Source organism: Canis lupus, chromosome 8 (assembly GCF_048164855.1).
Source record: "Canis lupus baileyi chromosome 8, mCanLup2.hap1, whole genome shotgun sequence".
Classification (NCBI taxonomy): Eukaryota; Metazoa; Chordata; class Mammalia; order Carnivora; family Canidae; genus Canis; species Canis lupus.
In genome coordinates, this window is record NC_132845.1 from 26,475,354 (window position 1) to 26,597,249 (window position 121,896).

Here is a 121,896-nt window from a genome sequence, read left to right on the forward strand (position 1 = left end):
AGGAGTTGATCTGGAGTGGAGAGGTAAAAAATTGACCATCAGCACTATAACTGTATTTTTCACTTCTCGATTTTTAGTTATTTTTGTAGCATATTGTAGTTATTTTTACTCTTTTTATTTATTAGTTTATATTTTTGTATACTGCTGAATGTCCTTTAGGCTCTAATACTTTTAATAGTTTTATATAGTGATTCTGACACATGGTAGATAGTTTCTTTGAACATTTTAATTTGAATTGTTATCTCGTCTGCATCACAGCTTTATCTGTAGAAGTGGTGTGAAGAGAGATTTTGTGTTTGCTTGTGCCAGAGGTCCCAGGTATATATCATTAACCCAGGGAGACTTGGAATTTTTTGAAGTGTTACTTCTTCTTTTTTTTTTTTTTTTTAAAGATTTTATTTATTTATGAGAGACACACACAGAAGAGAGAGGCAGAGACACAGGCAGAGGGAGAAGCAGGGAGAAGCAGGCTCCATGCACCGGGAGCCCGATGTGGGATTCGATCCCGGGTCTCCAGGATCGCGCCCCGGGCCAAAGGCAGGCGCCAAACCGCTGCGCCACCCAGGGATCCCGAAGTGTTACTTCTTGAACCATAGTTAGGATTTTAGGGGGAGATCTTTTTCCCACATGGAGCCCAGGCTGATGGGGAAAAGTTTTGTTAAGCATAAATTTTAAAAGATGTCATTTCCATTATTCTTTAATGATAATTCAAACTTTTAAATTATAGGGGCCAGGGATGCCAAGTGGCTCAGTGATTGAGCGTCTGCCTCCGGCTCAGGACGTGATCCTGGTCCCGGGATTGAGTCCCACATTGGGCTCCCCACGTGCGGCCTGCTTTGCCCTCTGCCTGTGTCTCAGCCTCTCTCTGTGTGTGTCTCTCATGAATAAACACATAAAATAAAATCTTAAAAATAAATAAATAAATTATAGGGGCCAATCCTACCATCCCCCACCCCCATGAGGCAAGCAGAGCATCAGCTGAAATGTTTAGTCTCATTCTCTCAAGAACCAAGAATCCCCAAATACCCTTAAATTCCTCTTTTCTACTTGGTTTAAGGCAACATACATAACACTATCTTTCAGTGAGCTATAAATTATTTACCACTTACTACTTACCTTAAGTAAGTTACTAACCGGTTGATCAGTTTCCTCATCTATAAAATGAGGGTGTTAATAATAGCACCTATCATAAAGTGTTTTTGAGAATTAAATGAGTGAACATACATAATTACTAATAACATTGTCTGACTCGAAGGAGGTACCAATTAGCTACTATTGATAATATTACTGATGAGCCTGTGGGAACAGGATGCTCTCTGGAACCTGTGACAAGTTCTGAAAGAGAATCAAAAACACTAAAGTTTTAAGGCAAAACATGCCTCCTTTTTTCATTTAAGATACCGGCCCTTGGCTTGCTCTGGGGTTCTGACAAATACTAAATACCTAAGCATGGAGCATCATGTGACTATGTGACCTGAGAAGCTCATCATGAAATGGGGGCTGCGTTAACAAAAAAAATCATAAAATTAGATAAGCCTTCGGCAAACCAGACTTATGTGGAAATGGTATATATAGAAATAGTCCTAAAAGCATACACTGCATGAGCATTTGGCTCTTGCTACCAACAGGCATACTGTTAGGATCTCACAGGGAGTTCCATTTGAACAGTTAACTGTTGAAATGGGTAAAAATTTCAAATCTGGGTTACAGATGGTTCTTTATCATATTCTGGAATCAGTGTGCTGCTGTGAAAAAGGGCAATGGAATAGAGAAATCCTCCCCATGGTACTTAACAATGCCCACTAGGCTTAAAGGAGAGAGCCTGGGATGAAGATTCTATACTGCTCCCAGGATATGGGCTAAAGGGTTGTTGGGTGGAAGTTAGAACAAGGTAGGATCTAGAAATCAAAAAGGTTGGAGAAAATGTATGTGGATGGGCCTTTTAGAATGGTCCCAGAATAAAAGCTTATTTGTAGCCCATGGCAATTTTTACAAACACTCCATTTGATGGATTTATATGATCAAATGGTATGTTTGATAAGAATTCTTGTTCTGCGGATGCTAATACTATTGCTTTCCCAGGCACTCCTATGCTTATCCATGGCCTCACCTGTCAAGTGGCCATGATGGTAGGGATGATGTATGCTATGCGCCAGCTTAACAACACGAATTTCCCACACTCTAAAGGAGAACTGGCTACTTCCATGGCTAAGTGTTCATCTCGCCACGACAGCAACTACTTCTGGTCACCCACTGCTATGCACCTAGAGGATCCCTTGATTTGACCTTAGTGGCAAAGACACATTGGGTTTGCTTTTCCTGCTCAGCTTCTCCCAATATGATCATCCATGAACTCACTGACTGGTTGCTTTCCCATCAGATTTTATGCATAACATTTTTTTTTCTTCCAGCAAAAAAGCAAAGCCATTGGACAATGCCCAAACGGGTGACTTATCTTATCATGAATCCCATTACCAGAAAGAGCTAACTTTATGGAAGGTTGAATGTACTATTAAAGACTCACCTATGGTCTTAGGAGATCCCAACTGGGAAGGGTGAGAGAGAAGAAGGTTTTTGACAGGATGTACATTCTCAGAACCAAAATTTAATATATGATGCTATTTTCCCCATAATCAGAATAAGAGTTCAAGAACCAAGGGCCAGGACTGGGTAGGCCTCCTTTTAATATTACACCCATACTTAAAATTTTGAACTGTGCCGGTTTAGAGGCTTTAGTACCCAAATAATTCTTCCATTAAAGAACCCAGTGATGATCCCATTTAATGGGAAGCTTAGACTGTTATGTGGCAGTTCAGGATTTTTCATGCCATTGAATAAGCAGGTATGTCATGTTGGTAATTAAATTTAAAAATTTAGCTCATAAGCTGCAAAATATCAACAGGATTGCAGAACTACAGGAGGAATAGACACAGTAGACTTGGAGCTGCACCAGTAATGAATAGGTTTGGGTTTTTTTCCTTTGGGGAGCTAAGGACTATGTTCCCAAGTGCTTGAGGCATAGCTGTACTATATTCAGCAGGAATGGGGAGGGAGAGAAAGTATGTGGAGAAACATGATATTAATGTTAGTTAGGCAGCCAAAGGAGTGAATTATAGTGGTAGGGATTTTTTTTTTTTTTCTGACCAACATCAAAATGGCCTATGTTTAGAAAATTCTTTGCCTTAGAGATTTCTATGGGACTTGGCCAGGTGGGCCAAGATCTTTCCTCCAGGGTTCTGAAACTAGAACTATTAACACTGAGAAAGAGGACTGTGGGGCATTTTTGTGGCAGTAATAGAGCAGAGGTACTTCTCAGAGGCAGCTGCGATGCTGATATTGGTGACAGCACCCCGAGTCCAGTGACATCAGTGTCAATGGCAGTGTGTGCGGGTACGATAGCATCCGGTGTTCAGCAATGGTGGCAGCAGTGTCTGCACATTGGTTCTGTGGCATGGTTTTGGCTGTGATCCAAGCCGTGTAGTCTCGGTTTGTTCTGCCCATTTTCTGGGCCTGTCTCTATGCTTTCTGGCAATTGTATGAGTCACAGTATCCTTAAGAATTTCCTGGTTCAGACTGCAGTTAGAAAACCTTGAATCTCCCACTAGCCAAAATGAGCTTAGAGAGGGGGAAAAAAAGTCTTTTAATAACTTGTATTCCTTTTAGACATTAGCTCTGAGCCTTTTTAAGTATATCTGACATTGTGGTTTATTAATAAATAATGTGAGCCCCAACCTTAAAATATTATAGTTTACTAAGGAGTTTAAGGCATTTACATGAAATGAATACAATGTATAAGATGGCATAAAATTAACTGCTAAATTGGGAACAGGCAGTGTTAATTTGGAAAGTCTTCCAGAAAGAGATGGGACTCTAGTTAATTCCTGAAGGATGAGCAGGAGATGGTATTCTGCGTACAGGAAGAAAAAATGTAGGAAGACTGTAATCACAGGGTGGCTGAACAGCCTGTCTGAAGAAGTGCATACGTGACCTGAAAGCAATGGGAGGTACATATGAAGAGTTGAGAGGGAACATAGTAAGGCCTGTCTCCTGTCCTCTAATTAGAAGTAGAGAAATGCTCTATTTCCCCATATATATGATAAATAAATATATGAGAAGTTATACACACACACACACACATATATATATATACTTAATATAATACTTATATTAAGAATTCTGAATACTGGGTTAAATATTTTTCCAGGCATCAAGTCTGACTTGGCCTCCTCCCTATGTGCAAACCTATTAGACATTTTTTCCAGGGCTGATGGAGAAAAAGAGCTGGCTGGGGCTGAGGGGAGTAAATAATGAAACACAAAGATAGCCCCGAAATATATCAATTTGTGTTCAGTTTTCCATTTCGGGGGGGGGGGGCGGTGGGAACTTAGATTTTTTTTCTTTTTAGACAAATCATAAGCAGTGAACAACTCATGATGGCTTCGGCCTGGCAGCAACAAGGTTGACGGTTATTTTTTGGTGGCAAGGTCCAGTCCCGCTCCCCCGCCTGGGCTCTTAGGAACATTCCTGCTCTTTCAGCTCACGAAGGCTTCCAGAAGTAAAGGCGCATCCGAAAGTGGCTGAAAATAGTTTTTAAGCCTAACATCCCTGGCCCGGCAGCGAGATGACCACACAGTGCGGTCACTGGGTCAAAAATCAATGACAAAACCTGAGGCGCTTTTCAGGTCTTTTATTTTTGCATCAGCCGCGGCGGGAGGGACCCGCAAACCACAACCACCCGGACGGCCGACCACGGAGCAGGGAGCGAGGGCCGCCCGGAGGCCGCGGGGGGGGGGGGGGGGCTCGCAGACCCGCCCAGGGGCCCCAGGTGGCCCCGCGAGCCCGGGCAGCGCGAGGACGCCCCCCGCGGGCCCCGGACGCCCCCCCGCGCCCCGGCCAGGTGCGGACCAGGCGGCCCCGCGCCCCTCCGGGCCCCCTGCTGCCCCCACCCCCCGCGCCCCTGCGCCCCTCCCGCCTCCTCCCGCGCCCGGCTGCCCTCCCCGCGCCTCCGGCTGCCCCTCCCGCCCCCGGCTGCCCCGCTGCGCCCCCTGCTGCCCCCGGCTGCCCCCCGCTGCCCCCGCGCCCCCCGCCAGGTGCGGACGAGGCGGCCCCGCGGCGGCCGGCAGTTCCGCGTCTGCGCGGCGGGCGAGGGGCTGGAGCGGGGCCGGCCGGGGAGGCGCAGGCTGCGCGGGAGCCAATGGGCGCGCTCGGGGAGCCGGGCTGGCGGCGGCGGCGGCGGCGGGGCGCGCACTGTGGGGATGGAGGGCGAGCGCCGGGCTCCTCGGGCGCGCTCCTGCGGCCTCCCGGCTGGGGGCGCCCCGGCGCCGAGCCCGGGGGTCGACGCCCCCCTCCCGGGCCGCAGCGGCCCCCCCGCGCTGCCGCGGGCCGAGGTGCTGGACCTGGACGAGGACGAGGACGACCTGGAGGTGTTCAGCAAGGTGAGGGCGGCGGCGGCGGCGGCGGCGGCGGCGGCGCGTCCCGGGAAAGTTCCCAGGCAACTCCCGGAGTTGGCGCGGCGGCGGCGGCGGCGGCCCCGGGCGCTCCCGGCCCCGCGGGGGCTCCGAGCTGGGGTGCGCGGGGGGGTCACCCCAGGCCGCCGAGCCCCGCGGGCAGCCCGCTGGAATCCGGGCGGGCCCCGGGCCGCCGCCGCGCCCTCCCCGCCTGCACTTTGACCTTGCATCGGCGCGGCCGCGGCTCTGGGCGGCGAGCAAAGTTGCGATCCCCACCCCAGCCCCCCCTTTCCCTGTCTGGGTCTCTGACGCTCTCCGAGCCCGGGAGGCGGTGGCCCAGGGGTGCCCCCGCCCGAGCCCGGACCTCTGGGGGAGCTCAGCCGCGCCGAGAGGGCTCGCTCCGCCCGACCTAGCGCTCCGGGCTGGGCTTAGGACGGGGCGACTCCCCCGAGGCCCGGGACGGGAGGTGGCGCGGGAGTCCCCTCGCCGCGAGGCCGCGGGTCGTGTCCGACGGGGAGCTGCTCTGCGGAGCCCGGGGCTGTCCGGGGAGCTACCGCCTCCCCACCCACCGCGGCGCTTTCGGTTTTCCTGCCCTTCCCCCCCGCCCCCCCCCCCCCCCGGCCCCGGGGCAATCGAGGACCCCAGGGCCCTCCTAACTCTAACTCGTCGTGGACTTGCAGCGAAACCGGCTTGGCTTAGTGGTGGACGTGGGGTGCCTGCGCCCTGGAGGGGGCCGTCTCTTTTTTGGAAAAGAAAGATACCTTCCCCGCACGGCTGAAGAGGTCAAGCCAGCTTCTTAACGTGGCTGCTGGTACAAGACTTGAGAACAATGTATCAATTAATAAGAAGCCTGTAAATAAGTGTCACCTTGAGGTGTCGGGTAAAGCCCCTTCCTAACCCCCGCTGTGTTCTGGGGGAGTGAACTGAAGTTACAAAGTGATCAAGTATGTACCCTGACCCCAAAGAGGACTCTGTAAAGCTCCTTTCTCCCCTTAGGACTGAATGAAATGGTAGGCGTCCTTGGATCCTAGACCACCACACAGGGTTTTGTGTTCTTGAGAAAGTTATTTGGCCTTTCAATGTGTTTAAATCGTAAAACAATGGAATTATTATTATTATTTTTTGTTCGCCTATAAAAGAATTAACACGGCCGTTTTATATGGCACACACTGTGTTCCAATCGAGGACAACCGGCCCATCCTTTACCTTGCCTTCTAAGATACTATTGGCCTTGGCGTGTTAGTGTAGGGCTCTGTGTTGCGAAACTTCCAGCATGGGGGAGGGACAGTGTGGGGAGTGGCCCTTGTGTGTCAGATCATCCAGGATTGTTTTAAACTAGCCCTGTGCTTTCTCTTTCCCCAGATCCTAAATGTGCCTCTTAAGAATCCTTGTTTTAATGAGCCCCTGTTGTCAGAGGCAGATCTGAGATGAAACTAATGAAATTTGTGCTGAGGCCTCTGGAAATGTTGGGAATTGTAGATGTTCCAGGTGGGAAGGGAATGAAGGATTGCAACCAGAAGCATTTCTAAATTAGCATTTCTGGTAAATTGCCTCAAGCTGTCTCAGAAGAAAGGAATCTAGATCTCCAAGGCTCCAAAGAGTTGTTGAGATTTCTTTTCTCATTCTAAATCAACATTTGGTTTTCTACCTAATTTTATAAGTTTGTAGTCTCTTTAAAGGGGTGTAAGCCTCAGCTCCACACACATGGATACATGCTACCTGTTGGTGTTTTGTAACTACGTATGATGGATACTTAGAAGTTAAGAACCACTTTTTTAGAGACTGGCCACATAGATTAAGGTAAAGATCTAATGTTCCTTAAAGTCTGAAAAGAATACTTGGAGAAATTTTAAGTTAGCTGCTTACTTATATTTCCATAAGTTGACTTTTACAGCCGTTAACCACAGAGAAGCAGATTTAAGAAACTCTTCTCCTTTTGGCCTGGTCTCTTTACCACTCCCTTTCCAACCTGCTCCTCTGTGGGCCTCTTCCACTGACCAGTTTACCCTGGGATGCTTTCAACAATTACTTCTGAAGGATACTATTGTTACCCTTCAGTCCTTTGAGCTCCACTACTTTACTATTCAGCTTACATTTGCAGTTCCTTACACCCTTAGATTATTTGTGAGTATATATCATACTCCCCTCCAGAAGTTTTGTAAAGAGTAGAGTCTTTGGCTTATTATTAGTTCTTTCTTCCCACAATACATTCCAAGTGCATGGCAAATACATGTTGAATAGTTTTGTGTAAGATGCTGGGCTAAGTATTTGAAGAAAGGCACCATTCAGTTGTTGCTGTCAGTCTTGGAGTCTAGGTGGAAGATGTAACAGAAACTCTAAATGGCAATATAAATCAAGAGGGATGGGAAACAAAGTATTGTTCAGAGTTTTCAGGTAATCCAGTGAGAGGAAAATGAGACTAAATCTCAAGAGACCCTAGAGAGCACAGAGGGTATTGACTTTAAAGAGTAAATATAGATGTTGGAAGGTTGGGGAACATGACCAATGATTCAAAAACAGAAAAAAGAAAAGGATAAAAATTATAACAGTGGTGTAAGAATAGTGTTAGAACTGGGCCAAAATGACGTGGTTTGCCAAAAATGTAGAAGAGTCTGGTTTCTCTATTTTTTTTTTTTTTTTTTTACAAAAGTTGCTTTTTGGAAATAATACATTAAAATAAATAACCCCTATTTTTGTTAAATACTGTAATGTGTAGAAGAGGGAGCAATTCAAACATAGTAAAGGTAACTGGGTCGCAGTGAAGAACAGAGGTGTACTTATCTGGTACTCGGTAAATGATAGATCTTATTATTGGTCTTTTAAAGGGGTATTTAGGACCATAAAATGAGATCTGTATCATCTAGAATAAACAGGGAATTTACAGGTATAATTATCTTCATCACTACTATTCACATTTGAGGGGACAGGGATTGTAGGTAATGGTACACCAAAATTAAAAAAAAATCTTTTTTTTAATATAATGGGTAAAAAGGAAGTTCTAGAAGGTATAGGTAGGCTTCATTTCAATCTCCAGCAAAGCTATCAAAGCTATACAGCTATTTAGCGTTTTGTTTGTAAACACTTTGAAAAGAAAGAAGTGATCTAGTTTTTATAACAATGATAGAAAACAGTTTTGTGGTAAATCAGAAATATAACAATGAGCATGCTCATTTGAACAGTGCTTTTGAAAGAATCACTCATTTTTGTGAAAAAAGTTATTTTTGAAAGAATAATGGGATATAGTTGTTGAAACATCCAGCTCCTAAGTAGATTGGATCTCTGTCAATCCCAACTCTTGCCCATTGATTGATCAGCTATACACAGGCACCATAGGATTCTGTTGTCCAAAAACAAGTGCAATAATGGACATGTTCTGTATGTGCCTAACGTGGCAGCCCTAGCGACAAGTGGCTTTTGAGCATGTGAAATGTGGCTAGTACACCTGAGGAACTGACCTTTTAATTATATTTAATTAATTTACATTTAAATATAAGTAGCCGCCTGTGGCTAGTGGCTGTATCAGTTTGAGCAGTTAGGAGTCTAACCAGATCTTTATTACGAGCTTGACTTATGGTTACTCAAGAAATATCCTTGAATGAATAAGTAGTTCCCTTGGTGATCTGCACTGAAATATGCAAAATACACACATGCATTGTACACAATATATGCACACACATAGTTGCATACATGTGTGTAGTGTGTATACATGGATGTGTATAGATATATTATTTGTGTGTATATAGTGCACAAGCATCTAGGAATGTATGCAAATATTTGTATGTGTACGCTCAACCATCCAACTCACTTAAAATCTAGAATGTGGAATTACAGCAGTTAGGTCACATGCTCTCCTTCCCTGTCTGTATCCTGATCCTGCCTCAGTGGGTCTTACCAGTTTGATGGGTAAAAAAAGAGGGACCCATTAAGCAAAGGAAAGTAGGGCTGATCTAGGAGGTTCCTACCACTAGAGGTTCCACCATCTACCAACATAGCCTTCTTATATGTTAAGTACTCTTATATTCATCCCAGAGGAGGAAGACTGGTGCGTGAAGTAGGAAGAAAATAAAAAATCCTCAAGTTCTCCTATGAGTGAGCATATATGGTCAACAATAGAATTTAAGTAAATACGGAAATTTCAAAGTAAGTTTGGGGAGACTTTGTATGGGACCATTCTATGTACAAACATTCCTAGTTGTTTTCAGTGACTGAAAGGTCAATATACACAAATGACATGATACTGAATCTAAACAAACACCATATTTTCAAGGTCACATGGACTATTAATTATACTGTGATCTGAATTGTTCATGCCACTTCCAAAGTTTCATTCCATCCTCTATATTTTATTTTTAAGATTTATTTATTTTAGAGAGAGAGAGAGAGAGCTCGAGTGCATGCCCACTAGAGTGGGAAGGGAAGAGAGAGAGAAAACACAGAGTCCGATGAAGGGCTCGATCCCATGACCCTTGAGACCATGACCTGAGCCAAAACCAAGAGAGATGCCCAACTGACTGCACCACACAGGTGCCCCTCATCCTCTGTATTTTAAAGGGGGAATCGATGTCTATATCAGAAAACGTTAAAGGGATATTATCTCAACTGCAGATGCCAGTATCCTGTTATTGATTCTTTGGAATGCTGTATTGAGACTGAGCCTGCAATCTAGTCTGGGCTTAGCAGAAAGAGGGCTTGGATCCATCTACACTGTTTTCCACTAGCATGAGTAGTGCGGAGGGCTGCCCCAGCCACAGTCTTGCCCCACATTTGCCATAGTGAAGGAGAATAAACAAGGGGGTTTCACTGATGATATGTCTGGGCAACCGTGGCCTGATAAGAAAGGCTGTGCAAAAACAAAAAGTGGAAAAGACTTGGGTTTAGTTCCTTATGAAGAGTTATGATAATCTAGGTTGATTAGATGTTTGTAGTTTTGAGGAGCGAAGCTAGAACTGCTAGGCCAGAAATCTGAGGAGACAAGTTTTGGATCAATTTATGGAAGAATTTTCTAATTGAAGGTTCCAGAATGAAAAGGATTACTCAGCATGGTCATGAATTCTGTCACTAAAAATGTTCCTGCACAAGCTGGATGACTAACTGTCCCAGCGGAGAAGAGGGTGTGACAGTTGGACTGTCCCTTTCTGCAGTTAAGAGGCTGGGACAAGTGGAATTTTAGCTTACACTGAATTTAACTACAAGAGCAGTGGAGAGTCTTCATTAGATGGTCCTACTCATCTCTTCGACTCAATTCCCAAATCAAATTACCCATGGCCATTTCTCTAGTTTTTATATTTCTCTTGCCACATTGGTTACGGTTTCTATTTAATTCTCTGCTAATGATGTGACAGTTTCTTAGATAGCCAGGATCAAATACTGAGTGTTACTCTCTATGATGAATAGAGACTGGACACTGAATGAATGGACGCTCTCCATGTGTCCAACATATCTAAGAAGCCCCCATCAGTTTTATTTTCTTGGTATCTCCAGAATCTGTGACTTCTTTCTGTTTCCACTGCTACAAATCAGAGTTGTTAACTTCTGAGAACCGTTAAAATAGCCTCATAAAGCCCTAGTCATCTTCTCTTCTGCCTCTAGTCCATCCCCATATATTCACAAGCACACTGATGTTTGCAGTACACACAGTTCTGATCCTATTGTCACATTTTGCCATTCAGGACTCTTGATGGGGCTGCGTGCTGGCTCTCCTGCCTCACCACCCTGTCATCTCCGGCCTTAACTACTTTTACTCAGAGTCCCTGAATCTGTTGCATCGGAAGCTCATTAGCAATGTAGTCTCAGAACCCACTTTCAAGGCCAAATGAATCAGTATGTATGATACCAGGAGTCCACCTTGATTTGTTTGCACCTTACAATTTGAAGAAGTACTGATCTAGAAGCACTGATCTAGGTTGGTTCACTTGCCACTACATGAGCTTGCTTCGTATTTTTCTACCTCTGTGTAGTTATTGTTGGGTTGACACAGCAGACTCCTTTTTGTTTCTTATGGCCTGATGTAAAGGTATCTCTTACTGAAGAGCTGCTTCATTCTCCAGCTAGAATTAATTTTTCCACTCTGCGCTTCCCATAATACCGTTTCAAATCTTGTAATACTTACTACATTACCTTATGAATAGATATTTATTTCTCATCTGTAAAACCTTGATTGCTTTTCTGTCTCTAATAGATTAAACTTCTTGATGGTAGTGGAGTAGGAACTTCAGACATTTATGGGATAAATATGTTAATGAATGATATGGCCTATTACTTTTTTCCTGTGGAGAGACCCAGTTATTACAGTAATTTGTTAATGATCTGTTTTCAGTAAATTCAGTTTACATTGTGTTGGTCCTTCCTATCAGGATACTAAACTAAATAGGATTAAAGCAAATTGGTCTTAATAAATAGTGAATAAATGTTCTTGCTGGATGACACAGAGCTATGCTGAATGTTGAACCTGGACAAAATCTCCTTTTTGAATTGTATGAGAGGAAATAAACACAAAGCAAAGCAAAGCAAAACAAAACAAAACAACCCGACAACTCCAAGGGAATCATTTAGAAACCTTCTTTTACTAGGAAAAATAAAATTTTTAAAGCTAATAGCACCTATCTCAAGAGGCTTGGTTGCAAGCAATGAAAACTTATTATGGCAGGAAAGTAAGGAAATGGTCCATATTAGGTACTCACAGTAGATTTGAAGGCTGGAGATGGTAGGTACAGAAAGGGATAAGCACTAGCAGAAACTATAATCAATCTTATATTCGGAAAGAGTATTGGATATTGTATAGCCAAAGGAAAAAAATCCATGGAAACCTTTAGGAAAGGTTTTTATGCTGGCAACAGTATTTATTTGTTGATTCATGACAGTAGGGAATATTATTAAAAGTATTTGGGGAAAATGTCAAAAGGCTCCAGATTTGAACATAATATTCCCCAAAAAATGTATGTTACTGAGTTTTAAAGGTGCAATTTTATTTCTGCATTCTTGAGGTTCGGGTAGGATGCTCTAGTATAATTCTAACTGATAACCTGCTACAGTTTTACAAATGGCTAGTGTGATCAAAAAAGAAACACAGATGCAATAACTATGTGGTTGTAGTGTTCAAAATTTATTTTATTCTTATTATTTGTATCCCATACTTTCCTACTAGGATATAAAAGTTAAAGTAAACTTTCATAGTTACTCACTTTAGAAATCTATGTTAAAGCTTTTTCAATAAACAAGTGAAAAGTTATATGCTTGAAAGATTTTCTCTGTTTTAGATGAAATATTTTATTAACTCTGACCCTGCTTTATATCAATCATGCTGGATTACAGTGTGGTTACCTATAGCATTAATAAAAAAGGATAGAGTCAGGAAATCAAATTGATTAGCAAATATTGACATAAAAACTTAGTAAAATACAATTAAGAAAAAACAGAACAGAGGGATAAACCAGTAGATTTAAAATTAAAAACTGAAATAATTATATGTATACATATATATTTTTTATTTTGAGAATGCTTTGGTATGACATACTCTTTTTGATTGTTTTTAAAGTAACTTCACTGAGGTATAACTTAAATAGTATAAACTTCACCCAGGGGTGTTTTTTTTTATTATTATTATTAAATTTACTGAGTTGTACAGCTATCACTGTAAATCAGTTTTAGGACATTTTTATATCCCCACCCCCAAAATCCATCACATGATTTACAATTAACCTCTGTTTTCACTCCCAGCCATAGAGGAACACTAATCTACTATTTTCTGACTCTATAGATTGGCCTTTTCAGGAAATCCCATATAAATGGAATCAGACAATATGTGGTCTTTTGTGTCTGGTTTATTTCATTTAACATAATATTTTTAGGTTCATTTTTCTTGTAATTTTATTATTTTTTAGTCATGGCTTTAATTTTTTGGTACAAGAAATAAAGTTTTTATTTTAAAATGAAAAACAGAGTTTAATCATTTGAAATGAAATGTTAGGAGTAGAAATTCTGTTTAATATTAAAATGAGAGCCTTATTATGTGTGACCAAAAGCAAATGACAAACTCTTTGTTTGAGAATCTTCAAAATTGAGGGGCAAAAAAAAAAAAAAAACCCACCCTGATTTGTTCCTTTGTACTAACTCTGAAAAAGTTGTGTGTGTTTATACATACATATGTATATAAATACATTTTTATATTTAATCTAATTGAACATTGAGTAATATTTTCATCAGCTTTCACTAATTATGCTGTAGTAAGAGCAACAAGATCTCAGTGGCTTACCTACAATAGGGCTTATTTCTTTTTCATGAACCTGTCAACTGTAACTGAGCTATGGGTCAGTTTCAAGTTTTGAGTCTGTTTCACAGGTCTTCTTCATTTTGAGATCAAGACTGAAGGAGAAACCCCTAACTGGGACATTTCATTCCTCTAGCAGAGGGAAAAGAATATGAGCACAGGTAGAAATAGGCAATGGATCTCAAATCTGCCCAGACACATGCCATTATCCAAAGTAAGTCACTGATCCAATCCCTGTGGTGGGAAACTATTTTCCTTCTATAACGGGACACTAAAAATTAGCTGGCAGTTGACCAGGAGATAAAACCCTTTCATAGGATGACAGAAGGCCACTGGGAACAATCATACTGTCTCCCACAGTGGTCTTGTGGCAAAGTTAGAGGCAAATGGCATATTGGACCTTTCTGAATAAGGAAAAGCATTTCTTTTCTATAGGGTGTTAAGTATATATATAAAAAAATTCTGCTAGGTAAGGAGCATAATTGAGAAAAATTAGAAAAATTGAGAAAAAAAGCATAATTGAGAAAAAAAAAGCATTAGTCACGATTAATAATCTCCAATTGGCTGATGCTCATGATAGTCTGAGTGAGGCCATACAGATCCTTAAAAGCCTGTGTGCAACAAATGTCTCACTTTTGTATTTCTAGGTGGAACAGCCATTTATCATAGTGTTATCCCCTCCCTTTTTTTTTTTAAAGACCTATAAGAAGAAAATGTGAATACTTACAATTCTGACACAGTAAATAGTAAAATGAGTTTTGTTGTTTATACCTTCACGAAAGCTTGTGTGCCAGCCATTTGCTACCTTTCTGGTCCTCCACCATTCTGAGTCCTTTCCTGTCACAGGCTTCATTGGTTCTCTAGACTGGAATCTTTATCCCTCGGTGTTTTTAATGACTGGCTCCTTTTCAGTATGACCTCCTGAAAGACACCCTCCCTGATAATTATCAGGAGCATTCCTCTTTCTCCCTGCCTTCCTCCCTTAACCCAGCAACACACCCCACTTTTTTTTTTTTTAAAAAAAAAAAGTGTAACCTTTTTTTTTTATCAATACTTACTCAAATCTGGAATTTTTAAGTTTTTTCTCTATGTTTTACCTGTTTATTATCTCCCACCCTCCCATTTAACCAAAGTATAAGCTTCATAAGAGCTCAGGAAACATCCCAGTCTTGACTCTTGTTGTAACCCCAAACCAGTGCCTGACACGTGGTTGACATTCAGTGAACATTTGTAAAATGAAGTAAAGCTGCTACACTGGGTGCGTTTTGCGTGTGCACATGGCTGGTGGTAATGGTAGTGGTGATTGAATCTTGACTCTGCCCGTTGAGATAAGTGATTTGGGAAGAATTATTATTATCCCTGTCCACCAGTTTATCTGTAAACTGCAGATGATGATAACTGCATTTACTTCCATCATGTTGTTGAGAGGATTAAATGAAGTAATGTAAGCATATGGTGCTAAGGCACACAGTCCCTGTCCCTTAGAAAATTTCAGTGTTTGCTCTTATGGTACAGAAGCTTAATGTTTTTAAGTTGTAGAAGCCTCTATTTTGCATTTGTAATGAGATCTTCAGAGACTCACAAACATATATTTGTTCCTGTATATTCTTTTTAGTTACTATTTAGAGTGCTACCAGAATTTTGGTATTGTCTCTTAAATGCTATATTATAGGCTTACTCGTTTTATTGTTCTTTCCTTTATTGCGGGCTTTGCAAATACTGCATTTTTTACCCATTGAAGATTTGTGGCAACCTGTGTCAAGCAAGTCTCTTGGCAGCATTTTCCCTCTCTGCATCTCTATGTCACATTTTGGAAATTCTTGCAATATTTCAAACTTTTAAACTATTATATTTTTTATTGACTCATGATCAATGATCTTTGATGTTATTATTGTATTTGTTTTGGGGTACCATGACCAGCACCCATATGAGACAGGGAACTTAATACACAAATATTGTGTGTGTTTTGGCTACACCATTGACTGGTCATTCCCCTGTTGCTCTTCCTCTCCCCTTGCCTTCCTATTTCCTGAGACACAATAATATTGAAATTAGGCCAATTAGTAACCCTACAGTAGCCGCTAAGTGTTCAAGTGAAAGGAAGAGGCACACATCTCTCACTTTAACTGAAAAACTAAAGGGATGTCTGGGTGGCTCAATGGTTAAAGATCTGCCTTTGGCTCAGGGCATGATCTGGGGTCTGGGGATTGAGTCCCCTATTGGGCTCCCTGCGGAAAGCCTGCTTCTCTCTCTGCCTATGTCTCTGCCTCCCTCTCTTTGTCTCTCATGAATAAATGAATAAAATCTTAAAGATAAATGAAAAATAGAAATGATTAAGGTTAAGGAGGAAGCATGTTGAAAATCAAGATATTCCAAAAGCTACGCCTCTTGCACTGAACAGCCAAGTTGTAAATGCAAAGGAAAAGTCATAAAGGAAGTTAAAAGTGCTACTCCAGTGAACAGATGAATGGTAAAAAAAAAAAAAAAAAAAAAAAGAAAAGAAAAGAAAAATGAAGCAGTGGTATTACTGATCTGGAAAAATTTTTAGTGGTCTGGATAGAAGATCAAATCAGCCACAATACTCCCTTAACTAAAAGCTTAAGCCAGAGCCAAGCCCTAACTCTTCAATTCCATGAAGGCTGAGAGAGGTGAAGAAGCTGCTGGAGAAAAGTGTGAACCTAGCAGAGGTTAGTGAGGTTTAAGGAAAGAAACCATCTCCATAATATAAAAGTGCAAGGTGAAGCAGCAAGTGCTGATGAAGAAGCTACAGCAAGGTGTCCAGAAAATCTAGAAAGATAATTACTGAAGGTGGCTAAACTAAACCAAATGTTTTCAACGTAGAAGAAACAACTTTCTATTAGAAGAAGGTACCATTTACAACTTTCATAGCTAGAGAGAAGTCAATGCCTGGCTTTGGAACTTCAAAAGACTGGCTGATTCTGTTGTTAGGGGCTAATGCAGCTGGTGACTTTAAGTTGAAGCCACTGCTCATCTACCGTTCTGAAAGTCCTAGAGCCCCTAAGAATTACAAATCTACTCTGCCTGTATAAGTGGGACAACAAAGCCTGGATGACAGCACATCTGTTTGCAACATGGCTTACCAAATATTTTATGCCCAACATTGAGACCTCCTGCTCAGAAAAGGGATTCTTTTCAAAATATTGCTGCTCGTTGACAATGCACCTGGTCACCCAAAAGCTCTGAAGAAGATGGACAGTGAGATTGGTGTTGATCTCATGCCTGTTAATACAACATCCATTCTGCAGCCCATGAATCAAGGAGTGATTTCAACTCCGTAAGTCTTATTAGTTAGGAAATACACTTCATAAGGCAGTAGCTGCCATGGTAAGATCTCTGATGGATCTGAGGGCAAAGTAAATTAAAAACCTTCTTCTAAATTAAAAACCTTCAGACTCACCATTCTGAGTGCCATTAAGAACATTTGTTTTCATGTGAAAGGGTCAAAATATCAACGGGAACAGGAATTTGGAACAAGTTTATTCCAGCCCTCATGGATGACCTGGAGGGGTTCAGGACTTCATTGGAGGCTGTAACTGCAGATGTGGTGGAGATAGAGAACTAGAAGCAGAAGTCGAGCCTGAACATGTGACTGTATGGCTGCAATCTCATGATCAAACTTTCAGGGATGAGGAGTTGCTTCTTATGGATGAGCAAAGACAGTTGTTTCCTGAGATGAAATCTACTCCTGGTGAAGATGCTGTGAAAATTGTTGTACTGACAACTGAGGATTTAGAATACTACATACATTTAGTTTAGTTGGTAAAGCAGCAGCAGGGCTTGAGAGGACTGACTCCAATTATGAAAGAAGTTCTGCTGTGGGTAAAAGTTAACAAATAGTATCACATGCTACAGAGAAATTGTTCAATTGATGCAGCGTACTTCATTGTCATCTAATTTTAAGAAATTGCCGTAGCCACCCCAGCCTTCAGCACCCACCGCCCTGGTTAGTCAACAGCCATCAGCATCCAGGCAAGCCCCTCCACTAGCAACAAGATTACATTTCACTGTAAGCTCTGATGATGGTTAGCAGTTTTTAGCAAAAGTGTTTTGAAATTAAGGTATATACCATAAAGTTTTCTAGACATAATGCTATTGCACACTCAATAGACTACAGTTTAGTGTAAACATAACTTTTATATGCACTGGGAAACCAAAAAATTCATTTGACTGACTTTATTGCAATATTCCCTTTATTATGGTTGTCTGGAATCCAACCCTCAACATCACCAGAACACTGGTGTATGTATATAGCTTCCCCGTTCAATGATTCATGATACATAGTATTTGTCATGTTATTTGAAAGTACTAGGCGATAAGAATACTCTTGGTACAGTTGTTCTAACTGTCTACTAGTTTTCTTGATATATTATAAGCATATATTAAGTCTCTTCGGAATGCTTTTAAGGTTGTTGGCGTGGTTGGATATCAAGGCAACTCAACCTTTTCTGAGGCAACTCAACTATCTTTGTAGATAGTTTCTAGGAAAGATGGAGCTTTCGTTTAGGGGAGTAGTTTACTATGTGCCAGAATGCATTTTAGTCACGCCTATTGAGTGTACAGTCAATTGGCTGGGCTCCTTAGGAACCGGGTTTTTTAAATTTATGTTTTATTTATTACATTCCTGAGTTAGGTCTGCAGTGTTGTCTGCCCATAGAATGTATTTTCAACTTTATCAGGAGTTCTGGTTAGAGCAATTTTTTTTTTTTTTTTCCTGGCTTGGTCTGCTTCTACTTAGTCATCACTGAATCTATAAGAGGTTGTTAGCTGAAATTGTGTTTAATCGGTGTACCCCAAATTTATTTTGAGGCAAGTTTAATAGACCTTTGTCATTTGTGGAATTAGCATTAAGGGCTTTAAATATCTTTGGCATGCAGTAACATGACATATTGGGGACGCACACATATAACCGTGCCAGTGGTTTGGAGGACACACTTCGTGTGGGAGCCTCGCCTGTTTTTCAGCCTTAACATTTTACTTATTATTTACTTGTCCTAGCTTATATATGCAGTATGTTTACTGAGGTGAATAAGAATATTAATTTGTGTATGTGTGTCTGGATATTTTTTAAAAAGCCCTTAAAAGAATACGAATGGTAAAAATCCGGAACTTACTTAATTTTGCCTACCTCAATCAGACTTTATTTTTATTTCTAAGTTTTAGGAGAAAACTTTAAAAGAAAATTACTGTACAGTTTTCAATAATCAAGAATGTATCCTTATCCTGTTTGAACACACCTTCTATAACTTTTTAAATGATTCTTATAGAATATTTTCATAAATACAAAAAATATACAGATCTTCACTTATGATGAGGTTTTATCTTGGCAAAAGCATCGTAAAATGAAAATATTGGGAGTTGAAATGCACTTAATACACCTAATCTACCAAACATCATAGCTGGCCTAGCCTACCTTAAACATGCTCAGAATATTTACATCAGCCTACAGTTGACCAAGATCATCTAACACAAAGCCCGCTTTATAATAAAGTGGTGAATATTTCATTCACCTGAGATACTGAATTTCCCTGAATACTGTCCCTGAAAGTGAAAAACCAATTGATTGTGTGGGTGCAGCATGGTGGTAAGTGTATTGGATTTATCCTCATGGTCTCATGGCTAACTGAACACTGCTTGCTCTCCAGCATCACCAGAGTCTTGTACCGTGTGCATATCGCTAGCCCAAGAAAAGATCAAAATTCGAAATCAAAGTTTGATTTTTACTGAATGTGTATCGCTTTCTCACCATTGTAAAATAAAAAATCTTAAATATTGCTATCTGGTTAAAGAAAAGGTTGGAGGGAGAATTAGGATATACTCAACAGGGTTGTGGTAAGGTTTACATAAAATAATTCATATAGAGCCTTCAAGTAGCTGATGTGTACATCACATTTATTCCTCATTTTTTTATCCTCTCCGATCCAAGGTGAGATATGACCTCTCTGCCTGGCTACAGAGACTTTTTCTTTTAGCGTACTACATTTTGGGGGAGGTGGACAGAAGGGAATGTTACGTCAAATAGAATGATGTGAAAAATTACTATGGTTAGTATATAGCTTTGTAGTGCACAAAACCCGAGGAAGTCCAAGTACATTCAAAGCGGCACTGTTAGAAAATAGAAATGCTAGAAACAGAAAAATGGATAAATAAATTATGGTATATGCATACAAGGGGATATATACTACATAGCCCTGGAAATTATGTCAAACAAGATTAGAGTGTTGTATGCCCCTTTATAGAACATGACACAGGCTGGCTTTTCCCCCAATCACATTTTCAGCAGTGTTCCACAGAAGGCCTTTCTGATTTTTGTATTATTATTATAAGCAGGCAGATTGGAAGGAGCTGTAAACCAAAACACAGCTGGTAAGTCTAAATATAGGCCCATCAGGATGAGTGTCCCTCATAACACAGTTTCTCAAACTCCTTCCACTTTAAGTTGCTTTTTTACCAGATGTCTCTTGGTGTGCGTGTTTCTTGCGCATCAGCAAATTTTGTTTGCATGGCCTTTTCATGCCACTATTCTGATTTATCACACTTCTCACATTGATTTTTTTCCCCCTCTACTTGTAAAAAAAAGAAAATAGCTGTTTGTGCACAGATGGTGGATCCGATTTAGTATTATCAGAGTAATTCATGTTATATTTATGAGATGTTTCCGAGTAGCCTTTTAGTGGGAGATATTCAGGAAGGACATTTCTTAGAAAGGTCATATCTCACCTTTTAACCTGTTTCTTTTGGAGTTTATTTCCTGAGTACTCAAGTACTGGCAGGCCATTGTTTTAAATTTCAGGGATGTATTTTATTTATTTCAGTAGTGGAACTTTTGAACCATCTAAAAGCATTCAAGGAGGGAGGCGAAAACATTTCTCAGAAATTACTGGAGTTGATTGTTAACCTGTAAGAGAATGAACGAATGGAGCCAGGATGAAATACAGTAATCATTAAGTACTTACTTCCTTTGTACCTTTACTTCCTTCTTAAATTTTTATTGTGTACAACTCTACATGTAGAAATGCTGTCAGTTTGCCAGGGCTTCCGTAACAAAGTCCAATAGAGTAGGTTTGTGAAACAAGAGACTTTTACTTTTTTCACAGTTCTGGAAGCTAGAAGTCTGAAGTGAAGGTGTCCGTGGGGTTGGTTTCTTCTGAAAACAGTGAGGAAGGAGTCTGTTCCCAGGCCTCTCAACCTTGGTGTCTTCTTATGTTTCCTAACCATCTTCCCACTACACATGTCTCTGTTTCCAAATTTGTTCTTTTTATAAAGACATTGGTCATATTGCATAAGGACCCACCCCAGTGGTCACATTTTGACTTAATAACCTCTGTAAAGACCCTATCTCCAAATAAGGTCACATTCTGAGGTATGGGGTATTAGGTCTCTTCAAACATTGGAATTTTGGAAGGACGCAGTTTACCAACAAATGCTTCTGCCAAACCAAATGTAACAACAAGGAAAACTTACACTTAATTTGTAAGTGATTGTGTCAATAAATATCAATATCATGGTGATATAATTGTAATGTCCGTTTATTTCTGTAAAGTCATTTAACTGTTTTTTCTTATGATGGGTTTGTTGGTTTGGAATAAGGGTAGAAGGCAACTGCTTCCTGTAATAATTTGGCTTCACTATTATACATGTATGTTCACATCTGGGCTTGAAACCATCCCAAGATTTTTGGTGTGTGTGTGCCTGTGTGTCTTCACTGTGCTGGCTGTAAGAAAGGCATTCAGTGTTATTTAAGAAGTAGAGATTTACCACACAATTTCTGCTTCTGCTTCTGCTTTAATCTGCTTTAATCTCTTGAAGAAAGAAAATGAAATGGTGTACTTTCATTGTCTAAAAGATCATAGGATGATGGACATCTATCCAAATGCTAAGAATGAATGAATGTGTAAATAAGGTTTGGGGATGGGGGTGGGAGACAGAAAAGAGAGAGAGAACTAACAGGAGAAAGAAGCACACATTATTGTGGAGGTGAAACCTTTGTTTGGAAAGAACAAATTTTAATGATCCATTTCTCCTGAAAAGCATCCACCACAAAAGGTTAAATGGAGGGCTTTTTTGGTTAATTGCTTCTTTGAATCTTCTCAAACACTTACTTCTCTTATTCATGTCCAAGTGTAAATCTTTTAAGCATTGTCATTATATTTTCTTTTCCTTTTTTTTTTTGAAGTGAATATAAAACTCTTTGGATAGTCACTTTTATTGAGGTTTTAAGAATGTTTTTGAGTGATTCATAGTAATTTAAATCCTTCTACTGAAATCTTGGATGTTGCTAAATTTCAGCCTGTAATTTTCTTCCTTTGCTCGATATTGAAGCATATTTTTGACACCACACTACTCATTGGAATTGTGAGCCTTTGTAAATTCATGCAGATCTTTCCCACTCTACAAAAGGATGCATTTTAAGCAGAAGAAATAGAATGCTAAATTATGTAGTAGGTATAAGAAGTGGGTTGTGGTGAGTTAAGAGGGTGACTACAAAGAATACCAAAGCACACGGTGGTATGCAGTGTCAGGGAAATTTAAAGGACGTTTGCCTGTCACATAAAAATTTGTCATCTTAAAAGGCTACTACAGGTTCCCCCCACCCATCTAAAAATAGAGCATTCCTATGAAACCTTTTGTAAGCTGAAATGGCATAAAACAAAGAACCAATTACCATTAATCTATATGGAAAAATTTTTTTGAGCATTTCCAGACCCAAAACACAATCTCTCTTAGGCTTTTCTGATACCTTAGGAAACATTTTGCTAATGGATGCACAAAATAAATCCAGATGAGGCACAGATGCTCACAGGCACAGTTAAGTCATAAAGTTGGATGCCACGAGGCTGAGTGTAGTTCCCAGGGAAGGAGCCTGGTGGCGCCACTCTTACTGCTTGGGGTGCACCCCGCTTTTCTAAGGGCTTGCTGCGGAACAGTTGCTGAACACTATTTTTGCTTTTCGCCTTTTTTTCTAAAGAGTGAAAATCCTCTTTGGATTGCAAAAATAGATACTTTATGTGGTGAAGTGGCTATGCTATACACAATATATATACTATACAGAGAGATATTTTTGTACGTTCTGATTGCATATTTATTTGGAACCTCTAAATTACATTTTAAAATGATTCCTTAGTGTTCCATTGTGTTAGCCTTCTGTAATTTACTTTGACTCTCCAATTTTCATGTGATTCCAGACATTTTTAGATTTCCCATTTAATTATGCAACTTTGATGAGTTAAGAAAAAAAAATGTAATCCAAGGTCTTCTGTCCAATTGGCTCTAGACACCTGTTTCAACTTATTACAGTAGTTCTTTTTTTTTTTTTAAGATTTTATTTATTTATTCATGAAACACAGAGAGAGGCAGAGACATCGACAGAGGGAGAAGCTCCCTGCTGGGAGCCTGTTTGGGGGGAAGGACTCTGGATTCTACCCCTGGGTCCCCAAATCATGCCCTGAGCCAAAGGTAGACTCTCACCCGCTAAGCCACCCACGCGTCCCTATTACAGTCGTTCTTACTGCCTTTGAACATATAATACACAGTGTTGACACTAACAATTTTAATATCTTTCTCAACGTATGTTTACTTTAGAATATTTGGACATGCAGGAACTCACAGAAAATATTAAACTCCTCAGCAATCCCAATACCTGGAATAGCTTTTATTAACTTTTTTGGTATAGCTTATAAGTTTGTGTCCTTTCTCTCTCACTTTTTCTTTCCTACTTTATCTCTCACACACATATACACATAAGAATCTAATCGTACACAAATTTTATATCCTGTTGTTTTCTTTTAATAACATACTGTAACCATTTTTCCAATATACTGTATTCTAAGTTACTCCTAGAATGTTACTTTTAATCACTTTACTATATTCTATCATATGGATAGAGTTTATTGTAGCCTATCAACAGGCATATACCATAATTTACTTTGCTAAACTTTTATTGTAAGACATTTATTGTTTCTGTTTTTGTGTTTCATTAATACAACTGTTACTGTCTTCTGTCCCTTGGTCTAAATCATGCCTAAGTCTTTTTCCTTTCCCAGATCATTTTGTAATCACAATAACCTGAACCTTCTTAATTTAAACAATCATTGTTGTTCTTCTCTTCAACTGGTGTTGAGTATCTCCTGTATTACTGCATTGAGGAGTTACCCAAATGCTATATTATAGTTCACATAACTAACTTTTTGTGTGGGAAGAACCTTGAGAACAGTACTGCAGATATTACTGATGCTTCTTCAAAAGGATTTTAAGTTGATTTGTTTTGGGGGAAAAATAAGTCCATATTAGGATTTCAATCTTTTTTCATTCTTAGTACCACAAAAGTGTTCCTTTTCTTAAAATATATGGTTTTTGCTACATTTTTCTCTATTAATACATTTAGAAGTTGTACTGTTTTAGCCTTTCACGTGGGAGAGATTTTGCAGATTTTCAACTCCAAATCCTCATTTTAACCTCCAAAGGCTGAATTAATTGTTCAAGTTATCTGCTTAGTGAGTGGGAGAGAAAGGACTGGGACCCAGTTTTGGGCCTCCTTTGTAATGATTTTTTTTTTTTTTTCATCTAGTGTTGACTAACTCGGGTGCTAAGTTATGATGGACTTTGTTGCAGAATTCATTTCTAAGTGTGTTGGTTAAATTTAGTCTGTTCAAACAGACAAAAGTTTTGATTCTGACACCTGTATTCTTAATTTTGAAGGAAAAAAGTGATATCTAAAAGAAAGTATAGAATTGGGAATAAGTCATTATTACTACTGAAAAAATAAATGTCATATTGAAACTGTTTTATCTGTGCATATGAATAACACATTACTTGTATTTAAAATTTTACTGCATATTAACCTTTTGTTTCATTTAAAAACTTTTATTAAAAAAATAACATGCAGCCTTTCTCTTCCCTTTTTAAAAAACAAACTATTGAAGATGCCTGAGGAAATAACCAGTGTGTCCAAGGAAGTAGCCAGAGGGATTGGGGCTGGGGAGGGATCCAGTGTGGTTGTGAAAGAGATAAGACTGCCGTTGCTTATGTGGTCGGGACTGAGGAGACAGCTGGCCTGGTTGGGAGATTGATATGTGTAGGAGGATTGACCATATTTGTAAATATCTTTAGGATAGTGGGAGCCAGGCTTCTTTCTGCTGGAGAAAAGAGTTACAAATATGGGAAGAGGTAAGGTGGGAAAGGTCAGATGGTGTCAAAGTGTAATTGGAGGTATCCGTCTGAACTCATGGTATTTAATATATAGATAGATAGATCCAGATGAGTGTGTGCATGGGTGTGTGTGTGTGTGTGTGTGTATTATACATATATTTCTTGTCATTCACATCTTGGTTTCCAAATTCCAATTTCCTCCAAAAGGAACCAGAACTCCTTGGAGAGATGTCTGATTCCATAGCTGGGTCAGGGAAAATATAAACCTGAAACATCTTCTTATGTCAAGTTGTTATATAAAGTGCTCAAGGAATAATTAAGATGTATCAAAAACACACAGGTGCCAGGATTAAGGGGGGTTCCACTAGGTAGGTTTTGGACACTTATAACATCAAAATAAATTATAATATTAATGGATTATAACCCACTGAATAACATAGGAATCTGTGAGTCTATACTTACATAATTAATTGACTAAGTAAATAAATATTCTTTATTCTCCTTAGTAAGAAACCTACAGATAATGTCAAAATGGAAAAAAAAAAAAAAGCAAAGCATATGTTGTTTTGAAATAAGAAATGTAACAAGGAACAAAAAGAGCTAATAGAGTTCTGCATTTGCTTCTGCGGGGCATGAACTGGGAATAGCAATTCTGGAACAGAGAAAGCTGCTTTTTAATTTTAATTTGTTTTATTTTAAGCTTTGTAGAATTTGTAGAATTATTTGACTTTTAAAAACTGTAAATATACTTTTTTATTTTGAACTAACTTCAAACTGGGAGAAAAGTTGCAATACTTTGAACCTCGATTTCCCAATGACTGCCATTTCACAACTTTTGCTTTCACTCTCTGTGTAAGTTGAGTAAATTGGAGACGTGATGTTGTATTACCCCTAATTAGGTCTGCATATGTTTTTCAAAAACAGAGACACCCTCCTCTCTAATCACAGTATACCTATCCAAATCAGGAAACTAATATTGACACAATACTACATTATAATCCACAGACCCTTTCAGATTTCTCTAGTTGTCCCAATAACATTGTGTAGAGAGAATAAATGAAGGTTCTCTTCCTTTAATATGGAATCCAATTCAAGATCTCATGTTATATTTAGATATTATGTCTCTTGGGTCTTCTTCAGTCTGGAACAGTTGCTCATCTTCCTTTTTTCCATCACAGTAATTGCATTTTTGAAGCTATTTTATAAGCACTGTCTCATCCCTTCAAGCATTTGCAGTATTTTTCTTCTGATCAGTATAATTATATCACCATTTTTAGTTAAATTCAGGGTTAGGAACTATTTGTTTTTGTTCACTGTCAAACCATGTACTGAACTATGATTATGTTTTCATTCTTGTATATGTTTTGCTTTCTTGAGATTCATCATTCATTTATTCTTTTATTTATTTATTTTAGATTTATTTTTAATTTTTTTATCATTTATTCTTTTATTCATTCATTTCCTCTACTTCTTTATCCCTTGTTCTTGCTTTCTCTCCATCGTGGCTTTCTCTGCACCCATCACAATTCATCTACAAAATCTTACACGGCATGCTTCCTCTCATTATGTTTAAACATATCATGTATTCTGTTACCTCCCTCCCTTTAACCCTCTCTCCCTTTCCCTTTCTCTTTCTTTCTTTCTCTTTCTTTCCCTCTCTCTTCCTGTTAGTCTTTCTCCGTCCTGCCTTTTTCTTCCTTTCTTCTCTTGTTCTTCCTTTTTCCGTTCATACTCCCCTGTGTCTGTCTTTCCTTCTATCCGTCCTTCCTTCCTCCCTCTCTTCCTTTATTATTTTTTCCCTATTCACCTCCCTGCCTTCCTGGTGACTCTGTCTTCCTGACCAGGTCTGTATAGGTTGTTCTCTGGTTCTGCTGCAAAGCTGTTAACCTGGAACATTTCTTCACAGTCATTCAAAGAATTTCCTCTGGTTCTCTTTTCTGTTGAATCTACTGTTTTTAGATCCTATTTCTTCCTCTTCTTTTTTTTTTTTTTAAGATTTATTTATTTATTTTGAAGGGCAGGGAGGAGCAGAGGGAGAGAGAGAATCTCAAGCAGACTCCCTGCTGAGTGTGAGCCCTCTGCTGGGCTTCATCCCACAACCCTGAGATCATGACCTGAGCCGAAACCAAGAGTCGAACACTCAACTGACTGACCCACCCAGGTGCCCCTAGATTGTTTCTTCTTGCTCTATGCCTTATTTTGGAAAATTAAAGAAGCTTCCAAAGAATGGGTGCATGGGTAAAACAGTTTTTGAAGTCTTTTATATATCTGAAATGGCTTTAATTGACATGTATATTTGAATGACAGTTTGCCTGGCTATATAGAGTCCTAAGTAGAAGATATAGTCTCCTCTCAAAATCTGGAAGATATTTTACTGTCATTTAGTTTTCTGTGTTACCATTGAGAAATCTGAAGCCATTCTGATTCCTGAGATTCCTGTTGTATTTTAACTGTTTTTATTCTCTCTGGAAGCTAACCTCTATTATGAAATGTCATAGTAATGGAGGGTTGCAGGAGCACATCCACCCCACAACTGCCCCATTCATTTTGAAGAGGCAGGAGAGGCCCTAGCAACCTGGAAACATTTCAGTTTAAAGTATATTTTCCTTCTTCATTTTATGGAATCCGTTTTATTAAGGCACTGCCTGCCTGGATCTTTTAATTTCTAAAAACACTTCCTTCTCCTTTTCTATCTCTTGTTCTTTTAATTCAGCTTAGTTCTTGAGTTCTAGCTTTCAAACTTCCTGTTGAGTTGTTATCTTATTAACATATTTCAATTTTCATGAGCCTCCTTTTTTATTGTCTTGCTGCTGTTCTCTGATTTTTTTTAAAGAATATAACTCCTGTTTTTATTCATGAATTAGATATCATGCTTATCTCTGATGATTTCATCTATTTTTTGTAACCATTCTGTTCTCTAACTGCTTCCTGCCTTGTGTTTGTGAGTCTTTCACATCAGAGGCTTTCCACTTATTTTAGATATTTAGTAGCTCCTACATCAGGCAATAAAAAGTGGAGTAGATATTCAGCACGTATGATAGGGGCTTCACCTCAGAGTGATTATTCAAAGACCTGGCTAATTCATTCAGGGACTGCAACTCTTAATTTTTTCTCAGAACGGTGAGGTAAGAGCGGAACCCTCAGATCACTACGTGGAATTTCGCACCTTGCTGCCAGCATCCTTGGCGCCAGATGAGGGAAGAGGGCTGGCTATCTTCCCATCTAGTCTATAGGACTTTTCCTTGCTATCTCTTCCTCCACTCTGCCTGGCATCCTTGAGTTCAGAGACAATAGAGAAAGTAAACTTCGAGTTTTCAGCAAAATTGGGGGAGAAATGTGACTGATGACATGGGGTAGGTGAGGGAATCTGAGGTACTCTTTCTTTTTTTGTTTGTTTTTTAGCTTTTCAACCAATCCTCTGGTTTTAGCTCTACCATCACTCTGTGTGTCCATAGGTTTGTGGTGCCTGTAACCCTTAAGTCTCTCTTAGATTCTTTCATGCTTTCTAAGTTTACCATCATCTCCTAGGTTTACTGTTCAGCTTTCTCTGCTCTGCTATTTCAGTGATCCCTCAACAATCAGATTTCCAGTTTCCAAAGAGTAGTTGCTTTTGTTTGCTTAGCGCCTCTCTCTCTCTCCTTTATTACCTTGAGGGTTTATGGCTTTTTATGCCTTTTTTGTCTTGTTTTACTTTACTTTGTTAGTTTCTTTTCTGTCATTTTTAAAGTGGGATTTTAATAGGAAACAGATAAAAATACATGTTCAACATGCCATATTTAACTAGGAGTCCAATCATCCCTTTTGTTCTTGACATATTTCATTAGTATTCATAGTTACTAAGAAAAAGAGGATTTTAAACTTACTTTTATAGATGTTAAGTTTTGAATGTGGTTTATTCCTTAGGATGCCTCATTGATGGACATGAATTCCTTCAGCCCTATGATGCCAACATCTCCTCTGTCGATGATAAACCAAGTCAAATTTGAAGATGAACCAGATTTGAAAGATCTCTTCATTACAGTTGATGAACCTGAAAGCCATGTTACTACAATTGAAACTTTCATTACTTACAGGATTATTACTAAGGTAAATTTTTAGTGAACACTTTCTTGGATAAAGTTATTTTCTGAACTTTTGCAAGTACTTTTTGTTTGCTATGACTCTCAACAGTAGAGAATCTTAGCTGAATTGACTTATTTTTTTCCAACCATTTTGGGTAAGACATTGCATCTAATCTACCCTTAACCTCTTCTGTGTGAAATCAGTGAAATTCAAATTACAGCAGTCACTCATTTCTTTTTTTCTTTTTAGCAGTTGTGCATCTTGAAATAGGAACATTTCGTTTTTAGTTTCAAAAATTATAAACAAATATCTTTGGAAAAGAAGAGCCTCAGTTTATTAATAAAGACAACTAGTTAAAAACATGATACAATATTTTGTTGTAGCACTTCTTTAAAGATTACAAAATATAATTTCATTTGTTTTCCAAGTAAAAGCAAGTGGCTGCTTTGTAAGATATTGTTAGTTGTCCAGTAACTCAAAGGAAGAGTAAATCTAGAACCCAATTCTCCTTAATCCTAGGACAAGGCTATCAAAGTAAAATAACCAAATAGTATAACTGTTTTTTTAAAAAATCCTTTATGTAATAACAGCTTTTAAGAATTATATTCATGTTATAATATTTTCTTTATGAAGCCTCACCCTAATCTTTGTAGTACATCTTCTGTGTAGATGAAAAGGTTTTAGACCATCTTCCTGTAATCACTTCTTCCAGTGCAAATTTCACCTTTGCTGCTAGTTATGTTTCATTAAAAAACACGTATCTGATCTGTTCACTCAGATTCTTAAAATCCTTCCTTGGTTCCTCATCTCTTATAGAACAAAGTGCAAATTCCTTGGAATGACATATAAGGAACTTTTCAGTCTGATGCCAGCTTACTGTATAAGACTTATCTCCTGCTCATTTCAATACCCTGCTCTCCACTGATCTTTGTTATCTGAATACTCATGACTTTGCATATACTTTTTCTTGTTTGCTATGTCTGTCCTTCCTCTTCTAGACAGAAGAACTACTGTTTACTTTTCCACAACTAAAAATGATGCCTGCCTGGCCCCTGCCCCCTGCACCTACAGGCTGAAAGTCTTCTTTCTTTCTTCTGTTTTCACATGTTGTTCTAATTGAAGTCTTAAAGAATGTAAAGCATCAGAATCAGTATAGCAAGGAAATTAAAGGCCTATATTTAATCCTTCTAAGTCTTTGAGTCTTTTTTTCTTTTTAAATCTATAACACGGAAATGATCATCGAACCTGGTTCTGTAGAGTTGCTGTACGAATCAATTTAGCATTGGTAATCAATGTAAAACACTTAGCAAAATGCCTGGCACATAATGAATTTTCAGTATTTGCCTATCTGTGAGTAGATAATATGTATTTATTGGTATTTATTCCTAACAAGTCTGTGAGCTTCACAAGGAAGGTAATTGTATCTTAAGTTATCCATATTTCTAAATACAGAGGATATAATAAATAAGCAGTTTCACTTTTTGGTGAACGGATGAGTGAAGAAATTTATGGTATCATACTCATATCAAGAGACTGTAGAGCAAGATAGCATGGGATTGAATCTTGATTACTCCTCTTTCTTGGTATGTGTCTTAGGCAATTTAATTCACCTCTCTATGCTTAGTTTCCTCAGTTGTAAATAAGATAACAGTATTAACCTTGTAGGGTCTTTGTGAATATTTCATGTGTTTATACAGACATTCTGTTAAGAATCGAACCAGATTTCTCCTGGTATTACTATTTTAATTATAAGCATCCATTGTCATCATCCTTCCTAGCAAAGAATTTGTGCAACTGAATTATTTTCCCATCATTATTTGTTTCACTTAGAAAGACACTTTATTTATAAGCCACCCTGTGAATTTTACTCTAATCACAGACATAGAATTCTGATGAGTTATCCATATTTACATTATACTTTAAGTATACTGCTCTTATAGTACTAGTAATAGGGATAATATTACAGTAGTAACGTTTATTGTGTGATTACTTTGTGCAAAGCAATGTTCTAACCACTTTATACGTATTAACTTAGATGTTAGGAGTTACCCCCATTTTGTGCATGAAGACACCGAAACTCAGTAACGTGCCAGAGGTTACCTACCATAATGATTACCTGAGCTGGGTTTTAAATCCAGACTATTTACTTTCACATGATATGTGTTTTCTGTTATACTTTGGTGCATCTCTACATGGTTATGGCAAACTATCTTTCATTTCACTATTATGAAATAGACTGTTATACAAGTCTCTTTGTTCTACTTCTGATTATTTTTACTACATCCTAGTATATAGACTATAACTATATATACTAAAATATGTATTACAGATACAAATGTATAAACATTTGGTAGATATATATTTTGTTATCAAATAGAGTCTTTTCTTTACTATTCACTTATTATCATTTATTCACTTTTTCCTATATTCAGTGAAGTTTTGTTGAGTGCCAATTACATCCCAGGTACTGTGCTTGTATTTTGAGACTTCACCAGCAATCAAGACAGACATACTCTCTGCCTTCATGGAGCTTTCAGCCTAGGACGGGTGATGGATATTATACAATTATATGCTTAACTCTTTAATTATAGTCACAAATGCTTTGAGAGAAAAATACAGCATTTCATGAGCATGGGCACCCCATTTCGTTTAGAGGTTCAGAAGTGGTTTCCCTGAGTTTTAGTTGTATGAAAATTTATAGTTATAGGCATTAAGATTATAACGGTAGGGATACCTGGATGGCTCAGTGGTTGAACGTTTGCTTTTGGCTCAGGGCGTGATCCCAGAGTCCTGGGATTGAGTCCTGCATCAGGCAACCCACAGGGAACCTGATTCTCCCTCTGTCTGTGTCTCTGCCTCTCTCTGTGTGTCTCTCATGAATAAGTAAGTAAAATCTTTTAAAAAATATTATAAGGGTAAATGCACATATACGTATGCACATATGTACACTGACAATATCCTACTTAGGAATACTTAAGAATGACTTGGCTGTAAATAATTATGAGTGTCAGGAAGCCCATGTTCCAAGGATCTCTTGTTCTTGTGGGAAATTACCCTTTAATCTCCAGGTTAGAATATCTGAAGTGATAGCTCTAAAGAAGTACTTTCTCTTTTGGAGATGAAGAGATGTGACTTCCTTTAACACATACAGAAACAAGAGTGAAGAGATGTAACAGGGGTCTTCCCTCTCACATCCTCATTATGAAGATAGACTCCTAGATGCCTGCCAGTGTGGAGTAGGGGTTAAAGTATATTCCTGATCCTAAGGTTCCTCTCCCCTCAGAAACAGTTTTCTAAATCCTGAAAGCCCAGAGTCACTACCCTTGACCAAAGGTCACTGCTTGTTGAATGAGTACATTTTGAGGTATGGATCTCATGAGTTAGTTTAGTCCTCAACTTCAAGTACCCAACTTTTTATGGTCAGACATGAAAGATTAAACACCATTTACAATATGGCTTCCATGGAAAACTGTATTCTATATTAGAAGCATTATTCGTGCTTCAAAATAACTTTTTGGAACACCAGTTCTAAGTTGGAGATCTGTCATCAAACCCTGTTATTCCTGTAGTTGGAAGCTTCTGTCTATCTTCTAATGATCAAAATTGACCACTTTAGGTGGGACAATGATTTTGTCCCTGCTGTTGGGAAATTAATCATGATCTGAACCTAGTTAATAATATTTGTTTTCCTTGCCATATCTTAGTCTTATAACTCTTTGGCAATAGAATTAATTCTTAAAGTAGCATGAACGAACACACTGTTTTTGAAACTAGTACTCATCTTCTGTTTTCTTCCTCTGGTATTGCAGTATGTTAGAAAACTCTTCTAAGTCAATGACTGAGTGATGGGTACAGAATCAACCAATTATTTGACTTGATTTTACATCTTCCTCTTGCCAGAATTTATATCAGATTGTTCTATGTTTACTTAAAGTGTTGAAAATTCTTGAGGACACACAAAGCTCTTCACTGCCCAATTTTGGGGTATTTTAGTATTGGTTATGCCAACTTATATTTTTGGAAATTGGTAGTAAACCTATGCATATGTGCCTGGTACAAGAAGGTGTTCAATAAGTATTTTTTAATGAGTGACTATAAACCATGTTTTGTGTGCATATATATGTATGCATATGTGTGTATTTGCATATATATGTACACATACCAACTCGTATATATGTTGTTAAACTGTGTTTCTACTAGATTTAGTTTTCCTATTTTTACCATTTCCGTAACTTGTACCCATAGTTAAGATTTCATAGTGTTTTGTGTTCCTTAGACTTTTGCATCTCATTTACCTCTACTTTTTCCCACTAAAAATGAAATGTTTTGATAAAATATATTGTATGATATTCTACACATTTGTTTTAAAAAAAATAAACCTTAGAAAGTATAACTTTTGTGAACCTTTTGTGACAATTAAGACTGCATCTATGACTTGAACTTCTTCATTTTACAATTGCATTCATTTGTGTGGGTGATTGATATTTCTGGTGAGTGTAAAATATGCATGCAATGTGTTATTCCAGCATTATTCCTCCAGGAAACTTTCAACCTTAATATTAGTGTGTATAATTTTTAATATGCAAAAATTTACTTAATGAGATATTGGTGAGAGTGAGTGTGTGTGCATTAAATAATGTTCTTTTATTTGTCTTGGAATTCGGGCAATGGAAGTGAAGTTGATATTGTACCCATGTTCTTCTTGTCATATGTGTTGGCATAGATTTTTGGTTTGTTGAGAATAGATATTTTAATTTATTTGCTTAATTTTTAGGAGTTTAGGCATATAACTCAAAATCCCTTGAGAAATGACAGGAAGATTTTCTTTTCACATCAAATCTTCATTAATAACATTTTTTAAACAGTGGTAAAATCACTCTGTAAAATGTTAGAATTTTCACATACTGAAAGCAAATTTTACCAAAGCAATTCATTTGAGCAAATTCCAGGAAAACATTTTTTCTCAGTTATGTTCAGGTTATTTTCCAAATTACAAAAATAGGACTTTCCTCAAATTCTGAATTCTAATCATCTTGAGAAAAATATATTTGAAACCTAAATTCAGAACACACTTTCTTGTTAGCAAGAAAGTCATGCCAAATATAATCGTAGTTAAAATCTTGTGGAAGGCAGATGGCTGCTCTAAGACAGATTTTTCAGTTTGGATTTTAAATTTGAGCATGATGTTTGCTTTCTTTCTGGAAATACTGGAAAGTTTGCTTTGTTTCATCTGCTACATGAATTGATGACTGCAAAAAAAGTACAGGCTGACAAACACTGAATAATTAGAATTTGTTAATTTTTCTTAGAGACCCATTTATTTCAGAATGTCTAAAATAACATGAGGCAAATGTCTTCTGTCTTATATTGCGTGTGCTGTTATTTTCTCCTACTTTCTTCAGACATCTCGTGGGGAATTTGACTCCAGTGAATTTGAAGTTAGGAGACGTTATCAAGATTTCCTTTGGTTGAAAGGAAAACTTGAAGAAGCACACCCTACTCTGATTATTCCAGTAAGTGTACTTTTTTTTTTCGTAAAGTGGCTGCCATTTTGTCTTGTGAATCATTAGAATGCCTAACACCTAATGTCAGACCTTTAAAATCAGTGTAACTCATTGATCTTAGAAACATTTGCTCTTAAACATTCAATCTATGTACAGATTTGTTTTTCTAAACTATTCTAATATGTTAAGATTTTGCAGGTTTTGGTTCTGGCATTGTGAATCTTGAAGAATTACTTTTATAAGAAACGATCACATGTTCGAATAGCCTTCCAAAAAAGAAGAGTATAGAATTCCTTATAATCGCATGCCACATGATGCTCAGTTAACCTTTTAAAATTTTTTTGCTTCAGCCATTGCCTGAGAAGTTTATTGTGAAAGGAATGGTGGAACGCTTTAATGATGACTTCATTGAGACACGCAGGAAGGCATTGCATAAATTCCTGAACCGAATTGCTGATCATCCAACTTTAACATTTAATGAAGACTTCAAAGTGTTTCTTACTGCACAAGCTTGGGTAAAGAATTTTGATTTACACTCATGTAATCCTTTAGTGTCTTTATGTATAGTAGGTTGTATGCTTCCTCTTATTTACCTTTATAAATCAGGCAGCAGCATCCCTGAATTACAATGGAATATCAGACACTGGAGAGATATCCTTCAGATTTAACCCTGTGTCAAGTCGACATGTAAACATCACACACATCTTCTATCTTCCTCGCATACACATACTCATATTTCTCTTGGTAGCCAAATTTTTTTTTATGGTCAGGATACCCCTTGCATATATAGCTAATACTGAATAGGAAAATAGGGCAAATGGTCAATATTAAGTAATTGCTGACCAATATTGGGTTTTCTATCTCTCAGTTCTTGCCAAAGTGATATATGCTAGAATGTAGTTCATCTCAGTCTTGACAGATAGCACTGCCATTTGGAAGCCCTTTGAGACTTACGTGAAATGAATTTGTGGCCTGACTCCAGAACCTTAGAAGTTGTCAGAAACATTCTCTGTAGTCACATCTGCGGTAATAGCTTGCCATTTGTGACTTGTGCTTTTTGATAATGTTTACTCTATCAAGTGATCCTTTAGCATTCCTGGATAGATGTATGTGTTACCTGGTCAAAGGTGACATCTGTTGTTATATGCACAAAAAATCATACTGGAGATAAACAAGTTTACTTTATTATTTTGTGTAAGGCCTTCAGAAAGAAAATCTGGATAAAGATAGTATTTAATATTTGGGAAAATAATACATAATACTATTTTTATCTGTAGATTTGGTAGTCAGCATTATTATTTATAGATTTTTTTTTTCTTGTGGGTAACCTTTTATTTGGTCAACGGTTATTTGATCCTAAACCTATGTTTCAACAAGTGTTATAACCATCACCAGAATCCCTTGGCCTTCTTGGTGTTCTTTTTTAATATGCCATACTTCTAAAGGATTACTTTTGTGTGATGTATCCTTTTATTTCAGTTCTTCTATTTAGCAAGTTGGTAGCCCTCCCTCTCAGGTTAACTATGAAACAGCACTCACTACATATATTCTTAAAAATCTTTCTCTACAGGCAGCCAGCCAGTAGAGGTAGTGTCACAGTTTACCCACTTCAGTTGATTAAAGAGCTGTGCTCAGGGAGTATATACTTACAAACTACTGTAGAAACATTATGAAGACAAAGCTAGTTAGTGCTTAGCAGTGAAGCCTCTGGAGTCAGACTGAATCTTATCTACCACTTAATTGCTCTTGGACTTTGAGCAAGCTCCTTAACCTTCCTATGCTTGTGTTTTCTTCTGTAAAATGAGGATAATAATAGAACCTACCTGATAGTGTTTATTGTGAGTTACATATTAGAAAGTTGGAGTATAGTACCTGGAAGATACTAAGCTCTCAGTATATGTTAGCTATTATTATAACTGAAGAATTAATGAAATTTTCCTTTTTTTTTTTTTTTTTTTTTTTAGGGTGTAGTTTAGACCCTGAGAAATCTTCTCTCAATCATTTTCCCATTAAATCCCTGTTATAAAATATAGATTGCATCTCATATTATCCTCTTATCTTCTCCAATATCTCCTTAAGCATGATCTCCTCTGTTAAACCTTGTTCTTTAAAAGATCCATGTTGAGAGGAAACATGTATACATGTTTGACACGAGTACTTTGAAAAAGAATATTATCAAGAAGACGCACTTAGAGAAAGAACTGTACCCTAATATAACTCACCTGCTTCAAACTACATAAAGTATATGAAACATTTTTATAATCTTTATCCTTCCAATTGGATTTCCTTTTGTTGGGAATATTGGAATATTTGCTTTGCCACAAATATTTCATTTGTTTGTCTGTCTGTTTGTTTCTAGGAACTCTCTTCGCACAAGAAGCAAGGGCCTGGATTACTCAGCAGGATGGGGCAGACAGTCAGAGCTGTTGCAATGTCAATGAGAGGGGTGAAAAGCCGCCCAGAGGAGTTCATGGAAATGAATAACTTTATTGAAATATTTAGCCAGAAAATAAATTTGATAGATAAAATATCTCAGAGAATTTACAAGGAAGAAAGGGGTATGTAGAATTACTGGAATGTGATTACAAAGTTGTTCAATTTCTGATGGTTCTTCACATTTGCTAGTGTAGTAAAGCAATGTTAAGTTAGTATTTCTTTTTGGTTCTTTCTCTGATTTGGTTCTTTCTCAGAGATTTCTGTGTCTCTGCTTACTACCCACATCTGTTCTTGCATCCCATTTACTTTATCTATTAGAGCCCTTAGCATATTAATCATTGTTGCTTTAGATTCTGGGTCTGATCATTTCAAGGTCCCTGCCATGTCTGATTATGATGCTTGCTCTGTCTCTTTAAATTATCTTTTTTGCTTTATATTATGCCTTGTGATTTTTTCCTAATAGTCAGACATGATCCCGGGTAAAAGGAACTGCTATTAACCTGCCTTTAGTAACGTGGTAAGATACTGCAGAGGAGAAAGACTCTATAGTTTTAAATACAGAAAAAATTGTTACACCTGAACGGTTCTATAATTTTGTGATTAAGTCTTAATCTTTTAGTGAGCCAGTGCCTCTGGAATGTGAACTGCACAAGAGTTTCTCAGTTTTTCCCTCCCTACTTAGTTGGGACAGAATGGCCAGAGTGGACTAGAGTTGAGTATTTCCCTTGCTCCAGGTCAGGTAGGCTCTGATGATCCCTGAGCAGGTTATGCTCTGGTTAACTAGTTTTCTCTGAGGGCAGGCCTTTGTTAAGAAGAATGGAGTCCAAAAATAAATAAATTAATAGATAGATAAATGAATAAAGTGCAAATATAAATAAATAAATAATAAAAATAAAAGAAAAAATAAATACAAGAAAAAAAAAAGAAGAACAGAGTGCTCTGGCTATTTAAAGATGGTTCATTTCCCTCTGCAAGAAGCAGGAGTAATTTTTATTCAGTATTTACTGTGGGACCTAGTTGAGCTCCTCGGAGTAAATCTCAACAATATTGTGGAGGGGGCCTCCCCATGACTGGGTCCTCCTGAAGTTTATAACTCTTAAAGATGTCCACACTGAGCCTCCAGCAGTTCCTCAATTACAGTTCCAGTCTCCCTACCCCAGCAGTGGGTGGCTAGAGGTGGTTTCTTTTGGTCTTTAGCATATACCCGGTAACCCACGACTCCTTGTTTTCATCTGTCTTTCCAATCTTGAGAGCAGTGGTTTGTCTTGTGGCCTTTTCTGTCTTAGAGAAGCAAGAGAAGTTATTTATTTTTCAGTCTATTCAGCATTTTCCTTGTTAACATTGAGCAGTGACTTCTGAGCTCATTACATGAGGAACCACATAACATCAAGTTAGAATTTCACCTTCAAGTACGGCTTTTGACCAGACCTATTGAGAAAATTTTTTATTTCTATATGATTTTTTCTTTTTTTTTTTTTTTCTATATGATTTTGAAGGTAGTTTTATGGTCAGTCCCATTTGCTTTAGTTAATCACTAGCTCTTCTTGTTCTCACTTAAATAACTATTAGTGGCAACTCAAGCCCTGAGCTTCAGATTTTGAGAAGAGTTGTATAAAGTTGGTCTCAAATGTATAACATGGATCATAGCCTAAAATCAAAGAAGTGGGGGTGTCTGGGTGGCTTAGTGGGTTAAGCATCTGCCTTTGGCTCAGGTCGTGATCCCAGGGTCCTGGGATCAAGCCCCACTTTGGGCTCCCTGATTCGGGCTCCCTGATTTGGGCTCCCTGCTCAGCGGGGAGTCTGCTTCTCTCTCTCCCTCCACCTCCTCTCCCTTCTTCCTCCCTCCCCACTTGTGCTCTCTTGCTCTCTGGTGTTCTCTCTCTCTCAAATAAATAAAAATCTAAAAAAAAAAAAAAAAATCAAGTGATGTTTTAGAAAATAGGGTTTCCACATTTTCTGGTAATATTTTTGGACCCAGTACTCTGCATTAGGCCTGTCCTAGCATGGCAGAGAGATTTATATACTGGAAATTAGGTCCCTCTTCCTATTTTTATTTTTAGTCACCATTTCCTTTTTCAGTTTTCTTTTTTTTTTTTTTTTTTGGTTTATAAGTTACATTTTATTCCATGATGATTTTTTTCTGATTCCATAATGACTTTTTGGTAATTTTCTAATTGCATTTAACTACTTAAAAATAAGTGGCTAAGTCAAGTCAATTTATTTATTACCTTCTATTATAAATTGGTTTGAGAGATGAACTACTTTAAGTATCTACATTGATGGCTTATTTTTTAGTTTTTTTGATCCCCCATTAAACAGTAAATTCCATCAGGACCAAAAGGGAAAAGATTTGTTTTATTTCTAGTATCTTCATGTAGTTCACACATAGTAGGTACTCAACTAAAACCTGTTCAATGTTGAAAAAAATCAATGAGTTAGCATATCATTTGGTGGTAGGAAAATTTGCTTTATCAAGAATCAATTGGTTATTTAAAAAACAGAAGAAATTGTTATAGCTGAGTGTACATTTCCATTTATCTCTTTTTTCCCGTGCATTGATACTTGATGATGTCATTGTGGTAACTAAATGTAGTTTAATAATTTTTTTAAGACTTCGTGGTCTGTCCTTGTTATTTACCATTTGTCTTTTTCTTAATCTCAAGAGGCTAATTGTTTTAACTGGGTTCCATGATTCCAATTCTGTTAAGTATATTCTTGATGCCTAGTTAAGTGGGATAGCAAGTCAGAGAAGCCCCTGGAAACTCTTGAGAGGAGTTTTGTAGAATATCAATATGCTGCTTCATATTTGCTGGTGCGAGGGAACAATTTTTATTTATTTTTTTTAGGGAACAGTTTTTAAATCATTGGTATACTCTAAAGTTTCTGAATTGTTCAGAGGGAAAACTGGATTTTATGGTAGACTTTATAAATTTGAGTTCTAATTTTCAGGGAGTGATTGCCACTGACCCAAACTTGAGGGATTTCTTAGTCTTTCCAATGTGAAGCCCACTTGTCAAATTCTATTCAAAATGATGAGTGTTGTCTTTTGTAGCCTTCAGAGCCTAAGCTATATAGGGCATTTTATTCATACTCAAATCATGAAACTTTGGTGATCATAGCTAGGGTTTCTCTTCTTAAAAATTTTTTATTCAAGTTTTGGGATGCCTGGCTGGCTCAGTTGGTTAAGTGTCTGCCTTCAGCTCAGGTCATGGTCTCAGGGCCAAATTATCCAGCTGGGTCTAGCTTCCTGCTCAGCAGGCAGTCTGCCTCACCCTCCCTCTCTGCCCCTCCCCCTTCTCGAAGTCACTCTCTCTCTCAAATAAATAAATAAAATCTTAAAAAAAAAATTATTCAAGTTTTTTCTTTGATCTTGTTTTATTTTGTGTTCCGTTTATTTGCCATATTTGTATTGAAAACATGCTGCGCTGCTTCTCTGTGCTGGAGGTTAAAGGAGGAATAGAATGGTACCTGTCCTTGAGCTCAGTGAGTCTAGTTGGGGAAACAGGTATATTAATAGATCACAGTGCAACTCATTAAGTGTTTGCTTACAAATGTGATCTGAGTGCTGTATAAGCACAGTGGAGAATTTTAGGGAAGCTCTCTCTATAAACATAAATGTTGCAGAGGTATACTGATACACACTGATGTACACAAAATTTGAGAAAAAGAGATAAAGGAGAACATTTTTCTTTGCCAGAAATATTAGTGTAGTATGGCCATTATTTAAAACAAAGGATAGGCCTAGATCAGGAGGGTGCAATTGCAAAGGCTCTAGTGGTCATGAGGCCTAATAACTTTATTCAGTGACAAGCTAATATTTTCATTATTTTTAAATTCTTAAAAATATTTTTCAGTTCACTTGATCAAACTTTTGATATTTTAATGATTTAATTCAGAGTAATATGACATATTTCATCTAATCCTAATGAGCAGTAAAATGATAAAATATAGGAAATTTCATTGTATTTAATGGATACTAGACAAAAAAAAAATCACTCACTGCTTATACATTCTCTACCATAAAAAGCTATCATTGAAAGATGATAATATAAAAGGAAAAATGTAAAAATACTCAGATTTTAAAATGGACTCCAAATTTTTGAATTAATGGCTTATCAAGCACTGAATAATCTTTTGTTGTTCATTCATTCTTTCACTAATTGAAAATATTTATTGAACACAGTATGTATCAGACTTTGAGATGAAAGAAAATAATGAGACTCAGCCCCTGTTTTAAGGAGCATATGGCCTAGGAACATAAGATTTATACAAGCAATTATGATAGAATGGGATATTACAAGCATAAAATTATGATAGGCTTTAATAGAAGTATAAAATTATGATCGGCTCATTGAGGACCAAGCATCTACGAATTTTCTGAAACAGAATCTGAAGGAATTTATTTGTGGCAGGATTTAAAAGTTTAGAAGTAGTTTGTCAGATGGTAGAAATGGCAGTGGGCAAGGCAAAGGGATATGTGTAATATTTGAGGAGAAATCATGAGATATTCATGAATGAGTAATTATTTTGGCTGAATTAAAATATCTTTGGGAGAGAATCTCAAGAGTTGGACCTGGAGAGACAATGTAGAAACTGATCATAGAGAACTTTCTAATTTCTAATTTCTAAAGTTACAGATGCTCATGAGCTGACAACCGTAGAAGCAAGAACAGATAGGTGGATGGATGGATGGATGGATGGATGGATGGATGGATGGATGGATGGATAGATGGATGGGTGGTTGGATAGATAGACATTAAGAAATATTAGATTTGGTGATCGAATGGCTCTGCAAAGTTTGTGTATAGGATGATAACCAGATTTTTTGCTTAGATCACTGGAAAAACTTACTGTTAAACTTACTGTTAGGATATGTATTCAAAAGAAGATGAGTTTGTTTAGGTAATACTGTCTATGAGACACTGAGGTGTAGTTTATTTGGTAGGCAGAGGCCCATGATAGATATGGTGGTCCTGTATAATTTATATTTCAATCCAGGATACTTTCAGAAATGAAAAGGGATGCTTTTACTGATTACTCTTGGACAATAGTCATTCGAGAACTGACCTTAGTAGATTAGAATGACTGTTCAATTTAATCAAAGATGATATCCATCTACTTATGTTCATTTAGAAGAACATAAGCACAGTGAGAAAAATAAGGTCTTTAATATAAGGATTTGTAAAACTTCTATAAATTGAAGAACTTAATTTTTGTTTTTAGAATATTCTGATGAAATGAAAGAATATGGCCCAATTCACGTTCTGTGGTCAGCATCAGAAGAAGATCTGGCTGATACTCTAAAGGGGGTTGCCAGCTGCATTGACCAATGTTGTAAGGCCACTGAGAAGCGGATGTCTGGACTCTCAGAGGCCCTGCTTCCTGTAGTACATGAGTATGTACTTTATAGTGAAATGTTAATGGTAAGAATGCCTCATTATACTTTTACCTTAGTCCCTGACCTGTTTATAAGTTTTACAAAGGCAGTTTCTATTTCTGTTTTTTTTTTCACCACTATTCTCCTGTCCTAGCAGAATGCTTTGCATACAGATGCTCCATAAATATTTGTTCACTATATAAATGAATTAATGAGTAGAAGAATATGTGAGTAAAAGACAAAGCAACAGTGACGTATAACACAGACATTTGAAACATCCTCAGTCAAGATTTACGAAGACAACATGATTCGTTTTTCTAAGCTTTTAAAATTGTATTTTAAAAATTTTTAGTGCTTTAGAAATTTCCTTTCATGAAAGAGTTGGTTACCTACTTCTAGGCACATTTGATTTAGCAATTTATTTAGTACCATGATGTACAAAGTACTTGAGAAGGATCTTGACGTTTGTTCTGTTTTCTGGGCGCTTCTAAAAAGAAATCCTTCAAGTTAAAATGTTTTTCTTTCACTATTTACAAAGGCTTTTATTCCTCTTATATCAAAGTTTTGCATTTAACCTCCTCAGTTCAAGTTAAGGTTTCCAGATATTTGGGATTTAGCAATGCTAACTGCAGAGCTAATGTTTTTCATCCAGTATTATCCTCTTCTCAGAGCAGCTAGCACAAACTGATGCCCTCAGGGTTCTGGTGTTGTAGCATGGCAGTGGGGGAAGGAGTCTGCTTACATTCAGAGAGAGTCCATTTCTTCTGCCGATTGTAATTGGAGCCGTGTCTGTTTTCCTGTACTCTTGGTTTAGACGGATTTCTTTTTTTTTAATTTTGCTTCTGTCTTGGTAAGGAAAACTCTCTTAGCCTTTCAGCATGAGGTCTGTCCCTTTTGTATTTATCACATATAGCCTTTTCTTTCCCAGTTATTCAATATTTTGTAGATATTTCAGGTTGCTGCTGTTACTTACCTTTATTGGGGTCTTCTATAAACAGAGCCTTCTTGCTTCACAGAGGCTTCTAGTGTTTCACGGTGGAGGAGTCTCCTTGTCTCCATCAATTTCCTTGGCTACATTTCATTGTTTTACTTCATTATTGATATCCTCCCCCCTCACCGTGTGGCTCTTCAAAGAGATCTGATTTGTATAATTAAAAATAGTATATTCTTCTCTCTTAAGGTGTGTTTTTCTCTTTATTACATCAAGATGAAAATTATGTAATTTAAGTCATGTGTCATTATACATATGGAAAAATTATAATTGCCACCAGAAAGAATTATTTTGTAGGTTCTCATTTGATTATATTATGTTGTAGACTCTTAGGGCATAAATAGTAGTATTTATATTGCACTTCTGGTTCTGCTTTATGTTGGAAGATTTTCTTTATATGTGAGCTAAAATAGTGAAATGTATGCCTTGACAAGATGATTAAATTTGTGTAATTTTACTAGTTGTCTTCTGAAGCCAGCTCTTACTTAAACTATTCTACTCACGTAAAGCATAATACTTCATATTTATGGAAATACACCTTAAATCAATGAGACACAATTGTAGTATTTGTCATTTGCGTTAGAGAAAGAAGGGGTCCATGATATTAATGGCAATGAAACATTGAAGTAAATGTAAAAGATCTGTGATAATTAGTTGAATTTTCTATTGAGTTCTTTGAAAATAGGAGAAATGTTCATCTCTTTTGAGTATTTTAAGAGTGATTCCACCAGGCACAAAACTAGACTGAGTAATTTTTAGGATGCTTTTTTTTATCTTAATGCCTCTCAGTTCCCGAATACTATAGCCATGTTATCTGGTCACCATTCAGCTGATTTATAGGTAGGTTCTTCCTTTCCTCTGAAAACCCCTCAAAGACCTGTGGCTCATTAAAGCTCTTTTATGTTCTTCACTTCTACTCTTTCTGGTTGAATTGTTTACTTACCTAGAACTTACCTTATTTTTTCCTTAACCTGTTGAGGCCACTTGTGTTCATTATCATGATTTTATTGTTTAAATTAGTATTGTGAAAACCAGTAGAAGATGTGTACATATAAAAAGAGTCCTTGTGTCTATGAAGCCTTGGTAGCAGGTCTTGGAAGAAAAGTGAGTCAGTAAGGGAAAAACATTGTAAAAGACTGGCAAACATTATAAAAGATAAAGGTGAATTCTGCATTCAGATTCCTTCACAGGGGTGTTTTAAAGTTTAAGGACACTGAAACATGAAATCATGGTTATTCAAGAAAACAAGATGGAACTCCTCTCAGAGAAGAGGCTATGATTTCTCCTCAAAAGCATGGCTAATTGATTAATATTGATATATTTTAAGCTAAAACAAAGTCTAAAATATGAGTACACACTTCACTTTTCTGATTCCCTGCTATAATTAACTCAATTAACCATGCCTTTAGAATTGGGTAACTGCCAGTTATTATAGATATTTTTAGGTGAGTGAGTGGCCTGTATGACCTCCCAACTGCAACCACTTTACACCCTACCATATATTTTCAGTGCTCTCACTGATTTTTTTTTGTTTATTTGTTTTGGTTTTGCTCTTTTTGAAGAACAATGTATGTCTAGAGTGCTCCATCAAGAGTTGTACATAAAATACCTAAACTAGTAAGATGTGCATCGGGAAAATGAATAAAAGATTTATGAAAAAAAAAAACTCTCTTAAATACTTGCTTTCAGTTTAGCTTTTAGAGATTAAAAAATTTCTTTAAGTCATTGTATCTCCCAAAGGACTGATGACTTGGGGAAGATAGGCTATTTATATTCTAAAATGTATATTTTTGTCATACAAATATTATTAAACCTAAGTACAACCCATTCCATCCTTGTGTTTTGATATGAAGGGTGTTATGAAAAGGAGAGACCAAATACAAGCAGAACTGGATTCCAAAGTGGAAGCTTTGACATATAAAAAGGCAGATACTGATCTGGTAAGTTTTTAAGTTTCTTGATATAATAATAGAGAATTCAGTCTGAAATTTTTATTAGCATGCTTATTTTTAAGGATTCAGCAAATGATACTAAACTGTCTTCTAAAAATCTATTAGACATTGAGTACCCAGTGAGTCTGCAAGCTTACCAGTGATACTTTTCTGCTTTCCTTCTTATATTGTTTCTTTTGATACGTAAAGTAGGAAGTATTTTTTTAATCAATTAATTATTTATTTATTTTAAAGATTTTATTTATTTATTCATGAGAGAGAGAAAGGCAGAGACACAGGCAGAGGGAGAAGCAGGCTCCATGCAGGGAGCCTGACGCGGAACTTGATCCCGGGACTCCAGGATCACACCCTGGACCAAAGGCAGGCACTAAACTGCTGAGCCACCCAGGAATCCCCGTAATTTTTTTTTTTTTTTTAATTAGAGTGTTAGAAGAAGGTATGGAAAGTACCTAGCATTGTTCCAGAAGGTTAGTAGATAAATCCACCTTTTGCTCATTTTATAAGGTGTTTATACAAAATAAGTCCATGTTTCTGTACACTTTTTTCTAATTCTTGTAAACACTTATAAAGGAAGTATCTTTGCTTTCAGGTTTCATCTTTCCTTGCAGTAGATTTTTATGGGAAATTTCAAACATAAAAAGTGATATGATGAATTCACTCATATAGCCATCGCTGGGCTTCATTAATTTCCAGCATTTTGACCACCTTTCTTCATCTGTCTCTCTCTTCACCTCTTTTTCCTGTAGAGTTCTTGTGTTAATTCCGGACATTATGGTATAACCCACAGTATTTTAGCATTTTATTATCTTTGCATATCTTCAGAGTACTGTTTTCAGCTTGGAGTTATTATTCTCAGTTTAATATTGAGAAAGAGGTTTTGAAGGTGGAGTAACTTGCTCAAGTTCATATAGTTCTTGAAGCAGAAGTAGGATAAGGGGTCATGGTATCAGTTGCCTTCCACAGACTGTGCCGCAAGTATCAAAATGGGAAAAATTGAGTATTACTTTGGTTAACTTCTGTTGATTTCTCTGTGATCTTTTTTTAATGTAAGGATTTGGTTTAGTACTGAGTACGATATTGAGTATGCTTATGGCAGGTGCCTGGGGAGTTCTTGAAACCCCCCATTAATCCTACTATTACAATCCCATCCTGGCTTGGGAACAGCCTCCGTCTTCCCTGCTTTAATTTTCTCCCAGGCTTTAATCATTTTCTAACTAGAGATATGATTTTGTACTTACTGCTTTTTTTTTGTACTATCTTTCTCTCTCTCCTGGTCCATAATCTAAGCACCTGAAGGGCAGGGATTTTTTTTTTTATTTGATTCCTGAAGTGTTTTTAGCCCCTAAAACAGTGCCTGATATATGGTAGCCACTCAATAAGTATTTAGTGAATAAATGAGTGTATGAAAATTGCAGTGATTGCTCTGATTCACAAAATCAAGGTGCATGGAAGGTGCATGGGCAGTGGTGGACTGCAGTAGATAGAATAGGAGAATGGCATCTGAGAGAGAAAATAATGGAAAATATAAAACCAGAGGAACTAATGCTCAGGGGGGAAATCATGTTTGATTTATCTTCATCTTACCTCAAGATGAAGAGTAAAAAGAGGAAACCCAGGGTTAACCTTTTCTTCACTATAAGGAATGTGTGTGTGTGTGTGTGTGTGTGTGTAAATTTGAAGAGTCACTTGGAAAGAACAAAAGAGAGTTAATGCATGTACAGAAATTATAATTGTATTTTTTAAACTGTGGTTCTTTTTATTTGTTAAGTAATTTTTAAAGATATTGAAATTAGCAATTAGATGAAATTTGCCCTTAACTAAATACTAGATAAAGTACAGTATTTTAAAGTTTCAAGAGAATAGTTAAATGGCTTAAAAACCAAGCATCTGTTCAGAATGGTTTATATTCATATTTTAAATTGAAAGGAAGAGTAATTGAGATTGTTCCAACCACAAAAATACAGGAAAAAATAGCTTGGGCCCAAATATGGCTAGGCTTTCCCAACTCAACTAAAAAAACACATTTTTTTTTTCATTTGACTTGCAAATATTTTGTCTTTTGCTCTATAAAAATTTCCTTGATATCTCATTATAACCTAATGATCCATCTGTATTTATGATTTCATTTTATGTGTATGTGTCATATCCACTATAAAGTATTTTTTACCTAGTTATCTGCTATGTTGTAAGATTGGAGAAATTTGAAACTTTAATTATCTGCATTATACTCTGTAAGATATTTTAAATTAAGATTTGAAACAGACACATTTAACAGACGTTGCAAATGTAGGTTTTTTGTGTATGTGGGGGTTTTTTTTTTTTTTGTTGTTTTTTTTTTTTTTTTTTTTGTTACCCATCAAAACAGATCCTTCCTAAAACATATAGGGACTAATTTAATGATTTATGAATGGTACCATTTACATTTTCAGGCAGTTTATGTGTTTACAGACCTCACTTTCAAATCCCTGTGTTATGATGATGTCTTTGGGAGAAACCTTCCAGGGTTACTCTCAAACTGAACCTGCCATGATTGGTCACAGAACAACCGGAGGGAAGTTGCTTAGAAATATGCAGGATAGGGTCACCATGGAAACGCGCCCTTGTGAGGTCCTTCTAAGGAGCCATCCTTTGCAGTCACCATGACGACCCTGGCAGAGAACTGAATATAGCAATCTAGCCTGGTTGTTTACCATGGCAACTCAAGCAGGGCCACTTTGGAGACAGCCCTGGGGCCATTTCTATGGAGACCTGCCGGGGCTGCCTTTAGAGGCTCCATCAAAGTCACCTTTGGGTGGGTTGCTATATGCAAACCCAGCAAAGCAACTCATAATGAAAAGGTCTGTGAGATGAAGCTTTACCAAGACAGGCAAAAACTAGGAGAGTTATAATTATTGGGTGGAGATTAGCAGAGATGTAACATTCCAGAGGTCCTTTCAGACAGATCAGGCAACCTTTATGTGGGCTCTGTGGTATACAAAAACAAGGTTCTGGTCTGTTACCTTGCCTGTAATTTTGCAAATGCTGTAAATTGTCAGTAATGGTGTTTCTGTTACTTTTTCTCATCACACAAATATGCCTACAAAAATTATGTGTTTTCCTGCAGATTAAAACAGTGTTTCTAGAGTGAATTCTTTATTATCTAAATAGTTGCAAAGTGTCAGTTTCTTGGAATTTGTCGTTTGTAGTTCTTATCTCACAACAATAAAATCAATCATTTTAAAATGATCTAAACTCAGTAAAGACTTTCAGAATACCCATTTGAAGGTCAGTTCAGCTGTTTATGTAGAGTTTTGACATTTAGGCTTTAGGATTAGATAGACCTACGATCCAATCCTAGTTCATCTGCTTAAGTCTGTGACCTAGGATATGTTTCCTAACTTTTTTGAGCCTTGTTTTATCATGTATGATTTGGGGGAAGTTATTAGTACCTTTCTAATAGATTTGCTTAAGGATTAAATGATACAATGTGAATAAATTATTTGAATCCTAGGAAGCACTCAGTGGCCGTTAGCTGCTGTTATTTTGATGATTTTGTAGAAGTAATATTTGAGGTGGCTCCTGTAAAATGACTTGAGACTTGTTCCATGAAGAGCAGGGAGCATATTTCAGGTACAGTTAGTATTATGAAAGGTTCAAAAAGCATGCTAAACTGAGAAAACTAGGCTGATGTACATGTACAGAGAGTAGGTATAGGGGAGATGAGGTGATGTGGCTGTAAAGGTAGGTTACAGTCAGATAGGAAGAGAGCCTTGTCATTTGTCAGGATGAGGAATATGGGTTTTATCCTTTGGGTGTAGATCCAGTGAGAGCTTGAACTGAAGAGGTAGTAGGGGAGTAACAAGGAAGTAAATTTGAGAGAGAGGTAGATGGAAGATAGAATAACAGTTAAAAAATGAAGGGAAGCCAGTGCTTCAAGTTGTTAGTGACTCTAAACATCTAGCTTGTTAAGGGGACAGGTAGAGGTATTCAGCGAAACCTGTCAACAAATCTTGTTGAGTACCTACTATAAGAGAGACACTATTGCAAGCATTGGAGAGATAGCAGTCAAGAAAGCCGACCTCATTCTAGTGGATGGAGACAATAGGAAACAATCTATTAAAATTTAAATTGATTGTCATATAATGATAAGTGTGGAGAAGAGGGAGTGTTTGGGAGCAGTGAAATTTAAAACTGGGGGTCAGGGAAGGTCTTATCAAGAAGGTGATCAACTAAAACCTGAAAGAGGCGATGTCTTGAACTATATGAATATTTTGGAGAAGAGCATTTCAGGTAGAGTGAAGAAGTGCAAAGAGTAAATAGGCCTGCGCTTTTCAGCAGAAGCCTGGAGACTAGTGTTGCTGGAATGGAATGAGCAAGTGAAAGAAGTTGTACAAGATGGGGTCAGAGGGGTCAGATTGTGAGACCCCTGGTCTCAGTGAAATAGGAAGAGGATAGTTGACCGGAGAAGTAACATGATTAGAAGTAAGTTATGAAGTAATCACTGTGCTTGGGTAAGACGAGGGTTGATGTGTATGTGGCATGGAATAGAAGAACACCAGCACTGAAGACTAGCTCTTATAGTCCCCCTGAGACACAACAGCTTGGAACAAGGTGGAAGTGGTGTGAAGTGGTCAGATTCCAAGTAGATTTCAAAGGCAGAGCTGTTTGCTATCTGGACATCTGTGGATTATGAGTGGGCAAGGATGATACCAAGGTTTTTGGACTGAGCAACTGGAAGGTAAGAGTTGGTATAAATTGAAATGGGGAAAACTTTAGAAGGGACAGGCTTAATGGGGAAGATGAAGAAATCGTATTTGAACATTTAAAGTTGATGTGCCTATCAGATACCCAAATGGAGATTTTGAGTATAGAGTTACATATAAATATCTAGAGGTCAGATCAGGGATCCAGCTGAAGATACATGTTTCGGAGTTGTTAGCAGGTAGTATTTAAAGCCATGAGATTTGTTGAGGTCACCAACGGATGAGAAAAAAGAGGTCCTAGGACTGAGCCATAGCATATTCCAATATTAAAAACCAGAGAGGGAATAGCAGGTGAAGAGGAAGAAAGGGAATTTATATAGCTTTGGCTGGTGGTAAGTGATGGAACCAACAAAATGAACTCAACAGATTTATTTAGTCATACAACTTTTTTAACCACTTCTCCACTTATGAGGCATTTATAAAAACAGCTTGATACAGAATAATTAAGATAAGTGTAGATAATAAAGTATTTCAAGAGAAATTGAGAGTAGTCTTATGTGTTCCAGGAAAGATAATGAAATAGATGCTGTTCAGTCAAAGTAAGAGAATTTCTGACTTTGGACCTAAAAGTATAACAATAACTGAGATTATGAGGAAAACTCAGATATTTGAAGAAACTTGTGGTTTTTGCAGTTATTAAGTTTTCAGAGTCAGAGCTTCTGTTTGAAAATGCTTATTCACTTCTCTGCTTAACTGCAAGATAAATAAGTTTCATCTGTGGTGCTAAATAATGCTGCATATCCATTTTATTTTTGTTTTTATTTTTGAATGGATGATTTATAGTTTTCCACTCAAAGCAGCATTCAAATATAAATGAATATGAATACATTTGACATTTAGCAATATGTGCATAGAATCTGAGAGTTGGATCTAGATAGAATGCCATAGCTGTTTAGCAGTATATTTATGTGAGCAAAAAAAAAAAAAAATACATTTTCATAAGATCATTATGATCTGGATTTGCATATAGCCACATTCAGTAGATGCAAACAGATACCAAATTTATTCAAGCTGGTCTTCGCTCTGTATGACTTGCTATTTTTGAACTAGTATTTTACTCTTGGCCTCAAATAGTGGCTATTAATCTTCAGATGTTCTTGATAGTGTACTAAATGCTTCACAAAGCAGGATTGGCTTTCCTCTAAGCTTCTAGGAAATGAAAGTATTGACATAACTTTTTTGTGTGTGTGGTGGGGGAACAGAGGTCACCTCTACCTTTTCTTGGATATTTATTGTCTTATCTCTCTCCCCTGACATTTTACACATTTATTCCTTTCTGTATGCCTCATTTCTTAGTATCTGGTTTCCTCTCTCTGCTTCTTTTTTGTCTGTTTACATCTTTGTGTGTGTGTCTCTCACATACACACAGGTACACACATTTACATATACCACTCTCATCCAGTGGTAAAGGATGTGACACTATCTGGTGGAAGGAAAAGGGACTTTTTTCTTGTATATTTTCTTTTATCCATTTATTCTAGAAGGCATCCAAGCAGACTGTTCCTTGTTTCTCAGTAGCCAGAGTTGTGAAAAGTCCATGATCAAGTCAGTTACTTGGAGTGGGAATGTGGCCATCAGAATGGACTTAGAGAAGCTAACAATATGCTCCCTGCTGCAAACACCAGAAAAAAACTAGGGTTCTTTCAGGTAGTAAGAAGGGAAGTGGGGAATGGATTCTGGATAAACAACTAATACATATGTGCCACAAATACACAGTGTAGCACATATTAGAATAGTATACCACAGCTGGGTAGGATTTAGGGATGAGAGAATGGGGGAAGCTGTAATCAAAATGGCCTTCAGCAGCTTCTCCTTCCAGAACAAAGTCCCTGGCAGTGCTTAGAATTCCTCTCCCTCTGTACCTTTACTGGCAGGCCTCTCATTCAGGGCATTGGCTTGAGTGGTGGGGGCAAAAAACAAAACATGTACTTCTGTTTATATAAACTTTAAAGGAGGCTAATGGGTATTTGATTCAAGGCTAAAAAGTCATGTCTACCCTGTGACTAAGAATCTTTTGAGCTTGGGATCTCCATTTGAAATTTTACCATATTAATTTTCCCCTCTAACATTTATTTTTATGCTCCTGGCATTTTAAGTAGAGCACTCCCTGCTAAGTATTTCATACAAGGTTTCAAACGCAGTTGCAGAGTTGCATGTGATTTCAACCACAGGGTTGTGTGCCTTTGTAGTTTTAGGCAAGTTACTTACATTTTCCTTGCTTTAATTTCCTCAACTATAACAGTCATGGGGAGTATCTTCCCTAGAGTGTTGTTAAATCGGCATCTGAAAGGGTTTTTCTTTTGCATCTGAAAACTCTTAACCCAGCGTCTAACTCTAGTGTTAGATTGTAAATATTTCTATAAACAATATTAAAAAAAACTTTTTTTGGAAGTATGTATCGGATGTTTCATTCTTCTGGAGCAAAGTGTAAGTGGTGGCTGTAATTTCTCAGACCTTCACGTTGTCAAAAAAATATATTAAAAAAAGAAGAAGCAGCAATTAACTTGGACTGAAAAGTGGACACTCCGACCAACCCCAGCTTGTCACTCTAGGAAATTGAATAGATACTTTAAAATGTATCTGAATTTGTACAGACTATCAAAAAGTTGTGTTTTGGACTTTATAGGATTATTTAAACTAAACTGTACTTGGTATTATGCTATTGATTTATAATGAAGGACATTTTAAGGAGGAGAACCATAAATCCCTTTATGATAAGCATCAACAGCACTGACTACATTTTATTTTTCATTTATGAGGACTCTTGAGAAAAGTTTCATTTATGTCTCAGCACCAGCAATAGGATCTTATTTCTCCTGAGCCATTAGCTTTTTTTCAGCATATATACATCAGCTTTTATACCTGATCCCATCCCACTTTTTACATTAGTTCCTAGGCTATTAAGAGCTTCAATTCAGATCCAGACCTGCCGGGCAAGTATGTGTGTCCTTTGTGTCAGCCTCACACCTGGCTTTGACCATGATTTTTCCCTACTCTTATTTTCCCTTTGTAGTCATTCCTTTATCTACTACTGTGTTTAAGCTAGTTGTATAATAGCTTTTGAAGCTATATCAAATCTAATATGAAACAGTAAGAAACATACTAACAAAAAAAGCTAGAGGTAAAGTATTTCAAATCAACTCAAAGATCAACACATCTTTATATTGTGACCAAAAAATGCATGTTTTAGTCACTTTTTTTTTTGCGGGGGGGGGGGGAGGAATCCACAAACACTAACACGTCTATCATGAACACAAACCTGAACACTGACTAGCTCATCTTAACTGTTACCAGGAAAATTAATCAGGCAATATTTGAAGGTGAAGTGAAAAACTTGTATTACTTCCAAAATTTTTACCCATGAAATTTTCTTAGGGAATGCGTTGTACCTTAACATTTACTGATTTGAAAAAAGAACACATGAACCTAGAGTCTTGATGAATAAGGCTTGTGTATGCTTGTGGTGGGTGAGGCTGGAAGGAGGGAGAAGACAATGGAAGACTGTAGAAAAACAGAGGCAGTGTAACATTGTTGTAGATGATTTTCTAAAGGAAGATTGTTAGCTCTGTGTCTTTCCCTAGGAACATTTTTCCCCCCACTGTCTTAACTGCAATAGAAAAAGTAACAAATGGATAAGTGAAAGAAGTGGTTTAAAATTCTAGTCATTTCTTCTCAGGATTTAAGAAATTCTACTTATGGTGTCCTTGTGGATTTGTGGTTTTGTCTGTGGAGTTATACCCACCATAGATATAATGGTTTAAATAGCTGTCCCATATAGAAACTCAAAATAGATTCAATTTCCTTTTAATTTAGACTTTTTGTTAATAAGAAATGTGTCCTAAGGGTCTGTCTTACATATCTCTTTCACTCCTGGCCCTGCCTGGGCACTCAATAAATATTTGATTATGCTTAGAGCAATAACACACTGGGAGTCTGCAGCCTGGAGAGGGCTTTGATTCACTTTTACTTAACTTGTGACCTTAATCAGACATTAATTATTCTTTATCCATGAACATGCAGAAATAATGCTTACTTTGAAGAAAAATTTTTTGAAGATGAATTAATGTTTATAAATCTAGAGCTTGTGTCAGTAAAAATTTTGGTAAGTAGGAGGAAGAAAGTATAAAAGAATAATATGTTAGAGAATATATAATGGTATCATAAAACATATTATTTAAAGTATGAATCATTTAACTAGCACTTCTAAATATATATATATATATATTTTTTTTTTTCTTTTTTTTTACAAAGAATAGAACCAGTGATTTTTCTTCTAGCACAGTGCTGTATCACTAAATAAAGTACAATTTGATTAGTTATGTATCTAGGCTTTGGAAAGTAAGCATTCTTCTTTCTATTAAATCATAGTCAATAAGGCTGTAAATTTAGGGGGAGATACCCTATAAAGCACCATTCAACTTTCAAAGAGATTCTAGACCCAAACTAGTTCTTTCCCTTGTATATGCATATTTTGGATTTATTTAGTAACTGTTGTGTACCAGGCACTGTGCTAATCATTTGCATTTATTATTCCATGTATAATACTGTAAGATAGAGAGTAATTTATTCCCATTTTGTATTTGAGGAAATTAAGGCCTAGACTGTCAACCAGCCAAGTTATTAGCTCATTCTCTATCTAAGCACTTGGCTGTGGGGAAATTGCAGGGATGGAGACCGACAAAGCCCCTATCCTGAAAGGTGATTACAGTCTAGGTGGGGGGTATTGAAAATAAAGGAAAATAAAATCAATAAATGACTATGCTAATGTAATAAACAAATTAATTTGATAAGAATAAATTTAAATTAAATCACTGATAGAGACTGCCAAGAAGGGATGAGAAGGCCTTTCTGAAAAGGGAGTGTTGAGAGGACAGCTGAATGCTGACAAGAGGCAATCATTCCAAGATCTGGACATGAGTGTTCTAAGAAGAACCCTTGCAAAGCTCTGAAATGGGAATGAGTTCTGCATGTTCCGGGAGCTTAGTTACAGCTAGTGTAGCTACAGTACAGAAGACTAAGGGGTAGAGGCTGGCAGTGAAGACCGGACCTAGCAAGCAGGATAAGAACACAGAGGTCTTGCATTTTATTCGAGTTGCCACGGGAGCCACTGGTAAGTTCCAACCAGGGAAGACATATGATGTGGTGTGCTGTGTGCTTTTAAGTTTGGTATTTTTTAAACCTTTTTTTATTTTAAAGATTTTACTTATTTATACACGAGAGACATAGAAAGAGAGACAGAGACATAGGCAGAGGGAGGAGAAGCAGGTTCCCGATGCGGGACTTGATCCCGGGAATCCGGGATCACGTCCTGAGCCAAAGGCAGATACTCAAACCGCTGAGCCACCCAGGTGTCCCAGTATTTTTTAAATCTTAAATTGATTTACAGAAAAGTTGTAAGGACAACTCAAAAATTTTTTTTTTCCCTTGAACCATTGGAAAGTAAGTTGTACTTATGACTCCTGATGGTGCATGTTTCTTGCAAACAAGGACACTCTCCTACATAACCATGAGACAACTAGCAACATTGAAACATGACTTTCATCTAATGCTCAGACCTCACTCAGATTTTGCCCCTGTTCTATAATGTTATTGACAGCATTTAGTTACATTTTTTCTTCAGTCTTCAACAAGTCTTTCATCTTTCCTGACTTTCATGACCATGACACTGTAGAGACCAGTTATTATGCAGAATACCTCCCATACCAACTTGTTTGACTTTCCCCTGTGATTAGATTTAAATTATCAGTCTTTGGCAGGAATAGTGTTCAAGTGATGCTGTGATCTTTTCATTGATCTCTGTTAAGAAGCACAGGATTTTTCTTTGTCCCATTAATGATAATGTCCTCTTCTAAACAGTTGACCAAGGTGATGCCTGCTAAGCTTCTCCACTGTAAAATCACTCCTGTACCTTTGCAGGTAATAAAAACTTTGTGCAGAGCTACTTTGAGACTGTGTAATTATACCATTCCTTATGGTACATTTAACTTCCAATTGGGGTGTGTGTGTGTGGTTTTCTGTGTTAGTAGGTCCATTACTATCACTGTGTATTTTTATATGCAAATTGCCCCAAATTGGCTAATAATAGGGCAGTCTTCAAGGTGGGTTTTTTTTTTTTTTTTTTTTTTGACATGCTCCCATCATTCTTTCTCATACAACAAGACATTCCAGGCTTTTCTTGTTCTTCTCTTGCACCAGCCCTGGAATCAGCACTTTTTCCAACAAGCCCTGCTTACTTCTAGTGGGAAAAATTGTATGTAGAATACAATATCTTGACATTAGATGTGTTTGCTGCTATTGAGGTATCACTGATTCTAAGACCTGAATGGATAGAGATAGGGAATATATCTATGTAGAATCACACACACACATCTTTGTATCTGTTTTTATTTGTCTAATTACATATATGAAAAACATAATTCATACCAGTGCCTCCAGTTCAAACACAGCATCATAAGGGTTCACCCTAGTTTTCTTTCTTTCCTTTTTTGTAGTTCCCTTTCTGACCATGAGAAACAGGTTCCAAGTATCCTTCATATAGCTTCCTATTTGATCAATCCCGTTTGTAACCAATGTTGCATAGATCTTGTCATCTTCTTTCCTAAGTACCTCACCCAACTTGGATTTTTGCACCAAAAAATGCCACACCCGTGCAAGGCATTTTTACACTCTAGGATTCTGTTTCCCCATGCCCCCTGCCCGGCCACACACACACATTAAGGCACCCACCTCACTCTGCTTGGGCTGTGACTTCCCTTTCCAGACTACTTTTTGAAGGGTCTACTTCATCGTCTTGTGAATGCTTTGATGTCCTGCTCTGGGCCACCGTGACTTTGCCTCCCTTCCTCCACGAACATAGACATCAGCTTTGCTCAGCCCCATCAAGTAAGTTTCAGGACTGAATTGTTCAGGAAGAAAAAGGGAAATGGAAGAATTTGTAGTCGCTTTCAAATGCTCACTCTGTTTCTGCAAGGGAAACAAAAAGACCTGCAGAGTCCCAAGACAGTAGGAAAAGATGACGGCATAAACCAAGGTGGTAGTGGTGATGACTTTGATAAGATAGGTTAAGTGATTTGTCCACCATTAGCTAGTCAAACAGCAGAGCCAGACCTATGACCTGGCACTGTACACCCCATATTTTGTAAATAGGTTTTTTTTTTTTTCTGATAGGGTGGGTCAGAAGCCCAGAATATTTTAAGACAAATGACAATTATTTTCTACTAGAATCCAAACAGAATGGAATTTTAACTGTTTATGCTTTCCCCTTTTATCGCCTCCAAAAAATCATACTTAGAGATCATAATGCATTGGAAATTGCAACTTGAAAACACTTTGGAACATAGAGAGTTGTGGTGATCTCAGAAAGCTGAAATTCTTCTTTTTCTTCTCTTAAGAAATTATTATATAGACTTATTTTACCAGGTCAGTATGTCATGCTAAAACTAACATCGTGGTGGTGGTGGTGGTGGTGGTGATGATGATGGTGGTGTTGGTGGTAATAGCTAACATTTCTTAATCACTGTCTGTGCTTCTAAGTGCTATAGACGTTTTACCTCATTTACATCTCACATACAGTGAGGTGTAGGAACTATTACTTCCTCATTTTACAAATGTGAAAACTGAGGCATAGAGCGAGAAAGGTACAGGTTCAATATTGCAAACGTCAGAGTTGTCGAAGCAGGACTCCAGAAAGGGTGCTGTTAAACTGTATTCCAATTAGATTCGATTCGATATAAAACTGTTTCCAGGGCAACATTTGAAAAGATGCTTATCAACATGCTTCAGCTAACTCCTATCAATCAGTCAGAGTTTGCATGTGTGATAAATTCCATTTGCCGTTCCTGCTGCAGAACATTAGTGGTGATTTGAAATACTCTGTCACAGTGAACTGGCAGTTTTCATGGTATTAATTTTAGAGTAAATTGACCTGCTTTGCTTATCTCTCAGTAAAAAGAGGGTGTGAAATGAATTAAAGGAGCATGATTTCTTCCCTAGTGTGTGTCAGTGGTTCTCAACAGCAGTGTGGCCTGGGAAAGGGTAGGAGTTCAAGATCACTGGGGCATTTTCAAAAATATACAAGCCTCCACTGGTTCTGCCTGCCAGGAGACCCTCTGATCCTGAAGCTTTTAATCTCAAATGAGTAGGAAAGTGGACAGAGAAATGTGTTCAAAACAGATCTTTCATGTATTAAAAGAGCTGGCACAGACCTTTCCACCAGGAAAATCCTGGACACGTCATGGGTAGTCCAGAAATAAGGATACAGAAAGGGCATGCCCACGCACCAGATATGGTCATCACTGTCACATGGAGAATGGCAAACACAAGCTTTCCAATGAAGATCACTCCCTACAAGTCGAGGTTTTTGTTCAATGTAAAATTTTTAGTTATAACATTTAGGTTAACTTAGTTATACACATTTAAGATCACACCAATGTATAAATATATGGTTTTCTAATATTGAATAATGAGAATTAATAATAACTAAGTAAATAATAATGTAGAAATACCACCTTTTTCTACTCACATACATCTTTAACATCTCTTTTGAGTCATCTAACATTCCCTCTTCATTAGAAAAGGTTATATGTTCACACAGTTCAACAATAAGGAAAAAGGAGCCCAGAGTCTCTATTTCTGTGCCTTACTTTTGGATCCTTACAGATATGTCCCTACAGATATTATCTCCAACCATAAGTAGGCATTTATGAACATAAGGAACTTCAGTGTTTCATTTCTTCCAAAACATGTATGTTTTTGAATTCTAAAGTAAGAACTTAGCATGTTGTTTAAAAAAAAAAAAACTAAAATGATTTATTTGAATAGGTAATACCTTCGCATGATTCAAAATTTATGAATTTTAAAACTCACATTTAATGAAAAGTCATCGTCCCATCCCCATAGCCTATGTCCTCCAACTCCTGCCACCCACATTACAAGTACATCCTGTTGGTCAGTCACTTTTCTGGCCTTCCATGTTTCTTCATGGATGTACTACAAATACAAATATACATCCTGATTTCCCTTTTCTTAATGAATCTAGTAATATGCTATAAAGTTTTCAACACTTTGCCTTATTAATATAATATCCTGGTCAGCATTACAGTCACTGGCCTTATACAGCTACATGGTATTTCATTGTATGCATGTATCAGAATTGATTTAATTTGACTCCTACTGGTGCCTATTTACTTCTGATCTCTTGCTGCTATAAACAATGTTTCTAAGAATAACTTAATATAAATATTATTTTATAAATGTACCAGTAGATCCATTGAATAAATACCTGGAGGTTACATTGCTGAATCAGAGGCTATTCAGTTTTGATATTTCATTACTAAATGTGGAATCTTGGACAACTTAGTTAACTTCTTGTTCTTGATTTATTAGTTTGTAGAGTAGAAGTAAGAGTACCTAGCTCATAGAGCCAAATGTGTTAACACATATAAGGTGCTTGGAATAGTGCCTGGTACAAAGGAAGGGTTAAAAGAATTAGTTGTTGTTATTGATGTTGTTATTATTGTTACCACCAAATTGTTTTCCACTGGGAGATGTATTTACATTCTCACCAGGATGTTTTTGACTGCTTGTTTACTCCTGTACCCTCCACCCTAGGCTTTTCAATGTTAAACTAGAATGCTCCCATCTGATATGTGAAGAGTAGTAGTTTTAATTTGCATTTCTATTATGATGAGTGGGATTAGGCATTTTTATATGTTTAATAGTATTAAGTTTATTAAATCTTATTTAATTTATGTAAAATTTTATTTCATTTTTTGTGATTGCTGATTTTTTGGTCATTGGATTTTTTCTATTCTTGGTCTTTCCCTGCTTTTTACAGGATTCTTATTAGGGAATCTTATTAGTGTTTTTTTGGGGGGGTCATTTGTATTGTGATTTTCTTTATAGTGATTTTTGTTATACAAATATGTTTAGTTTTTATAAAGTTAGATTTATCTTTTTCTAAAGGATTTTAGTTTTAAGTACATGTGACAAAATCCTCCCTCACTTCAGGATAATAAAAGAATTGTCTCATATTTCTTCTGTTAACTTTTGTGGTTTTCTTTTTTTATATTTGAATCTTTGAGCCATTGGAATTGATTCTAGTTATGAATGTGAGGTGCAGATTCAACTACATTCTTTTCTAGATAACTATCCAGTTGTGTCCAAACTGTCTATTGAATAATCCTGTTTTTGAATAATTGTACCAGTAATTGTGATGCTACCTGTGAAATATACTTTCAGACATTCAAAAATTTTTCTTCTCATATGCACCTATTTTAAAACTTTTTGTATGTTCCTTTGATCTACCTGTTAAACATCACAACCATACTATTTCAATAATGGAGGTTTTAGAATATATTTTATGTATGATAGAACTAGGCTGTCTTGACTTGTTGCTCTTTTTGTTTGTCTATTTGCAGTGTTTTTAAAAGTAGACTTTAAAATACTTATTTGTAATGACAATCAAACACTTAAATTATGAGTCATTTCCTAAAAATAATTATTGCGTTATCATTTTCAAAACAACAACAACAACAACAACAACAACAACAACAACAACAAAACCCCTAATTGCACTAGTGGACTATTAGTGGATATATACATATCCAAAAGTACCATTAACTGAGTTTGTTGCATGCTAATATTTCTTCTAAGGTTACTATCATGTTTTTTTAGAATGAAGTAATTCAGAAAATATTCAATAATATGAGAGGCTTTTTAGGAAAACAAGTAAGAGCTTTATTAAAGGATAACTTTGTGGTAGAGAACCTTGTAACTCATAGACTTGAGCATATATGCTATTCCAGTTATATTAATCATAGCTCTCCAGAGCTATGCTGTACAAGATAGTACCCAGTAGTCACATGTGGCTGTTCACATTTACATTTGGATTGGTTAAAATTAAATACAATTTAAAATTCAGTTCCTTGGGCGAACTAACTATATTTCAGTAGTCACGTATGGCTATTGCTACTATTCTGAACACTCCAAAATAAAACATTTCTGTCATCACAGAAAGTTCTGTTGGCTAGCTCTGTTTTAGAATATGTTGCAAGAGCTGCTTTTTAACGTATGGTAGTTTGGTTGATTGGGTCAAAGAGGAAGGGTCGTATCTCGTATCTTTTTTTTGTTTTTTAAAGATTTTATTTATTTATTCATGAGAAACACAGAGCGGGAGAGAGAGGGGCAGAGACACAGGCAGAGAGAGAGGCAGGCTCCATGCAGGGAGCCTGACGCGGGACTCAACCCTGGGATTCCAGAATCATGCCCTGGGCCGAAGGCAGGGACTCAACCACTGAGCCACCCAGGCGTCCCGAAGGGTCATATCTAATTAAGGTTTTAGGTTTAGTAGGAATTCGGATGGAAAAGAGATGAATGTCTGAAAGTAACGTCAAGAGAATTCACTTGAATAAAAGTGTAACGTTTATTGTATTTCAGCAAAGATAACATGTAGTCACTAGACTCTTTGACCACATGCTTCATCACTTAAATATAATATTTCTGAGCATATCACCTACTATATATACATTTTAAATTCATAAATTATCAATTTATTCTACTAAATTCATATATTTTATCTGTATTATAAACTGTGCAAATACATTAAAAACATTGAATGAGAGTTAAATATAAGGTTGTCAAAAGGTACAAACTTCCAGTCATAAAATAACTAAGTCATGGGAATGTAATGTTTAGCATAGTAACTATAGTTAATCATACTGTATTATATAATTGTTTTTTTTTAAAGTCTTTTTTTTTATTTTTTATTTTTCATTTATTTATGATAGTCACACAGAGAGAGAGAGAGAGAGAGAGAGGCAGAGACATAGGCAGAGGGAGAAGCAGGCTCCATGCACCGGGAGCCTGACGTGGGATTCGATCCCGGGTCTCCAGGATCGCGCCCTGGGCCAAAGGCAGGCGCTAAACCGCTGCGCCACCCAGGGATCCCTCATACTGTATTATAAATTTGAAAATTGCTAAGGGAGTAGATCTTAAAAGTTCTCCTTACAAGAAAATGTGTAACTGAGTGGTGATGGATGTTAACCAGACTTATTGTGGTAATCACTTTGCCTGTATGTACAATACTGAATCATTATGTTGTACACTTGAAACTATAATGTCAATTTAAAAAAAAAAAGTTACATACAAATGGAAGTTCCTATATGTAGCCTGTGAACTGTTTTTTCATGCTCTGAATGAAGTTCACTGGCCCATTTTGGAGTTTAGTAATGTTGTTGAGGGTTGGATTACAAATTAGAGGATTCAGGTTCCAGGAAGAAATTATAGAAAAAGTCACTGAAACTTCAAAAACTTTACTTTTTTCTTGTTAATAAAATGGGAAAAATAATGTTTGCCTTACAAGTGAGAATTAAATTGGATTATATGTGAGATATTGTTTGGTTAAACAGTGAATAGAAAGCATTACTGGTCAGAAAATTTTAGAGCCTCTAAAAGTCTGTGAAAGACGTAAGTTTAGATTTTGCTCTGAAATAACTTTTAACCTCAGTAAAACCTAATGGTAATATAGCATATTAGAAAAGCAATATGAGATTAGTTAAAATATAAAATAAATATAGCATATTGCTATAAATATATAAAATATATAATATTTAAAATAAATATATAAATCATTTATAATATATATTATATAATATAAATAAATAATATATAAATATAAATATATAATATAAAATAGCATAATATTAATATAATATAGCATATTGCTTTTCTAAATTTAGAATATGCTTTTCAGAAACAAACACAGGAAATTATTGCGTCTAAAGAGTCAAAGACCTTGACTTTCTTTTTAAGGAGACACATCATTCCTTTTTTTTTTTAAATTTTTTTTTAAATTTTATTTATTCATGAGAGAGAGAGAGGCAGAGACACAGGGGGGCGAGAGAGAGAGAGAGAGAGAGGCAGAGACACAGGCAGAGGGAGAAGCAGGCTCCATACAGGGAGCTCGATGTGGGACTCGATCCTTGGTCTCCTGGATCAGGCCCTGGCTGAAGGCGGTGCTAAACCGCTGAGCCACTGGGGCTGCCCTCATTCCTTTTTTAAAAGGTTTGTTTGAACAAGACTCATGGAAACACCTAGAAAGCAGTGAATGCTCTTGAGTCCAGTATGTATTTACTAGATCTCTGTTGTGCAGAAGATTCAAAGGAGATCACTATATTTTTAAAAATAGGATCATTTAAATAATTGGCTTTGTTGCCTCCAATGTTATGAGAAATCATATTCTTTACTTGAGGGATGTTAGTGGTGCTAGAGATGCTGACTTGAAAGGTGATGTGTCAACTACATTTGTGGGTGTTTATGACTCAAATTGTCATTTTAGAAAATGCATTGTGTTTTCCTGAACATATTACATTTGGATAACAAAATTGCCTATGGGTTTCAGGGAGAAAGTTTTCTAGTGTTTAAGAAATGTATGTATTGTAAAGTATATGACAAAGATACTACTTAATAATCATATGTATGCCTGAGCAGCATTGTATAATCAAGCATCTGATTTCTCCAGACACATCTTACCTCTCTCACGAATCAGAAAATAATATAATTTTATTGTTAAGAGCCCTCTTATCTCTCCCCTGCAATTTAATTAATACTTGTTAAGAAGACGTAGCTGTCAGATTAGAATTGGATTTTTGAATTTTCTATTGTCTTCTGATGGAGTGGCAATCTAAATCTTTTTATTTAGGTATATTATTTTCAAGAACTTTTCGAAATGATAATTTCCCAGCTTTTCTGATGATGAAGAGAAATTTTTAGCATTTGAATAAATAGATTGAATGGTTGACTTTTTTCCCATAAAAGGAAATGATAGAGAAGCCATTTTAAAAAGAAAACAATGAAGATATTTTTAAGAAAGAATAGCTGTTATTCTCAAATTGTTTTGTTCAAAATTTTAGTGATAATATGACTTTAGGGTTAGATCCGGGCACATTTTAATTTTGTGTGGGTATTTCAAAGTGTAAAGAAATAATCATTGGAAAGGCAGTAGGGAAACAAGCCAAGGTTCATTACTAATATTTCACTTTTCTAAATTCATTCATCAATTCTACAAATAATTATCAAATTCCCATATAGTGTGAGCACTAGGGATGTAGTGTGGTCAAAAGATAGACACATGGCCCTCTTGGAACAGCTTACATTTCAACATAGGCAAATAAAAATAATAGCTATTTCTAATCAGTGTTTAGGAAATGAACAACAGACTGAAATAGACAACAACATAAGAGGCTACTTTGTACATAAATGCTTTTCTGAAAAGGATTATATGAGAAACATATTTAAGCTGAAATTAGAGGAAAGAGAACTAGCTAGAAGATATAAAATAGAATGATTTTTCAGATACTCACCATTTATTTAAGTCTTCTTAGATATCTCTCAGTAAAGTTCAAAAATGCCTTTTCCAAAAAGTTCTACTTTTTGTGATAAATGTGTTCCTAAAAACCTTATCTTTTTTTTACTTGTATTTATCTCAAATTATAAATCTAAAAAAGATTATTTTACAACTTTGTTTTCAGCTTGAGTGTAGAAATGTAATTCATTTGAGCATATTTATCTTCTATCCAGCAATCTTCTAAATTAGTTTTAATTTTAATAATTTGTAGGCCCTTTGGGATTTATTATGTAGAAAATACTATCGTGGGTACATATTGATAATTTTGTTATTTACTTGATATTTGGTATTTATTCAGCTGTTATATTTTATAAATATATATTTTCATTTCTTACTGAGCTGGCTAAAAATATGTTATAATGTTATTAATGATGGGACATTCTTGTATTATTCCTGATGCTAACATAAATGCTCTCAAGATTTTTTTCATTAGTAGTGATCTTGGCTGAAGTCCCCTCCCCCATCTTTAATCAGGTTCAGATAGTTCTTATTCTCTGTGATAGGAAGTTGGTTCATTGGTGAATTTTATTAAGTAGTTGTCTGCATCTACTCATAGAATTGTATGATTTTTCTCCATTATACACTTAATGTGGTGATTTACACTAAGAGATTTTCTCATTTTAACCGTCATTGGATCCCTGGGTAAATTCAATTTGACTATTAGTAGATTTGGCTTGCTCAGCATTGTTTTTTCTTTTTTAAAGATTTTATTTATTTATTCATGAGAGACAGAGGGAGAGGCAGAGATACAGGCAGAGGGAGAAGCAGGCTCCCTGTAAGGAGCCTGATGTGGGACTCCATCCGGATCATGGCTTGAGCAGAACGCCTTTGCTTAACCGCTGAGCCACCCAGGCGTCCCATTGCTCAGTGTTTTAGGATTTTTGTATCTATATTTCCAAATAAGAATGATTCATCATTATATGTACACTTCAAACGTATGCAATTTTGTCAATTCTATCTCTATAAAACTGGGAAAAGAAAAAAAATGACTTGTAATTACTATTGCTTATGCCAGGAATATCAGTTTTTATATCAAGATGTTACTAACCTCATAAATGATTCCACATTGAGCTAAGTTTTGTGAGATTGCCATTATTTGTTAATGAAGAAAAAAATTCTTCCAATAATGCTTTTGGAGTGGACTCTCATAAGCTATTTTGATGTTAGGGGCTAAGTCATGATACTGGAGAGACTCTCCAGTTTTAATTGTATTGTCTGTATGTTCTTACTACTGTACTTGCAAATGGAGACACTGATAGGGTGAGGAAAAGGAATGTTTACTTGTCACTAGTTCTAGATTGTAATGTAAGGGATAAGGGATGAAAGATGGGTGATCGAATAGTTAGCTAGGGTGATTCTTAGAGAGGTAAGTGAAATCCCCTCTAGACCGTTCTTTATCAGTGATAGGTCACAGTGATTGAAAAAAGTTTGACTGGTGTTTTCTTCCATCATCCTGGCAGCTACTCCTGTAGAGATAGACTGTGCAGAAGCTGCTTTCTCAATCTGTAATTTTTATAAATGATACTTTGACAAAATTGTTGGTAATCATGGCAATTAACTCCCCTAGAATTATCATGCTGAAGTATATTAATTATTTATTAAATATATAGTTCAGCAGTCAAGCAGATTTGCATCTAACACATGTTTCAATAATAGTATGTAATTCAAACATTTTTACCAAAAGAGTTTACTTTCTTCTATATGGAAAAGTTGGAACAGATACTCCAGTCATCTGAGAGAGACCCACTCCATGTAAGCTCAGCATTTTTTAAGCTCTTCTATTTTAAAGTCTCATTTGAGTATCATTACCCCATAGTATATTTGTATTTGTGTTAATTTAAAAATGTTTGTATATGCCTTCTATAAAATATCTATCCACAGAAAATATCATAAAAGATTATGCCATACTTATTCGTGACCTTAGCAATTCTCTAGGCGATCCCTGAGTATTAATGTGGACACAGGAATCCCAATTTGAGAAACATAGGTTAAGGCATTCCATATTGGTCTCATCATGAAGTTGTATTAGAATCGGGAGACTTTTCTGACATTAGGTAACGATCTGTTTCTATGAAATCAGTATGCCAAAAAATGAGTGAGAAAAGAAGGAAAATATTTCACACAGAGGCACCAGCCCTAGCATGGTACTCAGTTCATAGTTGGGTTTAACAAGTAGCTGTCGACGAACTAATATATTTTCTAAAAACTAATAACTAATTTCTGATAAATAAGATAAACTAAAAGCCTAAGAAAACGTTTGGAAATATGGTGGATCTTCTTAAGTTGCTGAACAGGTATTTTTAGTTACTAGAAAGTATGCTCTAAAATGCCTTCAGAGTTGGAGCAAAAGGTCTATTTGCATTTTTTGTTTTATGTAGATCCTCAATACGTATTCTCTAATATATTACAAATTGAGTGAGTGGGCAGATTCATTCAGGAAATTTCTGAGACACTAATCCTTTCATGGTCACTTCAGAATGCCACTCTAAATGCTTAGCCACTTGTGTGCTAAATGCTTAAGTCCCAGGTTCTTTACCAACATGTTATTCTAAAGAATCCTATTAAATAGGGACTTTATATCTCCTCATATTACAGATGAGGAAACTTGAGAAGCTTATTATACATGTCTGTGATTATGAAATTTTTAAAATTCAGGAAAATAAAAGAGAAGACCAAACCAAATATATTAATACCTTTAGGCAACCAAGAAGGATAAAATAGAGTGGAGCTGCCTCAGTGGACAGTACACGTATCAATCTAGACCAAAAGCATTTTGTCACTGAGGCAGGTTACTCTCCCTTGTAACAGGTGCATGTCTTGCTCCCCATATGCAGCAGAGCACTGGACATACAGAAATGTTCCAGAAATGAGGATATTCATTGCAAACGACATTTGAATTACTTCCTTCAGACCAGTAAAATGTTCTACAGTTTTCTGAGAACCTTGAAAGCATAGTGCTGCAAAATAATTGATTGAATCAAAAGAGAATATGGCCCCAAAATAGAACCAGATTTATATATTTATTAGTGAGTAGGATTAAGCATTCATTTTATTGGAACAAATTTTTTAGTTTTCAAATTGAACCACATCACCATTTTTTGGTCTAGAAGAATTCTAAGGTAATTTAAGCATCATTAAAATATCCAGCTAAAAATCCCTTATTAGGTATATGATTTGCAGATATCATCTCCCTTTCAGTAGGTTGTCTTTTTGTTCTGTTGATAGTTTCCTTCACTGTGCAAAAGCTTTTTATATGATGTAGTCCCATTTGTTTATTTTGGGTTTTTTTGCTTTTGCCTAAGGAAGCTTGTCCAAAAAAATATTGCTAAGACCAGTGGTAAGGAGTTTACTGCCTATTACTTTATTCTAGGAGTTGGCTAGTTTTAAGTTTACATTCAAGTCTTTCATCTATTTTGAATTGATATTTGTATGTGGTGTAAGATACCGGTCCAGTGTCATTCTTTTGCATGTGGCTGTCTAGTTTCTTCAATGTCATTTATAGAAGAGACTGTCTTTTCCCCATTGTATATTTTTGCCTCCTTTGTTGTATATTAATTGGCCATCGGATATGTAAGTTTATTTCCATTGATCTGTGTCTCTTTTTGTGCCAGTACCATAGTGATTTGGTTGTTATAGCTTTGTAGTATAGTTTTGAAAACAGGAGGCTTGACACCTTCAGCTCTGTTTTTGCTTGTTTGTTTTTTGTTTTTGTTTGATTGTTTTCCTTCAAGATTGTTTTGACTATTTGGGAACTTTTGTGTTCCTGTACACATTTTAGGATTATTTGTTCCAGTTCTTTGAAAAATGCCATTGGTATTTTGTTGGGTTTTTAAAATTTTTATTTATTTGAGAGATAGAGTTATGAGAGAGAGAGAGAGAGAGAGAGCATGAGAGAGAGAGAGAGAGAGATCACAAGCAGGAGGGAGGGGTTTCCTTTTTTCCTCTCCTCTTTCTTTTGTCTTTAACCATCCCTGTATATCTCTGATTTAGGAAATACAGCTCTATCTTGGTCAGAAACTTTTAGGGATTTACCATTTCCTGCAGAATCCATTTCGTGCTCGATATCATTTATACCCTCAAGCAGGTATAAATGAATCTTCAATCAGCCTATCTGGCAGCATCTCTTGTCTCCGCTTGTCCACTTCCAAACTCCACTCCTACCTCTTATCCAGTCTCTTGTCGCAGTCTGTCACATGCCATCTCTGTGGTTTTGTTTATGCCTTACCTTCATCCAGGTGTTTCTTCCCCAGTCCCTGCCTACTGAATTGACAGTTAAAATATCCCCTGATCTAATTAGAATTAATCCTCCATCCTGTGTCTTCCTATATCTCTTTAATTTTTTCCTCCATTGTGGTTTATATCACATTGTACTTCATAGTTTATATATAGTCTTTGGTTTTTATTTCATTTTTGCACATGTGTATCCTAATAGATTACAAACTCCTTGAGTTAAAGCTGAATCAGTTCAACCTTGTAGCTTGGTGCTGTTTAGTCAGTGTGGAAAAAAACATGGGCTTTGACTTAGGCAAGACCTTGGTTTGAATCTCTATTATGCCACTGTGTGATCTCTTTCATTTTTTTCTCCCAGTTTCCTAACTTGTAAAAGGAAGATAATAACACCAAATTTGTAACATTATTCAGATTAAATGAAATAATATATGTAAAGTATATAGCTTAATGCAATGGCCCACAGCAGAAATGCAATAAATGGTTATTATTCTCTTTGCTGTTACTGGTACTATAGTAGGGAGACTTGGAGAAAGACTGTTTTGTTTGCCTGAGCTCTTAGTATTAATGGTTTTCATTTAATTGTGTGGCTAATTTCTAGCTGTGTATAACTGAAGCTAGAAATTACCCGTCAGCCTTGCTGTTAAATATAAATCTCCCCCCACTTTTTTTTTACTATCTTAAAATCTCATATTACTTATTCTGGTATTACAACATTTTCCTGGCAAAAAGGGTTGCTTGCTTCTTCTGTTTTTCCACTAATGGAGGGCCAAGTTGTTTCCAGGATTTGTGAAAACAATTATTCAAGTTTTAATCCTTTTTAATTCAGTCTTTTCTGTGCTATTTTATGAATTGAATTTTCTAGTTTTAGAGTTACTGAAACCTCCTGTGTGGCGAGTGGGGCAACAGCGTGCTAGAAAGACTTCTTTGGCCTGCCAGGTTCTAACACATCTTACTTTCCCACTTTGGTTAACTTTTTTAAGTGTTTATGTTCTAAGCCTGGATGGCACCATGCAAATGTACCTTATACCAAAGAACTTGCTAAAATTGAAGATAACTAAGGGAAAGGACATATGATGCTTTTGTAAATTATTAGGAAAGATAGAGTCCAGCTCATTCTTCATTTGAATTAGGCATTTTGTGCTTATTATAAATTAAGAGTTTCCTAGAATTGAAATTATGGGAAGATGAGTCCGTGTGGGGAATTACCTAATATCTCTTTACTCCTTTCCCATTAAAACAATGATGAAATCATCAAAGAAAGGAAAATTACTCATCTCTAGCTACAAAAAAAATGACAAGAATTGATCATGTATATTTAAAGCATATGCATCATCTTCCACACTGGTGAGAACAGATTAAGAAATAGCACTAGAAATTGACTTAAGACTGAGACCCTGGCAGAGGAATGAAATACTTCCAGATATCAAAATACTGGAAGAAGAGAAGGAATCAACTTCAGTTTCACCAACTCTTAATGATGATGTTGGTGGTGATGGTGGTAGTCATAGTGATGGTGGTGGTGGTGGTGGTTGGTGATGGTAATACATAACATCTAGTAGGCAAATTGTCAGGTACTATGAAAGTCAATAGTTATTTCATGCATTTAAAATCCCTGTGTGATAGGTATGGTCATTTTTATATCCATTTTACTGTTGAACAAACTAGGGCTTCAACAGCTAGTCTTACCCAATGCCACATAGTTTATAAAGGCAGAAGTGGGGCTTAAACAACTCAGTCTAACCAGTCATCAGTCTTCTTAATCCCAATGCTGTGCTGAGAAGGCTACAAACCTCCTTTCTGTAGGCAGGAGTGAGATCAGAGAACAGGACAGGACTTCTCTAGTAGCTCTCAACCAGAGCAGAAGCACGATCCAGCCAGACCACCACTTCCAAGGGCTTTTATGAGGGGGAGTTGCAGACTGATAAAGGGAAAACTCTTATAAACCCCTTATGACAGGGATATCATGTTAAACTCTCAGGAAGGGGAGAAAGATAAAATATATGACTTAGATACTCTGTTTCCTAAAGCCAATTTTAGTAGAGGAGTCTGCCAAGAATCCCACTCCAGTGCATAGCAATTTTAGACTGCAGAAGCTAAGCGGGGGAGAATAATAATGCACTTACAGTTTGTGTAGGTACCTTCCTGATCCTACATAAGAGAGACTTTTTGTTAATAGTTTCCATCTGGCTATGAAAATGGCACAGTTTCGTCCAACAACCTAGAAGAGTGAGCTTTCTTCCAGAAGACCCAGATCCTCTTTGGAACATTTGGCCTTCAGCAATTTTACTCTCAGCTTATCCCATAGCATCCACAGCCCACCATCAGATATCCCGTGAACGTCCCATTAACAACTCATTAGACAGATTCTCTAAGATTTCTTATCGATTTTTTTTAAAGATTTTATTTATTCATGAGAGAGACAGAGAGAGAGAGAGGCAGAGACACAGGCAGAGGGAGAAGCAGGCTCCATGCAGGGAACCCAACGTGGGACTCGATCCCGGGTCTCCAGGATCACGCCCTGGGCCGAAGGCGGTGCTAAACCGCTGAGCCACCTGGGCTGCCCAGATTCTCTAAGATTTAACAAAATAATCACCCCAAAGAGTACACATACTCATAAAGTAATAAATGGCCTCACTGAGATAGTTTACAAACAAAACAAAACAAAAAAATCCCCTTCCTCCCCCCCAAAAACATGAAAGTCAACCTGCTACTGAAATACATCTCCCATTGATAATGGAAGATATATATAATACCAAATGTCTATTCTTAGAAAATAAAGACAAATATAGCTGTGATGAAATAAGGACAGAAAAGTGGAATTCCATAGAGAAAATAATAATGATGATGAAAATAAGAATAATGAGAGTAATAATTCATATAAGCATTCAAAGCAAAATAATGTATTTTGATTCTAAGACATTCTCACATTTTAATGCCTCTGAAATGGGGATCTTAAATAATAGCCTCTTTCCAATACTTCCAGTTGCACCACATTGGTAGTGTATGATACCCCTTTGAAAACACGAGAGAGCTGGTGTCATTTCTGCTTGAAGTTTCCTGGCCTTGGATCTCACCCAATAAAATCCAAGCACTTTACCACGAACTGCACAGCTCAATGAGAGCTAGTCACCTGTTCCTTCTGTTATTTCACCTCCTAGAATTTCCCCCTTTTTGTTCACTCTAATTCATGCTACAGCCATGCTAGCCTCCACGTTCTTCGACATCTAGGCATGCTTCCACTTCCAGTCTGTCTGTTCCCTGTGTTGTTTCCTTTGCTAGGAATGATTTTTCTTCTAAGTGCCGCATGGTTCATTCTCACGTTTCCTCTAGTATTTAATCAAATGACACCTTCTCATTTAGGCTTTCCCCTGTCATCTTATGTGAAACTGCATCATCCTACATTCCCTGTCTGCCTTTCTGCTTCATTCTTCTTTCTAGCATTAATTTTCAATTGATTGTTCCTATTTCATTTATCTTGCTTGTGGTCTGTCTTTCCCCGGTTGAGTATAAGGTCTGGTACAAGCAGGGATTTTTGTCCATTGTCTTCACTACTGAATCTCCAAGTCCTAGAAGAATGCCTTACAGAGAAGGCACTTAATAAACATGTTCTGAATATATGAATAAATAGTGTATATAAATAATGTATGTCTAACTATATGTGTTAATATGTAAATACACCAAATATAAAACAATGAATTGATGGAATACATGTTCAAAGGTTGGTGGGTGGGGTGGGAGGAGGTGTAACCATCACACTAAGCCTGTCTGATGGCTCATGGACTAGGTGTCAGGTGTCTTGAGATATCAACCTGCCTCTGTTACCAGCTCAGTTAAATTTGGCAGGTTAATCCCCTGAGCCTCCAGGTTGGACTGCATAATCTGAATGGATGTTATAACATTGTCAGTTAAATTGATCCTTCTACTAAAAACAACTGAAAAATGAGGACCAGCAAGAGGAAGCTGTTGAATTAAACCATACCTCTTAACATAAATATTATCACCATAAACAATAGTGGTAGTGAGGGTTAATGCAAAAGAATTTTGAGATAACTTGTAGTTCAATTTCCTCTGTTTTATAAATAGTGAAACCCAAGCCCAAGGTTTGAGGGACTTAGCCAAGGTCAAATGCTAATTCGTGGCAGCCCTTAGAACTCTACTCAGCATCTCTGGCTGAATCCGGTCTTCTTTCTACTATAACTGGTTAGTACAAAGAGTAAATGCCGGTGACTTTCCAAACAACGAATTATACTTAAGCTGTTTTGATATAATGTTTGGCTTAGATTTGATGAATTCATTTAGTGGCAAGAATACATTGATCAATGCATCTCTCTTTGTGATCTAATTCAGCTTACAGAAGAGATTGGAAAACTTGAAGATAAAGTGGAATGTGCTAATAATGCCCTGAAAGCAGATTGGGAAAGATGGAAACACAATATGCAAAATGATATCAAGTTAGCATTTACAGATATGGCTGAGGAGAATATCCACTATTATGAACAGGTAATTAGTGATATGTGATATTGCTTCATGTTATGAAAGTTATCCTCTCTTTTACTTTCTATCTGTCCCTTGATGAAAGAGTCTATTAAGGAAGCAAGTGTCACATTCAAAAGCCTCCTTGGTGGCTCAGTGCCAGTAGAGTTGCCAGTTAATAGAGTAATGCTGAACCCACCCACCGAAACAAATGTGTTTATGTGGAGGAAGGATGAAAGTCTTCCTTCTTACGCAGCATGCCCCAAGTGCCTAATTTGAGCCTTGATGTGAGAAAGAAATATGACACCATTTTGTTTTGTTTGTTTTCCCTACAGTTTCTTGTTTTGGAAGGATTTGAATTTTTCAAAAGCACCTGGTAATGCCTCCTACTGATCCTCCTGTCTTATTTCCTCCTCCTCCCCCTTTCTTATGTTATAAAGGGTTTCCAGCATGAGAACAGGACCAGAGGTTTGAATGAGCAGAAAATCAAATCGGGTTCTGGATCCTGTGTCCCTGCCATTTCTACCTTGCCATTCAAAACCTCAACAAAAAAGCATGCTATTCTTTTTTTTTTTTTTTAGTTCATTTTAGTTTAGTTCAGCTTTTTTTTTCTGAAGTTCAAGATAGAACCTAGTCATCATTTTGCTTTTCAAATGATTGTTTTTTTATTTTTTATTTTTTGCAACTGACAGTTCCCTGAGGTAGTTATTATTTTAAATGAATTTTATACTACCACTTCTTTTTTTTTAAATCTACCATATCCTAAACATACTGTTCCTAAGAGGTACATTTTAAACGTATCTTAAACCTTATCTCTGGCTGAATTAATGACTATATGGAACCGGTACATTAAGAATATTATTCTATGCTTTGTGGTCTAGTAGTGCATGTCAGTTTAATATTACAAAATATTGTATATTTTCAAAGATTAATTGATAATGATATTTTCATTTAACGAGTTTCTTAAGCCCTTACTTCCAGCAGATGCTGTGCTGGGCCCTGGAGGGACCACAGCATGAAAGACAAATACAGTGCCTTTCTCATGCAGTCACAGTCACCAAGGAGAACAGACAATTAATACAAAAGATTATAATAAAGTATAATATGTTCTAGCATAGAAAGATATTACAAAGGCATCTAACCTAATCTGGAAGGAATGAGAAATGTTCTGCAGAGGATGTTGTTTAAGCTGAGGCCTGAATGATGAATAAAGGTAGGCGGATAAAGATGTGGGAAAGAGTTCCAGTCAGAGAAAATACATGCAGAAAATCCCAGAAGTGAGAGAACATGTTCAAATAGTTGAGGTTCTTTTTTGGAGGTTGGAGAAACAGAGGTAGTATTGAACTGAAAAACGAGGTTTTTGTATGAGAGGAAAAAGTTTTCCTGAACTCTCTTAGGGTCCCTGGCTAGGTCTGAAAATTGAAATGAGAAAGATAAATTGACAGGAGAAATGCACACAAATTGATTTAATGTAAGTTCCCTGAGAACTTAACAGCTTTCCTAAGGACATAGTGTCTAGAAGCAACAGACCCAAGTATTTTATGCTAGGTTTGATGAAGGGTGGGCAGTCATAGAGCATTATGGTAGATTAAGAAGTATGAGGTCAGTATAATAAACTGGGGAAACTTAACAAGGCCTGCTTGTTCCTTTCCTTTGATAAGGACATTCCATTCCCCTGGATATAAGGACCTTTCATATGAGTGGGGTTTTTTTTTTTGTTTTTTTTTTTTTAAGATTTTATTTATTCATGAGAGACACACAGAGAGAGGCTGAGACATAGGCAGAAGGAGAAGCAGGCTCCCCATGGGGAACCTGATTCAGGACTCCCTCCCAGGACCCCAGATCATGACCAGAGCCAAAGGCATCTGCCACCAAGCCACCCAGGTTGTCCCATATGAGGGTTTTATCAGGTTATGGAAAATGAGGGTTATGTAAAGTTGAAGTGATCTTCCTGCCTCTGCCATAATCTCAAACTCCTTCAGTTTAAAATATTCAATATGGCCAGCTGCCATAATTTGCTGCCATGTGTCCTGAACCCCACTGGGCTAAAGAGTGCTTTATCATAGAAGTCTTTTATTTTTCATCCTAAGGGAAATAGTAGAGACCATTGAAGAGTTTACAGCAGGGAAATGACATTATCTATTAGACTTACCTTTAGAAAGGTCACTTGGGCTTTTATGGGTCAGAGTGCAACAAAACTGGATATGATGAGACCTGATAGTTAGGGAACTGTTGCAGCACCAGACAGAGATGTGAACTGACACAGGGATTTAGTGGCAGTGGCCTGGAAATGCAAGTGATTGAAAAGATCATTCTCTCTCTCACCTTAACGTTTTTTTTTTTTTTTTTTTGAAGATTTTTATTTATTTATTTAAGAGAGAGCAAAAAGAGGGGGAGCACAAGAGATGGGGAGGGGTTGAGGGAGAGGAAGAAGCAGACTCCCCACTGAGCAGAGAGCCAAACATGAGGCTCCATCCCACGACCCCGGGATCATGACCTGAGCCGAAGGCAGACACTTAACCGACTGAGCCAACCCAGGCACCCGTCTCCTTAATTTTTTTATTCTGCGTTAACCACCTTAAGTTCAAATATCTCAAAGAAATTTCCCATAAGTCTCAGATTTTGAAATGATTTAAAATATTTTATTGAATAAAGCATATTGACCAACATAGGGTTTATTACCACTTAACTATTTAAATCCACAAAAATAACTTCCTCTCTCCTTTACATTAGAACTGTCCATTCTGATGTTACAGAAGTGTTATGACAATCAGCCAAAATAATTTATAAGAACATACCTTAAGGGGCACCTGGCTGGCTCAGTGGTTGAACATCTGCCTTTGGCTCAGGCATGATCCCAGGGTCCTGGGATTGAGTCCCACATTCGGCTTCCTGCATAGAGCCTGATGCTCCCTCTGCCTGTGTCTCTCCCTCTCTCTGTGTGTCTCTCATGAATAAATAAATAAAAACTTAAAAAAAGAAAAAAGAAAATGCCTCAAAAATTGAAATATGCAATATACTATAAGTGACTGTGATTATAAAACAGAAGTATAATAGGGTATAAAATCATATGACAAAGGCATGGGCTGTATTTTCCTTTAAATGATAGGATCTGTGAAATTTTTTTTCTAAGTTTGGACTTTATTTTTTAAGGGAAAGTGTTCATAGCAGTTCCACTGAGTTATAACTGAAGTGTTTGGGTTTTGACTATACCTGTCATATAAATTTGTATTTTTGTCATTCTTATAGACTGAATTCAGTCTATATAAAATACTGTTTTCTTAGAAACAGTTAAATTAGTATCACTGTGCCATATTGCCAGTTTTGTTCTTCACGGCAGTTTATGTCAGTATATTTTTAACTCTTTCCTCCAAATGAATTACATTTCTAAGTGTTCATAAAAATGTATCGAGTGTAATACATCTTAGATGTATAACTTTGAAGTAATCATTAGTTTTCTTTAAATTCAAAAGAACCCTACAGTTTCAATTATTTGTTGTTTTTTTCCCGAGTGAATAACTTTTAACTGATTTGCCATATCAGTCCAAGCATAATCAGGAAGTTGGAGCCCTTAAATAATCAAAGCTTCCTAATTAGCACACAGATTGTGTGGCCTGAAACAGTAACAGTCTGCTGTTATCTGTTAACTTCAGAATATCTTAGATATACAGAGAAGTAAAATGTTCCAGAATCTTTCCATTTTCTTTTTTAATTTAATCACATTCTTATGGAAATACTTTTTTTTAATCAACATTTGCAAATATAAATCCCCAAAGGGGTTTGTTCCTAGTATGATAGATGAATTGGGATATAAACATTTGCCTTTGGACTTGTTTTATGAAATGAAATGGTCACAGCTTGTTTATAACTTAAAAGTTAAATATCAAAGTGACAGAGGAAAATCAGATTTTAAGTATGAGGCGTGGGTCTTTATCGGAAGCTAGCTATTGTCATATTGAAATGTAGTACTTAGATATGTGAATTTACTTGGAGATGGTTGACACCAAATAAAAAACAGATATCTCTAGGTGAACTCTATATGGATAAAATGAAATTATTTTCATTTTGTCCTATATAATGAATAATTACAAATAAATTTCAGGGCACCTAGGTGGCTCAGTGGTTGAGCATCTGCCTTTGGCTCAGGGCATGATCCTGGGGTCTGGGATCGAATCCTGCATCAGGCTCCCTGTAGGGAGGCTGCTTCTCTCTCTTCCTGTGTCTCTGCCTTCTGTCTCTCGTCTCTCATGAATAAATAAATAAAAATCTTTAAAAAAAAAGAAATTTCACTTCTTTTTAAAAACAAGAATTAACAAAACACTACAACAAAAAAAAATCCAATTGAACATGGGTTGAGTAATTTCAAAGTATATTGCTACTCAAATAACCAAAGAAAATTACTTCCTGATAAAATGTGAAGGAATGCTAAAACACGAGAACAGTTTCTGTTTATGTGTTGTTGATGCTGATGGTGATGATGATGGTGGTGGAGAGATTTGAAAGGCTAAGTGATCCTTGGTCAGTGTTACAAAGTGAAAGAATATACTCTTAGAAAATTCACTTTTAATATCAATGAAAAGATCACATAATGTTAATTTTTGCCAAATAATGCAGTTTATAGTTAAGTGAATAAAATACTTAAGTGAATGTAATACTTAAAGTAATGTAATTTGTTCCTTTGCACAGTTTACTTTACAGTATTAATGTATGGAAGTCCTTGTTTAATAGTCCTATTTTTGTGGTTATAAAATTAACATACACGCACACTAAAAACAAACAAAAACAACAACAAAAACTAGGTACACTAATATATAAATTAAAAACAAAGAATGCCTGTAACCTTTTCTCCTAGAGAGAGTGGCATATTTAAATCCAATATAGAAAAATCATTTGCTTTGTTCAGATCAAAATATTTTAAGATTTCTACATGACCCTTTCTGAATGTGTCAGCATAAAAACATGATTCCTTATTTATTTTGCATCATGATGATTATAGTAGATATGTTATTTTGAGCTCCATATTTCTTATTTGCTTACTTTTTCTCAATAATGATGTATCTTAACATAACACATTACATTTTTTTGCTCTCACAGATAATACTATTACAAGTAATTATGAACATTAGACTGTAAAAACTTTCTGGATAAGAATTCAAGAAATAGGGGATCCCTGGGTGGCGCAGCGGTTTAGCGCCTGCCTTTGGCCCAGGGCGCGATCCTGGAGACCCGGGATCGAATCCCACATCGGGCTCCCGGTGCATGGAGCCTGCTTCTCCCTCTGCCTGTGTCTCTGCCTCTCTCTCTCTCTCTCTCTCTCTCTCTCTCTGTGACTATCATAAATAAATAAAAATTTAAAAAAAAAATAAAAAAAAAATAAAAAAAAAAGAAATAACCAGGTCAGAGGTCATTTCATTTCAAATTATATCAATCTTATTTTTAAGAATGTCAGTTGTCTCATGTGAAATCATTTAAGATTCTGTTAACATCAAAATCCTGTGCTAAGTACTCTGGAGCATCCAAATTCAAACTTTAAGTCTTGCCATTAGGACCTTAATAGTTTACTGGAGAAGAGTAACACGTATATGTATTTTTCACTTGATTACTACAGCTTTGTTTTATTGAAAGAGTATTTACTTTAGTTGTATTTACTTGAATTGTAGTGAACAGATTTAATTGAAGGGTTGTATCACTACTGAATAATAGAAATACATGTGTCAACATGGAAGTGTAGGAAACAAAAAAATGATTATAGCATAGGCCTTTTGCTGGAAAATGAAGAAAGAAAAAAATCATTGCAAAAGGATATCATACAGTCAGATGAATAATATAGCTACTGTTTTCTTAAATACAAGTGTAGCTATTTATGGACCCCTTAACAATTAGAGAATTTTTAAAAAGACGATAAATAGATAATCGTTCTACAAAGTAATGGATGAGCATTGAACACCCTAGAAGTTCTTCAGGTACACTTGTATTTATTTAAAAATGTATTCCTTTGTTATGTTGGGGAAATGGTAAAATCAATTCTGGTGAAAGAGTTGATTGTTTTAGTATTTTATTTATTCATTCATTCATTCATTCATTTATTTATTTATTTATTTATTTATGATAGTCACAGAGAGAGAGAGAGAGACAGAGACACAGGCAGAGGGAGAAGCAGGCTCCATGCACCGGGAGCCCGACGTGGGACTCGATCCCGGGTCTCCAGGATCGCGCCCTGGGCCAAAGGCAGGCGCTAAACCACTGCGCCACCCAGGGATCCAAAGAGTTGATTGTTTTAAAATCAGTGAGGCACAACAGTTTGGAATGTGTTGTAAATTTTGTAAACTTAAAACACCTTGATCCAGATAAATATAGCTCTCAAGCATTGTGACATTAAGAGGTTAATCGATATTGATAATGATTTTTTATAATGATTATAAAACTGCCAGATAAGCAGGATTCTGGGTGGCGTTTAGATTTCTGTCCAAAATTTCTTTCTTCTTTTGAAAACTGGAAATCAGATAAGTTATGGACTCTGTGCTCATCTGCATGAATTAAAAGAAGCACTGAGGGGGAATAGCTTCCCTGGTCTTAATTCCATCCCAAAAGGGGAAATGTTATATAATATGATAGAAACCTGGAGAGAAAGTATCCTTTTCAAATTCAGGGTTGAAATTTTCAGTCATATTCCCTAGACTATAGTAATGTGAGTTTTAAAAAGTCACAGAAAATTTAGTTTTAATTTCAAAGTCACAGACTCAAAAAGAGAATATGAGATAAGAAGAATGAACAATTCTAAAAACTAAAAGTGAAGCAGCTAAAGAATCAGATATGATTATACTGTGCTGCATGGATTATGAAAGGCAAAGATCCAAAAAGAGGGATACAGTCAAAGATGAAGACAGAGAAAACAGTGTCAGGAGGCACATTTCAGGAAGAAGTGAGGTTTGGGGAAGTCCTGTTGTCTCTATCAAGGAGAATGAAAATATAAGTTGAAAGATTTAGGCAAGTCTAAATAAAAAGGTAACTAAAATCCAGTATATTTGAAGGGATAATAAAAGTGCAGCTATCCATTGCCACAAAAAGAGAAGTCTGACTATATTCTTTTTTCCAGTGAGCAATGCAAAAGCCCTTCCTTTGCCAACTCAAAAGCAGTGCTTACAAAGCCTGTAACTTATAGCCCTTAATTCTAAACTGGCTTATGTCAGGAAGATCAGCAGACTTCTGCTCACCCAGGAGAAATGCAGACTGCTTTTCTTTCCTAAGTAAATACTAAAATTCGCTTCAGAGAAATTTTGGGGGAATACGGGAACAGTGACACCTATTTCCAAAATAGTTAACCTCTGTAATTTCTTATATATCCCATATACAGTCACATAATAACTCCTTAAGTCTTTGTGAACAGCCTTCCTTATAGAGAGGAGAGTGGGAGTGCCAGAGGATCTACCCAGAGAGAGTTTATTTAATTATTTTGATCCCAAGGAATGACACGTAGTTTTTGACATGTTGGGACAGAGGCATAATAAATGGTGTATATTGAACCATTTATTTTTTATATTGACAGTCTCTTAGGATGAAACCAAGTAAACAGATACTTTCTTAAAAGTTAATGTCTCAATTACCTGATCATAAGAACAAAGAAGTTGGCTATAGCTGGGAGTAATTCAGTTACTTCAGACAAGGATTTTTGAATTCATGTCAGGGGACTTTTCTTTTTATATTCATGCCTCATACCATTTACTAAAGCTGGTACCTGACCTGATCCCTAGGACCCAAGAAGACAGATTTCTTGATGGTGCTAAAACAGCCCGTCAGAAGAGTCTATATTATCTTTGAAACTCTTTGAAGAATGTTTCAGAACTACATTATGTAGACCCCAGGCTTGGATAGATTCCCATTGTGTATAGACTAGATTTCCTGGAAAGCAAACATACCCATCTTGAGAGTCTAAGATGCTGAGATTTTTAATCAGCCTAAACATTTTTATACCAGTTAAAATTTTCAACCCATTACATTCTTGTGCCTACATTATCTACTTTCTTACTTTGTGGAAGTCACTCACTGGGGGACCTGAATGTCTGGATTAGCAAATGCAGGCCACATCATACCACTTTTCTGTGGACCATCCAATTCATTTAGGGATGGTTATCCTCAAAAAGAAAACACTGAGTTTTCATCTTCCTACTATTAAATGGCATTCCATTGAACACCTAGGAGCTTTCCTTTTATATTTTTAGTATAGAAACCAATACAGCTGATTATTTGATGATTCACCTTGTCTTTCTTTTTACTATTTATGCCATGGAAATCACTTTTTGGTGAGCAATCAGTTCCTATTTTAAACAGAATCTAAAGGTACACAGTAATAATGATCACAGCAAGGAAAACAGAGATGAATAGCTTTGTGTTATCCTAAAATTTAAAAACTTCATATTCTTACTGTTTGATTAGCGGCTTCCCCATTGAATATGGAAATAAAATCATCAGTGAAAACCTGCTTAGAATGTTCATGGGAGGCTGTTATAGTTCTCTATTGTCAGTTGTGGGAGGGGCATCCTTGGAGATTAGCTACCACAGAGGCCAGGAAGCTCCCTTCTCAGCTTGATAGATTATACCAGGATTCTTGGATAAGTGAAGATGTAAGAATCTGACCTGAGGGAAAACTAAGTTAAAGACAGTTTATAAGTAACTTTTTAAAATCAACTATTGCAAGTATCAGAGGAAGTCCCTGTGTATAGTTCTCTGGATCTGTAACTGTTGTATATTTGGGGGCATAGTTGATCAACAGTCATTTATTTGCATTGATTTTACTTTGGCTATCATTGGTTATGACAGTTTAATAGCCAAGTGCTTTCCATCTAGGTTATACTGCTTCATTTTATTGGAGAAGGTCGACAATGCACCTTAGCACATTTACATTCCCAAGAAACTCTTTAGGAAGAAAATCTGTTCACCTTTGTTGGATGTCTTAGATTTATTTGCTCACAGAAGCTGCTTATGGAATAAACAAATATTCTTTAGGAAAGACAGGGAACTAATAGAAATGTGAGACTTTTAATATTCACTTAGACCTTTATTGTAAAACCATCTGAAGTTTTGGTAACTATGAGCTCTTAGAGTAAATTGCAGTTCTACTTGGCTGAAAAGACTGCTCTATTCTAGCCAACTCTCTTTTGAACTTATACCTCAATAATTTGATACACGGTTTTAGTGATACAGGTGAATGTTCCCCTACTATTACAAATAAGAAGGTAAATATTATCCACCACAGTGATGACAGGGCCCTGCTTTCATATTCCAAGTTGTAAATCTACCTCTAACTAGTTTTTTTCCAAAGGAGTCTTTGTACTCAAACCAAAATTATTTTGCAATGAAATGATCTTCAGCATGTGAAATGATAGTATACTTTTTAGAGGTCAACTCATTTAATTCACTAGGTTTTTATCTTGGTGACCACATTGAAATTTGCTCTATTCAAAATTTAAGTTTTATGAGAGTTACAGTTACAGTCTTGTTATGCTAGAAGACACTTCTGACTAAAAAAAATAGAGCAAAGTAATTATCTACATCCTTTACTAGCTATTCAAAATACTGAATTCAGTCCTAATGATGCATTTTGAAAGTAACATTGACAAACTAAGATGTAATCAGGATAAGGTTATGATGCTAATGGTCTTAGAAATGCATCTTCATTCAAAAAATTGGAAAAGAAGAAAGATATTTGGAGGGCAGTCATGGAAGAAGGATTACATGTTTTATTTTTGCTTCAGTTAATAGATCTAAAACCAGCTCTTGGAAATTATACAATTTGAACTCACATGCAACAAAATTATTTCCTATGTGTTATAATTTTCTAAATTATATTAAATTGCATTGTAAAGACATAAATTCCTTGCCACTGGATATTTTTAAGCAATTGTTGAATAATATAAATCAGTAATTCTGTCTGTACTAGAGCCTCTCAATGCATTTTATAGAAAATCAGTGTTTTGTAATGTTAATGAGTGACGCTTTTGAAAGAAAAAGTTCTGTGGTCAAAGAAATTTGGATTAAATAAAGTTAAAAGAGTTCTTAGTGTATTTTACGTGCTTATATGGTTTGTGAATCTGAAGGTACAATTTCCTTGACTAGATCAGCATTTCTTCTTGCAGGATTAGCATGTCATGGAACACAATTTGAGAAACCTTGGGTAATTATGTCGATCTCTAAAGTAATTCTAAAGTGTGGACTGATGCCCAGTCCATAAGTTGTTTATTACAGATTCATAACAAGATAAGTCAAAAGTTGAAAGTAATCAATTAACATCTTCTACAGCAATTAACCATCACCATGACATACAAGTGGATGATTAGACTTGTTTTCCTGATTAAGTATTGGCTAATTAAATATTGGCCAGTATTGTTCAGGTTTTGTGGTGACTCATGTGGCATGCAGCTGCAGAGTAGTCACGCTCAGTAGGACCACTTAATGATCCTTGGAGATTGAAAGAAAAAGTTGTGTTCTTCACCTCAGTAGTTTGAGAAACACTGCTCTAATAATGTTCCATCTATTTTCTAAGAGTCTGTTTATCTCTTACACTTAACATAGTGTACTTTCCATTTAAAAATTTATAATCTACTTAAAATTTAAGTATCATGTAAATATATAAAATACAGTCAATTAGAAAATTAAGCTTAAATGCAACAGAATGTGATTTTTATTTACTTCTAAGGAAACCTTGAAATCAATTGTCATTTTTAGAATTCCAAAGTAATTATGTAACCACTGTGGGGGGTAGAGGAGCCAACCCCTTGTGCAACTGAAAATCTGTGTACAAATTTTGATTCCCCAAAAACTTTTTTTTTTTTTGATTCCCCAAAAACTTAATTGCTAATAACCTTCTGTTCCCCAGAAGCCTTATCAGTAAAATAGTCAACACATGTTGTGCATGTTATATGTATTATATTCTGTATTCTTACACTAAAGGAAGCTAAAGAGAAAATGTTATTAAGAAAATCAGAAGGAAGAGAAAATATATTTACAGTGCTATCCTGTAAAAAATCTGCAGATAAGTAGACTCATGTAGTTCAAACCTGTGTCATTCAAGGGTCATCTGTGTCCTGTTGTTTTATTAAGTGTTCATTTCGGTTCTGAATTGTACATTCAAAAGCCATAGCTACAGCTCATGTTTTCACATAACCATGTATGTCTTTTATTAGGTTTCATATAAGTCTTGAAGGTTTTTGTATCTTTCAGGTTTCTGCTTTCTTTAAAAACCTCTCTTAAAAATATTCTCATTAATCTCTTATATTCTGTGATATTATTTCTCAATTATCTATACAAATGAAGTTAAATTTAGGTGTGAAAAGGACAGTTACACTAGATCATAGACTGTATGTGCCTCTTTCCCTTCCTTTGGATCAGATAAATTTTTCTGTTAAGCTAATCACGGATTTGAATAGATTACATATTTATAATTTCAAAAGTATCTAGTTTCCGAATCAAGAACATTCATCTTATTGTGCTTCATAAATGATGATTGCATTCTACAGGCCAATAAATATGGTAATTCCTATAAAGAAAAGGAGAAAGGGATTTAAGTCACAGGCACATGTACACACTGCCTGATATAACATCTTGAAGAAAAAAGGTGGATTTACTAATGAAAAAATTAAACTTGAATATCAGGATGCTTGCCACTAGCTACTTGTAAAATCTTAGTCATGTCTTCTCTAACCCAGTTTTCTAATCTGTCAGTAGAGGTATTGATAATCCCCCTCCCCCCCTTATCCACACACTGCCCTCATAAATCTTTCTTTTTTTAAGATTTTATTTATTTATTCATGAGACACACAGAGAGAGGCAGAGACACAGGCAGAGGGAGAAGCAGGCTCCTCACAGGGAGCCCCATGTGGGACTCAATCCCGGACCCCAGGATCATGACCCGAGCCAAAGACAGAGCCGGTGCTCTGCTGAGCCACCGGAGACATCCCCCTCATAAATCTTTAGGAGAATAAAATTAGAAGACATGTATGAAGTGCTTTAAAATAATGCAGTAAAACTTCATAGCTCTATCTTGATAATTTTTCAGTAATTCAAAGGTGCTATTCTTTATAGTTTGCTGTACTTTCAAGATGTGGTTAAACAAACACAGAAAAGCTTGGTGTTTGAAGTGTCTAGTACTAAACTGGACATTATGCGTATTATCAGTCAAAAACAATGATGGTAAGGTATAGAAAAAGGAGTTAGAAAGATTTGAATTCAGATTTTAGTTCCTGTATTAATTCTTCCCCCAAAGATTTCCGGTGCATTAGACTTTTTCCATGTGTAAAAATAAAAGAAAGGGAATACATTATATCTAGGGTTCTATCTTTAGCAGATATTGAGTTAGAGATACAGACTAATACGACAAAATAATAAAAGCATGGACCACAAGATGGCGTTTGTAGCTAATGAGTCCTTTTGCATTAACTGTTAGTCTTTTAAGTATTTGCAGGATTTATAAATCAAGCTTATTACTTATCTTCTTGAGAGATATGTTAAAGTAATTTTTAGAAAAATATGCAAATTCTGTTATTTTAAAGTTGTTGATAGTTCTAAAATTATAAATTGGCAGATGATTCTTAGAGGCTGAATTTAGACTTTTCCAAAAATGAAATATAATGAGCAACTTTGAGCTATTACAAGATAATGGAAGTTGCTTTCCTCTAGCAACATAGTCTCTAATTTCTTTCTGGATTGATTACATTCACAATTTAAAATATGCAGTTCCTGCAAGTTTTCAATACTGTTTGGAATCTTAGGTTTAGGTGGTAAAAATCTATTACTGTAATGTTACGCATCCCGTTACCTTCATTTTAGGTATGATCTATAATTTTTATAATGTAATTTATTTTGCAGTGAAATGGGCCTAGTACAGAGATGTTTACATCTGTGAGCTTCAGTGTTTCCTCAAATGAGATGATGTCATTTATGCCCAAGATCACTTGAGAGAGCATTAAAATAATTAGAGGACACTCAATCATATTTTTCATTTCTAATTTGTTAAAAGACATACAATTATTAGTATATGGTAAAGTTTGGCTTTTATCACATTTCATAATGATAGGTTTCATTGTTATTGTTTTAGGCAAGTTTATAGTTATTTTATGCTATTATAGGAATATATAAATAATATTTTATTAATTTGATTTATGTGATAATATGGAGGAAACTAAATTTTCTACTAGCTGTTCCACAAACAGGATAGTAGGATGACTGATGGAAACACCAAACTTTATATTGACATCCCATGTTGGCTAAGAGCATGGCTTTGAACAGGCACAACTTAGAGCTGAAAGACTTTGAAGACTTTCTTTTAGTGAGCCTCAGTATCCTTTGTAAAGTGCTGAAAATAATAGTACATCACAGATTTGTTTGGGTATTTTTTAAAAAGATTTTGTTTATTTCTTTGACAGAGAGAGTGAGCCCAAGCAGGGGAAGTGGCAGGCAGAGGGAGAGGGAGAAGCAGGCTCCCCACGGAGCAGGGAGCCCGATGATGTGGGACTCAATCCCAGGACCCTGGGATCATGACCTGAGCCAAAAGCAGATGCTTAACCAACTGAGCCAAGCCACCAGGCACCCCTTGTTTGGGTATTAAAATGTGTCTGTATGTGTATGCATATATGGAATGGAATAAGGAAAGATGAAAGAAAATTCCTAGAAGTAAAATTTAATATTCACTATAAGTCACTAAAATTAAATGATTTTGAAACTTTTATACTCATAAACATCCTCCTAGGAGTCTCCTGCAGGTTATTCCTCAAGCCAGTTTACTCTACTTGAGCCTGGAATTGCCAATGTAGGAAATAAGTTTCAAAGCTGATAGATAGATAGATAGATAGATAGATAGATAGATAGATAGATAGATAGATAGATAAAAATATATGTGATATCCTTAGCTTGGTGCCTAGCACATAATAAGGTTTCAATAAATGTAGATTATCAATGGAGCAGCAGTAGTAGTAATTGAAAATATTTTTCATTAATTTATGAATCATCTCTTTGGAATTTATTTATAGTGATAATTATCTTGTAAATATCAAATACTGAAGAAAGAGGTAAAATTTTATGTTTGATGCATTTCCACACTGTGTCAAGCCAAGGAGAGCCAAGGAGAGTAGATCTATAAATTGTGTGTGATCTCATTTCCCAACCTCTTGTTAGCTACCATTAGCCCCTGGAAGCATTCACTTCCTAGTTCTAGGATCACAGTTACTGAACATACACAATCCAAGCCCCTAACTTTATGATTGATTAAACAAGCCCAGAGCAGTGAAGATATTTGTCCGAAGTCACTCTAGGACAGAACTCCTTCATATCCTACTAGGTTAAAAAATACTGATTATCTTAAACATGCAAGCTTTCATTGGAAGCTGTGTTGTATCAATCATTCTCTGGAAAACTTAGTCACATCTGCTTGTAGGATTACTACACACTTACAAGACCTGAAGAGATATTTAATCTTTTCTGAGGGCGAATTCTCATTACCACCTTTGTTGAAGTAGCAACAGATTTACTTTTAAAACTGGCTTTGGAATTAAAACATATTTTCTAAACATTCTGTGCATTTGAGAAGTCGTTAAGCATGTGCATAGGAACAAAAAGGCCTTTGTTTACCTTTGGATCTGTCTCCCCCAGCTCTGGCTCACCTTCCTAACAGTACAGCTTTGTTTTTCACTCCTGCCCTTCAAAGAGAAGCTACAGTTTTTGGCCTTGGGCTACAAACAGGAGCCACTTAGGGAAAGCGTGCACTGGAGTCTCAATTAATGAGGATTTGTGATCAATTTACTTTTTGGTCACCCAGCATCCTGCCTAGTAGCATGTACAGCATATTTATTGGCTCACTTTACTGCAGTGAGGCACAGAAGGCAGTAGAAAAAAAAAAAAGAGTACTGATATCTATAGACACAGTTTTCTTAACTATAAGATGCAATTCCTTGATTTTGTCAAAGTATTGTTGTATCAAAGAAAATGATAGTGTGGAAGATTATGACACACTATTCAACTAACAGCTGTTGTTGATCCTCTGGTGATATGATAACCTAAAACTAGAATGAGAGGCTGGGTACTGGTAACGGTCAGGCTGACAGTACTGGGTATATATAATTTTAATAGATATTAGCTTGCTTCATAATTGTAATGATTTAAAAGTGGAAAAAAATCAATTCCTTGATGGAAAGCAATGAGAAGCCAAATAACAGAAATGTCTTTTAAAAAAACATGATTTACAGTTATGAGCAAGTCTCATACTAGATTTTGAGATTGTGTTGCTACTGTTTTGATGACTCTTTATCTCCTCCAATTATCACAGTCCCGTACACAGCAGATACTGAACTAAATTGCTTAAATATGTGATATAAACAATCCATTTCTTGAATCTTGGTTTTTCATACTTTAAAAACAAGCAAAAGAGAAAAGAGGTTTTTAAAAGTTTTAGGTATTATCTCTTATTATTTTAAAATAGATTTTTTTGCATTAATTAGATAATTGTGCAAATAGGTAACAGGTTATTATTAAATATTGGCAGGAGGGGACAGCTGATGTATTTACTCAGAAGAAAATCTATCAAAATTCCAAAAGAGGTCTAGTAGCATCAGGTGCTGAACCTGGTTCAGAACCTAGAGAGCAATAGAAACCAGGGTGTCAATTAATTAATATTCAGATTGAAGACTGCAGTTTTTGTGACGACCAGCATGTTTGTATGTGTCGTCAATACAATCCTACTGTATAATCGCCTGCATTTGCTGAGTACTTAGGTCCTCTTCAAAGAGTGTGTGTGCTCCTGGAAATATATAAAGAATTTCCAAGAGGTATGTAGGGAATCAATTTCTAACGTTCAGCCTGTGTATGTACACTTCCTAAAACTTTTTCAGCTTAATGCCTCCTGCAGTCATGCATTTTCTTACCCATGTCTCTTTCCAAAATTGTCCTTTTTCCAGTATGTAAAAGGAAGGTATCTCATCTTGATGGCCCAGGTACTTATTAAGTGTATCCTGGTGGTCTTTCAGGAGATGAGTTACTTTCCATTTGCTGATGAATAAACACTGGCTGTACTACTTACCAGATTTGTAATATCACAGACATACTTAACCATTTGTGCTTCAACCTTCTCATCTGTGAAATAAGATACGTAGCAGTCATTGTAAGGTGGTAACATGAAGGTAATATGTACTAAAGCAACCATTTCAATGCCTGAGCAAGTATTCATATTGATACATATTGCAGGTGTCATGTTATTTCTGTTTTTCTATGGTAACGTTCTAGAACTCCTATTTCAAAAATACATAAATTGTTTTTCTTCCAATAGTATGATAGCTGGTAAAGAGTTCTGTGGCTAATTTGTCTTTTTTACTGAATTTCACCGTCCCATTTAGGACTTAGTTGCAAAATGAAAATGTTAATTCACAACACTAATCAGCATGGATGTCTACTGAATATCTTCCTTACATGTTTATTAAGCTACCATAGTTGAAGCAGAATATGACAATAGAAGTTTCTTCGCGGGAGAATTAATGCCGTCTTTGGTGTAATTTGGATCACTTATTTGACAGGAATTCTAAATAGAATAGACTGCTCAGAATTACAGTTTGAATTTTACCTTGAGGACTTCAGAAGTTTATTCAAATGATAGTTTGGCAGAGTTATCAAAAAGATGTGATATCTAATGAAAGCAGTAATAGCTTTGGGCTGCCCTGCAGGGTTACCAGATAGCAGAATTGTGTGTGGATTTGCAGAGGAGGCCAGACGGCTCCAGTAGAAATGAGGTTCACTAGGGAAACAGGGCTCTTCCCAAATGCAAAGTCCGCTCTCTATTGGGCCACCAGTCCCGGTTAATAACTTTCCTTGTTTTGTAGATACTGTAGCTAGAGACTTAAAGAGATTTGTATTTTGGTATTTTTCTATTTCCTGATTTGTTAGATACTCAAAATTTGGTGAAGGAGATTTTTGAGTATATGTAAAGTTCAGTTTTCCTTTCTTTATTTCCCTGGCATTGAAAAGAGATAAAATGCTAATGACAGCTAATATTTAATGCATGTCTGCCTGTGCTGTTCACTTTAGGTCTTTTGTAGGTGTTCTTCCTCAGGTTGTAGGAACTCTCTTCAATTCCTAATTTGCTGACAGTTTTTAAAAATCAGAAATGGACATTATAATTTGATAAATGCCCTATCTGTGTCTATTGAGTAGATACTGCATTTAATACAGTTAATATTGACCAAAATTTGAATGTTAATCCAATCCTACATTCCTGGGATAAACCCCTTTTGGCCATGATGTATAATTCTTTCTACAGATTGCTGGATTTGCCACAATTTTATTTAGAATTTTTGTATCAGTGTTTATGAGAGATACTGGTTTGTAATTTTCTTCTCTTACACTGTCTTTGGTTTTGGCACATTGGAAAGCATTTCTATGTCTTCAACTTTCTGGTAGAGTTTGTGTAGAATTAATATGATTTCTTCCTTAAATGTTTGATAAAATTCACCAGTGATGGCCATTGGGCCTAGAGTTTTCTTTGTGGGAAGATATTTAACAACAAATTCAAATTCATTGGGTTATCTATTACTTCTATCTATATCTATTGAATTTACATAGTTTGTGTCTTTCAGGGAAATTTTATTTAAGTTGTCAGTGTATAGGTATAAAGTTTTTCTTTCTTAACGTTCCTTTATTTCCTTCAGTAGGATCTGGATACTGATGTCGTATTTCTCATTCCTCACAGCTGTAAATTTGTGTCATCTCTCTTCTTTTAGGTCTGGTTAATGATTATCGCTTTTATTAATCTTTCATTGATTCTGATCTTTTCAGTTTTATTCTTTTCTTTCTTTTCTTTCTTTCTTTCTTTCTTTCTTTCTTTCTTTCTTTCTTTCTTCTTTCTTTTCTTTCTTTCTTTCTTTCTTTTTCTTTCTTCTTTCTTTTCTTTTTTTCTTTTCTTTTCTTTCTTTTCTTTCTTTTCTTTTTTCTTTTCTTCTTTCTTTCTTTCTTTCTTTCTTTCTTTCTTTCTTTCTTTCTTCTTTCTTTCTTTCTTCTTTCTTTTAGCTCTCCCTAGTGTTTTATTTATTTGTTTGTTTTTAGGATGGAAACTAATCATTTATTTAAGATTTTTCTTCTTCTTTCTTCTTCTTCTTTTTCTTCTTCTTCTTCTTCTTTCTTCTTTCTTCTTCGTTTTTTAGTTTTTGTTTTAGTTTCAATTGGTTAGCAGACAGTATTTTTTTAGCAGAGAGTATTATATTATTTTCAGATGTGCAATATAGTGATTCAACACTTCCATACATCACCAAGTACTCATCGCGAACCTTTCTTTTCTAATAGACATTTAGTGCTTTAAACTTCTTTCTATGTACTGCTTTAGTGATCCCAAAATTTTTTATATGCCATGTTTTTATTTTCATTCAGTTCAAAATACTTTCTAAATTTCCTTCTGATTTCTTCTTTGACACGGGAGGTATTATATATGTAAGTTTCCTGTTAAGATTTCAAATATTTGGAGATTTTTTAGATATCTCTCTCTTACTGATTTCTAATTTAATTCCATTGTGTTCAGGGAACAAACTTATGTGACTTGTCTCTTTTAAAATTTACTGAGACTTCTTTTGTAGCCTGGGATATGGTCTATTTTGGTCAGTGTTGTATGTATATACAAGAATAAATGTGTATTTTCCTTTCTATAGATATCAATTAGGTCAACTTGATTGATAATAGTGTTCCAGTTTTCTATATCACTGCTGGTTTTCTGTCCACATATTCTATCAATTCTTGTAAAAGAGGCATACCAAAATCAATCGTAATGGTGAATTTGGTTTTCTCCGTACATTTCTATCAGTTTTTGTTTCATGTATTTTAAATCTCTTCCATTATATATATAAATATTTTAAATTATGCCCTTTATATGAGTTGATGCCTTAATCGTTATGAAATAACCTTTATTTTTGATGATAATCTGTGTTCTAAAATCTGTTTTATCTATTATAGCTTATATTATTATCATATTATAATATAATTATAATATATATATTATTATATTATTAGATATTAGTATAGCTAGCTTTCTTTTGACATACGTTACATAGTATGTATTTTTTTAACCCTTTTAATTTAAATGTATTTGTGTCTTTATATTTATAGTGTATTTCTTATAAGTGGAATATAGATAGGTCTCGTTTTTTCTATTGAATAGAAATATTGTGTCTTGTTGGAGTATTAAGCTTATTGACATTGAAATTGATTATTGATATGGCTTGTTTTGAGTCTGTTATTTTGCTATTTGTTTTTTATTCTATCTGCTCTTTGCTCCCATTTTCTTCTTTATACCTTCTTTTGGATAATAGACCATGTTGTATGATTTCGTTTTACATCTTTTGTTGGTGTATTAGACATACCTTTTATTTTTCTAGTGGTTATTTTTGGGTTTATTGTGGGCTGTTTAATCTTCCCATAGTCTACCTTCAAGTAATATCACACCACTTCATCTGTTATGTAAGAACCTACAATCAGGGCAGCCCGGTGGCTCAGCGGTTTAGCGCCTGCCTTCAGCCCAGGGCCTGATCCTGGAGACCCGGAATCGAGTCCCACGTCGGGCTCCCTGCATGGAGCCTGCTTTTCCCTCTGCCTGTGTCTCTGCCTCTCTCTGTGTGTCTCTCAAGAATAAATAAATAAAATCTTAAAAAAAAAAAAAAGAACCTACAATTGTATTCTTCTGTTCTCTTTTCCTGGTCTCTCTGCTCTTTTGTCATGTATTTGATTTGTACATGTATTATAAGTCTCAAAAAATCTTGTTACTATTATTAATAATTAATTCAATAATTATATTTTAAATACATTTAAGTAATACAAAATACATGTTTCCATATCACTGCCATGCCCTGTGTTCTTCATTCCTTTGAGTGGATTCATATTTTTCTATCTGGTCTCATTTTCTTTTTGTTTGATGGAATTTTTCTTTTTTAAAAACATTTCTCGTGGTGTGGTCTGTTGGTGATAAACTCTATAGCTTTTGTATGTCAGAAAATATCTTTATTCCACCTTTGTTTTTGAAGGGTATTTTTGCAAGACATAGCATCCTGTATCTTGACAGTATTTTTTCTTTCGCTACCGTAAAAATGTTCCTCTGCTATCTTCTCACTTACAGTATTTTGGATGAGAAATACTCAGCCTATGTTTCCTTCTTTTGTCTCTAAGATTATCATTTTTCTCTGTCTTTAAAGATGATCCTTATCATTGATTTTGAGTGATTTGGTTATAAAAAGTGGCTTGATGCCTTCTTTCTCATGTTTCTTATATTTAGGGTTTGTTAGGTTTCTTGGATTTGTGGGTCTATAATTTATCAAATTTGGGAAAATTTTGGCCTTAATATTTTCAAAGGATTTTGTGCACCCCACCTTTTCAGCGATGCTAATTACAAGTATATTATACTACTGCAAACTGTGTCCTCTGACTCACTGATGCTTTTTTCTCTTCTCTCTCATTGATCTTTTTTCTTTGTGTGTCTTCTTTCAGATATTTTCCATTCGTATTCCTTTATGTTCACGAATCTTTTTCTTCTGCATTGTTCTTATACATTATTAATTCCATTCATTCTATTTTTTTCATCTCACACAGTAATTTTCATCTCTGGAAGTCCAATTTGTGTGTATTCTTCATTTATTTCATGCCTCTACTTAGCTCTTGGAACATCTAGGACAGTTTTATAATAACTTGTAATGTCCATGTCTCTAAATCTAGCATCTTTGTTAATTCTGGGTCAGTTTCTTTTTTTTTTCTCCAAATTTTTATTTAAATCCCAAGTAGTTAACATGCAGTGTAGTATTGGTGTCTGGTATAGAATGTAGTAATTCATCACTTACATACAATACCCAGTGCTCATCACAAGTGCCCTTCTTAATCCCCATCACCCATTTAGCCCATCCCCTGCCCACCTCCTCTCTCCAGTAACAATCAGTTTGTTCTTTATAGTTAAGAGTCTGGTTTTTGGTTTGTCTCTTTTTTCCCTGCCCAACATTCATTTGTTTTGTTCTTTAAATCTCACATATGAGTGAAATCATACAGTATTTGTCTTTCTCTTACTGACTTATTTCACTTAGCATCATACTCTCTAGCTATATCCACATCATTACAAATGGCAAGATTTCACTCTTTTTTATGGCTGAGTAATATTCCATTGTATATAAATTTCACTTGGTTGATTTTTTTTCTCATTATGCGTCATATTTTTTTGCTTTTTTTCCTGGTAACCTTAATTAGATGCCATGTATTCTGAATTTTGTTGCGTGGTGAATATTTCTGTATTCCTATAGCACTTAATTAAGTTGCTTGGACACAATTTGATCCTTTAAGGTCTTACTTTTAAGATTTTTTGGGTGGTACTTGAGCAGCTTTTAGTATAGGGCAAATTATTTCCCAGGATTGAGGAAAGACCCTTTTTTGTATTCTACCCAATAACTCATGAATTATGAGATTTTTCCAATCTCTTTGGTGGAACCCTGTACTATTCCTGGCCCTGGGGAGAACATGGGCACTGTTCACTCTAATCCTAACTTATGGCTTCTTTTTCCAGGCCTCAAGTAATTTTCTACATGCTTGTACTAATCAGGACTCCATTGAATTCCCTACGCAGACCTCCACAGATCTCCAGAGTGCTCTGTCTCCACTCTTTCTTCTCTGGTGCTATGCTCTACGAACTCTCCTGCGTTACTTTTCTGTAGACTCTTAGCTGCATCTCTTCAACCCAGGGAGTCTGCTTGGATACATCAAAATTCACCTTCTTCAACCATGGCTTGGAAAATCTCTTGAGGCAATAAATTGGTGTATTAGTCTGATAGGGCTGCCATAACAAAATACTACAAACTGAGTGACTTAAGCAACAAAAAAATTATTTTCTTACAGTTCTGGAGTTTAGATGCCCAAAATCAAGGGGTTGGCAGGCTTAGCTTCTTGGTTTCTTCTGAGACCTTTCTTCTTGACTTTGCAGATGGCAGCCTTCTCCCTATGTCCTCATATCATCTTTTCTCTCTGCTGTCATTCCTATAGTCTCCTTATATAACCAATTTCCTCTTATAAGGCTACTAGTCAGATTGGATTAGGGCCTGTCTTAACAGCCCTATTTCAAATGAATCACCTCTTTAAAGGCCTTATATCCAAATACTTACACATTCTGTGGTACTTCAACAAATGAATTTTGAAGTATCTCAGAATGCACTTCAACAAATGAGTTTTGGGGACACAATTCTGCCCGTAACAGTAGGGTAATCATAGGGCTCAGATTGTTTTTATCACGTCTCTCAGGAATTACTTGTCCTTTTTTGCCTGATGTTCAGGGTCTTGAAAAATATATTTCATATATTTTTTCTTTTCTTTTCTCTCTCTCTCTCTCTCTCTGTCTCTCTCTCTCCTTTCCCTTCCCATCCCTTCCCTTCCTTCTTTTCTTTCTGTCTTTCTGTCTTCTCTCATCAGAGGAGTAAATTCAGTCCCTATTATATACCATCTTAGTCAGCAACAGAAGTCCTAAGCCCCAGTTCCTAACCACTTTACCATAAACTATTCCTCACATTACCCTTTCACAAACATGCCAGAGATTTATTGGCTTACTCCTACTAGGAAACATTCATTAACTCATTCTAGTGTGATTTAGATCCCACTACTATTTATTTCCATCATACCCTGTAAACTTCATAGACCCCATAATTGATTATATTTGCTTACTTGTGTTTCTTGCTAAATCCTAAGTTCCGTAAGGTCAAGGATTGTGCACCTGACATAATAAGAACTCAAAAATATTTTCTGAATGTATGGATGTTTTATGTCAACCCCTACCTCCCAAATTATGTATATTTTGGACAGTTATAAAAGACATAAGGTCTAAAAGTTGAAACATATGTCAAATGTGAGGTATTTCTCTTTAATGCCCTTTTATGGCTATAAGGATCTAATGTAAATACATTTGCTTCTTCTCCTGTACCACATCAGAAGAGGCCACTCTTGCCTCATGGTCCCTACAGTTACCTGGTCTTCTCTCTTTTCCCTACCCTCACCTTCTTTACCCTTATCTTGCTTTGTTATTTCTTCATACCAATGAGATAGGTATTATTATTATTGCACATCCAAAGAGGGAGAAAATCAGAGAGTCAGTAACTTACTAAAGAGTAAAGGTAAATCCCAGAACTGATTCATCACAGTGACTAAAAACTTAGGCCTTATGGCTTATACTCAGCTACCACTACTCTCTAAAGTTTTTAAATAAAAAATACCCCTTAAAGTCTTGATAGATTTGATTATTCTTATGAGACTTGTATTATTCCACACCTGACTTTCAAAATAGGTATATCAGAAAATAAATACTTAACATTTTACTCAGTAATTTTTTTTTTAATTTGGCAGTTAAGGTTTCAACAGTACTTCTACTGCTCTCATGCAAATAAACAATTTTCTAACCATATTATTCATATCCTAAGCTCTGGAAACTATTTCAGAGTCAAATCAGTGTGTATGACCTTTATAAAAACCTTATTTGGTAAAATGCTTCCCATATTCTAAATCTTCAGTTTGAAACAATATTGTATACACATGTATATACACATACATAAGTCCATACATACATACTTTTTGAAACACAGCACATTTATAATTTGGGAGGTTTAAATTTTGTATTGTGTTTCAGAAATTGCTGGTCTGTCACTTAGTTCCTATTGTCAGAAGTAGATATATTAAAGCTATAAAAGGTTTAGAGGCTAAAGAAGTGACATGAAAGTAGTTTGGCAAATAAACTGGTGTTAATCAGTCCAACTTCAGAGTGTATTATATCAAAAAAAATAAATATATATGTATTTGTATGTAGCAGTCTATCCACATTTGGAAAAGATATGACTTAATTAATTTAATCTTATGCCAAATACATGTTCGAGTAAGTCTGTTTTAGAAGAATCCTGAATATATGCAAACTACTAAAATTATGCTGTGGATAAACTTCATACAGCTTACTGAGACTAGGCAAGTAGGCAGGTCAGTCCTAAGCAACATCACAAAGGTGGCCACATTCCTGTTTGTGTGTCCCCACCACCTTCAGTCTCGTTCTGAACCTTTTTCATTTCCTGTTGCATATTAATGACCAAGTTTCACCACTTAGTCCCAAGAGACCATCATAATATAATAATTACTAATTTTTGAGCACTTATTTGGGCTAAGCATTCTTCATAGAGATTTATACTGATTATGGAACTTTAATTTTTATAGTTGCCCTAGTGGTAAGTACTGTCATTAATCTAATTTATAGCTGGAGAAACTATAATGAAGATTCATCAGCTTGGCCAAACTCAGACTTGTAGTGGGATTCAAATCTGATAGAGGTATGCTTATATCCCCACTTCTCTGTCTAGATGCTTAACGCCCAACTCCTCAGATCCAAATGGTCCATCTTTTTCTCCAAAATGTAGTGATTTTCTTTCTTGACAGTGGGGTAATACTGGATCATGTCAGAAAACTAATCCATGCTCTTTTTTTAACTTTTTATGTTTTCCTCTTATTTAGCAATGGTATCCCTCATTAGAAATTAAAATATGTAGGAAACAACAAGGTTTCTGGCATGCTGGTGGGAGACAGGAGCAGGGTAGATTGCTCTAGTAACAAATATATAAGGATTTATTATCCTTTCCTACTGAAAGTTAACTACTGTTGATCTCCTCGTGGTGTATTTCCATTATTCAGTGCCTTGCTACATGGGAATCCTTCCTTGCATCACAGACTGACCTCCATATGGAAGAATCCTCAGAAGATAAACCTGAATCCCATTGAGGACATCTGTGTGATCTTTGGGAGACAGCATCTATTAACCAAAGTTATTCTTTCTGGATGGGCTGTGTCCTTGACGAGGTGGATGAAAAACATTTCACACTATCTGGAAAACCAGCAGCTAGAAACTCAGGTATTCCAGATAATTGATATGAATTTGGAAATATATATATATATATATAAATATATATATATTTAGCTTAGTTTTTATTTTAAATTTATGTGCCAATAATTACATATAGAAATTTTTTGCCCAGATATTTGTTTGTGGAACATGTCATTTTAAATATATTATGAAGACTCAATTTTAATAAAAAGTTTAATATGAAATGATTGGGTGTGGTGTGTTCCTTTTGTACTAGTAGTTCAAGCCTCTGAAGCAGATTCTATTAAGAATTCAGCATGTTACCAAGCAGCCTATGCATTCACCTTTATTTTATCATGATTTTCTCTAAAATACTATTCACTTTGACATTAGGAACTTGAAGTAAATATATAAGAATTATTTAGTATTATTAAATTTAATGATAACTGTTCACAAGTCGGTTTGGTAGGAATAAAGTAATTGTTTTTCACAATTAAAAAACATTACTGAGATAGATTTAAATTATCCTTTGAATTATTAGTTAGTAATCCTATGCAAGCTAGTAATACTGACGATACAAAGTGATTTCATGTTTATTTTGTGTCTATATTCAGAAACTGAATATGTTGATTATTTAATATTTGCTGATTTCTTGAAAATAGATTATTTCTCAAGACTTTAAAGTTTGAGGTATTTAGCCATGCATGTTGTATTACATGCATGACATTATCATTTGGGTATTAGCCTTAAATAAGTGTCACAAAAAATAACCTGGACAGTTATTTTAATCAAAACAGTTGATACACAAATGCAGATATAAAGCTAAATGTTTTTCATAAATACCGGCATGTATAATTTTTTAACCCATTTATAATGAAGAATCTGGCTCCATTTTTTTAAAAGATTTTATTTATGTATTCATGACAGACACACAGAGAGCGAGAGAGAGAGAGGCAGAGACACAGGCAGAGGGAGAAGCAGGCTCCATGCAGGGAACCAGACATGGGACTCAATCCTGGGTCTCCAGGATCACACCCTGGGCTGAAGGTGGCCTAAACCACTGGGCCACCCGGGGTGCCCTGGCTTCATTTTTTGATGTTAGACCACTGGGAGCTTTTAAGCACTTTCCCTCTTCCCCTCTTGTCGCTTCTGGTCAAGCTGTTAAGAAAGCCCAAATGCTCCCTCCTTTGGCATTGATAGAAAGTTCAAACCATGTAACTCCTTCTCTGTGTGCAGAAACCCACTCCCTGACCCACCATAAAAACTCCAAGTCATTCTCCTTCTCCAGATCTCTCAAACTGTTTACAGAATAACCTGAGAGGCCTGCCCAGCTCTCCCTAGAAAGCCTCATTGTACAAATAGTAAACCTTTCAAAACCTCTTAGTGTGTTTTTGGCATCACTAGCCTTGACATCTGATGCAAATTTTGGGTGAGAATCCTTCCTGTTTATCAGGATGGCTGCAACCATGTTGCTTTGCAAGCTATTTTACTACTCAAAAATGTGTTTCCCCATCTAGATATAATGGAGATAATAATCTCTATCTCACAGGTTGTTAAAATGATATAGTAAACTTAGAACACCTACCAGAGGAAAGTAGGAGGTGAAAGAATTAGTTGGGGTTGTCAAAAGGTATAAATTTCCAGTTATAAATTAAGTCCTGGGGGTATAGTGTACATGATGCCTATGTTAACAATACTGTATTGTATACTTGTAAGTTACTAAGAGAATAGATCTTAAAACTTCTCATCACAAAGGAAAAAGGTTGTCTAACTATGCTAATGTGATGAAAGGGAACTAATCTTATTGTGGTAATCATTCTGCAATAAATCATATATCAAATCATTATGTTATACACCTTAAACTTATGTTAGATGTCAATTATATCTCAATAAAACTGGGGAAAGAAAGAATACCTGCCAGAGAAATGGTAACCAATAAGATCATTAATTATTTAAGTGGGAGTCACATAAAAATGCTTTATATTTAGATGCAGTACCTACCTTTCTTTTTCGTCTTTAGTTTTGCATGTCCTTCCTCCTCCTTCTCTTCCTAACCACATGACTGCCGCCCCACATACACCCCATGCATACCCACACAGCTAACTCTTGTTAAGTAGTATGATCCCTCCTTACATTTTTCCATCCTCATAGTATTCAGTACACATACACACACAGTTTTAAAATTTGTTTTATAAAAATGAAGTCCTATTATACATGCTATTTTGCCTCTCATTTCATCACTCAACAATATCTTGTGGAAATGTTCAAAGTCAAGAATAGCTCTAATACATTTCTTAAATAGCTCTACAATATACCAAGGTGTGAATATGCAGTAGTTTATGCAGATATTTTGTTTATAGTTATTTATTTTGTTTCAAATTTTTCATCACCTCAAAAAGAAACCATATACCATTTGGCTATCAGTTTCTAATCAACACCCCCTCCCATATTCCCCAGGCCTAAGAAACCACTCATTCTGTCCCTATAAATTTGCCTATTCTTTCATATCAGTGGAGTCCTATAATATGTGATATTTAATGACTGGTTTATTTCACTTAACGCATCTTAACAAATACTGTAGCATTTGTCAGCACTTTATTCTTTTTTTTAAAAGACCAAAAGATTAAAAAAAAATTTAAAAAAAGACCAAAAAAAAAAAAAAAAAAAAAAAAGACCAAAAGATTCAATTTTATGGATATGCCACATTTTCTTTATCCATTATTATTTGTTCTTTCATTGATAGACATTTAGGTGATTTTCAGTTTTGACTATTATGAATAATGATGCTATAATTTGTAATGTATATACATTTTTATGAGACTATATATTTTCATTTCTCTTGGGCCTTTTTTCATAGGAGTGGAATTGCTTGGTCGTAATCGCAACTATAATCATATAAGGAATTGCCAGATTGTTTTCCAAAGTGGCTATACCATTTTACATTCCACCCAGCAGTGTATGAGGGTTCTGATTTTCTTCACATCCTGATGAATGCTTGTTTTCTGTTTTTGTTTGTTTTTGTTGTATTATAGCCATCCTATTGGATGAAATGATATTTCATTGTACTTTTGATTTGTATTGCCTGTTGCATCTTTTCACATGCTTTTGGCTATTTGTATAGATTCTTTGCAGAACTGTCTATTCAGATCTTTTGCCAATTTTTAAAGTGTGGTCTTTTTATTATTGAATTTAAGAGTTACTTATATATTCTATATAAAAATCCCTTATATTGATTTGCAGATACTGCTTTTCACTTCTTGATAGTGCACTTTGAAGCAAAGAAGTTTCTAATTTTGATGAAGTTCATTATTTATGTTTTTTTTCTCTTGCTGCTTATGCTTTTAGTGTCATTTTTAAGAATCCATTCTCAAATCTAAGGTTATGCGGATTCACCCCTATGTTTTCTTCTAAGAGTTTTAACTTTTGGATTTAGATCTTTGATCCATTTTGAGTTAATTTTTGCATATAATGTGAAGAAAAGGCCTAATTTCATTATTTTATATGAGGCTATCCAGTTGTCCCAGCACTATAATTTCCAACACTAGGGAACAAGTCCCTGGAACTCCTTATGTTGTCATCTTAGAGATGGAACACCTGGTATAGCTTTTGAATTAGTTGTTGAGATGTGTGTTATGATGGTTGTTGTTATTAATTTGGAAATATGACTACTGTATACCTCATCATAAAAAGCTGCTTAACAAGAACAAAATAACTCATTTGCTTTTTACTTAAAAGAAAGATCTGCCCTGAAGTTTACATGTACTTTTCATTCAACACATGCCTTTTTTCAATACCTGCTTTCCAAACACAGATTTCATACTTTCAGTTAGTTTTCTTGAAGTCGTACAGCCTTTCAAAAAAGACAAAGAAGGATGTTAAATGGATGTTCCATAGCTATTATATAGAATTGGTAATAGACAGTATGGTTTGAAAACAGTTTAAGTCCATCTTGTACTATTACTTGTAGCCAGGTGTTACTTTTCTTTGCCACACGCTCCCTGTGGATTCCACTCCCCTCACTCCATTTACCTAGAAGGAAATTAAGTCTTCACCTAAACTGGCTATTCAAAGCAGAAACATTAATGCTGAATTTCTCTGTCATTTTGACCTGAAATCCTAGGGAGAAAGAAATTTATTTCCTGTGTTCATGGAAAATGAGGTTGTACTTGGATGAAAGTCATCATCATAGAGGATATTCATGTAAGCTTTGGAGTCAGTGGACTCAGGTATAAGATCTGATTTGGGGATATTACTTGTCTGGTCCACAGTTTGTACTTTCCTTTCTCTCTCGCGCGCGCGCTCTCTCTCCCTCTCTCTCAAGATTTTAATTATTTATTCATGAGAGACATAGAGAGAGAGGCAGAGACACAGGCAGAGGGAGAAACAGGCTCCCCGTGGGGAGACCAATGTGGGACTCAATCCCAGGACCCCGGGATCATGACCTGAGCTAAAGGCAGACACTTAACTGCTGAGCCACCTGGGCGTCCCCCTTCTCTTTTTGTATTATTGGCAATTGATTGGGTAGGAAACATATATGGCCCATGTTTAGAGAACTACAAAGACACACACAGACACATACTTTAAATAGGAAATAATTACTGGACATGTGTATACTCCCAAGAAGATACGAATAAAAGTGTAGGTTTGTTTTTTTCCTTTCATTTCCTTCCCTTTCCCTTTCCCTTTCCCTTTCCTTTCTTTTCCTCATGCCAAGACTGCCTTAAGATAGGAGGCTATGAAGTGAAGATAAGTCTGCTTATGCTACTGACCATCTATATAATAATTTCTTTATCTTCTCCTTGCTTTAAGCAGGTTTATAAGTTATTATTTTTCAAAACTCACAGTAGAATCTATGCCTTGATCAAGCCCTATAATGGATTGATTTCCTTTTTTATTGTGCTTTGGCTCTGTTCTTCCATTTGTCTTTTCCTGTTATTATTTCAGAATTATGATCATCCCACTTGACAAAAGAACATATCAAACTACTTTAGATCACATGGAATTGATGCACTTACATAACCAAAAGGAAAAGGGTATATACTGGTCCTGAACAGGTATATTTCTCTTTCTGTCTTTATTATCTACTTCTCTTGAAAGAATTGACTTCTTTTCCTCCTATTGTTACCTTTACCTGAGACTCGTTCTGTGGTTTTCAACGGGGGTATATTTAGCAGAATCTAAAAGTATAGTATAGTATAGTATAGTATAGTATAGTATAGTATAGTATAGTATAGTATAGTATAGTAGATCTAGAGATGTTTTTGGATGCCACACTGTGGGAGAAGGGTACTACTGGCATCTAGTTGGTAGAAGTCGGATGCTACTAAACATCCTATGATGCACAAGATAGCCCCTGCTACAAGAAGGTATTTGACCCAAATGTCAAGACTGCTGAAGTTGAGAAATTTTGGCTAGATTAGTGTCCACTAGTAGCTCCTGGATTTGAGTTCCCAGCTATCTATGAGGAAGGAAAGAGCTCTTCCCTACCAGTTTTAATTTAGTTGAAAATTCCTAGGGAAGATCTGGCTTGGGATACAACCAAAGCCTTCCTACCCCGCTAAGCCCTGCCTCCGGCCAATCTTGGTGGCTAGAAGCCAAAATACTTTTATCAACACAGCCTTGGTCAAGTTCTCACTTCTATACAAATTACAACAGGCAGGGAGGTTATGACCAAACGAGGATGGCAGCTTTCACTCAGACCACATTTCACTCAGAACATATTAGATGTTCACATGCCAAAAGAAAAGAGCTACTTTATGCAGAAGTAAGAAGAATATTGGGGAAAATAAAATAATACATTATGTCCACCTCATAATGGTAGGAATGAACCTATGTTCTCATTTTAAAATGAAGATTTCAGGGATCCCTGGGTGGCTCAGCGGTTTGGCGCCTGCCTTTGGACCGGGGTGCGATCCTGGAGTCCCGGGTTCGAGTCCCACGTCGGGCTCCCGGCATGGAGCCTGCTTCTCCCTTCTCCTGTGTCTCTGCCTCTTTCTCTCTCTCTCAGTGTCTATCATAAATAAAAATAAATAAATAAATCTTAAAAAAAATAAAATAAAATGAAGATTTCATTTTATTCATTTAGAATTTTTCAAGTTCTATACATTTATATAATTAACAATATTCTATTCTTATGCCTAGAATTCTTCAATGAGAAAAGACTAAAAATAGCTCTTCAAAGAACATGAATAGAGATTACAAGTGTAAATAAACCATTAGTCCAGCACATATAATTACATAGGAAGTCAATCATAATTCTATTGGCTAAGAAATAGCACAAGACTATGAAATTAGAGTCATTAGAATACTCATCTTTATTGAAAATACAACCTTTAGATTAGGTCTGATTGAGCCCAGTGTATAAAGTATATTCCTACGCTGAAATAAGGCATTGAGATTCGATCAAAGTACACTGATGTGAAGAATATATTGAATGACAAAGCTGTGATTCTTTTACAAATATGTTCAAATACATGATCATCTTACATGAATGGCGGATTTAGGGACTGCTACACTCAATTTCACTAAAGATCAATTCAATATTCTCACTCTTTCATAAAGATTTGAAATTCAAGAATAATGAAATTAAGCTACTGTATGGAGATAACCAGATCTTTTAAACCAGGTTATCACCTAAGAAATGGCAGCTAAGCACCTTTAATTTAAATGTAACAGATGACATCTATTACTGATCTTATAATCAGTCTGTTCCTAGACTCCTCCACCGTGTTATATTTTTACCCCCATTAGCAGTGTTATTGCTTTATTCTGGCAACCTGTGACAGAGAAGGGATGATTGTCCATTTGAAAAGCAACTAATTTTTTTTCATTATGTCTCACATGGGACTTGCACGAATATACAGTATCTAAAAAATAGTTTCACAGTTAACGCAGTAGTATCGTGCCCTTTTATTTCCTTCTCTATAGATATTTTGCAAAGGACATAGTTTGCTGTTACATAAGATCAAGCCCTATTTTCTTTCTCTTCTGTAAATCAAAGGAACAAATCATGGATTTCTTACAACTGCAGAATGACTAGAGCCACCTGGTAGATATAGTATGACTTCACAATTTTCTGTCCTTAACACCATCATTCATCAGGTCCCGGAAGCTTAAGCTTTCGTCATACTGTTTTATTTCTGTCACCTGGCAGATGCACTTTGGAAATCTAGAATCATGACATTTGACAACCAGATCTTAATAATATCTCAATCAACCTTTCTTATAAAAGAAAAGCTCCAAGGAGTAAAATGACTCTTAGTTGCTTGCTCTCTGTATTTTGTAAAAATTAATAAAAGGAAACCTCATTTAAGAAGAAGTCTGGAGGCGGAAGGGGTAGCTGTCCTGCCCTACAATGTGTCATCAATTGCAGACCCAGCAGGAAGAGACTTATCTTGCAGGTAGATAGTGCTTTAGCTACTATGATACTGTTCCAGCAGGAGGAAGAAAAGTTTCTCTTCTCTATCAGGCAACAGCCTAGCCAATGAGAGGCTCTCATGACTCAGCCAGTGAAAAGCTGCTATCCTTTGAACTCTCAGTTTACTTCAATGGCCTTTCTGTTTATAGCTACTTTCCTAACTCCCCCCTTTTCTCCTATAAAAGAGTATTCCTCTCCTCTGTTCTCCAGATTGCCCTATGGTTTTGCTGTAGCTTGCTTGTCCCAGAGTGTAATTCTCTGCTATTCCTGAATACATCTTTTTCCCCCCTTGGTAAAATCCTGGAAGTTTATTTATTTATTTATTTTTTAAAGATTTTTTAAAAATGTATGTGTTTGTGTGTGTGTGTGTGAGAGAGAGAGACAGCGGGGAGGAGGAGGGATAGAGGGAGAAGCTGACCCCCCATGGAGCAAGGAGCCCAACACAGGGCTCTATCCCAGGACCCTGAGATCATGACCTGAGCCAAAGGCAGATGCTTTACTGAGCCACCCAGGCACCCCTGGCAGTTTTATTTTTAAGGTTAACAATTTCATCACTCCTTCTATACTCTCACTAATGGAAAATCAAGTCTTTGCCACATCATCCCTGGATTTTAGCAGCATTTCCCCCCTCAATATTTTACTCCCTTGCAGGCTTTCTCCCTGTAGTCTCCAAACCACAATTTTCTGACTCATTTCATTCTGGCAGAGTTTTCTTTGGTTCGCATTAAAATCAGAAAATTAAGGACAATGCACTGTAGTTTTCATACAGCCAAACTAAAAATTCAGTTTATAAATTGTTTAGAAACAGTGTGTTTGTTAAAGTCATTAATGTGCCTCTTCTTTTATGAGGTATTTTAATGCAATGTCCTTAACTGGTAAAATAAAAGTTTAACTATCTGTAATCATTTATTTCTTCATCAACTGGACTGGACCACAGGGTGCCCAGATAGTTGGTTAAACATTATTCTAGGTGTTTCTATAAAAAGTATTTCTGTTGAGATGATTATTTAAATTCATGGACTGAGTTAAGCAGATTGCCTTCCTTAAGGTAAATTGGTCCTCATCCAATCAGTTGAACTCCTAGATAGAACAACAAAACTAAGAGAAGAACTCCAGCTGCCTGACTGTCTTCAAACTGGGATATTGGCTTTTATCATGCCTTTGTATTCAAACTAAAATTTTGGGTCTTCCTGGTATCCAGCTTGCCAACTGCAGATTGGGATTTGTCAGCTTCCATAATGTATGAGCCAGTTTTTTGTAACACACACTCTGTGTCTTTTTCTGTCTTTGTCTTTCTCTACACACACACACACACACACACACACACACACACACACATATCCTATTGGTTCTGTTTCTCTGGAGAATCCTGACTAATGCACCATCATTTTGTCTTTCATTTTTTAAATTGCACTAGTTGGTGAAATCCAAAAGCCCAGAATCTGTGCTCTGTCCCCTCTACTTGCTCTATCTGATTCTATTCCTTTATCTCATTCTATTCCTTTAAGTCTATTGTCTCTGTCTTAAGCCTATCAGGGCCTAAACTTGTGCACTCAGATTTATCTGCTTGTGGACTGTATAGTCTCATTCTTGTGGCTATCAGTTGCCTTTATAGTCTAAATGAAGTTGAGAAGATGCTAATTAGTACAAGGTAGAAGAAGATATTTTGATTGGTATTCCAATATATTGTCCCACTATGATTAATTATTTTAAAAAAGGTATAATCTTTTGAGTATTCCAAACTTAAGTGCAATTTTGAGATATTTAATAATATTTACCAGTTCACAAGTCCTTTTTATGTGTCAGGCAAGCTTGCTTATGATTTCCTAGCACTTTCCCATTTCTGTCAATTCAGATTCATAGATACTATGATCTCTATTGCTCAGGAGCAGACTGGATCTTAGGAAAATTAATTCATCCATTATGATCAAGCTATGAAATAATGGAGCAAGGATAACCCAAGTCTCCTCTCAAAATCTTTGTGTCCTATACCACTGCTCAAACTTTAATGTACATCAGAATCACCTGGGGATCTTGTCAACATGCAGATTCTGATTCAGTGGATCTGAGTAGGTTCAACATTTTTAACAAGCTTGGAGGGGATGTTGATACTTCCAGCCCAAAGACTACATTTTGAATTGCCAAGGTTAATATCATTATTGGGAATGTGCACACTGTGAGAATCTGTTACATGATACATATAAAATCCTCTGTTTACTTGAGCATTAGAGTCACACTTTGGTCTGGCTCTATCACTTATAGTTCTGTAACCTTAAAAAAAATTACTTAATTTCCTTTACCTGTTTTATAGAAAGACTAATAATAATAACTAATTAATATGGCATTGTGTAAAATAATGTATGTAAAGAAAGGTCGATATATATTCAGGCCACAGGTTAGGCATAAAAAATAAAAGGATCTTAGGAGGATATAATTGTTTTCCCAGAGAGATCAATCTTACAGCATAGGCTTCTTCCTAAATGGGAAAATCAATTTCACTGTTACATAATCTAAAATAGAAACATGCAACTATTAGGCAGTGACAAACCCACAGGTATTATACTAATCAAGAAAACATTCCCAATTTCTAGCTCTGTGTTTTTTAACCAGATGTAGGGTTATAACAAGGTGATCTATGAGCAACCTAAATTCAGAAAGAAATAAGAGTTATCTGGAAACATTCTTCCTGGCAACCCAATTCTGACATCTAGCTTATAAACGTAGAAATAATGTTCTTGTGTGTTTAATAATGGCTTTAGATAAACTCTTAGATTGTTAGAGGTAGAATTAAATTCTGAGCATACTGTAAAAAAGAAAAAAAAGACATTTCAGCATTTAAAATTCTGAGCTTGTTAGTTAAGTATTCTAGGCCCCAATTTCCCATCTGTGGAAGGGGGAAATTAATCTGCCAAGATCTACATTGCTGGGAGTACAAGAATAAATTATACACAGCTGACTTTGACTACTTTCTTTAAAAAAAAAAAAAGTATTAAATTTTACATCGCTTCCTCCTATTTACCCCCAAATACTTAAAACTTAGAGTCCATCTATGAATTTAGAACTTCCTGAGATAAGGTAAATTAATGGTCATAATGGCTAAAGTATATTACAGTAGAAAAGATTCAGAATGTGATGCATATGTGTGAATAAAAATAGATATAGGTACATATTTAAGTTCATATTTACATACATGAATGTGTGTGTGTATTCTTGTGTGGTATGCATATGTGTATAGTAATTAGTGTATAGTAATTAGTAATTACTAATTAGTGAATTAGTAATTCATATTACTAATTCACATATTACTAATTCACTAATTCACACATATGAATTAAAAATAATTGGACCTGGAGGCCAACTGCATGCATACTACTGCTTATCTTCCTCCCTTCTTCATGTATTACTATTCTCCCACGTGTGAAACTATGTTGGTGTTCGGAAGGTTATCGAACAATGAGATCCTTTAAAATGAGACAACTATTTGTGTGTGCCTGCTGCCACTTTAGCATGTGTAATTCTTTAAGGCTATAATTACACATGTTAGAGAGGGAAAAATTGAACTTCCCCAGTTCCTGTTTATGTTTCTCTTAGTATGAGTCATGGGGATTGAAGAGATTGTATTTTTTTTCTAAAACATGACAGTTAGGGTGATCTTTTGGTAAGATCAGAAGAACAATGCTTTCTCATTTTAAGAGGAATCATCCCAGAACATGCAATTTAAATAGCTAATCAGAGCTGGTTAAATGAGTCATTTGATAATTATGCATAAAAGATTTTCTCTTTCTACTTGAAGTATTATGATTACTGATGTTAAAATTAAATTATTATTGCTTATAAGTGGTTTATTTGAACAACCTGAGATTCTAAAATCTTTTGAAACATTTTGTATTCAAATATTATCATATATGCATCCATTCATGCAGTAATTCACTAATTCCATAAATATTCCACAGCTAATAGGTGCCAGACACCTTCATCTGTGCTGTTGTAAACAATAATGGTAAGATAAACATAACCTCCCCTCAGTAAGCTAATAGTCTAATGAGGAGACAGGTACCATACATAAATAATGAATAAATCTCAATAATGTATGCATGAGTCTTAGCATTAGCTGATAGGGAAGTTACAGAGGCTGGAAACAGAGATGTAGCTGGGGAAATGAACTCTGTAGCAGAAAATCCAGCAATTTGGACTTGATCCAGGCTGGTATCCACATCCAAATTGGTCCCATTTCACAGAGGAAATATTAGAAGCTGGAGGCTTCAAGCAGAGGAATAACTGCACACCAGTTCCAGGAAAGCAACCGAGGTATGAAGGACAAGATCCACTCTGCTGGAGAGAACTGGCCCAAGATGGAAAGCTAATACTGACAAGAAGTAGGATCCATTTGGCTAGAATAAGTAGGAAACTGACTCTATTAAGTTTAAACGAGGCAGAAATGTACCACTTAGTGAGGAGCTACAGGAAAGGGTGGCTTAGGATCAGCTTAATCACGTCTCCCCACTTCTGCCTCTGCAGATCCTTGTCCCTGAGTACTTGTCTTGTTGGCCTGTCCTCTTTCTGCTTCCCTCACAGCGTGATGATGATGGCTTGTGGTTCACATTCACATACACAGTATCTAGAAACTGTTCTTCCCATGGTTCTGATTTTAAGAATAGAACTCTTGGGGCACCTGGATTGCTCAGTTGGTTGAGTGTGCAACTCTTGATTTTGGCTCAGGTCATGATCTCAGAGTCCTGGGATTGAGCACCAAGTCAGGCTCCATGCTCGGTGAGGAGTCTGCTTGAGATTCTCTCTCTCTCTCTGCCCCTCCTCCCACTTTCTCTTTCTCTCTCTCTCTCTCTCTTTTCCTCTCTCAAATAAATAAATAAATATTTAAAAAGAAGAGTAAGAGAACTCTTTTCCAAAATAACCAATAAACTTTTCTTTGTGGCTCATCTCCAAATTGGAATTTATCCCCACTTGAACCAACTCCTGTGATGATTTTGTTGTACAACATTTTACCTAGACCTGAATTCCTGAACCAATTTCATAAAAGGGGAATGAGATTGCTCTTTTTTTAAAAAATATTTTATTTATTTATTCATGAAAGACACAGAAAGAGAGAAGCAGAGACACAGGCAGAGGGAAGCAGGCTCCATGCGGGGAGCCCAATATGGGACTTGATCCAGTGACTCTAGGATCGACGCTCTGGGACAAAGGCAGGCCAAAGACAGGTGCTAAACCACTGAGCCACCCAGGCATCCCTACTCTTTTTTTTTTTTTAAGGTTTTATTTATTTTGCTGGAGAGTGAGAGTGAGAGAGCAAGAGAAAGAGTACACAGAAGAGGGAGAAGCAGACTCCCCACTAAACAGAGAGCCCGATGTGGGCCAGATCCCAGGACCCTGAGATCATTACCTGAGCTGAAGGCAGTTGCTTAACGCCCCCAAGGGAATGAGATTACTCATTCTATCTAGCCCACTCCTTGGTTTATTATCAAAATTTGGTTTTCTTTATTAGTTAACACTGGACCATTTGATTAGCTTTTTCTCAATTTCTTTGAAAGCAGAGAATCAGATAGGATTTCATACCCTACTATTAGAGAGTATCAGATAAGGAGGCAGGCTCTAAGACAAAATTGGAACTGTCAAAGATTCAGGCAGGATATACCTATTAGAGATAAAGGGGAGAGGAGTAGAGAAAGGAAAGGCTTCGACCTGCAATGCAGATCTGAACCTGAGAAAGGAGAGGTGGAAAGAAAGGAGACTGGGTCTCAATTCGAAGGGCCCAGGATGTAGCATAGCCCCGAGAAAGTCCTGGGCTCAGGAGGCAGCCCCAGAGCCAAGATGACTACTAAGAGTCCTGCGTTGGCAGAAATGGCCTGGCTCTAACCCGGCTACCAGGCTCAGTCCCTGGCTGTGAGCAGCCTGCGGCAAGCATGACCTGAACATCACCGTGGATCCCAGCGTGTGGCAGCTGGAGGCTGCCTGCTGCCTGCACCTCTCGTGGTGACATACTCAGCTGCTGTCTGTGTGGTTGTCATACAGTCTTTCTTTGCTTTTCCGCTTCTGGGAAATATAGAAAGATTTTACCAAAACTTATTTGATGACAATTACTACTACTTTGATTCTTTTGCATTGAGGCACCCTACCCTGTTCTACAGAATAAGGGCTTGGGAAAATATTAATATTGCTAATTTTAGTAAATCTTTGCCATCATAATAATTTTTGATAAAGTGCTTTAATCTTAGGTATTTTTTAAAAGATTTACTTATTTATTTTAGAAAGAGAGAGGGAGAGTGGGGAAGAGGGGCACAGGGTAAGGGAGAGAGAATCTGTAGCAGGCTCCCCGCTGAGTGTGGAGCCCTACATGGGACTCAGTCTCACAATCCTGAGATCATGACCTGAGCCGAAATTGAGAAGCAGATGCTTAACTGACTGAGCCACCCAGGTGCCCCTAATCTTAGGTATTTTAAATATATATTTTGTCAAAACTTTGGATTTATAGTCTTAGATTATTCAATTTGTAGAAAATGCCTACCATATAAACTAAAGTATGTCTTTATTTTTCATTCCAAAGAAATGTATAAATTCATATTTCCATGACCATCATTTCCTTTCTGAATTTTGAGATAGTTGCCTGGAGAGATAAGTGATACAAGAGAAGATGGGTGCACACATAAATAAATAGATAGGCTGCTGCTAGCTTTTCATTTGGATAAAATAAACCATCACAGTCTTCAGCATTTCTCATATGGACTCTTAGCTTTGGTCATGAAACGCATTCATTGCTCACTGGAGCAATGCATTCTTTTCTGATCTTCTGAAATGGATAAGATGAAGTCATTAAATAAAAACTAAATAATCTACTGTAGCCAAAATTCCCAGCATTGACAAGAATACACCATTTTAAATTGCATACACACACACACACACACACACACACACACATATAAATTGTTTAGTGACCAGTGTCTTTTACCTCTGGACAACTAGACATAGTAAAATTCAAGTTGTGTAAGAGAAGGACCTCTTTTTTGTAAAATGGAAGAAAGTCTGCTATAAAAGGAAGGATGAGAAAGAAAATAAAGCATGACTTCTAGAAAACAGAAACATTCTCGTGGAGTTTTAGAAAGGACTATATTTAGGAGTTAAGTATCTAGAAATTGGTTACCAAAAAGATTACCCATGACAAAATAGCTCTTAAATTTTTTTCTTCTGGGGACCCCTGGGTGGCTCAGCGGTTGAGTGTCTGCCTTTAGCCCAGGGCGTGATTCTGGAGTCCCCATGTGGAGCCTGCTTCTACCTCTGCCTGTGTCTCTGCCTCTCTCTCTCTGTGTCCTTCATGAATAAATAAAATCTTTTTTTTTTTTTCTTCTGCAGTCTCAGGCTGTGAAGACTGCTGGCCTGTATGATCTTCCACGCTTTTCTCTCTACCCAATAAATTCCAATTGCTTGGATCTGCCTGGCATTCTCTAAGCACTTAGTATATGTTCGTGACTCTGAAAATTGGTTCTTTTTTTTTTTTTTTTTTTTTGTACTGATAAGTTCTTCACTCCTGGCTTTCAAACTTCTACGCATCCTTTAAGACTGACCTTAAGGGGCACCTGGGTGGTTCAGTGGTTGAACATCTGCCTTTAGTTCAGATTGTGACCTGGGGTCCTGGGATCGAGTCCTGCTTTGGGCTCCCCACAGGGAGCCTGCTTCTCCCTCTGCTTATGTCTCTGCCTCTCTCAGTGTCTCGTATAAATAAATAAATAAAGTCTTAAAAAAAAGATTGACTTTAATATTACCCAATCTTTGATTTATCTACTCTCTCCAAATCACTTTTCCTTCCATCCTTCTATGACAGCTTATAGATAGACTTATTTGTTTAATTACTTCTAAAAAAGATCTTTATCTCAATAAAGATTTGACAAAAAGATATAAGATATTTGAAATGACTTGATATATGTATACATTGTGAAAGATTTCCTTCATTGAGTTAATTAACACACCCATCACCTTACATATAGTTCCCTTCCTTTTTTTTTTTTTTTTTTTGTTGAGAAAGTATAAGTCTTGTCTTAGCAAATTTCAAGGATGCAATGAAATGTTATCAACTAGCCAGCATGTATACATTATATTCTCAGGCCTTTTTTATCTTAGAACTGAAAATTTGTACCCTCTTACCACCCTCTCCCTATTTACTGCACCTCCCACCCCTGGCAGCTTTTCTATTTTTATAAGTTTGGCCTTTTTTTTTTTTTTTTTTTTTTTTGTAAGATTCCACATGTAAATGACACCATGCAGTAGTTTTCTTTCTCTGTCAGGTTCATCAATGTTGTCAAAATGGCAGGATTTCCTTCTTTTTTTTTTTTTTTTTTTCCTTTTTTTAAGGCTGAATAATATTCCATTGCATATCTATCTGTCTGTCTGTGCCCACTTTACATTGTTGTGGGGTAGGGAAACTTAGTCTCAGCACACAGGCTAGCTTGAGCTACTAATGCCTTGGAAGTTTTCAATATTTTCCTTATAATAAAGAAATTCTCAAAAATGTTCTCACATATTTACATCACTCAAGAAATAAATGCCAATACTGTTCTTTTTCTCCTTGAACTTACAGAAATTATTTCTCTCTAAGGCCTGGTACAACCTAGATATTAATTTGCTGGACAATCCTAAAAAGACTGATCAACACATTTATCACCAATTATTAGGTATTGATCACCTAGTGGGCTGAATATTATCAAAACCTCAGGATTCTTCACCACTTAGTTATGCAGATAAGAGAACCAAATGCTCTTTTAATTAAGTTAAGAGTGAGGAATCGGAGGCTAAGACATGGATTTGGACAATCATTTATTATCTGTGTGATCTTTGGCATATCTACTAACTTTTCTGAGTGTCACTGTTTTGTTTTGTTTTGTTTTGTTTTTCCTGTAAGAACAGTGTATTAGTTTGCTAGGGCTATAATAAAAAAATATCACAGACTGGGTAGTTTAAACAATAGAAATTTATTTACTTACAATAATGAAGTGAGAAGCCTGAAATCAAGATTCTTACCTTCATAATCATGAAACCACATATCATTTGGTTATGACTTTGCAAAGATATAAGTAAGGTACATGAAGCAGCCTAGCACATCAAGACCACTTCAAAAATTATAGTTATTATTTTGTTTAAATATATATTAATCTCCATGTTCCACGGTTTCTGATTTATGTACTGTTTCGTTCAGCTATAAGTATCTTTCAAATATCTATTTATGAAGTTAATGGTGAAAAAGATAAACATCTCTGCTCACAAGCATTCACCAGACCCCACAAAGGATGAACACAGGAATGTTAATACTAAACTACCCACTTGGAGGAAAACTTGGGTGTTAAGATCATTAAAATCTGAAAAATTTAAATAAAAGTTTTATATTTGATTTTGCATTCTGAATTTATGTTTACATTACATTAGGAAAGATTTGTTCTAATAGCTATTTAACAGTGTGCTATTAGATAACTATTGTTTTTTCTTAAAGATTTTATTTATTTGAGAGAGACAGAGACAGAGATAGTGAGAGAGAGCATGAGTAGGGGAGGAGAGGAAGAAGTCAGCTCCCCGCTGAGCAGGGAGTCTGATGCAGGACTTGATCGTAGGCCTCTGGGATCATGACCTGAGCTGAAGGCAGACTCTTGACCAACTGACCACACTGATGCCCCTATTAGATACTATCGTTAATATTTAGTTTAGAGCAAATATGACTACTTAGCCTCCCCCCAAAAGAATATATGTCATGTAACTTTCAGGGTCTTCCTTTAGGATAATGTAAACATCTTGCCCTTGATGGGGATTAACTGTACAGTCATGGAAATACTATTAACAACCAGAAAAAGAAACTGTATCTCAGATTTGGCAAAGTTAATTTATTCCTTTTAGCTTTCAGAAAGCTTTCATAAAAGTAGATAACAAAGAATCTAATGTATAATCTTGTTGTGAGTGGGTGGTTATACATTGAGATATCTGACACCCAGTTGTTAGAAGATCAGAAAAATGCAAAGCCCAACTGAAAGGCTAATTGTGTTTTGTGCCACATGTGGCACAGCAGTAACAGAGAGGCACACTGTGTGTGGGAAGAACACTCTTTCTGAAGGCTGAGAGCCATTCATTTTGCAGTATGTCCAAACAAAACTTATAGAGAAGAATAAATTTGTTCCACTTTTCTTACCTTCATTCATTAACTTAATAATTCATTCATCAAAAGATCTTTTAAAATAAACAAGAGGAAAATTATTTATTTATATACTATTTCAGCATACATTTCTCTGGTTCTTTTTTTTTTTTTTTTAATTTTTTTATTTATTTATGATAGTTACAGAGAGAGAGAGAGAGGCAGAGACACAGGCAGAGGGAGAAGCAGGCTCCATGCACCAGGAGCCTGATGTGGGATTCGATCCCGGGTCTCCAGGATCGCGCCCTGGGCCAAAGGCAGGCGCCAAACCGCTGCGCCACCCAGGGATCCCCATTTCTCTGGTTCTAGTTCAAAGAACAAAGGGTCACTTGACATTGAATTGATTCAGTGATTCTCAAACTTTCCTCTTACTCCCTCAGTTTCCCTGACTTAACTGCTACAGGGAGCTCTCAGGAGCTGTCATCAACTGGGCACATGGATCCCAGTCCTTTGAATTCAGCTTGCCTAAAAGGAAAAAGGAGGTTGAAGAGGTGGAGAGCGTTATCTCACCAATTCCGAATACTCGTGGGCTCATGGGTGACTGCCCTCATCAGCTCACTGGCTTTGAAGCTCCATTGCTGCTGTATTTCCAAGCTCATAGTCCTTTGAGAAACCTGTGGCCACAAATGAATCTGAAATAGAACTTGGGTAACAATTTGGTATTGATTCTGAGATAATGTGCGTATAATATTCTATATTTGATACAGGAAACCATGGTTGCTTCAACAAATTTGTAAGCTATAGAAATATCATTTTTTTCCCATTGTGAATCTTAGGAAAAACAAAGGGCTACCAGACCATAGTGCTCTTCCAGGAAAAGAAATATAGGGGATGAATAATCCTATTTGATTACACAGTAACAATGAATATTTTTGGATAAATTCTTTGTCCAGCAACTTACATGTGATTAGTCTTTACTTGATATTATGAGACCAAAATAATTATTACATTTTTACAGATAAGAAAGTAAGACTTGCAGAAGTCAAATAGCTTATATAATCTCACATGACAATTAGTGTGATCCACACCAAAGATCTGTGCCCTTAACCACTACCCTAAACTGTCTTCCCTATTTAAGAACTCCAGGCTTTTGCTTATTTTTTTTAAGATTTTTTATTTACTTTTTAATTTGAGAGAGATTGAAAGAGAGAGAGAGAGAGAGAGAGAAAGGAGGAGGAGGAGAAGGAGGAGGAGGAAGAAGAGGAGGAGCAGAGGGAGAGGGACAAGCAGACTCCATACTGGGTGCGGAACTCAGGTGGGACTTGATCCCAGGACCCTAAGATCATGACCTGAGCCAAAATCAAGGGTCTGATATCCAACCAACTGAACCACCCTGGTGCCCGCTTATTTTTAATAAGCATAAACCACTTTGCATTTCCTTGAATCATTAGATCCATGGTGGTGGGAGCAGTAGAGTTCTCCCAGAAAGTCCCTTGAAAAGGGGAGGGAATGGCAACCCCACTACTTAGAGGAAGAAAGAGCCACTGCTGCCGGCCACAGCAACTGTGTCTTACCTTTAGAAACCCTACTGAGTGGTAGAAAGGAGGAAATATCAGTGTCAACACATTTGATGATCTACCAGTTAAGACTTTGAGAACTAACAGTAGACCTGTGTGGATGGGCCTTTATCCTGTATCTGTGTAAGGTCACTTCACTTCCTAGGATATCTGCAAAATTAAGGAATGTATTAGCTGACTATTAAAGTATTTTCCACCTCTAAAATGATGTAAGTCTATGAAATACTGCATTCAGAATGTAGGTCACCTTCCCTTTACCCCAATTTCCATCTTAGATCTATTATTTCCCTTCTAATGCTCAGTTCAGCCTGTATTGTTTCTTTCTTTATGAAAACATGTACACTCAGGAGAGAACTAGAATAGTGAATATGCAAGTGTCAATGTCACTTTCAAATACAAGACTTTAAAGAGACTGTGCTATTCTTCCAAGTTAATCTTTGTTGAAGTCTCTTAATCTGCAAAATAACATTCTAAGCAGAAACCTCAAAAACCTTGCTATTAAGAAGAAGTTTTAAGCAAGACCTATTGTTACTGTAATGCTTATGTAATGCTTACTGACATTTTAATGGCAAGAAGTGCCATGATATACTTTGTAAATCCAACATGAATGTACTAATCTATTTATTGAATATCACTATTTTTACATCAGTTTTGCAGTGGTCATTGGGTAAATATTAGGCCAGTTTCTTAGTAGTGTATATTTAACCTAGTTATTATGAGTGTTCCATCATCTGAACAGGGGGTTGTTCTAAATTCTACTTGTGATTTCTCACTTTGTCCTATTGTACAAGCAATGCGTGTTACAGACTATTTGTAATCACTTCTATTTTTTCCTCAAATAACAAAAACACCTTACATCTAAGGAACTTTCATACCATTGTCGCTTCGAAGTCCTTTGATAAAAATACTACAAAAAAAAGAAATAATTCAAATATGTTTTCTTGGTACTCTTCAGAATCCATAGCACCCAAGATAAAACTACTATTCCTAGATTGTCTTATGGTTCCACACACAACCAGTTCAACCATTTTTGACTGATGTGGTGAGTCAGTTCAGTGAAACAACCTGTAAATTTCATCTCATGTACCAGTCCAACCAATTTAACTCCCAGGGAGTTTGAAACAACCAAGCAATCAACTCAAGCAAAGAAATTAAAGTAGTAATTTTACCTGTAGGTATAGTCTAAGTGATTGATATGAAGTTACATAGGTTGGTGTATTTTATCCACATAAAAATTATGTTTTCCTTATTATAAAATATTCCTATTGATTTATTATGTTTTTACCTGTATATTCTTCTAAAATTAAGTTTACATGGAAACATCCTGAATTTTAAAAAGAAATGGAAAATGAATAATTTCTACATTTATCTCTATAGTCTATTGAGAAGAGCTTTAAGTTGGCAGTGAAAAATAAAGTTAACACATGGCACTTTAACAACTGTAGCTAATCAAGAATAGTATGAAAATATTAACTTTAAAAAGCAATTTTTAAAAAGTGCAATTTTTAAAAATATTTACTGAAAGCTATACACATTCAGTGACAACAATTTTGGTGAAAGCTGTCTCCTTTTTCTTTTTGTATGAATTATTTCACAGAGAAATATTTGACTTTTGTTTCAAATATTTTTGAAAAATATTTGTTTCCATGACTGTATGGACATTATAATTTCTTATGCACTGTCAGAATGCTGAACCTTGCAGGCTGTCATTTAAGATCAGAATGTATACACTTAGGTATATCCACTTCCACCTGAGGTGGAGTAACTGAGAATGGAATTTCCACTGAAGCTGAAAAAGGAAACAAATGGACAAAACATATGAAGTAAGAGTTAGGGATCCCTGGGTGGCGCAGCGGTTTGGCACCTGCCTTTGGCCCAGGGCGCGATCCTGGAGACCCGGGATGGAGTCCCACGTCGGGCTCCAGGTGCATGGAGCCTGCTTCTCCCTCTGCCTGTGTCTCTGCCTCTCTCTCTCTCTCTCTCTCTCTCTCTCTGTGACTATCATAAATAAATAAAAATTTTAAAAAAAGAGTTACTGGGACACTAGCCTCAGATAACATAAGACTGATCCTGAAAGTTCAGAGAAAATGAGGTGTACCCTATGATTTCCCTAGCTTATTGTCTTGACAGAGTTTCCAGGTCATAGAATATGAAGGCAGAACCAAGCCAGAGTCCAACCAACTCCCTGAGTTGAAGAGCAGAGCTGAGGATCTGAGGACAGAAAAATGCTGGAGTTTGCCTCTTCAAGGTTCTGGAGAGGAGAGAGTTGCACAGAACAGGAAATCCAGAGATCTGAGAAGGACTCATGTCTTTAGCATGGTGTAGGTGAGTGCACGGTGGGAGGAAACTACTCCAAGGCCAGGGAAAGAACCGCCTGCATGGAGTAAAGGTGACAATGCCTGGCAGTGACAAAGAGCTGAAAATAGTCCTTTCCCCCATGATTCATGGGGCATCAGGTGGAGCTCACAGAAGTGTCCTTATCGATAGTGGGAGATAATTAGTTTTAAACACTTCTCCAATCTTGCCTAACAAATCTTAAAAGCAAGTTCAAACAGTGTCCGTATAAATTAACTCTGACTCGAAACAAAGCTCAAGAATATATATGATAATACAAAAGTATCCAGCATCTACCAAAATAAAATTTATAAAGCCTGATATTCAATAAAAAGTCATCAATGATTTTGCCAACTGGCAAAATAGTAGAAAAATATGACTCATAATGAAGGGGAAAAAAATCAATCAGTTGAAAGCCAGAGCTGAAACAGATGTTAGAATTAACAAATAAACATATTAAAGTAGTTATCATAATTCAATTTTATATGTTCAACATTAAGTATAGAGATGGAAGATATAAAAAAGATAAAAATTGCATTTCTATAAATGCAAATTAAAATGTTTGAAATAAATAATACACTGGATGAGATTAATGACAAATGCAACATTGTATATATAAAATTAGTAAACATGAAAATTAGGAATAAAAACTATGAAGTTGAAACAGATGAAGGACAATTTTTAAAAAAAATGAACAGAGAATCTATGAGATACGGAACAACAAAATCTGAAACTTGAAAAGTAGTGAATATACTTATAGTCAAAGTGGCTGAAGGAGGGGGACAGGGACAGAAAAAAATGTTTGATGAAAGAAAGGCTGAAAGATTTTTAAATTTAATGAAATCTATGAATCCACAGATCCAAGAATCTCAACAAATCCCAAGCCCAAAAAATAAGAAGTCAACTGAAAGTCACATTCTTGATCCAATTGTTAAAAGCTAGTAGGAAAGAGAAAATTCTTAAAATCATTTATATGATGAACTTCTATCCAGAATATATTAAAAAACCTCCCCTAACTCATTAAAACAACTCATTTTTTTAAAAATGAGAATATGAAGAGACCAAGAAAAGACATACTACTGTGGCAAATAAACAAATGAAACAATACGCTACACTACCCATCATTAAAGAAATGCAAATTAAAACTATAATGAAATACCACCACACTTCTGCTAGAATGGCTAAAATTAAAAGGTGTGAGCATCCCAAGTGTTGACAGGGATGTGAAGGAACTGCATCTCTCATTTGTTGCCAATGAGATTTTATAAAACAAAAGAATATAATACTTTGAAAAAAAGTTTGGCAGTTTCTTACAAAGTTGCACATACCTCTGTGATCCAGCCATTCTACAACTAGATATTAACTCACAAGAACTATGTCCATAAAAATATCTATACAAGACTGTTCAAAGAAGCTTTAAAGTTCATTGCCAAAATCTCCGAACAAATCGAATGCCCATAAACAGGTGAATGGATCAGCAAACAGTTATGTTTCATACATGTATATAGTATAATTAGTCTATGCAAAATTTATATAATGGAATACTGTTTACCAATAAAAATGAACTCTTGATACATTCTACAGTATGAATTAATCTCCTAATAATTTTGCTGAATGAATGAAGCACATAAAAATAGAGTATTCAGTATAATTCTATCAAATTCTAGGATATGTAAACCAATCCCTCGCGACAGACTAATCTGTATTCTGTAGTCACAAACGAATTCAGGTGCAGAGTAGTGTGTGGGCGGAATCAGGAGAGGCCAGAGAGAGGATTTCTATAAAGGTACAAGGAAACCTTTGTGAGTGATGGAAATGTTCATTACCTTGATTGTCTTAATTTTGCGTGGGTGTATACATATGTCAAAACTCATCAATTTATACATGTTAAATATGTGGTGTTTGTTGTGTGTTAATTTTACATCAACAAAGCAGTCTAAAAAATAAGTACGTTTAGGAAAGCATACCCTTCCCTGGCCCTCGCCACCCCCTGTTAACACTCTAACTCGGAGTGCACCACAGTGTCACAGTAGTAACATTTTAAATTTTTAAAAATTTTATTTTCAAAATTTAAAAAATATGTGTATGTTCCTTTGACATTACTATGATCTTATTCTAGGATACAAATTATTGACTAAGTGTCTTTGCATATAAATATTTTCATCATCTTGGAATCCCTCTTTAATGGGATCTTTCTTTTGGGGCTGTTTTGCCCCTAACTAGATATATTATCCCTCCTTACCTCAGCCCTGGAAACCAATGCAAGAAAAGCCCACTTTGTGATGACTCCCCAATTAAGCGTTTCATTGTGCAATCAACTCTTCAGCACAGAAATCATTTAATCCATGCCCTTACCAAAGAAATTATTCTTAAATTTGGGAAGTTTAAAACATTTTGTGGAGGAGTGCCTGGCTGCACCACCCAGTTAAGTGCCTGACTCTTGGTTTCCACTCAGGTTGAGACGTCAAGGTGGTGAGATGGAGCCCCTCCTCCAGCTCTGCCTCAGCTTCTCCACCTCTCCTTCTGCCCCTCC

General features: G+C 36.3%; 1 protein-coding gene and 1 long non-coding RNA gene across 9 annotated transcripts; both read left to right on the forward strand.

The window, feature by feature from the left end:
- The first annotated feature begins 5,258 nt into the window (after nt 1-5,258).
- On the forward strand, nt 5,259-119,354 carry SNX7 (sorting nexin 7). Of its 8 annotated transcripts, XR_012035145.1 has the most exons (10): nt 5,269-5,435; nt 28,783-28,965; nt 34,344-34,454; nt 34,796-34,960; nt 36,805-37,003; nt 42,105-42,304; nt 45,103-45,189; nt 72,925-73,077; nt 97,316-97,388; nt 97,747-98,160. XR_012035145.1 is itself a non-coding variant. In XM_072834648.1 (9 exons), the coding sequence occupies exons 2-9, from the start codon at nt 28,795-28,797 to the stop codon at nt 79,421-79,423; spliced, it is 1,347 nt and encodes a 448-aa protein (XP_072690749.1). In that variant the 5' UTR covers nt 5,263-5,435; nt 28,783-28,794; the 3' UTR covers nt 79,424-83,225. The 8 variants fall into 8 exon arrangements, 7 of the variants coding, with proteins under 7 accessions (XP_072690751.1, XP_072690749.1, XP_072690750.1 ...); XM_072834648.1 differs by lacking the exons at nt 97,316-97,388; nt 97,747-98,160 and adding an exon at nt 79,163-83,225 and having other exon boundaries at nt 5,263-5,435; XM_072834649.1 differs by lacking the exons at nt 97,316-97,388; nt 97,747-98,160 and adding an exon at nt 119,160-119,354 and having other exon boundaries at nt 5,265-5,435.
- On the forward strand, nt 54,763-57,362 carry LOC140638024 (uncharacterized). Its single transcript, XR_012035147.1, has 4 exons — nt 54,763-55,053; nt 55,800-55,859; nt 56,704-56,825; nt 57,235-57,362. It is a non-coding gene; the product is annotated as an uncharacterized lncRNA (long non-coding RNA).
- Nucleotides 119,355-121,896: the final 2,542 nt, after the last annotated feature.

What these genes read in the sequence shown, in the direction of transcription:
- SNX7 (XM_072834648.1), top strand. Translation starts at nt 28,795, where the DNA reads ATGGACATGAATTCCTTCAGCCCTATGATGCCAACATCTCCTCTGTCG. An exon ending in CTTACAGGATTATTACTAAG is followed by an intron (nt 28,966 to 34,343) that starts GTAAATTTTTAG and finishes TACTTTCTTCAG; the next exon opens with ACATCTCGTGGGGAATTTGA. An exon ending in AATTTACAAGGAAGAAAGGG is followed by an intron (nt 37,004 to 42,104) that starts GTATGTAGAATT and finishes TTTTGTTTTTAG; the next exon opens with AATATTCTGATGAAATGAAA.